Here is a 144,179-nt window from a genome sequence, read left to right on the forward strand (position 1 = left end):
TAGAAAGATTAAGGATCTTCAACTGATTTAGGTTTCAAGATTATGGGTGAAAGAATTCCGCAAAAAGTATGTGCTTCTTTGTGGTTTTATATGAACTGATAACACATGGAAAGTAGATAAAAGGACACTACACTTTTGGTGAAAAGACTTAGATACCCTTGGAAGTAGGCATGACAACCTTCACCTGCTTCCAAGGCTCTTCTATATATTAGGAATAATGCTGCTTTTTATTTTTGGCAAAACCATATAAACAATCAAACATTTTTTATCTTTTCTATTTATTCTCACTATTTTAAAATAATTAATAAATATCCCACTTTTTAATAATTTACCAATATGGGGATGCATACGACTTAGGCTTAACCCTCTGGATACATGCATCTACTGCAATTGAATCATGTATTTTGATGCTTTAAAAATATATTCTATATAAACGTAGGGGGGTTTAGTCATGTCGGGTGCCTGAAGCCTCACCCAGGATCGGAGACCACCCCCAACCCTTAACCATTACCACCCTACACCTTAAGTCAGATAAATTCCGAACATATAACAAGATAGAATAGAACAATCATAAATCAAATACATTCAAATGGTGTCATCCCCAATATCAATACGAATGCCAAGGCTAACACCAATACCGACATCTCCTATCCCATAGTAGTCATACAAAGTCTCTATCCGAAAGTAAAATTATATCCAATCGGGAGATGCCCTCGACCATAAAAAAATCAATGTCCTAGAAATAACAAAGGTATGTAGAGAAATCCATAACATGAAATGGAGTCTTCGAGAGTATGGAAGCTCACCACTTCAATATGACACAAGCTGTCTAGAATCCAGTCAATGAGCAGAACGAGTAGTATGGCCGGTTCCTGCATCACGTGGAGATACAACGCTCGGAGATTGGTTAGCAGTGAACGCTACATGCACTCAAGAGTAAGGATAAAGTGATGCCAACATTTAAAATCAAGTAAATAACCATATGCAAGAACATTATATATATATATATATTTTATGCCAGGAAAGAAAATTGAGTTTAGCATGTATTTTAAACCTTTAACCTGGGTTTCTTTATCCTAACCGTCAGAAAACAAACTACGGGCTATATGGGTCTAGTGTTACCCCCTGAACGGGCCCCAGTGCGTATAGCTGCACAAACCAGAGATATCATTGGGGTCAGGGATTCCCGTGTTCTCTTCACCCTCTATGATACATATATACAAGTATAACTTAGGGGATTCCCATGTATCCCACAAGTATATGGTCGCCATGAATAAACCTTATGTCGGCAAATATAAGTTTCCAGTATCCATCGATCGAACTTGAACCTTCACAGTTAGCTATCACAACATGCCATTATTGCCCAATTAAAAACTTTAGCACGCAACCAAACCAAAAATTCTATGTATTAATAACCAAGGCATTATGAAGTGGTATAGTCATACCAACTATAGCTTGCAAACAATGTCATTAGCCAACACATAGGGATTTCCATGTACCCCGTAGATTCCATTATTAAAATCACTTGGGGAATTCCCGTGTACCCCACAAGTTTTTTCATTTAAACCAAAGCCATGGCTACCAAGGCCTTACCATTTAGCCATTTAAACCATCCAAACCAAGCTTAAGTTCCATTACCATATTATGCAATGCAAAGTTTTTAATGAAAGTCCAACTACGTAACAAAACTAATCTCATAGTCATTTTATCAAACATATTGAGGACATATAGTTTCCAAAATCAAAACCAAGTACTAATTGACCATTCCCATGCAACCACAAGTCCAAAACATAAATATAGCATGAAAAACTATAAGTAAGCCATGGGAAAACATTAACCAACCATTTATAAGCAAACCCCCCAACACATACATCAAAACCCCAATAATACAATAATAAAACCATGAAAACCATCCATGAAAACATGTTTATAGTTTGAAATAACAATAAGAGAAGAGTAATAAGCCTTAGATAATAAAGAAGATGGAGAGAGACCACCCCTTAGAGCCTTAATTGATTACTTTGAAGAAAACCCTAGCCTTTCTTAAACCAAGAGCATGAGAGAGATTTGGGAGTGTGTAGGGTATATTTTATTGAGAATATTAGGTTAAGGAAGCCCCAAAAGTGTTGTTAAGTCATGGGATCAAAAGAAGTTAAGAGAAAAAATGTCTACAATGCCCCCAACTTAAACTGTAAAAATTCCTGTAGGTGGGTGCGGTTGGACCCCCTCCACTTGTACCCCCATCATACGAGTGGCACCATCCAATCATACCCAGAATAGCCAGTAGGACAATATATTATGTCTAACATACAAATCATTGCCCCAAGTCATACCTTAACCATATAACTCGTATGGTCTCAACTGTACCCAAGACAAAATCTAAAGAAATCAACACTCAACAACAGATGATTCCTCACCATAACTCGTACCCTATCCTTACGGCTCTTTGTAAGACACTCGTACTTAGAGCCAAGTTAAGTTACTAAGTTTCAAATTAAGTGAAAGACTAACCCAATGACCCGTCACCAACCATACGACCTGTACCCACCAAGTCAGAACCAGACTAGAAAATCAACCACTCAACACTGGACAACTTACATGCTGGGTCACTTGATTTGTACCCTTATCATATGACTAGTACAATGAGTTGTATAATCAATAGTTGGCTCAAAAATCAAAAAATTTGCAAGGACTAGAATCCAGGTTGTTTCAATTCTCTCCCACTTGGATCATTCATCCCTGAGTGATGGAATAAGGAAGTACAAGTACAATTTAAACCTTTAGACATCTATACTCTTACCCTTACGACAGAAACTAAAGATGTAAGGAAATTAATATTTCCTTTTTCTAAGTTAGAAAACAAAGATGTTATGTAGCACAAATACCTTCTACATGAATTTCCAGAGTAGAAAACAGGAACGGATACTTGAACTTCATGACCTCTTACACTTCCCAAGTAGCCTCTTCTACCTTGTGGTTCCTCTATAAAACCATTATTGAGGCCACACTTTTTGTCTGCAATTGATGAACCTGATGATCCAAGATCTTAACTGCGATCTCCACATAAGATAAAGAATTTGAGATACCAATATCCTTGATAGGCGAATCACCAATACAATTTCTCAACATAAAGACATAAAATATTAGGTGAATAGAGCTCAGACTATAAGGAAACTCTAACTCAAATGCTACATTGATGACCCTCCTTAAAAGCACATAAGGGCCCATATACCGGGGATTGAGCTTCTCTTCTTTTTCAAACCACATCACCTCCTTTATGGGAGACACCTTTAGGAATACCCTATCTCCTACCTCAAACTTCAAGTCCCTTCACCTCACATCCATATAGGACTTTTAACGACTTTGGGCAGCCTTTAGCCTATCTCGAATCACCTTAACCTTCTCCAAAGCTTGGTGAACCAAATCTAGGCCAAATATATCTACCTCGCCAACCTTGAAACACCCAATCGAAGACCTGCATCTCCTATTGTACAATGCCTCAAACAGAGCCATCCCAATGCTAGAGTGGAAGCTATTGTTGAAAGAAAACTCTACAAGAGGAAAATTCTCAACCCAACTACCACTATAGTCAATCACACACGATCAAAGCATATACTTCAGTGTCTGAATTGTCCTTTATATTTGCCCATCCATTGCAGATAAAAAGCAGTACTCAGACTAACCTTAGTCCCTAACCCTTTCTAAAATTTATGCCAAAAGTGAGATGAAAACCGTGTACCACTATCGAAGATGATAGAAATAGATACCCCATAAAACTTGATAATATCTTAGAGGTACAACCTTGCGTAATCTTCAGTCGAAAAATTAGTCCTTATAGGTAAAAAGTGAGATGACTTCGTCATCCTATACATGATGAACCAAATCGAATCAAATTGGTTCCAAGATCGAGGAAAACTAGCAATGAAATCCATATTGATTACTACCCACTTCTATTTAGGCAGCTCAATTTCTTGATACAATCCTCTGGGCCTCATGTGCTCAACTTTTACTTGTTGGCACACCATGCACTTGGACTTAAAATTAGCCATATCTCTCTTCATTCCACCAATACATCTCTTTGAGGTCATGATATATTTTTGTCCAACTGAGATGAACAACATAGCATGACTCATATGCCTTAGCCAAGATCCTCTCTCGCAAACCATCTACTTTAGAAACACATAATCTTCCTTGGTACTACAAGGTACCATCACTACTAACTTCGAAAGCCATCACTTTTTGCCTAATTAAATTACCTTTAATCCTCATCAAGACATGATCTAACATCTACTTCTCCTTGATCTCAAAACCAAGAGACGATTGTGACACTTCCTGCACAAACATACCCCCATTCTTAGAGTCTAAAAGATGAACTCCAAGGTTAGCCAAATGGTGAATGTCCTTCACCAACTCTCACTTTTCCTTTTCCACATGAGCTAAAATATCCATGGATAACTTGCTAAGAGAATCAGCAACCACATTAGCTTTACCTGGGTGGTAGTGAAGATACTTATCATAATCCTTGAGAAGCTCAAGCTATCTACTTTACTTTGAACACCTATTTATTCTTCAAAGCTCTCATGCCTTTAGGTAATTTCACTAGCTCATAAGTGTGGTTGTCATGTAGCGGTTTTATCTTTTCTTGTATAGCTTCAATCCATTAATCCATATGTTTATATTCCAAGGGCTCCTCAAAATATTCAGGTTCTCCCTCTTCAGTGAGTAACACATACTCATTAGGATAATAGTGAGAAGAACGAATACACTATCTTCTAAACCTTCTTAGTGGAGCATTTGACTCATCCACAACTTTTTGAACTAAAGCATCATCAACAATAACATAGTTGTCATTATCAATATCAACACGTTGATTTTGAACATGATTCTGGGCGACACCATAATTATCTAGCCCACCAATATCATGTACACTTGTATGAGGAAATTGATCAAGACTAACCACACCATCAGAACTTGAAGATTCTAGCTTTTCCTCTTTGTAAATATATTCAATGGTTTAATTCTACATGAAGATAATATCACGACTTTTTAATTTAGCACATTCAAAATTCGAAAGTAATATTTTCTTGGGTAGAATATTAAGTCCGTTCTCACTAATGTGGCTAAGAGCAAACACTTTGAAATGCATTCACCTTATTTGCACAAGAAAAGCCGTACTCCCGTATATACTATGACGTTTGTCACCAAAACCCACAACGAAGGAACCCTTAATGAGTTTCCATTTTCCACCACCATTGGAAATAACATATCCCTTATTATCTAGAACGCCAATCAAAATCAAGTGCAAACGAAAATCATGTGCATACTTTATATTGTTTAAAACTAATTTAGATCTAGAACTAGTTTCTAAACAAATTGTACTAATACTAACCACTTTAGAAATAGTCTCATTGCTAATACTCAAGGTTCAAAAGTCACCTGGGGTATAAGATGATAAAAAATCCTTCCTTGATGTCACGTGAGATACAACACCAGAATCCACAACCCAACTTGACTCATCGTAAGCAATGTTTATTAGATTTGCATCAAGGATAGTAACAAGATATTCAATGGTGACAGTGGCTATGCAATTTTCGTCGTTGTCTTATTTCTTTTCCTCCCTGTCTCTGTTCTCCTTCTTCAACTTTTGGCAAAATTTCTTTGTGTGCCCTTTCAACCCACAATGATAGCACTCAATATCTTTAAATTTGCCTTTGGATTTGCTTTTATGGTGTTCTCTATTTTGAGCACCATGATTCTTGCTTCTCCACCTAGTGCCAGTCACCAAGACATCAAAAGAAGAGGAACCTTGAAACTTTTATCTCATCTCTTCATTAAGAACGCTGCTCTTGGAAAACTCCATAGAGATCACGCCATCGAGAGAAAAATTTGATAATGAAGTTCTAAATATTTCCCAAGAGTCTGGTAGGGAACTAAGTAGAAGCAAGCCTTGAATTTCTTCATCAAACAAAATTACCATAACAAATAACTGGTTTATAATCCCCTTAAAGTTATTCAGGTAATCTATCATAGGAGAACCATCATGGTATTTTAACCCCAACATTTGTTTTATCAAGAAGATTTTATTATTTTCAGTCTTTTGAGCATACAAACTTTCACGATTCTCCCATAAGGACCGAGTATGTGTCTCTCTAGAAATATGGTTCAACATATTATCATCAACCCACTGCCTCATAAAACTGCAAACCTGTCTTTTCAACAAGTTCCATTCTTTATCTATTTTATTTTTAGGTTTTATAGTGTCAAAGACCGGCTGATAAAAATTCTTGACATAGAGAAAATCTTTCATTTTTCCCTTCCAAATGGCATAATTAATACCATTCAAAGTAACTATTTTACTTGTGTTGGCTTCCATCGTTTACCAAAAATTAAAAATATTGTAAACTATAGGCTCTAATATCAGTTTGTTGGGAAAACATGGAATAATAATAAAAGTATTTATGGCAAAATAATAGGGAAATAATGAAAAATACTGACACCAAGGATTTTACGTGGAAATCCATTTAAATAAGACAAAAAACCACAGACCAAGAGGAGCAACTGATATTACTATAGTACAGAATTTTTACACCGTAGTCACAAGTACAATACTCAAAGTGACTACTACACACTTAAAAGAAATAACCCTCTTTTGACTCCCACTTTACTAAAATATCGCTTACTCTAATTTTTCCTTCACAGACTATTTTTTATCATAGTTTGTGGAATACCTCAATGCTCTCTATATATTATTTTTCTCTCTGTTCGGTGTGTTTTTCAAATGCGCTGAAGCTCTCTATTTATTGCAGTGAAATGTTTTGTTCTGATGTTATTGGTGACATCCTTACTCAAGGAAAAATTCATATGAATGGATTAATTGGTTGGTGGCCAACCCATATCTATCAAACTCTTTGAAAATAATCCATGCCATGAATAATTTTTTCAATGGAATTAATGGGGCAGGACCCCACACCTGCCACTCTGCTGTTGGCCACCACCCTGCTTAGAGAACCTAAACTTCTTGCCCTACCTCTCCCCTATTTAAGCCTACTTCTTCTTTTCTTCTTTTACCTACTGCATTTACACAACCAGCCTAGAGATATCCATGTCCTTAATTAGCAAGGCACCCTTACTCTCCAGGATCAACTCAGGTGATAGTGCCAAAGCGAACTTCCTCATCCGAACCCTCATATTGGAAACCCTCTTCAGAGCATAACGAGATAGCTTGGGAAAATTTAAGGGATACTCCTTGAATGACATCTTCCCTTGTCTCAGATTAATAAACTCCTCAGCCTTTGCTTTCCTCAACTCCTGAGAAAAGAAGTGTTCTAGGAAAGCATTAGCGAAATCCTCCCATAGAGCTAACACATCACTATCATTCCTTGCCTGATCGCATTCTTTATACCACTGGTATGCCGCATCCTTCAGCTGGTAGGCTACAAACTACATGCCCTTCATATTTGTGGCATGCATAATTTAGAAGATCTTTCCATTTCATCTAGAAAACCTTGAGGATCCTCCTCAACCTAACTCCAGTAAAAGTCGAAAGACTCAACTTCATTAACTAGCCAACCCTTGTGGTATCAGAAGATAAAGTAGTAGATACACCACGCTCAGCTTGAGAAGTTTCAAACTGAGTCAACATATGGATAAACTGATGGAATTCATATTCATCACATCAACTCGAGGAGCTTGAGGAGTAATAAGTGGAATAGGTGGAACTCTAGAACAATCAGGAATCGGACCCCTAGACGGGGTCTGTACTGCATAAGTAGAGTTTGTCCCATCACCATCATCCCCAGTTAGGAAAGAGGAGTTTTCATAAGCATCAAATCATCAAGGCATGATCTGAAAAGCAAACAAACATGAATTAGAGGAGAATTTAGGACCTTAAGCTCTACAGTTTGAAAATAGAACACAACATAGAAAAAGATTCCTAAATGACTCGTAGCCTCTCTTTAATGAGTGTGGTGCGCTACATACCCTTAAAAGAGACTCTATTAGACACAGCTTTAAGGATTCTCAAGTGACCATGATCTTAGGTATCTAATACCAATTTGACATAACCAAAAAAGGGCCTAGTCTTGTAGGGTACCTACCTCAAGCCCCACCTGGGATCGAAAACCACCCCTAACACCTAACCATTACCACCCTACACCTTAAGTTGATTGAATTCCAAACATATAACAAGACAGAATAGAACAATCATAAATCAAATACATCCAAATAGTGTCATCCCCAATACCAATACCAATGCCAAAGCTAGCACCAATACCGACACCACCCATGCCATAGTAGTGACATAAAGCCTTTATCCAAAGTAAAATAATATTTGGTCGGGACATGCCCCTGACTATAGCCAAAACCAATGTCCAAGAAATAACAAAAATATGTAGAAAAATCCATAACATGAAATGGAGTGTTCCAGTGTATGGAATCTCACCACTTCAATCTAACACAAGCTATTCTCGAATCTAGTTAATAAGCAGAAAGAGTGGTATAACCAATTCCTACATCACGTGGGGATACAACGCATAAAGATGGGTTAGCGGGTGAACTTTAGCATACACTCAGGAGTAAGGATAAGATAATGCCAATATTTAAAACCAAGGAAATAACAATATGCAAGCACATACATGCACACATACACACACATATATATTCTATCATGGGAAAAAGAACTAGGTTTAGCTTGCATTTTAAACCTTTTACTTGGTTTTATGTAGCTTAACCGTCCTAAAACTACCTTGGGGATATATAGGTCCAGTGTTACCCCTTGAATGGGCCCCAGTGGATGTAGCCGCAAGACCCAAAGATATCATAGGGGTTGGGGATTCCCATGTACCCTTCACCCTTAATGTATATATACATAATTATAACTTAGGGATTCGCATATACCCCACAAGTATATGGTCTCCATGACCAAACCTCATGTCGTCAAACATGATTTTTCTAGTGTCCATCCATCGGGCTCACACCTTCATAATTAGCTATTACAGCCTGCCATTATTGCCTAATTAAAACCTTTAGCACAAAACCAAATCACCAATTTCATGTATTAATAACCAAGGAATTATGAAGTGGTATCGTCATGCTGGCTATAGCTTGCAAGTAATTTTATTGGCCAACACTTAGGGATTTTCGTGTACCTCGTAGATTCTATTATTAAAATCACTTGGGGAATTCCCCTGTACCCTACAAGGTTTTTCATTTAAACCAAATTCATGGCTACCAAGGCCTTACCATTTAGCCATTTAAACTATCCAAACCAACCTTAAGTTCCATGAGCACATTATGCGATGCAAAGTTTTTAATGAAAGTCCAACTGTGTAACAAAACCATTCTCATAGGCCTTTTATCAAACAGATTGAGGGCATATAGTTTTCAAAACCAAAACCAAGTACCAATTGACCATTCCCATGATACCACAAGTAAATATAACATGAAAACCTATAAGTAAACCATGGGAAAACATTGACCAACCATTTATAACCAAAACCACCAACACATACTTCAAAACCCAAATAATACAACAATAAAACCATGAAAATAATCCATGAAAACCTGCTTTTAGTTTGAACTAAAAATGAGGGAGGAGTAACATGCCTTAGATAACGAAGAAGACTGAGAAAAACCACCCCTTAGAATCTTAATAGACTACTTTGAATAAAACCCTAACCTTTCTTGAACCATGAGATTGAGAGAGATTTGAGAGTGTTTAGAGTATGTTTTATTGAGAAAATTAGGCTAAGAAAGCCCTAAAAGTGTTTTTAAGTCTTGGGTTCAAAAGAAGTTAAGAGGGGAAATGCCCAGAATACCCCTAACTTAAACTGTAATAATTCCCCAGTGGGTACGGTTGGACCCTTCCACTCGTACCCACATCATGTGAGTAGTACCATCCCATCATACCCAAAATAACCAGTTAAACACCATAATTTGTCCAACATATGACTCATTGCCCCAAGTCGTACGTTGACCATACGACTCATATGGTCTCAACCATACCCAAGACATAATCTAAAGGAATCAACACTGGATAACATATAACTCTTTACCATGACTCGTACCCTATCCTTACAATTATTAGTGGTCCACTCGTACTCCGAGCCAAGTAAAGTTACTAAGTTTTAGATTAAGTGAAGGACCAACCCAACAACCCATCACCAACCATACAACCCATACCCACCAAGTCATAGGGACACCAAAAACTCAACTACCTAACACTGGACACCTTACGAATTGGGTTACCTGACTCGTATCCTCATCATACAACTAGTATGATGAGTCGTATAGTCAAAAGTTGGCTTGAACTCAGGAAATTTGCAAGGAATAGAACCTAGGGTGTTTTAGACCTAGTCCCTAAGACTACGATAAAGGAAATAACCTAGTAATGAACTAAAATTGGCAGGAATTAAAAAAACATAATGATTTACATGGAAACCTCCTTGATCAAGAAAGGAAAAACCATGACTTGCCCTCATAAACACTCAAACTATACTATAATCAAAACTCATTGATTACAGACTCCAAGAACTTAACTCTAAATTCTGCTGGTTGCAATAGCTTTACTAAAACCACCGCTTCTCACTTTAACAACCTCGCAATTGACTAACTCTAATCAATTGATCATAGGTAACTCTACCTAAGTACTATATTGCCAAGAGAAAGACATTACTCTTATAAGATGAGTAATTTGATTACAAAGAGAGTCTTTAATCAAGAACATTTAAAATTGAAGCACACACAGATTTGGAACTTGAGGAAAAGGAAGTTTTCACTATTTTGGTGATTAAACCAATTTTGGAAAAACTTCTTATATGAGAGATATCCTTTTACATTTATAGTAGTATATAAATCAGGGTTGCATTTTGATTAGGTTGCATTTTGATTAGACCAAGTATCAAAAAGGGTATACTGCATTCCTACACAGTTGTTGCACTAGCATACAAAATTGTGCATAGATATAACGGCTGTACTATTGCGTTCAAGTGTATATGCAAGTGTACATGGTCTCACCAAGTTTTATATTGGCCTTAAATAGAGTCCACTATCGATCCCTCAGAGGCTTGTTTCAAAAACTATTCAATTTTAGTTTAACTATGGTGATTAATCAGTGCAAACGTAACCAAAAGAGTTTTTGAGTTCTAACGTGAAATTAAATAATGCATAAAAGTAAAAGTGCTTGGCCAATCAATCAAGAGAAACCTAGGGTTAAGGCTCTTAGAACAACTATACTATGCTATTTAACTTCATTAGTTAAGTTACTTATCTCGGTTGATGATCCGCAAGGTTGATATTATGATCATGGTCTCTTGAGCCTCTAGTTCTCTATTCATCTTAGACCCACAACTACATCATTGAGCCCTATGTGAGAACTAAGCTAAGTCTATTTATATTTCATCCCATAATGAATCAAATAGGTCACTTAGGTATATATCTATCCTAAGTGCAAATTACAACTTCATTCGGTAGAAGTTTATAATCCTATTCTATTTATCCCCATGTTCTATCCTCTTATTCCTCTCTCTCGGGCTCATAATATGACAATGATGTATTCTAAGGGTCGTGAATCCTTAAAATAGTGATAAAAAGGTTAAATATACATCCAAATATAATAAATAAATAAATAAATAAAAACAATCTATAGAAATATTAATCATGTTGTAGGCCTTAACCCCAGAAGGGGGGCTTGTAGCTGCTCATGGACATAACCGTAATCACAAAGATAGAAAATATGTTAAAATCCATAAACAAACTAAAGTAAAGAAAGAAAAACCCTAATTGAAGTGTTTTCTAGACTCCCTTAAAGTATCGAAGTCATCCAAGGTGTGTTCCATTGTGTTGAAATGTCCTATTTATAGGAGGACAAGCTAAGACAATTTTTGACATGGTCCGCGTTACGCCACTAACGCGTGGACTTAGATATGTATCATGGCATAATCATGGTGAAACACTGGAAAATATACCTTATGAAGCAGCCAAGGATGTGTCATGCCTCTAATCATAGTGGCTTGCATCCACGACATGCTATCTCTTGAAAGTATCCATTTTTATGTCGAATCTTCTCCCATGCCTCCGTTCTTTCATTCCAAGCCTTGTATTTTGTTTCGAATTGATTTATAGCTTTTCTTCCACATATCATCATCATAAACTAACCAATCATCCTATAGCATCAAACACCAAAAATTAGAGCTTGCAACAATACAATCATCTAAGATGACGAACTAGAAACTTAAGCTAAGAAATGTTTTGCCATTTACGATCTTTAACTTATTTTTTGACTCTTGGACTGATTAAATTTAATCTTAACCATTGTAACTAAGTACTTTAATATTGATATGCTCAACTATATTATTAATAACATACTAAGCACATAAGTAGTCCTCAAAATAAGGCTAAATAATCCTGAATAACAATGTTGAGGTGCATAAATCCACCTCAGATCATCACGCCACACTTAAAGACTTGTTCGTCCTTGAACAACTCTTTACTATAAGCATCATAATCAGAAGAGACTCCACACTTCTACTACAAGCAATATACTCAAACTAGTAGTACAATTACTACACAGAATGCAAGTTTTTACACTAAGCATGTTATACACAATTGAAAGCTCAAGAATACTACTCCATAACATCCTAGCCTCAAGAATTGGCTCACCAAGTTAGCAGATCATACATATTTCTCAATCAAAGACATCACACAAATCACCTAACTATCATCAAACATGTCCCTTCACAATAAAAGAGTTATCCATAATCACTCACATAAATGCAATTTATCACAAAATGGGTATAAAAATCAAATTATAGTCACTTTTACAGAGAATTTACAAATTACACAAGATGAACCATAATCTTTCACTCAGTGTATTACTCCACTAATATTTGAATGATGAAACTTAAGATCAAATAAGTCTTTAAGGGTTATAATTTAGGCTAAGAGACTAGTAGGAATAATGGCTATCTTCCCTAAGAACATTAATACATCACATTGTTCATTCAATTCACCTTTTACAACTAATTTCCACCACTTTTGTGTATCCATATCTTTTGGTTTGCCTCATCTCATTAAGTTCACTCACATACAATATGGTGGGAGTATTTTCTATACACATCTTATTCAATTTGAACAATATTTAATATTTTCATTAAACCACTCCAACTACAACACATATATATTTTCAACACGAAGAACTATTTCTTTGGGTCTTTAATTTCACCGCTTTCCTAATTGAAATTCAAACTCCTTAACTCACTTAATTTTCACTAAAGCACTTATGAACTTTGGATAAAACTATGGTTAATCAAAGAAGAGGATACAAGCTATACATGAGGTTGCCAAATAAATTATGCTAAAGGCTCAATGGGGTTACCTAGGATTATGCATAAGGTTAGGTAAAATAGGTATGAAATATGACTATCAAAGAAATGCCTATATCATATTCTAAACCCACATTATTTATTTCTCTTTGCATACACACCAGAAAAGTTCTAGATATCAAGAATAACAAGGAATACACAAAACCTCACCCACACATGACACATGCTCAACTCAAGTAGGATCATCGTAGACTTTCAACCAAATAATAGTATGAATTCAACATTAAGCCAACATGTACAAGAGTGATAAACTAGAGCCTAGAAGTATCAACAATAGTAATTCACATTATCAACCTGCCCTTTCCAATAAAAACACGTGCATCATGCAATCACATATAGCACCAATAGGAATATCCTACCCAAAAAATTTTAAAATTACTCCTGGAAATAGAAATTTATCATCCCACACTTAAAAATCTACTTTATCCCTAAAGTATACTAAAAATAGAGATAAAATACCCCCTGAGGCCTCTAAGACTAGCTAGTAGTATTTTTTATCATCAAGAGGGTCAAGGGACCCCACACTCTATCTTCGCCATGCTCATTTTCTTAGGTTTTTGGTGCTTAGACTTACCATCAAATTGTGACTCAACAAATACAAAAAAGAGAGAAGTAAAAACTAAAATATGAAAAGTAAAACCTACTTTAACTTGGGTTGCCTCCCAAGAAGCTCCTAATTTAGTGTCACAGCACAACCTAATCATCATACTTAGCCATTTTCCTTCATCCTCTTCCTCCTACTTAGAGGCGATCTTCTTATTTATTTTTGACCTCTTGAGTATTAACTCTCAAGGTTAATAAATTTCTCAGTAATAGCCATTTTGTGCTTATCAATAAACATCACTTTGGGTAGGGGTGTATGTGGCTTGGTCAACTTAATAAGAAGGTCGAAAAAGGTCTTTGGTTGACTTAACTCCACCACCCTACACTTATCCCTTTCAATCACTGTAATCATGCACAAATCTTTGTAGTGGGATAGTGTGTTGAGTGGTGGATAACTACCTCTTCATCATCCAGCCTTATTGTAAGCATGCCCTTTCTCACATCTATCAATGCTTCTCTCATCGCCAAGAATGGATGTCCCAAGATAATTGGCACCCTTTCATCTGCCTGGAAATCTAAAATAATAAAATTAGTAGGAATAATAAAATTACCAACCTTGATGGTAACATCCTTTATAATTCCTTCAAGATGAGCTAGGGTACAGTCTACCAATTAGAGTATCGTAGAGCTCGATCTCAGCTTCCCCAAACCCAAAGTTTTGAACAAGGACAGGGGCATCAAATTGATTTTTTTCCCCAAATCACTTAGTATATGGACCACCTTGATTTTATCAATCTTAGTAAGGACAGTAAAACTCCTAAGGTATTTGAGATTTTTGGGCATTTTCTGCATCGCCACAGAGCTGCACTCCTCAGTGAGTGCTATTGTCTAAACATCCTACAACTTAAATTTATTAGTGTCCAAATCCTTTAAGTACTTAGCGTACTTGGGCATTCCCTACAAAAAATCTAAAATAGAAAGGTTAATGTAAAGCTCTCTAAATGTTTCAAAGAACTTCTTAAAGCATGCGTCCTCCTTTTCTTTTCTAAGACTCTATGGAAAGGGTGGTGGTGGTCTCTCCTTAACCTATTCAACAACTTTTGTATTTGAGTACTCAGACTTCCTCGAATTATAAAAAACATTGTCATCTGCCTATTAAAGAGCCAACTCTACATCTACCTCCTTAGTTGTCTTTAGAGACCTCTCATTTAAATCTTTACCATTCCTCAAAATGATCGCCATTACTTGTTTAAGAGGTTCAGTATCACTTGGCAAACCCCATCGAGGACTAGAATTTTTTGCCTACTTTATTTGCCCCAACTGATATTCCAAATTTTTCTGGAGTGCTTATTTATTCTAAGTTTAGCAGCCATCTATTCTTGGGTGGACATGATCTTTTTTAACATGTCCTCTATGTTACTAGACTGTGGGATTTGCTGCTTCTCCTGGTTGTTGTTCAATAATTTATTAGGTGTCTATGTCTTCCACCTGTGAGTATAGGCATTTCCCTAATTTGGCCTTTGAGTATTGCCCACAAACATATCTGACTCAGGATTTCCACCACACATAGCTGTAGAGTGACCATTATAACTTCATACCAATCGGTGGTCTACTTCACTGCATTCACTTGAACCACAGTTTGATTCACACCTACTTTGCTTAATTGGGTCATTATTTACTTCTGTATGATTAAGAGATGAGTGGCCAAGGCTATAACACTGTCAACTTCAATTATGCCTACAACTTTTTTCACTAAACCTATTGAGTTATCACTATGCCAATCAAATTTCCTTGAGCAATCTCATTCAATAAGGTGTATAGCTTATCATACATTTTTTCTAATGCTTGACCACCTATAGCTGAATCTGGAAAAACTTTTGTGGTATGGTCAAGTACCCTAAAAAAGTGTGAGCTAATACCTTATTTGACTACTGATGATGTGGACAGTCCTAAAGAAGAGCATTGAACCTCTCCCACGCATGATATAGGTTCTTATCTAGCCTCTATTTGAAGATCACAATCTCACTATGAAGTCTCGTAGTATTGACAGATGGAAAAAAACGGATAAGGAACTTCTGGGCTAATTCATCCAAAGTTGTGATTGAACTTGCTGGCTCAGTTTTTAACCACTTCTTCATTTCCCCCAGCAGTGAGAATGGGAAAAGTGTCAACCTCACATAGTCAATTGATACACCTTTAGGGATGAATGTGTCACTGATCTCCAATAAGTTCTGTAAGTAGACTTGTGTATCTTCATGTGAAAGCCTAGTAAATTGTCCACTTCTGATCAAAAGTTGCACCATGTTCTATTTCATCTCAAATTTACCTGCAACAGCTAGTTTTTGAAAAGGGGAGGTCAAATTTGTTGCAAGTGGGATTTCCACTTTGTGAACTGTCCTGCGGCCTGGTAGTTCTTCAGCCATGGGAGCAGGATTGTCTTGTTCTTCTTTGATTTGCGGGATATGGTAGAGAAAAACTGCTTCTCTCCTCCGTTGGTGTAAGCATTATTAAGGATCAAGGTCTGGCTCAACCAATTCCCAGCCACTTGCCATCTTACCAACCTATTAACCTGTTTTTTGCAAAGTCAGAACCAAGACCAAGTGATAAAAACCAACAAAATTTGAAAGGTAAAACTAAAACTAAAGTAGTTGCCAAATTACAAGTCCCCGACAACGACGTCAAAAACTTGTTGTGCCCAAGCGCATACACAAATGTACGTGGTCTCACAAGTAATACAGTGCCCTTAAATAAAGCCAAATATAGATCCCTCAAAGACTTGTTTTAGAAGCTATTCAATTTTTATTTAATTACAAATATTAATTAGTGCAAACAGAACCAAAAGAGTTTTTGAGTTCTAAAGTAAAAGTAAATAATGCATAATAGTAAAAGTGCTTGGACACTCAATGGAGAGAAACCTAAGGTTAAGGCTCTATGAACATTTATACTACGCTATTGAATTTCATTGGTTAAGTTATTTATCTTGGTTGATGATTCACTAGGTTGATATTATGATTATGGTCTCTCGAGCCTCTAATCCCCTATCTAGCTTAGACCCACAACTATATCGTTGAGAGGTGATGCTAGAACTAAGATAAATGCATTTATATTTCATACCATAGTGAACCAAATAGGTCACTTAGGTATATCTATATCCTAAGTGCAAATTACAACTTTGTTTTGAGAAGTTTATAGTCCTATTCTATTTATACCCACGTTCAATCCTTTTATTCCCCTCTCTCGGGCTCACAAAATGACACTGGATATATTCTAAGGGTAGAGAATCCTTTAAATAGTGATTACATGATTAAATAAACAGCCAATATGATAAATAAACAAATTAAAATCAATTTGTAGAAATAGAAATTGTCCCTTAGGAAGTATTCAAGGATGCGTCTTACCTCTAATTACGGTGGCTTGCCTCCTCAATGCGCTATCGCTCCAAAGTATCCATATTTATGTCGAATCTTGTCCTAAGCCTTCGTCCCTTCATTCCAAATGTTGTGATTTTGTTTCAAATTGATTTCCATCATATGTATCTTCCACATATCATCATCACCAACTCCTCAAGAATCTTATAACATCAAATACCCCGAATTAGAGCTCAAAACAACACAATCACCCATGACGACAAACTAGAAACTTAAGCTAAGAACTAGTTTTTCCATTTATGATATTTAACTTATTGTTTGACTCTTGGCGTGATTCAATTTAACCTTAAACTTTGTAACTAAGTACTTCAACATTGAGATGCTCAATTCTATCATTATTAACACATTAAGCATACAAGTATTCCTCAAAACAAGGCTAAATAAGTCCAAATAACAATGTTGAGGTGCATAAATCTACCTTAGATAATGTACCTCTTCATGATGAGCTAGAGACCTAGTATTTTAAAGACAAATGATCATCATAAAAACACGATACATCAATTTTCCCCTATTTTGATGATGAAAAACCATAACCTCAGAGAATCAAAGTTCATTCTATCACTAGAGCAATCTCAAAGCAGTAGTAAAGATTAGGCAGAAAAAGAACTAGAACGCAAATTCTTCGCCCCTCTCCCTGTACCAAAAAGTAAGTTCATAACATAAGGATAATGGACCTATCTATTAGAAGTTATTAGTTTATAGATCTATCTTAGATATTCTAAGGAAGGATACAAGATAGGTTCGATAGTTAAAATTCTATTTTTAGGAAGAAAGAGACTATCAGGAAGCTCACTCTCAATCGGGCTCAAAGCCCACTACTATCCATATGTGTTCCCCCTATCACCACGCTTCCTCCTATTGTGTTCCTCCTCTTAATGTTCCCCCTTTTTCAAATATATATCCACATCAACACAACACACATTTAGCATAGCAACTGGCCCCTACCATGATAAATTCTATATTCCTCCTTTTGGCATTATTGAAAAGACAAAACATTAAACCAAGAATATAATAAGCACAAATCAGTTAACTCTTGTCCACTGGGAAAACACTAACATGAATAAACACTTAAGTAAAGAATACATATGATAAACTCATATAAAATGGGATTAGTACTATTATAGTGCAAGAATAGATTTTCTATTCCATAGAAAAAGCCACAAGAATGAAGAAAAGAGACACTGGTGTGGGAGGGGTATGACAATAACAAAATTAGGTAGATGAAAGTCTTTGGGAAAGAGTTTTGAGAAGCCATTCCATCTTATTACTTTCTGCACATGACAGTGTAACAATTCCTTTGTTAGTATCTTTATCTCCACATTTAATATAAGAACCTCATCAGTTAGAGTGGAGAGCCTCTTCTTAAGTTCAAATTTCTCAGTTCTAAGTGCTTCAGAAACACTTGATCCCTCACTAGAGAGCTATTGAACTGTCATTTGAAATTTACTAATCTTTACATCCTTAGTAGTTGTGTTGAGCTTCATTTCCTCCATCTCTTTGTTTAGCTCTTCTTGAGTAATGGTTCCTAATTTTTCTTTCACTCATATTTTTAATTAGGGTTTTTTAATCCAAATAATTGTTTCACAGTTCCAGGAGTTCCATTTTCACATACAATTCCAAAATGATCAAATACTTTGTTCAATAAATACCTATAAGGTATGTCATATTTTCCATTCTTCCTATAAACAACCTTATACATGTGCTCAATAATTACAGAAGGCATACTGACTAACTTAAAGATACTAATATACTCCGTCACATGCAGAATGGCTGCTGAAGTTATGTTTCTCTTTTGTGATTTAGGTAGAATCACTCTGTTGACAAATTCAAATGTTAACTGTACCTCACTCTTGAGTGATGTATTTCTTACTCTAGCTAAAGAATTTCCTTTAACCTTTGTTGCATTAGCCATATACTCTGTTGAGAGTTGTTATTTTGAAATAGTCCTCACACTACTAATTGGAACTTCTAAAATCCTTCCAAGCATTACGTCATCTAGATTCAACTTCTTCCCTTGAGCTAATGCAATCATTTTTAGTCCATCATTAGAAAAATCCAATGTGGAATAAAATTGCTTGACTTTCTCATCAAATACAGAGGGAATGGGTCCTTCCATAAGATGGATCAATCTTTGATGTTTGATAAGCTCAACTAATTCATTCCTAGAAGGGTTTGCTAAAATACTTGAGTCAAAAACCCTCCCAGTTAACACCTTAGGACTTTTCAAAAATTTGTTTTGCACTTTCTTAGACACATGTTTTCTTACTTTCTCTAATTTTCTACTTTTAGAAGCACTGTTGGGTTCTCCTACAGTCATTTTCCTCTTCTTGGGACTAGGTCCCTCATAAGTCTGTTACTTCTTAGTAGGAATTCTAGATTTTACTCCAAAAATTCTTGTTTTCTTATTAACATCTTATTCCTTATGACCAACCAAACTCTTTCTTTGGATATTTGATAGCAAAATGATATTTTCATCAACCCAATCATCACATGTCATTATACTAACAGAAAGGGAAAGGGTACGCATTTGCAGGGATAAATCTTCATCAAAAAGTTAAGAAGAAGTTTGACTCTAAAGGGGTAGAGTAACTTGATTTATGTAGTCTTTCGGAGAGATAAAGATTTTCAGGAGGCACGACTTCAAGAGAGAGATCAACCTTTTTACTATGCTTTACTTTAGAAGTAGGATCATACAAAGGTTCTATTTTCATAGGGATTTCCTTCATTTGAGGTTGATCCAAGAAGTTATTTGTGAAGAACCAGTCAATCTAAGGTTGTTCTGACAAGTATGTGAAGGGTAAGGCAAACTCAGTGCATTGAAGAAGGTTTGAGAGTGGTTTTTTGTCATAACTTGAACTAGGGCCTGGCCGTGATGGGTATCTCAAGTCCCAAGTGAACCGGAGATCACCCCTTCACCCAACTAAACCAACACAACATCCCCAATATTGGATGAATTCCAAACATATAACAAGATAACATAAAGGTAAGCTCAAAGATAATTAAGTCATGTCTATAGTCTATCGATCGAAAACCAGCCACAACATCCGACCAACTTAATCTAAATCCACAGTAGTCCATCCAAAGCATTCTAAATCAAGAACCAAAACTTGATACCAGTAAAGTATTGGGACATGCCCCCAATAATAGACAAAACAAGCCTAATAATATGAGGCATAAGGAACCAAAAGCATGAATGTCAACTTCCTACATATAAAAGCTCACAACTTCAATGTCAACTCATGAGCCGATCTCGAATCTGAATCACTGAGCAGGAGAAGTAGAAGTATGGCCAATTCCAGCGTCGCGTGGGGATACAACATACATAGATGGTTAGCGGTTGGAACGCCAGTATGTAACTCAGGGATATGGGATAACATAACGCCATGAATAATAGTTCAAATCAGTTAAAATCTCATGAACTTAATCCAATGCATACACACACACACATATATATATCACATGCTGAGATTGGGAATAAGGCTTAAATGCACTTTAAAATCTTATCCTATATTGTGTAGCTCAACCGTTATAACATACAAAGGCACCTACAGGCTATATGGGCCCAACTCTCCCCTGGTTCCCAATGCGTGTAGCTGCATAAACAACATATGCTTATCTTTCACTTCAGCCCCAAGAGATGACTTTTCCACCTCTTGAATAATCATACAACCATCTTTAGAATCCAAAGAATGAACCCTGAGATTAGCCAAATGGTGGATATCCTTCACCAAACCCCATTTCTCTACTTCCACATGAGACAAACAATATTTACATGGCCAACCTGCTAAGAGCATCAACAACCACGTTAGCTTTATCTGGGTGGTAATGAAGACATATTTCATAATCCTTGAGAAGCTCAAGCCATTTTCTCTACTTGAGGCTTAGCTCTTTCTGAGTAAACACATGTTGCAGGTTCTTATGATCGAAATAAATATCAATATAAACCCCATATAAATAGTAATGCCAAATCTTTAATGCAAACACCACAGCTAGCAATTCCAAATTATGAATCAAATAATTCTTCTCATGAACCTTTAATTGTCTAGAAGCATAAGCAACCACCTTGCTATGCTGCATCAACACATAACCCAATCCTATGCGAGACACGTCACAATAGACCACAAAACTATCAGTGCCTTTGGGCAGAGTCAAGATCGGAGATGAAGCCAACTTATCCTTTAGCTTCTCAAAAATACCCTCACTAAAACTTAACCTTGTTCAGAGTCAACAATAAAGAAGTGATAGAAGAGAATATTTCCATAAACCTCCTATAGTAATCACCTAAACCCAAGAAGATCTGAACTTTAGTTGGCGTCATGGGTCTAGGCTATATCATAACCACTGCAACCTTTTATAGATCCATCATGATCCTCTCACTAGAAACAACATTACCTAGATAAGTCACAACATTCAACAAAAACTCACACTTGGAGAACTTAGCATACAAACGCTGATCCTTTAGGGTCTATAACACAAGGCAAAGATGATCGAAATAATCCACCTCACTCTTGGAGTACACCAAAATATCATCAATAAAGACAATCATGAAAGAGTCTAAAAACTGATAAAAAACTCAATTAATAAGATCCATAAATGTCGCAGGACCATTTGTCAAATAGAACGACATTACAAAAAATTCAAAGTAACAATACTGGGTTCGGAAGGCAGTCTTATGGATATATGCCTCCCTAATATTTAATTGATGGTACCCAGACCAAAGATTTATCTTAGAAAATAAATTAGAACCCTGAAGCTGATCGACGAGATCATCAATCCTCAAAAGTGGATACTTATTCTTTAAGGCCACTTTATTCAATTCCAGTAATCAATACATATTTGAAGAGAACCATCCTTCTTATGCACAAACAGAACAGATGCACCCCATAGAGACACCCTAGGATGGATAAAACCCTTGTTTAGAAAGCTTTCAATTATACCTTAAGTTTCTTCAACGCAGCTGGAGCCATTCTATAAGGAGGGATAAAAATAGAATGAGTATCAGGAACAAGATCAATACCAAAATCAATCTCCATATCAAGAGAAATGCCATGAAACTCATCAGGGAACAACTAAAAAAACCCACAGACCATGGGGATAGTTTTCAAAGAAGACCTTCAGATAAAATCCTTAACATGACTAGGTGATAAAGAATCCCTTTTGATACTAATTTTTGATCCCTAAATTATGAAATAAACCTTTAATTAGGCACTAGGGAGCTACCTTTCCGCTTAATAGTTGGCTTATTTGGAAATTTGAAGATAACCTTATGGGTTTGACAATCTAAAAAAGCATAGCATGAATGAAAAAAATCCATCCCTAATATGACATCAAAATCAACCATGTATAACTCTATCAAATCTACCAGAGTTTCTCTATCACCAATAGACACAACAAAACCCAAATAGACTCTTCTAGTTACTACAAAGTAACCTACTAAAAGGGTTTGAAATGCATTTAGGACTAAATTCAAAATACAAAAACAAAAAAGTGGTCACATAGGAGAGAGTAGACTCAGGATCAAGCAAGCAATACATATCACGGGAAAAAAGTTTAAACATACTGGTAATGACATCAAGGGATTCCTTGGAATCTTGATGAATAGTAAGAACATAGTGATGGTTATGACCAGTGTCGGAGCAAGAAGAAGAAGTACCACCCTTTGGTGTAGGAGCTAATGCAGTAGTAACAAAAATCTTATTTACCCCCAAGAAACCCTAGAAGCACAGTCTCTTTTTATATGGCCAATCTGACCATATTTAAAGCACTTGTTCTTTCCTTACAAAAACCATGATACACCTAACTAAAGAATCTACAAGGAGGATATGATGGAGCTGACTGAGCCCCACTATCCTGAGATTGAGAACCCTTTTCCTTAAAACCATCACCACTCTACATACAATAATCACCCAATGACTTCAGGTAGGAAGCACTAGCCAAAGAGTAGAAACCAAAATTTTCCCACTTAGTCTTAGACTATTTTACTCTATCTCTACCACTTTTCTATTGATGTCCACCTTGATCTGAGTAGCGAAACTTTTTACTTTGCATTTCCCCAAATTTAACCTACTTTTTCTTCTCTTCTTTGACTTATTGCATAAAACCAAAAGCCAAGAAATATCCATATCCTTGTTTAAAAAGGTAGCGTTACTTTCTAGAATCAAGTCTTGAGACAAACAAGAAAAGAACTTCCTCATTCTAGACTCCATGCTAGACACCAACTTTGGAGCATACTGAGATAACTGGTGAAACTTTAAGGCATACTCCTTGACTAACATCTTGCCTTGCTTTAGATTCACAAACTCTTCACTTTTGCCTCCTTCAGCTCCTACAGAAAGAAGCAGTCAAAAAAAGTACTAGAGAAATTCTCCCATGAAATGGACTCAGCATTATCACCCCTAGACTAGTCCCATTCCTCATACCATTGATATGCCACATCTTTTAATTGATAGGTGCTGAACTTTGTGGGCTTCACATTATTAGCATGCATCAAATGAAATATCATTTCCATATCATCAATGAAATATTGTGGATCTTCCTTAACTTTAGAACCAGTAAGAGTAGGAGGACTCAATCTTAGAAATTGGCCAACTCTAGAGACCTCAGAGAATGGAGCAAAGAAGAAACCTGTTCAGTATAGGAAGCCACCAATTGAGTAAGAAAGTGAATAAAAAGAAAAAACTCAGCACTAGATACATCAGATCGGGATGTCTAAGAAGGAACAAAAGGAATCAATGGAGATCCATCAGGGCAATCAGAAGAAGCAACTCTAGACCAGGTCTGAACTCCTAGTGTAGGATGAGCTCCGTCCACAATGTCCTCAGACTGTACAGAAGATTTCCCATGGACATTCGATATTCTTGGAGGCATAACCTGAAAGGCAAACAAATGGTAATTATAGAGATTCAAGATATTAGACTCTATAGTTCAAAATAGAAAAACAATAAAGGGAAATATTTCTAAATGCATTGTAGCCCCTCTATTTGAAATACCTTGGCTTTGGACCCATATAAAATTTCCCTAGTTTGAGGTTTTTGGGCAGGGTATGACCCATGGGTATTAGTCATTAATAATGTTCAAACTACACCTCTCTAATGAGAATGTAAGCGATCGTTGTCAATATATAACCCAACTAGGTTGGGGTCGAACCCACAGGGAATAATGTGAGTGGTGATTAAAATCATTTGAAACTAAAGATACAAGTTAAACTTAAACAATTGGCATGGAAGACAAAATGGGGGGTTTTGGAGATTAACAAATAATTGTTGGTCACTTTAGCTTCAGTGTTTATAATTAAGAGTTTATGGAAAAATAAGAATTATGTTCACTAGGGATTTTAGTACTTGATAGATGCTACTAGAGGTTCAAGATTCTCACAGTAGGTGGGACAACACGTTATCTTTATCGAAGTTATTCCTAAATGTCTCTCAACCTACTTAAGCATTTAATTACCTAATCCTCTCAGACTTACAGAATTTATATTCACTGCCCAGATTTTACCTCCAGTTAACCAACCATGTTACAACACTGATTATTAAATAAAAGTTTAGTATTTCCAAGTCCCTGTTGATAATTTACTTCCCACAATATTTGATTTCTTTCTCAAGCAAATTAAGGATGGCATTATCTATCATTTGCAACCAACAAACATTAATTTAAACATCAGAATTATCAAGGAGTCCTACCACCTTTCAAATCTTGAACACTCAACACCTTATCAAGACTTAACCCTAGATCCCATAATTCAAGATAAAGGAATTTAGCCGCACATGACATAATAATAAAAGCAACTAGATGAATTCATGCTTTGAAAGATAAACTTATCACAAGATGAATAGAAACTAGAGATTCTCCGATTAAATTACAAAGGAAATCCAAAAATAATGGTTAAATTCTCTTCAAAGTAATTGCTTTTTCAAGCCAAGAAGTTAGAGAGATAAAATATCAAAGTATCATGTCACTACCCAAACTAGAGCTTGGCCGTGACAGACATCCCGATCCATGAAGGCCCGAAATGCCCTTCTCTATCTGGTAATCATGTACAACATTCAAATAATGAAGGAAGATACAGAAACATAATCTTATACAAAAACATGGTCAATTCTGAATTCATCATAAGTATGGAAATTGTAAATCAACTACATCTAAATAATATCTGACTCAATCTGCGAAATCTCTACTACATGAAATCTGACAACTGTCTAAAACTGGGATAAGGTGACCAGTAAACCAAAACCATATCTAATAATAGTTGTCTGAAAGTAAACAGGTCTTCTGGAATAAAGAAGGCTCACTAACTAGGCACTGCAACTCTATCTGATAAAATCTATTACTTTCTGGACCCCTAGACTGAGCGTCAGAACCTAGAGGGAGGGGGGCCCAATACAGATGTACTGGTACGCATAGTAATCCAAAATAAAAAGTTTATATAAGTGAAATAGTGGAGATAAATTTGTTAAAATATTATTCATAAACAGTTCTCAAAACATATGGGTACTTTCTGAAAATCATAAGTCATTCTTGTCAATGCACTGTCTGTTCTTTATATTACTTCTGGGTTAGGTGGTACTCCCCTACAATTCTAAAATCTCATGGGCTGTATGGAATCCGCCATTGACTTGGCGGGGAAGCCCCCAACCCAAGTATGCCGCAAGGGTTGGAGTTTCTAATTTTGATACGCCACACAACACTAGGGCAACGTAATATAATATACCCTCATCGATAAATCACAGTTTTGGGCAACGAGTTGTCTGAACTCGTGCCTTCTTCGGGGAACCACCTAAGCTCTCTTTGTTACCAGTTTTGCAGCCCTTCAAAACTCACTTCTGGAAAAGTTTATGCCCAATTTTAACTTATTCCGATTCATGCATTTTTCTAGTTTCAACATCTAAAAAGTCTGATTTCAAACATGCATTCTATTCTATTCAGAATCATCATGGAATAATCTAAATTGGTATCGTCACACCAAGACCTACAAGTACTATTTTTAAGCCATATTGCATCATGCATAATTCTTTCATTAAAACAAAGTTCAGACCACCAAAACATGCTAACAATTTAAAAGATTTCATGTTCCGAAAACACAAGTCAAAACTATGCTGAGATTATTCAAACATATGGTGGTCATGTGTTCTTTTGGCAAACCATGCTCCTCTTTGTTATATGCATAATCAAAATTTATCAACATGCATAACCCTCTCCTTTTAAATTCAAAAATCATGCTCAAATCATATCATAAATTAAGACATTTCATATCATATTTTTAAGACGGAATTTAGAACAATTCATATCCTATGAAAGATGGCTAAAATCATAACTAGAGAGGGATTTTCACATGAGTCATGCTCTCCATTCAATCATAAACATTAAAACATGTACATATATACATACATCAATACGAATCAATTTGGGAAAGGCCTAAAGACCAAAACAATACCATAAACACTTCTAAAAACATGATTATATTCACAAATATGAAATCCTTTTCTTAAGAACATGATTTTTATGCCCGTGAGATTTTAGGAAAACCCCGCATACCTCTATTTAAGAAATAAAAGGATGTTCCTTGATGCCTCCACCTTAGGGATTCCAAATTTACAATTTGTTTTAAAATTCTACGTTTAAATCTTGGGTTATTTCGTATTCTTGTTTGAAACCCTAGGGAGAGTTCTTGCTGGATTTTGGTGAGAATAGGTCTATTTTGGTATAATAAGGATTAAAATCAATCACGCAGGCCCTCAATATATCCTCAAGGGTATGGATGGTGTGCTCAACTTGTCAGTCTGTCTAAGGGTGGAAAGCCATACTCAAATTATGAAACGATCTCCAAACCTGTAAAGAAAACTGTGTACCTCGATCAGATATTATGGACACGGGTGCCCCATGCAAACGAACTATTTCTACAATGAAAAGCTTGGTATAATCCTCTCCCGAATAATTAGTCCTGATAGGTAGAAAGTGAGCTGACTTGGTCAGCCTATCTACAATCACCCAAATGGAATCATACTGGTTTTGGGACCTCAAAAATCCTGTAATGAAGTCTATATTAATCATCTCTCACTTTCATAAGGGCAAGGCTATCTTGTAGGAAGAACCACTTGGCCTCATATGTTCCACTTTAACTTGCTAACAATTCAAACACTTGGCAACATAGTTAACCACATCACGTTTCATATTATTCTACCAATACATAGATTTCAGATCATCATACATCTTAGTAGAGCCTGGGTGAACAACATACCTCAAAGTGTGATCTTCATCAAGGATTCTCTTCCATAAACCATCAACATTTGGCACACACAACCTACCCTGGTATCTCAAAATACCATCACCGCCAATTTCAAAGGACATTACTTTCTGTTGACCCATATCTTTCTTGATCTGCATCAAGATGGGATCCTCAACTTGCTTCTCCTTAACTTTTGTAAAAAGGAAAGATTTAGCTATCTCATGAACAACCATTTCCCCATCTTCAGAATCCCAAAGTCTCACTCCTAGATTTGTAAGTAGGTGAATATCCTTCACCGTCTCCCTCTTTTCTTTCCCCATAAGAAAGGCTACCCATTAACAGCCTGCTAAGGGCATTAGCTACTATATTTTCCTTGCCCGGATGATGGGGCAGGCTCATGTCATAGTCTTTTAGCAATTCCATCCAGTACGTCTGCCTGAGATTCAATTCTTTCTACGAGAAAACATACTATAAACTTTTATGGTCGGTGAAAATATAAATGTGTACGCCATACAAATAGTGCCACTAGATCTTAAATGCAAAAACCACAGTCGCTAACTCTAAGTCATGAGTAGGGTAGTTTCGCTCATGCACCTTCAACTGCCTAGATGCATAAGCCGCTACCTTACCGTGCTAAATAAGAACGCACCCAAGTCCCACTCAGGATGCATCATAGTATACAATAAAACCTTCTGTACCCTCCAGAAGAGTCAAAATAGGAGCAGTAGTCAACTTGTCTTTTAACTTCTCAAAACTATTCTCACAAGAGTCAGACCACAAAAACTTTACCTTTTTCTGAGTCAACTTAGTAAGTGGTGCCACTATGGAAGAAAAAATCTCTACGAACCTTCTGTAATAACCCTCTAAACCCAAGAAGCTCTGAATGTCAGTTGGAGTTGTGGGTCTGGGCTATTTCCTCACTGCTTCAACCTTTAAGGATCAACTTTTATCCCCACACTAGACATAATATGCCCTAATAAAGCAATAGCATTTAACCAGAAGTCACACTTAGAGAACTTTGCATACAACCAATGATTTTTGCGAGTCTAGAGGATAATTCAGAGGTGATTGGCATGGTCCTCCTCACTTTTAGAATAAATCAAGATATCATCAATGAACACTATGACAAAAAAGGCTAGAAACTGATGAAAAACCCTATTCATTAGGTCCATGAAAGCTGCAGGAGCATTAGTAAACCCAAAGGACATAACTAAGAATTCATAATGACCATATCTGGTTCGAAAAATTGTTTTAGGAATGTTTGACTCTCTGACTTTCAAATAATGATATCCCGAACAAAGTTCTATTTTAGAAAAACACTTAGCACCTGAAGTTGATCAAAGAGGTCATCAATTCTAGGAAGAGGATATTTATTCTTAATAGTGACCTTATTCAGCTGATGGTAATCTATGCACAAACGAAGTAAACCATCTTTATTTCACACAAAGAGTACAAGTGCACCCCAAGGCGAAATACTAGGTCTGATAAAACCTTTATCTAGGAGATCTGTATGGCGGAATAGAAATAGGATGGGTATCTGGTAACACATCAATGCCAAAATCTATCTCTCTATCAAGCGGTATTCCTGGGAGATCATCTGGAAAGACTTCCAAGAATTCATTTACTACAGGGACAGACTAAAAAGGAAGACTTTCGTCATTAAAATATTTAACCCAAATAAGATAATACAAGCAACCCTTGGAAATTAGTTTACAGGCTCTGAGGTAAGATATAAAGTGCCCTCTAGGTGCTAAAGAGTGCCCTTCCCACTCTATTGCTGGCTCATTTAGAAAAAAAAGGTAACCTTTCGAGTTCTACAATCTAGTGTGGCATAACACCGATGTAGCCAATCCATTCCTAGGATAACATCAAAAGCAACAATATTAATTTCTTTGAGGTCTGCCACAGTATCCCTACTAATTATAGACATAACATAATTTTTATACACCCTCCTAGCCACAACAGAATCACCCATCAGAGTGGAAATAGAGAAAGGTTCAGCAATTACATCAGGCTCAAACCCAAACCCAATAGCCACATATGGGGTCACATAAGATAAGGTAGACCTGGGATCAAGTAACACATATACATCATGGGAAAATATTGATAACATACCAGTGATAATATCTGGTGTGGCTTCCGTCTCTTGGCGGTTGGTCAAAGCATATAACTGGTTGCGACTAGCTGATGTAGCGCTCTTCTGACGTGGTAGTGGTGCGGAGGAATTTGCCTGAGATTTTTTCCGACCAACATTCTTCCTAGCAGATGGACAATCCCTCTGAAGTGACCCATCTGACAACAAGAATAACACATAAATGCGTCTAGCCGAAACCTCCTCGGATGATGCCTACCACAAGTCTCACACCACGGATAAGAATGGTACTGCTGAGTCACATTGCCCTATGACTGGTTATCCTTAGCCCTGGGTCCGCGACTAGTTTGAAAAATCTGATATCATCTATCAACAGGGGGTCTAGGTGCTGAGGCACTAGCTGCAGACTATTTATTACTCCAAAACTTCTTTTTTTACTATTTACTGCCCCAGTTACCGCTCTGTGGCTGACTGTGGTTCTGATCCGCTGTTCTGGCTCTCTTTGCTTGCCTGTCCTTCTCTCTAGATTCGGCAATTTTGTTTTTCTTCTTTTTTACTTGCTTCATGTAGACTGACAGCCTAGCAAGTCCATATCCCTATTTAGCATTGCCCCTTGGCATTCAAAAGCTAGATCATTAGAAAGGTCAGATGCAAACTTCCTCATCTAGGCTCTCATGTTACTTATCATTTCTGGTGCATAACGAGCCAGTTGGTTAAACTTCAGAGCGTACTCCTGGACACTCATTTTCCCCTATTTAAGATTCATAAATTTCTCTGCCATGGCTTCCCTCAACACTAGAGTAAAGAACCGGACAAGAAAAACTTCCACAAATTCACCCTAACCTGTGGGCTCAACATTCTCACCCTTCACCTCTTCCCACTCATTATACCATTGGTTCTTTACATCTTTAAGTTGGTACGCTACTAACTCAACCCCTTCCACCTGATCCACATGCATTACTCTAAAATTTTTCTCCATTTCATCCACAAACTCCTGTGAGTCCTTTTCTACCTTAGTGCCCAAAAATTTGGGTGGGTTCATCCTTAAAAACTAGAATACCCTAGTAACCTCCGAAGTAACAGACCTTTGAATCTGTACGGATACCATCTATGCAAGCATATGAATGGATTGTCTGAATTCTACATTCGATATATCCCTCTGAAAAGATTGAGGACGGTTAACATTTGTCCTTAGAGCTCGAGGAGGACTGGTCGGGACTGGAGGTACTCCCAGAGTAGAAACAGGTTCTGGGATGTGCACTCTCTTTCGGGTTCGCATCCCATGGGTGTGGTGGACTTCATCATCCTAAGTATCCTGGTTGTTAGAATGATGAGGAGGAATGATTCTTTTCCAAAATACGATAGATCACTGATTAGGGGACAATTCTATCTCAGACTTTAAAGCACGAACTAAATCACAAAGAAAGGAAACATTCCTAAATGCCCAGTAGCCTCTTGCTTATAAGTGTAGAACACTACACAACCATAAAAAAGACTCTACCCAAGGTGATATCAAATACACCCTAGGACCATGAACCATGCTTTGATACCAAGTTTGTCACAACCCGAACTAGGGCCTGGCCGTGACGGACACCCCAAACTGTGAAGGCCCGGGGAACACCCTTCTCTATCTGGTAATCATGCACAATATTTATATAATAATGAAAGATGCGGAAACATCATATTCTATGGAAACATGATCAATTCTAAATTTATCATAAGTATGGAAACTGTAAATGAACTACATCTAAATAACATCTGACTTAATTTGCTAAATCTCTACTACATGAAAATCTGACAACTGTACAAAACTGGGACAAGGCCCCCATTATACCAAAACCATATCTAATAATAGTTTTCTAAAAGTAAACAGGCCTTCTGGAATAAAGAATGCTCACCAACTAGGCACTGCAACTCTGTCTGATAAAATCTATTACTTTTTGGGACCCCTAGACTAAGCCTCAGAACCTGGAGGGAGGAAGGGGGGTCAATATAGATGTACTGGTATGCAAAGTAATCCAAAATAGAACTTTTATATAAGTGAAATAGAGGAGATCAATTTGTTAAAACATCATGCATAAATAGTTTTCAAAACACATGGGCATTTTCTGAAAATCATAAGTCATTCTTGTCAATGCATTGTCTATTTTTTGTATTACTTCTGAGTTAGGTGGCACTCCCCTGCAATTCTAAAATCCCAGGGGCTGTATGTAATCCGCCATTGACTCGAAGGGGAAGCCCCCAACCCGAGTGTGCCACAAGGGTTGCAGTTTCTAATTCTAATACGCTACACAGCACTAGGCCAATGTAGTATAATATATCCAGATCGACAAATCACGATTTCGGGAAATGAGTTTTCTGAACTCGTGCCTTTTTTGGAGAACCATGTAAGCTCTCTTTATGCCCAATTTTATCCTGTTCCGATTCATTTATTTTTGTAGTTTCAACATCTGAAAAGTTTAATTTTAAACATGCATTCTATTTTGTTCTGAATTATCATGGTATAATCTAAATTGGTATCGTTACACCAAGAATTGCAAGTCCTATTTCTAAGCCATATTGGATCATGCATAATTCTGTCATTAAAACACAGTTCAGAGCACCCAAACATGCCAACAGTTTAAAAGATTTCATGTTCCAAAAATACAAGTCAAAACTATGCTGAGATTGTTCAAACATATAGTGGTCATGTGTTCTTTTGGCAAACCATGATACTCTTTGTTATATGCATAATCAACATTTATCAAAATGCATAACCCTCTCCTTTTAAATTCAAAAATCATGCTTAAATCATATTATAAATCAAGATATTTCATATCATGTTTTTAAGATGCAATTTAGAACAATTCATATCATATGAAAGATGGGTAAAATCATAGAAAGAGAGGGATTTTCACATAAGTCACGCTCTCCATTCAATCATCAATATTAAAACATGTACATATATACATACATCAACTCGAATACATTTGGGAAAGGCCTAAAGACCAAAACAATACCATAAAAACTTCTAAAAACATGATTGTATTCACAAATCCGAAACCATTTTCTTAAGAACATGATTTCTACGCCCATGAGATATTATAAAAACCCTACGTACCCCTATTTAATAAATAAATGGATGCTCCTTGACGCCTACGGCTTAGGGATTCCAAATCTCTAATTTTTTTTGAAATTTCATGGTTAAATCTTGAGTTTTTTGGGATTCTTATTTGAAACCCTAGGGAGAGTTCTTGATGGATTTTGGTGAGAGTAGGTGTATTTTGGTGTAATAGGGATTAAATACCATGTTCAAGATGTTAAGGGGTTTAAAAATACCCCAAATACCCTTAATGACATGGGTATTAAATATAACTGGGAGCCTAATTTTATAGGCTACCGCGGCGCACCACGATCACGGTGGCTCACTAGAAATTGATGAATGGGAATTTGGCCCATTCCGCTATGTATCACCATTGTGGAGTCTCATTGGCAGTAGACTATCATAATTTACACCCTCTCCACAAAATGCCAAGGACTGGAATAACGGTGTTTTACGTCTAGGACTTAAATTAACCATAACTTCTTCACCGAGTGTTTATTTTTGATGAATCTTATGTCGACGGAAAATTTATTCGATCATCTACGTAATGAAAATTTGAAATCTAAGAAATTCCATAGGGAAATAAGTAATAATCATTCTAGAAGCCAATTCTTGATACTTTAGGAACAAAAATTTAGCTAGGAAAAACTTCGGGGCATTACATATCATGTCTCAAAACTCAAGGTTCGGAACCCCCTTAAGAAAACCCTAAACAAGGCTTTAAATAGTTCACCCTAATTGTTGAAACAAAATAATAAAATTCATAAATTCCTCTAATTAGGTGACGCCATTTGTGATAGCCTATCAGGAGGCTGACGACTTATCACAAATGTTGTCAGCTTGTGGTACTCATTGCCTAACGCTGACGATAAATGGTGATGCCTTATCAGCTCCTTGATGACCTATCACAAATGTCTTCAAGGCATTTCTAGCTTTCATGTTCTACCTTAGGTTGACGACAATCTTGACGACTTATTATCTCCTTGACGTCCAATCACAAAATGTCATCATAGATTTCAACTTAGGCCAATTCTCTGTCTACTGCTGACAATGAAGCTGATAGCTTATCACAGGGATGATGACTTATCACAAATGTCATCAGCCACACTTTGCTTTTATTTACTGTAGATTTCAGCTCATTTTCTTCCATTCTTGTTGGTTCTCTAGCATCTTAGCTTCTACTGCAATCAAACATAAAGCAATCAAAAATGACAAAAGTTGCTTAAGAATTCATAATTATTCTTAGTTATAAGCCTCAAATGTTTTAGCATTAGCTCACACATCAGCACCCTCAACTTAAAACAATTGCTTGTCCTCAAGCAACTCAGCACAACTAAGAGAATACAAAGCACATTTGGCAGTCAATCATCCATATCATCTCAAAACACTTTCACCATCTCCAAATTCAGTCAATTTAAGTACTATGAAGAACACCAATGCAACACACAAGAATCAAGATATGGCATCAATTTAGCTGTAACAACCATGCATAGACGAGTATTACACTAGCCGAACAAGTTAGTAACTAGCAATGTAACTAATGTTCCCTCACAGCAAAGAACTCCCCCTGATCTCATATCAGGAATTATATATGTAACCATGGGGACAAATAAAACACTTACTCTCAGAACAATGTTCCAATCAGTGTATGCCAAGTACCATAGGCTTGCCCTTTTTTTCATTACCCAGATCTTCAGATAGGTCAGCTAGGATCATTATAGGACTTTTCTTAGGCTTGTAATGTAGGCTAGGGGATGGTATAATATTCCATGGTATTTAAAGTGACTAAGCCTCCTTGACACTACACTAGCTTTTTCGGGTTTCACTCATTAGCCTTTTCCGCTCTTCTTTTTTCTTGATCACAATTATTTAGGATGGGTGTAGTCTTATCTCAATTACTTATTCTTTTTCACAATTTTTCTTTTTCTTGCTCTTTTACTCTGCACCCAGCTTTTTATTCTTTTTTTATGCTACCTTTTTTCATACTCATTCTATATCACGCACCCCTATGATAGCCTCCCTCAACTTAGGCCATTTGCCTAAGTCAAGTTGTGCAGTGTCCATGGAGGACCAGGGACAAAACAGGTTCATTATGATCTAAATAAGAAGGTGACAGGTGTCATACAAAGAAATAGGCTAATTAGGCTTAAAAAAGGGATCAAGGGACATGATAAACATAAGGAAGGTCATTTAGGCTAAAAGTGGGCTAATATCAAAATGGCCTATGATCCTTTCCTAACCCCTATCCTTAAACCTAAGTAATACTAACCAGGCAAGTTCTGAATCCAACATATAGAGGGAACTAAATAAAATCTCACATGCTCATGGCATACCAATATATCACCAGTTACTACTTATCCAGTTCATACAACTATTTAGCAATGATTATTGTGCCACTAGAACTAACGCTATACAATGATGCACAGTGGTAATACTTAGATGCAAATCACATATTTAAACCTTCAGACCATTGGAGAGGTGCTATAAAATAAACAAAAATATGTTAACTGCCTAAGGTACTTGTATTTTTCCTAGTCAACTACAATATTTTACAACAAATCACAATACGCCTAAACATGCCGCCTCTACTAGGAACAAGACTCCGGGGAAAAGAGGCATGACAACAAAAACCCCAAGAGGAAATCAACACCCACAAGTAGCCCCACCCTCAACTTAAAATCATGTAAGGTCCCCAATGCGTCAAACCAAAACAAGAGAGTTAGAAACATACCTATGGCACCATGAGTGCGAAGATCTGATGTCAATCACATAATACAAATGCAAACAACAAAATACCTTGGGTTTCCTCTCAAGAAACGCCTAATTTAATATCATGGTACTACATCATTCAGTCATTCTTTATCCTTCCACTAAGATGATTTGAATTATTGGCCCATATTTTAAACTATACCTCTTTTAGGTTTGTTGGGTAAAGGTTAAGGCATGATAAGAAATGTTCTATCACGCCACTTCGAAGACTTGAACTGCTTGCCCAATTTTGCATCAAACTTTCGTGTGGGCTTATTGGGAAGCACTAAGGATCTTAATAAGCCACTAAATGGACGTCGATCTTTAGTCATCTTGGTTTTTATGATTGGGATTATGGTATACCCTTTTGGAAAGATAAACTCCAAAATGTAAGAATTTTCTTCCTCATTTTCAACATTCATCATTTGCTTGGGTGATTCAACTTTCATCACATCCACCATGCATAATGTTGAAAAGTGGTTCGAATAAGGACTAACTCTTACTTATGAAGTAGCATCCCTATTAGTATCTTTTCCCCATAATGGACTAGAATCTTCACAAGGATTGTTCTTCATTTCTACTTTTACCTCTAGAACTATTTCCCCAATCTTTGCATTATCTCTCATGGTTGGTTCGGTTGGTTAGGAAATCTCCAAGGGTTCATCAACGTCAATCTCATCATCAGTATAGAATTCTTGCTCCTCATATTCACACTCTTTGATTAGTCTAAATGATTCCAAAGAAAAGATATCATCTAAACATAATGTAGAAGAGTGCTTTGGATGATCGAACTCGATATCCATCTCTCCTATCCTTTCTATTTCCTTGTTAAATGCCCTAATGTCTTCATGTATATCACATATGATATCATTCATTGTGTCCATACAATCCAACATTAGTTAAAGCATAGCTTTAATGCCATTCTTTCCGGTGCTTTGTTCTTTCTTTTCTTGACCAAAAGACCTATCAAAATCATAAGAAGAACTAGAATTTGGGTTAGAACAATAGGGGGAGGGAGAATTTGGGTAGTCACTCCAATGTCCATCTTGACCACCATATATAGAACAATCATACACCCGATAGGATAGAGATGGTGCACACATCTCTTTCTGGGGAGCATATCTATAGTCTTACCAAAAGTGAGGTCCATCACAATATGGCATGGATCATCAAGATAAGATTTCCAACCACCAAGATCATGTTCATTTTATGATTCCATAGTAGTAAGTAAACTAAAATAAAAATCTACCTAACACAAGAAATAAAAGTAAACTAAAAACAAATATTTACAAGTTTGAATTCAAGTAAGTAGGCTAGAATTCCAAACCAACTCAATGCACTAAATTGTTCCCCGACAATGACGCTATTTTTGATAACACTCAAACTATACCTCTCTAATGAGAATGCAAGTGATCATTGTCAATATATAACCCAACTAGGTTGGGGTCAAATCCCACAGAGAACAATGTGAGTGGCAATTAAACTCGTTTAAAACTAAAGCTACAAGTTAAATTCAAACAACTGGTACAAAAGACAAAATAAAGGTTTTGGAGAATAACAAATAATTGTTGGTCCCTTTAGTTTTAGTGTTTGTAATCAAGAGTTTATGGAAAAACCAGAATTATGTTCACTAGGGATTTTGGTACTTGACAGATGCTACAAGTGGTTCAAGATTCTTACAGTAGGTAGGACAACAAGTTATCTTTATCTAAGTTCTAACTAAATGTCTCTCGACCTACTTAAGCATTTAATTACCTAATCCTCTCAGACTTAGGGAATTTATATTCACCGCCCATATTTTACCTCAGGTTAACCCACCATGTTACAACGCTAATTATTAAATGAAAGTTTAGTGTTTCCAAGTCCCTATTGATAATTCACTTCCCACTATATTTTATTTCTTTATCAATCAAATCAAAGTAGGTGTTATCTATCATTTGCAACAAACAGACAATAATAAAAACATCGAAATTATCAAGTTGTCCTACCACCTTTCGAATCTTGAACACTCAACACCTTATCAAGACTTAACTCTAGATCACATAATTCAGATTAAAGAAATTTAGCTGCTCATGACATATTAATCAAAGCAACTAGATGAATTCATGCTTTGAAAGATAAACTTACCACAAGATGAATAGAAATTAGAGATTCTCCAATTAAATGACAAAGGAAATCCCAAAAATAATGATTATATTCTCTTCAAAGTAATTGCTTTTCTCAAGCCAAGTAGTTAGAAAAAATATCAAAGTATCGTGTCTCAAAACTCAAGGTTCAGAACCCCCTTAAGAAAACCCTAAACAAGGCTTTAAATAGTTCACCCTAATTATGGAAACAAAATAATAAAATTAAGAAATTACTCAAATTAGGTGACGCCATTTATGATAGCCTATCAAGAGGCTGACAACTTATCACAAATGTAGTTAGCTTCCTTTATTCTTTTGGTACTCGTTGCCTAATGCTGATGACAAACGGTGATGCCCTATCAACTCCTTGATGACCTATCACAAATGTCATCAAGGCTTTTCCTCAGCTTTCATGTTCTGCCTTAGGCTGATGACAATCTTGATGACTTATCACCTCCTTGACCACAAAATGTCATCATAGCTTTCAACTTAGGCCAATTCTCTATCTACTACTAATAATGAAGCTGATAGCTTATCTCAGGGCTGTTGACTTATCACAAATATCATCAGTCATACTTTGCCTTTATTTACTTCAGATTTCAGCTTATTTACTTCTATTCTTGTTGGTTCTATTGCATCTTAGCTTCTACTGCAAAATTAAACATAAAGCAATAAAAAATGACAAAATTTGCTTAAGACTTTGTAATTATTCTTAGTTAAAATCCTTAAATGTATTAGCATTAGATCGCATATCAGTCGTGCCCTAGATAAGACTTAATGCCTCTTCTCTCATATGTTGGATAGACTAGATTGATAGCATACTGACCAAGATACAACTATGACCCCCCATGGTCGTACATCACGATATGAGTTATACACTACCTAGTCATTTAGAGTATTGAGTTGAGCTAGATGAAAATTTTTTGGGTACAGTTTGGGATATAGTTTAGGTATTATTTGTACACTTGAATACGAGTCAATGTATTTGAGTCGTACCTTTGGCAGTGTAGGTGTCCTTGGTAAAACCAAGGGTATGAGTTAGGGTACCACTCATACCCTACGGTATGGTTTGATCAAGTGAGTCACACCCTCCTATGGGTCAAATTCTAGCTTTTAAGTCAAGGGCTCCATGGAAATTTCCAACCCCTAAAACCCTTAAGTACCCTTCCTATATAATGTATTGTAGACATCTAAAAAAAATTTGGTGGATCATACATTCGAAATATTCTCTTAGTCATATTCTTGAAGATTTAGAGGCTAGGGTTCCAAGGGACATTTATCTAGAGGCAAAGAGAAGTCAAGTTCTTTCTTGAATCATCTTGCACAAGGAATTGACTCTTCCCCTATCATTATTTATTAAATACCATGTTATTTAAACATTTTAATGAATTTTTAATGATGGATTTTGAAATAAATATTAAGGGTTTTAATGTAAAGTAATGGGTAATGTTTACTCTTGTCTAAACTTGTGATTTTATATATTTTGGTGATGGTTTGCACATGTGGGTGCTTTTTGATTGTGGTTTAACAAATGGGTTTTGAGTAAACCTAATATTGTAGCTTTTCACTTGAATTTCAGTCATGGTTAACATATTCCTTGAAGGTGTTTGTGAAAATGTCTAAGAGAAATGACTAGTTACATGCTAATAGAGTTTTGAACTAAGGTAATGGATTAATGAGTAAGAATGCTTGGTAAATTATCTTGTGAAGGCCTTGTTGGCAATATAATAAGTTAAATAATGCCCTTGGTGGTTTGATTGGTTAAAGAAATTGGGATTAGACTCCCTAGTATGAAACTGAATTGTGTTTGAACTAAAGCTTGGTTCAAGAGTGCTAATCAATGATTTGATAAAGGTTTTGATGACCGCAATTTGGCTTGAATGATATTTGAAACTAATGCATTGTATTTTTAAAGTGCTTGATTTATGTATGGTTCATGAAGACCTTATGGTCATATATGATATTGAATTATGGCCTTGATAGTTTGAAATGGTTAAGTTGGTTAAAGTCCCCAAATGTAAATGGTGTGAAGTGGATTCATGGACAATGGCTCAGTCCCAATGTTTAGAGTCCACTTGATAATGAAAGGGCCTATGGTTAGAGTCCACATACACAATAAAATGACTTATAGTTAAACTCCAATTGTCTAATGAAATAGCTTGTGGTTAGAGTCCACTTGACTAATGATATGACTTGAGGTTAGAGTCCTCTTTCTTGATATAACCTAAGCGGTGGAAGGTTAGAGTCCTCAACTTCATGGTTCATCTTTGAATGCCATGGAATTCTTGCTATGGTCTTATTATCTTTTGACACTTGATGTATTCATATGTATGTGCATGCCTATGTGTATAAATGTGTCGGCTTATGATGATTTGACTTAGTATTGAATATTGATATTATTTTATCCTGACACTTGAGTTACATGGTAGCGCTCCAACCTCTAATCATCTCCTGATGCTGTGTCCCCATGCAACACGGGGGCCAAAGCATTTTCTTCTTTTTTCCTACATAGTGATTAGGTGTTTAAATGGTTCGAGTGTTGACATTGAAGTGGTGAGTTTCCATACTTCGAAAGGCACATATTTTATAGTTTCTTATCTTATGTCATAGATTTATTTTGGATTTGGTATTGGCTATTTTCAGGGGATTGTCCCAACATATTATTGACTTTGGATGTATAGAGGCTTTGGGGATGATTGTGGACTTGGGTAGATTGGATGTTGAATGTTGATATTAATGAATGACTAGACTTCCTTAAGTTATGATTGTTGGTATTATTTTCCTCTATCTTGATTATATGGTCAAAATTTATCCAATACTTGGGTATTGAAGTAATGGTTAAGCTAGGCTAATGGGGAAATCTCCAGTCCTCGATGGGATTGAGATGCTCCTATGACAAATCCTGGTTTTGGGTTGTGTCAAATTTATATCAGAGCCTAGGTTCATGGTTAGTTATGTGTCCACAAAGTCGTGCCAAGAAGAGTCTCTTTTATGGTTGTGTGGCATACCATACTTATAAGAGGGAGGCTATGAGGAATTTAGGAATGTTTCACTTTTTTGTTGACTTACTTCAAGCTATAGAGCCTGAGGCCTTAAATTCCTCTAATTTTTATTTGCTCATTTTTTAGATCATATCTTCTCGATGATATGAAGCACACAAAATCACTTCAGTCTTAAATAGAAATAATATTTGTAGGACTCTCTCTACTTATGGAGTCCATAATTAACCTAGGGGTCTGGTACCTATTTATCTGGGAGTTCCACTGATTCTCTCTAGTTCTCATTTGGTTCCTAAGTTGACGTGTTGAATGATGAGTTTCATTAATCAATTCATAGAATTTCTCAATTGGTAGCTTCTCAGGCTGAGCATAGTGCATTTTCTACTCCATATTCTGAGGACATAAGGGTTGGTTAGTTTATGAGGTTGAGTCCTCCTATCTTTAATGACGTTAAGGTGGAGGAAGATCTTTAAGGTTTTCTAGATAAGATGGAAAATATCTTCAGAGTATGCATGCCACTAATATGGAAGAAGTGGATTTTGCATTCTATTAGTTAAAGGATATAGCGTACCAATGGTACGAGGAGTGGGAGCATATAAGGGGTGATTTTGATGAGTCATCTTTGTGAGAGGACTTCACTAATGCTTTTGTAGACCTCTTCTTTCCTTTAGAGTTGAGAAAAGCTAAGGGAGAGGAGTTTGTTAATCTTAACAAAGGAAAGATATCAGTTAAGGAGTATGCCATAAAGTTTTACTAATTATCTAGGAATGCTCTAGAGATGATGTCAGATATGAGAGCTCAGATGAGGAAGTATTCCTCGAGATTGTCTCATGAGTTTTCCTTGAGAGCAAGGCAACTTTGTTAATCAAAGATATGGATTTCTCTTTGGTTGTGTCTATGCAACAAGTGGAGGAAGAGAAAAAGAAACATGCTAAGTTAAGTAAAAGTCAAGTGAAGAGATTTAGGCCTTCTAAGCAAAGTGGTAGGGATAGTGGCAAGTGGCCAAGAAATAAGTGGGGGAGTTTGGGTTCTTTCTCTTTGTCTAATACTTCTTACCCGAGGCCATTAAGTAATCTTTGGTCTCAGTATGGTGGTGAGTTTCGGGTATAGGGTGTCCAATCTCAGACTAGTGTGGTTCAATCGGTTCCATCCTATCCTCCTTGTAGGTTCTGTGGTCAACATCACCGTGGCCAGTATGATAAGGGAAGGAGCAAATATTTTAGATATGGTCAGATTGGGCACATTCATCGAGAGTGCCTCTCTCTAGTGGCTTCATGGGCCAACATGGCCCCTGTTACTACTTCACTTGCCCCTACACTAAAGGGTTCTACTTCTTCTTCTGCTTCTAGTACCAGCACTAGACAAAATTATTTTTATGCACTTGTTACTTGCCAGGATCTCTAAATTTTTTTATGGGTATGTTGAGACTCCTCCCTATGATGTCTATTATTTGATTGATCTAGGGTCCACTCTTTCTTATGTGACCTCATTTATGGCCGTATATTTTGACTTTGGTCCTGAGTGTCTGTCAGTTTTTTTTTCTATTTCTACTCGATAGGAGACTTTGTGGTTGTTGAAAGAATCTATAGAGGGTGAGTGGTTTCTATTTGCAGTAAATAAACCCTTGTAGACTTGATAGAATAAGACATGGTTGAGTTTGATATTATTATAGGAATGGATTGGTTGCATTCGTTCTATGCTTTCTTATATTGTCATACCCATAGGGTCACATTTAAATTCCCTAATGAGTCAATCATTGTATGGGAAGGAGATTCTTTAATACCTAAGGGGAGGTTTATCTTATATATTAGATCCCAAAAGTTAATTTTCAAGGGGTGTTTGTATCATGTGGTCTGAGATAAATATTTTAACTCAGAAGGTCCTTCCCTAGAATTGGTTCCCGTGGTTAGTGTGTTTCCCTAGGTTTTTACCGATGAACTTCTCGGTTTTTTTCCCAATAGGGAAATTTATTTTTGGATTGATCTTGTTCTAGACACTCATCCATTTCTATCCCTCTTTATAGAATGGCTTCGATTGAGTTGAAGAATCTTAAGGATCAATTAAGGGATTTCTTAGATAAAAGTTTTATCCATTCTAGCATGTCTCCTTAGGGTTCTCCCATATTGTTAAAGCATAAGAAGGATGGTTCCCATTGAATATTCACTGATTATCATCAGTTGAATAAGGTGACCATAAAGAATAAATATCATCTTCCTAGGATCAATGATTTGTTTGATCAACTTCAAGGAGCAAAGTACTTCTCTAAGATTAATCTTAGGTTGGGTTATCATTATCTTAAGATTAGGGTAGCAGATATCCCTAAGACTGCCTCCAGGACTCGGTATGGTCAATATGAGTTCTTTGTTATGTCCTTCGTGTTTACCAATGCCCCGGTGGCATTCATGGATTTGATGAATAGGGTCTTCCATCTGTTTCTAGATTTTTTCATCGTTGTCTTCATAGATGACATCTTGGTTTATTCTAAGAGTGAGGTAGATCATGTTGAGACCTTCGTGCCATGTTGCAAACTTTGAAATATCATCATTTGTACGCCAAGTAGTCTAAGTATGAGTTTTGGTTGAAGTCTATGACTTTTCTTGGTCATGTTATCTCTAGTGAAGGGTTCATAGTCTATCCCTACAAGGTTGTCATGGTTAAGAAGTGGCCTAAACCTGCGACTCCAATAGACATTCAGAACTTTTTGGGTTTAGCCAATAACTATAGGAGATTTGTGGAGAGTTTCTCGATGATAGCTGCCCCATTGACTAAATTGACCCAAAAAAGGGTCAAGTTCTTGTGGTCGAATGCATGTGAAGGCAGTTTCAAGAAGTTGAAATATAAATAACTTCAGCTCTAATTTTGACTTTGCCCGAGGGTAATGATAGTTTTGTAGTATATTGTGATGCTTTTCATATTGGGCTTGGATGCATGTTGATTCAGCGTGGTAGGATGGTGGCCTATGATTCTAGGCAATTGAAGGTTCATGAGAAGAATTACCCTACTCACGACTTGGAGTTGTTGGAGATGGTATTTGCATTGAATATTTGGCATCACTACCTCTATGGGGTTCATGTGGACATATTTTCCAATCATAAGATCCTTTAGTATGTGTTTACTAAGAAAGAGTTGAATCTCAGGAAAATAAGATGACTTGAGTTGTTGAATGACTACGATATGAGTCCCATTACCATCTAGGTAAAGCTTATATTGTCGGTAATGCTCTTAGCAGGTTATCCTTGGACAGTTTGGCTCATGTTGATGAGGATAAGATGGAATTAGTGAAGGATAGTCACCGATTGGCTAGTCTTAGAGTTCGTCTCTTAGACTCTGAAAATAGTGGTGTATTCATGCATATGATAAAACATTCATCTCTTGTAGTTGAGATAAAGGAAAAACAAATGTTGGATCCACACTTGATGAGGATTTAGAGTAATGTGGGTCAACAAAAGGTTGTTGACGTTGTGATTGGTGATGATGGTACCTTTAGGTACCAAGGTAGGTTATATGTTCCCTTTGTCGATGGATTGAGGAAAAGGATTTGGTCAAAGCTCATGGGTCTCGTTGTGTTATTCATCCAGTTCTACAAAAATATATCATAATCTTAGGGAGTTTTATTGGTGGAATAATATGAAACGAGATGTGGCTAAGTGTATGGTATGCCAACAAGTGAAAGTTTAGAACTTGAGACTCGGTGGTTTGTATCAAGATATAGAGTTGCACGAATGAAAGTGGGAAGAGATTAACTTGGATTTCACTACCGGCCTTCCTCGATCTCAGAATTAATGTGATTCTATTTGTTTCATTATGGATAGAATGACCAAGTCCACTTATTTCTTACCGATAAAGACTAGTTATTTGACGGAGAATTATGCCAAGTTATATCTTGCGAAGATCGTGAAATTGTATGATGCTCCGGTTTCTATTATTTCAAATCGTGGTACTCCATTCTTATTTAATTTTTGGAAGTCATTTCAGAAAGGCTTAGGGACTAAGTTGTTCCTTAGTACCGTTTTCCACCCGTAAATGGATGGATAAGCAAAAAGGACTATCCAAACATTGGAAGATATGTTGCGTGCTTATGTGATTGATTATGGTGGTAGTTGGTATGACCATTTTCCCTTGATTGAGTTTTCTTATAATGATAGTTACCACTCTAGGATTGTTATGGATCCTTTTGATGCGATGTATGGTAGAACATGTTGATCTTTTATAGGGTGGTATGAGGTTGGTGAGGGTAAGTTGTTTCGCCTCTATTTGATTCACCAAGCCTTGGAAAAGGTGAAGGTGATTCATTATAGGTTGAAAGCTGCTCAAAGTTGCCAAAAGTCCTATGTGGATGTGAGGCATAGGGATTTGGAGTTTAATGTTGGCGTTAGGGTATTTTGGAGGTATCTCCCATGAAGGGAGTAATGCGGTTTGGTAACAAAAAAAATTTGAGTCCTCGGTATGTTGGTCCTTATTTTATTTTGAAGAGGGTTGGTAATGTTCCCTACAAATTGTAATTGTCCTCTAGTTTGAGGTCCATTCATCCAGTGTTCCATGTGTCCATGTTACAAAAGTGTATGTGTGATCCTTCGTTAGTTGTTCCCTTAGAGGATGTTGGTATTTCAAACTCTTTGTCCTATGAGGAGGTCCCAGTGAGGATCTTAGATCATCACGTTTGCTGGTTGTGAAAAAAGAGGTGGCTTTGGTAAAAGTTCTACGGATGAACCAAAAGTTCGAGGAAGCTACATGGGAAGAAGAAGAGGACATGAAGTCCAAGTATCTGCATTTGTTTTCTATTCTGAAAACTCATGATTAAGGTATGTGTTAATCTTCTCGACTTAATTTGTGTCTTTGATAGGCCATGGTTTCAAGTACCTAAGCTTTTAATTGAGCAAGTGTCTTTGATAAATAATGGGTTTGAGTCCTATAGTCAATGAAATGAATGTTTGATTGACAATGATCTTGGCATGTGCCTTATCTTTATTGTATGTTTTGTTTTCTAACTAGATCAAAGGTTAGTTAATTTGTAATAATATGTCAACTCGTTTTTATGCTTGCCTTACCCATAATTCAAGGACGAATGATCAAATTGGGAGAGAATTGAAACACCTAGGCTTTGAACCCATAGAAAATTTCCCTTGTTTGAGGTTTCTGGGAAGGGTGCGACCCATGGGTACTAGTCATACCCTGGGATACGACCTAAGACATCCCCTCTTGTATGTTGGATAGACTAGGTTGATAGTATACTGACCAAGATATGACTTAGCCTCCCTATGGTTATACATTAGAGTACAAGTCGTACACTACTTAGTCGTATGGAGTATTGAGTTGACCTAGTTGAACCTATTTTGGGTACGGTTTGGGATACAGTTTAGGGTACCATTCGTACCCTTGGATACCAGCCAATGTGTGTGTAGTCATACCTTGGGATGTGTAGGGGTCATGGTGAAGTCTAGAGTACGAGTTAGGGTACCACTCGTACCCTAGGGTATGGTTTGATCAAGTGAGTCATACCCTCCTATGGGTCAAATTCCAGCTTTTAAGTCAAGGGCTCCATGGACATTTCCCACCCCAAAACCCTTAAGTCCCCTCACTATATTAGGTATTATAGCCTCCTAAAACACATTTTTGGTGGATCAAAAATTCGAAATACTCTCTCAATTACTTTCTTGAAGATTTGGAGGCTAGGGTTCCAAGGGGTGTGACACGACCCGCCCTGAGGCCTTATTGTGATGGGTGTCCCAAGTCAGACTAGGACCGGAGGCCACCCCCATTACCCAACCTAACCTCCAGCCGTCTGCCTTTAGTTGGATAAAGTCTGAGCATTTAACAACATAGTGTAGCAGCTCACATAAAGACTCTGGGATTAGATCACAACTGTAACCGACCGAATCGAGTCTAACCATCCCATACCAATAACCAGCTTTACCAAAACAAGGGCCATAAAACAGGCCTAATCAAGGATGTTCCAAAACATAATATAATTAATCACAAAATGAAATATGACGGAACAGTGAGAAATAATATTTGATGATGCCAGCCTCCCAGCTTATTCCAATGCCAAGGATAACATCCATACCTATCCCGCCCATTCCAACCTATAGAAGTATCACAAAGCCTCTAACCAAAAGAATAATGAAATCCAGTTGGGACATGCCCCCAACCATAGCAAAAACCAATATCCAAAATAAAATTAAAGTGTCTAGAAATATCCATAACATGAAATGGAGCCTTCCGAAAGGATGGAAGCATGCCACTTCAGTCCAAATGTTGTCCCCGAGTCAATCACTATGTAGGAGGGGTAGAACGGCTAGTTCCTGCATAGTGTGGGTATACAACCACTAGTAGACTGGGTTAGCAAGTGACTTCTTGCATGATCTCAGGGTAAGGATAAAATAATTCCATTTATAAAATCAAGTAAAACCATCCATATGCATACAACCATACATACATGCATACATACATATATATAAATATACATACATACATATATATATACATATATATATAAAACCATCCCGGGAAATGGGATAGGTGATAATGCTCAACTCACTCCCATAATTGAGGGGTGAGGTGGTCGTTGTCAAGAAACCCAATTCGAATTGTGGTTGAATATCAAGGACCAAATTATAGACTTCAAACACTATAGGTGTTCAAATTACTATGAGATTACCCGAACTGCTAATAAAAATGACATGTAAAATAAAATGGGGGAATTTATATGGGAACTTTTAGTACGATCTTTAGTAAATAATCAAGAGATAACACTTATTGTAAGCAACAATGTTGGGGGAAATCTTGGTATTATGTCTACCTAAAGGTAAAAGTATGTGGGTTAATGATGGTTTAGCATGAAATTTAGTCGTTAACTAAAATATAGGCTAGGTTGAATGTATTTGTGGTCAATCTTTCGATAAAGCCACAGTGATTTCACCCGTTGGCTCTTTCGCAAACCTAACAAGTGTGAAATTCATAATCACCAAAAACCTTAATCAAGTACCCCTATTTCTAGAATGATGCTCTTGACATGATTTGCACTCCAAATACACTTATTTCTAAGATTGGAAAAGGGAGAAAACCATAGGCTTAATTTTACACCATTGCCTTGTCCCCCTATAACTCTCTTTCAAGGATGTTATGGGTTACCTTATATTCACTTTTATCCCTCTTTTAAGAATGATAAAGGGTTTCTTGAGTTTGGGTTTTCACCCATTAAACCTATTTGGAGATTTGGGGCTTTCACCCATCAAATTCGAACTCATAAGCTCAAGAAATGGTGAAATCCTTACTCAACAAGTAATAATCATGGAAACACAACAATATCCATACACAAATTACACTCTAGTTCAATATAATCCCAAGATTAAAAATGTTAGCTACTCACTAGATAGGTGAAAAGAGTTTTACTAAGTAATGCATCCATGGAATCATAATAAAAGAGGGTAAATTAATCTTCAATTACACACTTCAACTTCACTAACTTCCCTTTGGAACTATAATTACAAAATAAAGATTCACAATCCCCTTTCACTCTCCAATTCTAGGGTTCTTACCCCTCACACCTTAAATATTTTTGAATTCGCCCTATAAGTCTTGCTTTATCTATCTAATTTACCATAATGCCCTTTACTCATTCCTCCCACTAGGCCGCGGTTGCGGAGCTTTGGATGCAGTTGCACAACCGCGGTCACAACTATGGTCAAGCAATCATGTTGTGTTGGCCAAGGTTGACCGACAACGATCGTGTTCCTCCAACCATAATCGCGTTACTAGAGGCTAGGTAAACTTTTTTCGTAGCTAACAACGATCGTGTTGTTCAGACCCAACCGCAATATTTATGGCCCTTTCTGCTCTGAGCCTTCAGCTGTACTTTTCCTGCTCCTTTTTGATCTTTATAAGCTTAAACCCACATCTTTCAACTTTGTCGACTCTGTACCTGCAAAGAGTGGATATAGTGCATTTATTCACAAATATTTCTCATTTATTCATTCAAACTAAGGAAATGTTCACAAATGTTGAGTGATAATGAGCGGTATAAACACCACTTATCAACACCCCTAACTTAAAGTATTTGCATGTCCTAAAAAAACACTACATCTGACCATGAGACACAATCATTTGTGCCCAAACTTTATGCCCCAAAGGCCATAATGACTTCAACTTTAGTCGCAACCACAAACAGCTCATTGTACATGTGCTAGGCTAATTTCACTACACCCCTCATTATAAAAAGCAATACTCAAAATGCATGACTTTAAAGAGCAACTAAGTAAGAACAACAAATACTCTAGAGGTGGATTCCTTTTACTACAATTAAGATATACTCCCTTTGCCTCATTGCTCGGGAGGTGACAAAATTCACCACCTCAACTTATTTGCATGCCATCCTAACAAGAAAGATAATTTACACACACCAAACAAACAACTATGTAACAAGAAATTTTAAGTGTACAAACTCTCTCTCTCACAAAAGAAATCACAATGCACCAAGTGTCATACCATAGGCTTTCCCCTATTTTCAGTCGCCACTACAAATAAAGTAAATAGTTGGAGATCTCAAAGGACTTTCTAAGCTTGTAACGTAGGTTAAGGTTAAGGTAGGATACCATTTAGGAACAACGTGGCTACACCCTTCCTTGAACATCTACAACACCCTTTACAATTATTCTTATTTCAACTAAGGGCCACTCTTCCTTCTTTTCTTTCTTTTCTTATGCCTACAATTCGCTTCCTTTGTTCACAACTTTTCTTTCATTTATTTTTCTTTGCAACTTACATGCAGTTCATTCCTTTGTTGGGTCTTTTTTTTCTAAACATTTATTTTACTCACTTAGGCATATTGGTTATTTTACTAACACTTCGTGGCTCCAAACTTCCTTCCATCACTTTCACGATCCCCAACATAATCTTTAAGCCTCAAGTTGAATTTTCAAGTTCAAGGAGGGTACAATTCAAAAGAGAGATAAAAAGAGTGGGACATGACATGCAATGAGTTTTCCAAAGAAAGGTCTAAAGTCTTAAAGTTGGTATTAAGGATCATAATTAGGCATAGGAAGGATTTTTAGGCTTGAGTGGGTTCCAAAATAACAAGGATGGACTAAGGTTGTTTCTCCATCCACATATAATAAAAATTAGTTTTGAATGACTAACGAGGCATGTTTTAAATGACACAAGTGTACAAGAGATGAATAACAAAGTCTCACCTCACATGGGATGCAAAATTCACCAAGGGGGATCAAATGTCCCTCCCGCAGGAGACACAAATGGAGTATTTATCACTATTTACAAGTTAAAAGTTTGTGGGACCACAACAAGAGAAAAAGGATTTGTTGCAACATTGCTCATGTCCAAGCCCTTGATTTTTCAAAATTTTGGACGAAGGGGGTTTCTTGTTTTGAAATAGCACTATGCACACTTTTCTAAACTATGGATACAACCAAAGCCTTAGGTTTTCATCTTGTCTCCTAATAGGCTAACTACCCATATGGCTACTCTATTCACCAATGGCGCCCCCAGATTTACCAATTCCAATGCTACAGGCACTCAGACTTCTCTTGTATTCTTAAGTTGTTACTCAATCCATCATTGGGAAAGGTTCATTCATAGCTAGGAGATCCCACACAGCCTCACTGCAACACACCCCTTACTTAAGGGCTTAAAATTTCCATACTGACGTAAATTTATAATATAAAAAGTATAAGGAATGAGAAAGACTCCTGTGGACAACAGGTTTTATAGGAGTCTAATGGCACAATCGCAACAATATTTCTGCAGTCGCGTTAATGCTATCATGGCCACGATCGTGGTAACTAAGATTGAAATCCCCTGTTTTTGCTCTATTTTTTCATTTCCTACAAAGCTATGAGTTTTCTAGCTCTGTTTTGCTCCTATTTTCTAAGTACACTATTTATGTGAAAAGACCTAAAAAACATCAAAAGAAACAAAAAAATGAGTTAAGGATGGGTTGCCTCCCATAAAGTGCCTAATTTAATATCGCGGCATGACTCTTTCTTTTCACCATGTAGCATTTTTGAAGTTAACGCACTCTACCTTGGCCATTATAAAGATGTACTCATTATAGTGCTTCACCTTTTGACCATTGACCACAAATTTCTTTCCTTTATTATCTTCCAATTTCACTGCACCACTTGAGTAGATTTTAGAAATCATAAATGGTCCTGACCATTTTGAGCAGGCTTCCCCGCGAAGAGTTTCAAGCAGGAATTATAGAGGAGTACGTGCTTTCCCTCATGGAATTCTCCCCATAATATTATAGAATCATCCTATTTCTTCATTTTCTCCTTATATAAAGCTGCACTCTCATACACTTTTAGCAAGAAGTCTTCCATCTCATAGGGTTATGTCACTCATGTCACGAATACTTTTTCCCAGTTCATGTTCAATCTCTTCAATTGGTAAATGGCATGCCTTACCGAAAACCAATTAATAGGGAGACATACCTATTAGGGTTTTATAGGTCGTTCTATAGGGCTAAAGCGCTTCATCGAGTTGCCTTGCCTAATTTGTGAGACCTACATTTACCATTTTTTTGAGTATGTCTTTGATTTCACGATTTGACACCTCCACTTGACCACTTATTTGGGGGTGGTATGGGGTGGTGACTTTGTTCTTAACTCCATAATAGTAAAAATACGAACCGCCTTCACTAATGATGGCTTGAGGGGTGCCAAATCTTGTGAAAATATTTTTTTTAGGAATGAGGTAGCACATTTCCTCTCATTAGTGGGGAGTGTGATGGATTCCACCTACTTATAGCATAGTCGACTGCCACCAAAACATACTTATTTTGAAAGGAGCTCATAAAAGGACCCTTGAAATTGATTCCCCATACATCAAAGAGTTCCACCTCCAAGTTAGGCTTGAGAGGCATCTCGTGCCTTCTTGAAATACCACCATGCATTTGATAATTATGGCAAGATTTAACCCATTCAATGGAATCTCTATACACGGAAGGATAATAGAATCTGCATTGGATAATCTTGTTTGTGGTTCAGATCCGTCCATGATGACCATTGTAAGGTGATGAGTGGCAAGCTTCCAAGATGTAATTTATCTCATAATCCATGATACACCGTCTAATAACTCCATTGGCATGCTCTCAAAATAAAAATGGATCATCTTAGAAATATTGCTTTGCATTAAATAAAAATCATTTCTTTTGATGTTAGCTCAGTCCCTTAGGGAGTAGACCACTTGCTACATACAAAATCGGCATGCCATGGTGTACTATTCCCCTGGATGGCCATAACCAATTTATAGGGGAAGCATCATCAATTTATATTTTCCCATGCTTTTTATAGTTGCCTTTGAGTCAAGAGAGATGATTGGCCACTTTATTCTCACACCCTTTTCGGTCTTTCACCTCAAAGTTTAACACTTGTAATAGCAAAATCCACCTAATTAAATGCGTATTTGCTTACTTTTTTCCATGAGATGTGGAATGGTTCGCATGCACCACCACTTTTGTTCCTAACAAATAGGATCGAAATTTTTTAAAAAATAAACAACCACGAACAATTCTTGCTTGGTGACAGTGTAATTGCATTGCATGACATTCAAGGTTTTGCTAGAATAGTAGATAGGATGAATAACCTTATTCTTGTGCTGCCTAGAGCCACACCCAATGCAATATCATTTGCATCGCATATTACCTCAAATGGGGATGACCAATCCAGTGCCACAATAATAGGGGCTGAAATGAGCAAGTACCTAAGATGCTCAAAGTTTGTAAAACATGCTTCACTGTAGTTGAACTTTGATCCTTTATCAAGAAGTTTACACATAGGGTGCTCTATCTTGGAAAAATCCTTAATGAAATGATGATAGATCCCGAAATAGCCAAAGAAACTTCAAATTCCTTTTACAAAATTGAGGGTGGGATCTTGGCAATTACCTCAACCTTAGCTTTATCAACTTGAATACATTTTCCCGAGATTTTGTGGCCTAAGACAATTCTTTCTTTGACCATGAAGGGGCACTTTTTCCAATTCAAGACAAGGTTTTTTTCCACACATCTTTCAAATACCTTGTTCAAATGATCGAGGCATGACTCAAAAGAATTCCTCACTACCGAGAAGTTGTCCATAAATAATTCCATGGAGTCTTCAACCATATCCACAAATATTGATAACATGCAATGTTGAAAGGTTGCCGGGGCATTATACAACCCAAAGGGCATTCTCTTGAATGCAAACGTACCATATAGACAAGTAAAAGTTGTCTTTTATTAGTCCTTTGGGGTGATACAAATTTGATCATATCCCTAGTACCCATCCAAAAAGCAATACCACCCTTTACCTGTAAGCCTATCTAGCATTTGATCCATTAACAACATTGGAAAATGGTCCTTCTCGGTCCATGAGTTCAATTTTTTGTAGTCCATACATACTCTCCATCCGGTGACCAGTCGGACAGGGATAAGATTATTTTTTCATTCTTGACTACCGTAATACCCCCTTTTTCAAAATGCATTGCACCGGGCTTACCCATGTGCTATTGGTTATAGGATAGATCACTCCTGCATCAAGCTACTTTATAATCTCTTTTTTACCACTTCTTGCATGGGTTGGTTCAATCTTCTTTGGTGCTCTACACTTGGTATGTTATGTTGCTCGAGTTTAATTTTGTGTGAGCATATGTTGGGAGCTATGTTGATGATATCCACTATCGTCCAACCAATGGCCTGAATGTATTTTTTTACCACTAATTTTAATGCTTCTACTTGAGAGGATTTTAGGTCACTAGTAATAATGATTGGAAAAGTCTTATCCTCTCCCAAGAACACATATTTAAGATGAGGTGGTAGGGGCTTTAATTTGATTTTGGGAGGTTCAAGGATGGATGGTTTAGCGGGTTGACTTTCGCAATTTTTAAGATCACGATCTAATTTAATTGGGTTCTTGGTGTGAAAGCCAAGCCCAGTTAGAGAAGCTACCACTTCATCATACTCCTTCACATCTTCTCTTCCATAATTCCAAAGCACACCAACTAAAGGGTTGTTCAACAAGCTCACATCAACATTGTTTGACACTTTACCACCACCAACATCGATCAACCAAATGACTTATAAGTCCATTGGTTGTCTCATAGTCTTACAGACATTGAAGGTCACCATTTTACCATTCAATCTAAACTTTATCTCCCTAGACTCCACATTTACCAATGCCTTCTCGGTAGCTAAAAGTACCCTTCCAAGGATAATGTGGATTTCGATAGCTATTTCCCAATCTACAATAACAAAGTTGGCCAAGTAAATAAACTGGTCTACTTTTACTAGGGCATCATGAAGGATCCGTATAGGCTTCTTAATGGATCAATCAGCCATAAGCAATTATATTTTGGTGGGCTTTGGTTTACCTAATCCAAGTTTGTGAAATCTAGCATAAGGCATGAGGTTCACACTTGACCTAAGATCACAAAATTCCCTAGCGAACGAGAAGGCACAGATGGTGCATGAAATTGTAAAAGCACCAGGATCCCTCTTCTTTTCAATATATGCGCTTGTCATTATGTCACTATAATGGTGAGTAATCTTTATTTTTTCATCCTATAAAAGATATTTTTAGACACCAAATATTTAATAAATTTAGCATACCCCGACATGTCTTGCAACTCCTCAATAAGAGGAATATTAGTAGAAAGGTTGCTAAATTTATCAAAAAGTTTGATGAGTTTATCATGCTTTCCCTTTCTCAATGACCATTTTTGGAAGGAAGGATGAATGGGGGTTGAATGTATAGAAGTAATTTCACACTCTTTATTTATTGTCTTTCTTATCAACATCTCATCTGACTTTGGATTTTCAATAGTGGTTCCTTTTATCTTTGCGTTTGTCGCCTCCCTATTTTGCATTTCTTCACTTTGCCTCTCCGTTAGCTAATTTGATATTTCGCTTACTCTTTCTTCAAGTTGTTGGTTAGCGGAGGATTAAGACAAAACCATTTGGTGGAGCATGGAGAATTCACTTTGCATTTCATTCACCATTTCATCGTTCCTCTCAACATTACTTAAGATCTGCACCAAAATATCTTTATCGATCTCCCCTCTTCATTCAAAATGTGTCGTGTTTAGATTTTCCTAGTTCTGGCCTTGATTCCCATCTTGTTCTTGTGGAGTAAGATGGATACCCTCTAATATCTTAGGTGTCATCCCTAAGTTATCACCAATCACCTCTTCCTTATTGTCTTCACAAGTTTCTACTTATATTGCATTTATCACACTTACACTTTCCATTGAGTCTCCCAACATATGCTCAATTAGGGGTTTGAGGCATGATACACCCAAATTAAAACTCTCTTACGAGAATGTAAGGGGTCGCTATCAAATATAGAACCCAGCTAGGTTGGGTGTCGAATCTCACAGGAAATACTGTGTTACTAAGTAATGTAGTTGTTAATGGACTGTTGATCAGAGGTTCCTGAATAGGGGGTTTTGGTTTAAATCTAAAGTGATAGTTACAATATAACAATGAAGCAATATGTGTATTAATATTTGATTACAGAGAATGACAAGTTAGGGTTATGTCCACCTTGTAGCTTTTACTTCTGTATTAACTATAAGTATTAAGGATTTATACATGCATGCACTTATACAGAGATGTATTCGAATTCTAAATCCAAGTGTTTCTCAACCATCAAGTATTAATTCACTTTATTTCTCTCGAATCCAAAGTGTACAACCTATCATACGAACTCTCCAAATCATCAATCCTATTAAGGCATTAACGTGTAAAATAGAGGTTGGAAACCCTATTTTGTTGTCACTACTCTCTTTTCCAAACATTAACTTTTCTATCGAACAAGTTAATGCTATAATGGCACATTCCCTATGTTTGCAACCATGAGAATTCAATCATAACGAAGAGAGTAATGATATAAGTGGATCAACACATCATAAATTCAAAAACCCATAGGAATAGAGAGTATACTATAAGGTTTCCATAACCCTAACAAATAAGCTTAGCTACTCATGAACCAAAAGGAAATAACCATAACAATGTTCATCATACCCAAGATTAGAGAATGATCTCAGTGTCCACAAAATAGAGAAAGCAAGAGGAGAAAATGCTTTCTCCCTCTCACCCTTAGCAAAGCCGCCTCTTTTTTTGTGTCAAAAATAATACCGATACCTCCTTCATAAAAATTCAGCCATAAGGCTTTTAATAACATCCTTATCTAGTAAATTGCAACTGCGTCCTAAACTATTTTAAAAATATTGATTTTTCCCTGGAAAAAGTTCTCATATATCACATTCAGTCCAAAAGCTACTTTCCTTTTATGTGAAGTTTCCTCTACTATCCACAGGTCCCCAAAGTGTTGTAATATTCCTCATTAGTACCTAAAAATTATGATAATCACATAGGTCAGCTCACTTAACTAAAAATAGACTAAAAGTGCAAGAATTATGTATTTTATCCTCAAAACTTAGCTAAAACATAGGTAAGTTATGGTGCTTAGACGTATTAATACGCCCAACATCAAGGAAGGACATCACTTTGCTCATCTTACCATCGTCTCTTCCTCTTCATCATTCTTATCATTGCACACGAAGGACAAAGAGTGAGCCCCTATGGCCACCTTAGCGTCCTCTATGTCCCAAAATCTACACCAAATTGCCACTTGGTCCAAGACTTTTGAAATAATCTCATATGGTGAGTTGACGAATGATCCTCCGGATACGTTGTACGCTATAACCTTATTTTGTTCCAATGCTCGATAGAATATTTGGAGGATCATCTCCTCCGGAACCTTATGCACAGGACATTTCAAAAGGGTTTCTTTAAATTATCCCCAAGTATCATACCATGATTCTTTGTGGTATTGGCAAAAGTGAACAATCTAATCCCTGAACTTCAAATTCCAAGATGGTGGGAAGTATTAACCTAAAAAGGCCTCCATGAAACTTGTCCATAAAGTGATAGATCTAGATGGTAAATACCTTAGCCATAGTATCGCCTTTTCCCGTGAGAGATAAGTGTAACCAGATGGACTCCTCGGATATATGTGCGACTTTGAACGGAGTACATACTTCCATGAAACCCTTTAGGTGAGCATTCAGGTCTTCGTGAACTTCATCCCCAAAGATTCCCTTTTCGTAGAGCAATTCCATCATAACACTTGTGACATGAAATATTCCATTCTCCTCGGTGTAGGGAAGGAGAATTGCACATTCATGATCTTCGGTCCTAATACAAACCGAGTCCTCGTGACTCATGATGATTTGGAAATAATAATGTTTATCTACTCAAACATCAAAAACAACAAAGAAATTAAATTTCGTCACTCTGGATATTCCTAAATAAGAATGACACCATTCAAGCAAAATCTATATTTCACTCTTCGAAAATGACGCCATTTTGATAACGCTCAACTCACTCCCATAATTGAGGGGTGAGACGGTCATTGTCAAGTAACCCAATTGGAATTGGGGTTGAATCTCACGGAGTGAATTATAGACTTCAAACACTATAGGTGCTCAAATTACTGCAAGATTTTTTAGAATGCTAACAAAAATGACATATAAAATAAAATGAGAAAATTTGTTTGGGAACTTTTGGACGATCTTTAGTAAATGATTAAGAGATAACACTTTTGTTTTAAGCAACAATGTTGGGGGAAATCTTGGGATTTTGTCAACCTAAAGGTAAAAGTATGTGGGTTAATGATGTTTTAACATGAAATTTAGCTATTAACTAAAAGATAGGCTAGGCCGAAGGTCATTGTTGTTAATTTTTTGATAAAACCATAATGATTTCACCCGTTGGATCTTTTGAGCACCTAACAAGTGTGAAATTCGTAATCACCCAAAATCTCAATCAAGAATCCCTATTTCTAGGACGATGCTCTTGACATGATTTGCTCTCTTAATACACTTATTTCTAAGATTGCAAAAGGGAGCAAACCGTAGGCTTAATTCTCTATCATTGCCTTGTCCCCCTATGACATTCTTTAAAGGATGTTATGGGTTTCCTTATATTCACCTTCATCTCTCTTTCGAGGATAATAAAGGGTTTCTAGAGTTTGGGGTTTTCATCTATCAAACCCAGTTGGAGATTCGGGGCTTTCACCCATCAAATTCCAACTCATAAGCTCATGCAATGGGGAAATCCTTATTGAACAACTAATAATCATGCAAACACAACAATAACCACACATAAATTACACACTAGTTCAACATAATCCCAAGATTAAAGAAGTTAACTACTCATTAGATAGAAGAAAAGAATTTCACCAAGTAATGCATTTATGGAATTCATAATAAAAGAGGGTAAAACAATCTTTAATTCTAAACTTTAACTTTACTAACTTCCCTTTGGAATAGTATTACAAAATAAAAGTGAACAATTCTCTTTTCACTCTCCAATTCTAGAGTTATTACCCCTTACACCTAAAGTGTTTTTGAATTCCCACTATAAGTTTTGCTTTAGATGTCTAATTTACCACAATTCCCTTTACTCATTCCTCCTGCTAGGCTGCAGTCATGGAGATTTGGCTGTGGATGCACAACCGCAGTCATGGCTATGCTCGAGTGATCATATTGTGTTGGCCAAGCTTGACCAATCGCTATCGCGTTACCTAAGGATAGGTAAATTTTTTACTTAGCCAACAACTATTGCGGTATTCAGACTGCGACCGCGATACCTAAGGCCCTTTCTGCTCTGTGTCTTATGTTGTACTTTTCCAATTCCCTTTTGATTGTTATAAGCTTTAATCCACATCTTTCAACCTAATCGACTCTGTACCTGCAAAGAGTTAATATTAGAGCATTTACTCACAAATATGTCTCATTTAGTCATTCAAATTAAGTCAATGTTCATAAATGTTAAGTGAGAATAAGTGGTAAAATCACCACTCATCAACCGGATTTAGCATTCCTTTAAAACCTTTATCTGGGCTGTGTAGCTTTGCCGTCCTAAACCACCCGTGGGCTATATGGGTTCACCTTCCCCAGCTGAAAGGGTCCCAGTGCATGTAGTTGCATAACCAAGGAAGTATCCCTTGGGATGACTAGTACATCCCCCAAATATAGTTTGACATTATGCACATGGTCACCAAGACCAACTTCATATCGACAAATATGAGTTTCCAATTATGATCTCCCCCGGGACCTCCACCTTCCACAAATTTTCTACACATCCCGCTATTATTTCCAAATTAAAACAAATTTCCAAATAACCAAACCATTATCCATATATTAACCCAGGACATTTATATTGGTATCATCATACCAACCGTTACTTGCAAGTATCATCCATATCTAACCATTTATAGGTTCAAAGGGACTTTCAAGTGCCTTTCCATTTACCATATTAAACTTCTTGGGGGATTCCATGTTACCCTCAATCATAACCATTAGCCATTTACCATTTCAATCTATTTAAACCATGCATAATTCCTTTACCAAGCTTTAAAACATGCAAAAGTTCCATTAAAAGTAGTCAATGCAATGAACATATCTTTTTAAGCATTTTATCAAACACATTGGGGCATAATATGACCAAAACCAATTCTAATTACCATTAAACCATTCCCATGCAATCCAATTATCCCAAACCACCATTAATACATATAAAAGCATAGTTTAAATCATAGGAAGCCATAACCAATCATTTAATATCAAAACACCCAAATCATATTTGAAAACCAAAATCTTAAAATCAATATAATCATGAAAACATTTATAGAAACCATGCCTTTAGTTAGAATTAACAATGAGGGAGGAGAACATGCCTTAAACCAAGATGATAACGAAAAGAAATCACCAAGACAAGACCTTAATTAATCCCTTAGTTGAAACTTTAGCTTTCCTTGCCCAAAAGATCTTAAGAGAATTATGGAGTTTTTAGAAGAGTTTCTAAGTATTAATGAATGGAATAATAAGGTAAATAACCTCCCAATTAGGTTAGAAGTCATGGGGCCTTATTAGGATAAGTAGAGAAATGTCCAGAATAGCACTACTTAAGTTGCACCATAATCCTATCATAGGGATATGACTGACCCACTGAGTTGTACCCTCCAATACAATAGGTATCCTCAACTCAGAACCTGCATTCAACCCTTGGATCCCACATTGTCTAGTATATGACTCATCCAACCAAGATGTATTGGCAACATATGATCCATACCTTTCATTCGTACCCCTGGAAGATTTAAACCTAAGAAAGATTTAAACACTGTCTGTCATACAGGTCCATGGTATGAATCGTACCCTGGCTTATGGTTCATGGTGAGCCACTCATACTCAGATCCAACATAAATAACTAAGTCAAATATTAAGTTAAGGAACCAAAAGATCTGTAACCACCAATACAACTCGTACCCCTGAGTCATATCCATTCCATTAACCAAAATCCATCCCACCAAACAACATTGGTCAGATACAACTGGACCATACTATCCATACCTCAACATACGAATCGTACCCATGATTCATATTGGGTCTAGAGATTAGAATTCAAGGAAATTTTCTAAGGTCTAGAAACCAAGGTGTCTCAGTCTCCTCCACTAGGAACATTCATTCCCGAATGACGGAAAAGGTAGAGATAACCAAATGCATGAGTCATTTGTCTTATCTTATCAAATATATTCCAAATTTTTAACAAAGTTCGAAATAAAGAGGCAAAGATATAAATATTTCCTTTAACAAACTTTGAAAGTAAAGATGTGTTGAAGACACACACTTGCCGTACGAATCTAGGAGCAAACCACAAATGCAGATATTCAGATTTCATGTCCTCTTCCACATCCCATGTAGCTTCTTCCACCTCATGGTTCCTCCTATAAACCTTAACCAAAGCCACATCCTTAGTTTGCAACCGATGAACCGGCCTATCGAAGATCTCGATCGGGACTTTTTCAAAGAAAAAGAATTCGTGATACCCAATCCTTCAAAAGGAACAACCAAATAAGGATCACTAATGTACTTCATCAACATGGAAACATGAAATACCGGATGAACCAAGATCAAACTAGAAGGAAACTCCAGCTCATAATCCACATTATTGATTATCCGCAAAACCTCATAAGGACCCACATATCGGGGACTGAGCTTCCCTTTCTTACGAAACAACACTACTCCCTTCATGGGAGATACCTTAAAGAAAACCTTATCCCCAACCTAAAATTTCAAGTCTCTACACCTAACATCCGTATAGGATATTTTGTGACTTTGGGTAGCCTTAATCCTATCCTAAATCACCTCCACATTCTCCATAGCTTGTTAGACCAAATCAGTACCAAACATATCTGCCTCACCAAGCTCAAACCAACCTATAGGAGATCTACACCTCCTACAATACAATGCCTCAAAAAGGGCCATACCAATACTCGAATGATAGCTCATATTGTAAGCAAACTCTACCAAAGGTAGATGCTTAACTCAATTGCTACAATAATCAATCAGACAAGCCCAAAGTATATCCACTAATGTCTGAATAGTTCTCTTCGCTTGCCCATCCGTTTGTTGGTGGAAAGCAGAACTCAGACTCACCTTAGTCCCTAACCTTCTATGAAAAGATTACCAGAAGTAAGATGTAAACTCCATGCCACGATCAGAAATAATCAAAACAGGTACCACATGCATCTTCACAATATCCTAAATATATTACTTAGCATAATCCTCTGCCTAGAAGGTATCTGCATTGCCAAAAAGTGTACAGACTTAGTCATCCTCTCCATGATGACCCAAATCGAATAATATTGATTCCAAGACCGAGGAAGACTGGTTAAGAAGTCCATATTGATCATTTTCCACTTCCACTTGGGAAAATAAATTTCTTGATACAACCCTCCTGGCCTCATGTGATCAACCTTAACCTATTAACACACCATGCACTTGGACACAAAATTAGCCACATCCTTCTTCATCCCATTCCATAAATAGATCTCCTTGAGATCATGATACATCTTAGTTGAGCCGGGATAAACAGCATAGCACGACTCATGCGCCTCAGCTAAAATCCTTTGTCACAACCCATCGACATCAGGAACACACAACCTCCCTTGGTACCATAAAGTACCATCACCACTAATCTCAAACAACACTACATTTTTCCTACCAACATCACTCTTAATATTTATCAAGATAGGATCAAGTACTTGATTCTCCTGAATCTCCGCACTAAGAGATGATCGAACCACTTCTTGCACCACCACATCACCATCCTTCGAGTCCAAGTGGTAAACTTCAAGATTAGCCAAGTGGTGAATCTCCTTCACTAATTCCCGCTTCCTTTTCTCCACATGAGCTAAACTCCCTATGGATAATGTGCTAAGAGCATCAAAACCCATATTAGCTTTACCTGGGTGATAATGAGGACTCATAGTGTAATCCTTGAGAAGCTCAAGCCATCTTCTCTACCTGAGATTTAGCTTTTTCTAGGTAAACACATACTGTAGACTCTTATGATCAAAAAAGATATCCACATGAACACCATAGAAATAATGCCACCATATTTTCAAAGCAAACATAACCGCCAATAGCTCCAAAGCATGAGTAGGATAATTCCTCTCATGTACCTTTAACTTCCTGGAAACATAGGTAATCACCTTCCTATGCTGCATCAAGACGTAACCAATATCTCTTGAGATGCATCACAATAAATAGTGAACCCATCATTGCCTTCCAGCAAAGTCAAAATTGGAGCCAAAGTCAACTTATCTTTAACTTCTTGAAACTCCCTTCACAAGCATCTGACCAGGAAAACTTGACCTTCTTCTGAGTTAACTTAGTTAAAGGAGCAGCTATCTATGAAATGCTTTCCACAAACTTCCTGTAATAGCCGGCTAATCCCAAGAAGCTTTGAATGTCAGATGAAGTCAAGGGTCTAGGCCACCTCTTCACCACAACAACCTTATGGGGATCCACCATGATCCCTTTAATAGAAGTAATATAACCCAAGAAAGTTATAACGTTCAACCAAAACTCAAACTTGGAGAACATGCATACAACTATTGTTTGATTAAGGTCTACAACACCACACGGAAGTGATTAGCAGGATCCACCTAGATCTTTGAATAGACCAGAATGTCATCAATAAACACAATAATGAAGAGATTCAAATAATGATGAAAAACCCTATTTATCATAACCTTAAACATCGTCGGAGCATTAGTCAACCCAAATGACATCATTAAAAATTCAAAGTGCCCTTACCGAGTACAAAAAACCATCTTAGGGTTATCCATCTCCTTAATCTTTAGTTGATGGTACCCAGACTGAAGATCTATCTTAGAAAAGAACTTGGTACCTTGCAACAGGTTAAACAAATCATCTATCCTTGGAAGAGGATGATTGTTCTTAACCATCACCTTGTTCAACTGCCTATAGTCAATGCACATCCGAAGGAAACCATCCTTCTTGTGCACAAACAATACCGGTGTATCCCAAGGACATACTATAGGACGAATAAACCCCTTATCCAAAAGATCCTTAAGTTGTTCCTTGAGTTCTCTTAACTCAGCCTGATCCATTCTTTACGGAGGAATAGAAATTGGATAAGTGTCTAAAATTAAATCAATACCAAACTCTATTTCTCTATCCATAGGAACACCAGGAAAATCATCAAAAAAGACTTCTGGAAACTCATTAACCACTATAATTGACTAGAAAAAAGGACCTACCAAGTTAGAATCTTTAACCCGAACCATGTGGTAAAGACATTCTTTAAAGATTAACCTTTGAGATCTAAGATAAGAAATAAACCTCCCCCTAGGAGCTAAAGAAACTCCCTCCCATTCCATAACTAGCTCACAAGGGAACCTAAAGATAACCTTATGGGTTACACAATCCAAGGAAATGTAACAAAAATGCAATCCATACATCCCCAGAATGACATCAAAATCCACTATATCCAACATAAATAGATCCAACAAGGTCTGCTTGCCACCCTAGAGGCTCTCTTAGTAATAATCAAGTCACCTACTGGGGTAGAAATACAAAAATGATCTAAAATAACTTCCAAGTAAAAACTAAAAGATATAGACATATAAAAAGTCACATAGGAGAGAGTAGACCACAGATCAAGCAAATAATATACATCACAAGAGAAAAGCTATAACATACCAGTAACAACATCAGGCCATGCCTCAGATTCATGTCAAGATGCCAAAGCATACAACCTATTCTGACCAATAATAGAACTAGGAGCAGTAACAGAAGAAGATGTAATACCACCAGGTGTAGGAGCAGAAGATGCAGCCACAAGAATTTTATTCACACCCATAGCAACCTTATAGGAAAATCCCTAAGCTGATGGCTTGCCTAACCATGCTTGAAGCATTTGTCCTTCCTTTCATTGCAATAAACCCAATGAGGACGACCACAAAACCGACAAGAAGGGCATGAAGAAACTGATTGACCTCTGCTTCCTAGGATTGGGCACCCTGGGCCCCAAAAACTATCACCACCATGATAACGCCTATCGTTCGACTAGTAAGGAACACTAGCAAAAGAGTAGGAACCAGAATCCCCCATTTATTTTTCTACCATTTCCCACCATCTCGACTACCCTGAGACTGAACAACTCCCTAGTAGAAAACCTACTCCTCTTACCCTGCCTATCTCTAAACTTTAGCTGATTTCTCTTTTTATTCTCCATTTGCTGCATATGAATAGTCAACCTAAAGATGTCCATAGCCTTAATCAATAAGATGGTCTTTCTCTCTAAAATCAAATCCTGATTCAACCCAAAAACAAACTTCCTTATTCCAGCCTATATGTCAGCCACCAAATCTGGATCATACCTTGATAATTAATGAAACTTCAAGGCATATTCCTTGATAGATATTCTCTCCTGCTTTAGGTTTACAAACTCTTCTATCATTGCTTCCCTCAACTCTTGGGGAAAGAAACAATCCAAAAAAGTACCAAAGAAGGCATCCCATAAAGATGACTCTTCCACATCTTCTCTATCTCTATCCCACTCTTCATACCACTAATATACAACATCTTTGAGCTGGTAAGCTGCAAAGTTCACCCCCTCCACATTGGTAGTTTGCATCACCCAAAATATCTTCTCCATTTAATCTAAGAATCTATGTAGATCCTGCTCTGTCTTTACTCTAGAAATAATGGGAGGACCCATCTTCATAAATTGGCCAACCCTTATGGCCTCAATAGAAAAATTACCAGACATATCCCGATAATTTCGAGTAACAACTATTTTAGTAATAATATGAATAAACTAACAAAATTCTGTAATAGTCACCTCACTATACGAAGGACTAGTAGCAACTGATGGAACTCCAAAACTACCAGAGATAGGACCATGAAATCAAAGATGAACCTCAGAAGCAGGATTCACCCCTTCAGCATTACCCTCAGATGGGATAGTAGAATTTTCTTGAGTTTTAGATCTACGAGGCATGATCTAAAAGATGAACAAATCCCTAAAATATGAACAAATAAGGATTGGAGAAGATTCTAGAACTAAGACTCTAAGCTTGAAAATAGAATACCAAGAAAAAGAATAATTCCTAAATGCCTTGTAGCCTCTCCCTTATGAGTGTGGCGCACTACACACCTCTAAAAGAGACTCTACTCGACATGAATTTGTGGACTCCTAATTGACCATGAACCTAGAATCTGATACCAACTTGACACGACCCAACCTAGGGCCTTATTATAATAGACATCCCAAGTTTGACCAGGATCGAAGACCACCCCCGTTAACTATCCCAACCTCTAGCCGCCTATCCTGAGTTGGATGAATTTCGAACATGTAACAACATAGTGTATCATCTAACATAGATAATTTGGGATAAGATCACAACCATGACTGACCCAACCAAGTATAACCATCCCATAACAATAATCCAACCATACCAAACCATACAAAAATAAGGGCCATAACTAAGGATGTTCCAAAAATATAGTATAATTAATCCCAAAATGAAATATGATGGAATAGTGAGAATTATGTCTGAAAATTCCAACCTCCTAGATTATTCCAATGCCAAGGATGACTCCTATATTGATCCCACCCATTCCAATATATAGAAGTACCACAAAGCCTCTACAAAAAGAATAATGAAATCCAGTTGGGACATACCCCAACTATAGATAAAACCAATATTGAAAATAAAATCAAAGTGTCTATAAATATCCATAACATAAAATGAAGCCTTTCAAAATGATGGAAGCTCACCACTTCAGTCTAAATATTGTCCCCAAGTTAATAACTATGTAGGAGGAGTAGAACTATCGGTTCCTACATAGCATTAGTATACAACTGCCAGTAGACGGGGTTAATGAGTGACCATTAGCATGATCTCAGGGTAAGGATAAAATAACTCCATTTATAAAACCAAGTAAAACTATCCACTGCACAAAACCATATATATACATATATAACCATGATGGGAAAAGGGATTGAGTTTAGTATTCCTTGAAAATATTTACTTGGATGTATAGCTTTGGCTTCTTGAACCACCCATGGGCTATATGGGTTCAGCTCTCCCTACTGAAAGGGCCCCAGTGCATGTAGCCACATGACCAGGGAAGTATCCCTTAGGATGACTAATACATTCCCCAACTAGAGTATGACATCATGCACATGGTAACCAAGGCCAACCTCATATCGACAAATATGAGTTTCCAATTTTGGTCCCCCCAGAACCTCTATTTTTCACGGATTTGCTAAACATCCCACCATTATTGCCAAATTAAAACCAATTTCCAAATAACCAAACTATTATCCATTTATTAACCAAGGACATTGATATTGGTATTATCTTGCCAACCCTTACTTACAAGTATCATCCATATCGAACCATTTATAGGTTTAAGAGGACTTTCAAGTGCCTTTCCATTTACCATATTAAACTACGTGGGGGATTCCATGTGCACCTCAAGCATAACCCTCAAACATTTACCATTCCAAGATATTTGAACCATGCATAATTCCTTTACCAAGTTTTAAAACATGCAAGAGTTCTATTAAAAGTATTTAATGCAATAAACATATCTTTATAAGCATTTTGTCAAACACATTGGGGGCATAGAATGACCAAATCCAATTCCAATAACCATTAAATCATTCCTATGCAATCCAATTATCCAAAACAATAATTAATGAATATAAAAGCATAATTAAAACTATGGGAAACCATAACCAATCATTTAATAGCAAAACCCCCAAATCATATTTGAAACTAAATCATACAACTAATGAAATCATGAAAACATTCATAAAAACCATGCCTTAAATAGAATTAACAATGAGGGAAGATAAAATGCCTTAAACTGAGATGATAAAAGAAATAAATCACCAAGATAAGCCCCAAGTTAATCCCTTACATTAAACCCTAGCTTTTCTTTCCCAAAAGCTCTTTACAGAATTTTAGAGTGTTTAGAAGAGTTTCTAAGTGTTAATGAATGGAATTATAAGGTAAATAACCTCCCAAGTAGGTTAGAAGTCATATGGACTTGTAAGTATAAGTAGGAAAATGTCCAAAATACCCCCACTTAAGTTGCACCAAAATCCTATCACAGGGATATAGTGACCTACACGAGTCGTACACTCCGATAAGATTGGGATCCTCCACTCGTAACCTAGCCTCAACCCTTGTATCCTACACTATCTAGTTTATGATACATCCAACAAAGTTATATTGGGAACATACGATCCGTACCCCTAGCAAATTTAAACCCAAGGAAGATTTAGATACTGTCTACCATACGAGTCCACAGTATGAATCGTACCCTATCATACTGCTCATGGTGAGCCACTCATACATAGATCTAACCTAATTAAACATGTCTAAGATTAACTTAAGAAACCAAATAATCCATAACCACCAATATGACTCATACCTCTAAGTCGTATCTATTCTAATAACCAAAATTCGTCCCACTAACCAATACTGGTCAGTACATGACTTGACCATACCATCCATACCCCAACATATAGATTGTACCCATAAGTTATATTGGATCAAGAGATAAAAATTCTAGGTAATTTTCTCAGGTCCAGAAACCAAGGTGTTTCAAGGTGTTTATCTAGAGGCAAAGAGAACTCAAGTTCTTCCTTAAATCATCTTGTATAAGGCATGTGACTCTTCTCCTCTCATTATTTCTCAAATAACATGTTACTTAAAATTTTTTTATGAATATTTAATGATGAATTTTGATACAAATGATGAGGGTTTTAATGTAAAGTGATGGGTGATGTTTACTCTTATCTAAACTTGTGATTTTACATATTTTGGTAATGGTTGGCATATATGGGTTCTTGTTGATTGTGTTTTAACAAATAGGACTTAAGTAATACTAATATTGAAGGTTTTCACTTAAATTTTTGTTATGATTAAGATTTGCCTTCAAGATGTTTGTGAAAATATCTAAGATAAAAGACTAGTTACGTGCTAATAGAGTTTTCAACTAAGGAAATGGCTTAATGAATAAGAATGCTTGGTAAATCATCTTGTGAAGGCTTTGTTGGCCATGTAATGAGTTAAATAATTCCCTTTATTATTTGATTGGTTAAATAAAAAGGGGGTTAGAGTCTCTAGTATGAAATTAAATTGTGTTTGAATTAAAGCTTGGTGTAAGAGTGCTAGAGAGTTATTTGATAAAGGTTTTGATGACCACAATTTAGATTGAATGATATTTGAAACTGATGCATTGGCTTGTTAAAGTGGTTTATTTATGTATGGTTGATGAAGAACTTATGGTTATGCATGATATTAAATTATGGCCTTGATGCTTTGAAATGGTTAAGTGGTTTAAAGTCCCCAAATAATTATGGTGTGATATGAATGAATGGATAGTGGGTTAGATTCCTAATGTTGACTAGTAATGGATGTGATGGTTTTTGGTTAGAGTCTACATGCGTAATGAAATGACTTATGGTTAGAGTTCACTTTCCCAATGAAAGGGCCCGTGGTTAGGGTCCACACATGCAACGAAATGACTTATAGTTAGAGTCCACTTGTCTAATAAATTTTTTTATGGTTAGAGTCCAGTTGACTAATGAGATGACTTGAGGTTAGAGTCCTCTTGCTCGATATAACCTAAGCAGTTAAAGGTTAGAGTCTTCACTTCATGGTTTATCTTTGAATGCCTTAGAATGCATAGTATGGTATTTTTATCTTTTGACACTTGATGTATTCATAAGTATGTACATGCCTATATGTATAAATATGGTGTCTCATGATGATATGACTTGGTATTGAATAATGATATTATTTTATCCTTATCCTTGAGTTACATGCTATCACTCTAACTGCTAACTGTCTCCACAGACTATGTCCCTACGTGATGCAGGGGCTGAAACATCTTTATCTTTTCTTGCGTAGTGATCAGGTGGTTCGAGTATTGACATTAAAGTGATAAACTTCATATTTCGGAAGGAACACATTTCGTAGTCTTCTTATCTTATATCGTAAATTTATTTTGGATTCGGTATTGGCTATTGTCTGGGGTTTGTCCCGACATATTATTGACTTCAAATTTTGTAGAGGCTTTGTGGATAACTGTGGACTTAGGTAGATTTTATGTTGAATGTTTATATTAATGAATGGCTAAACCTTTTTAAGTTATGATTGGTGGTGTCATTTTCCACTATATTGATTATATTATTGGAGTTCATCCGATACTTAGGGATTGATGTGATGGTTAGGCTGGGCTAGTGGGACGATCTCTGATCCTTGATAGGCTTGAGATACACATACGACAAGGCCTAATTTTTGGTCATGTCACTATTATAAAAGTGGTGAGCTACACAACCATAAAAGAGACTCTACTCGATATAACTTTATTGGACACCCAATGACACCAAACCTAGGCTCTAATACCATCTTTGTCAAGACCTAAACCAGGGCCTAGCCATGATGGGTATCTCAAGTCCCACGTGTACCGAAGATCACCCTCTTCACCCAACAAATCCAAAACAATATCCCTAATGTTAGATAAATTTTGGACATGTAACAAAATAACATAAAGGTAAGCTCAAACCTAATTAAAATATGTCTATAGTCTATCGACAGAAAATAATCCATAACATTCGACCAACGTAACCCAAAACCACAGTAGTCAAAAGAAAGCCTTATAAACTAAGAACCAAAATTAGATATCAATAAAGTGTTGGAAATAACCTCGATAATAGCAAAAAAAAGCCTAACATATTGAGAAATAAGGAACAAAATCATGAAAGGTCGACTTTCAATGTGTGGAAGCTCGCCACCTCAATGTCAACTCATGAGACAATGCCAAATCTGAATCACTGAGCAGGAGAAGAAGAAGTATGGCCAGTTCCTGCATTGTATGAGGATAAAAAATATATATAGATGGTTAGCAGTTGGAGTGCTAGAATATAACTCAAGGATATGGGATAACATAATGCCATGAATAACAATTCAAATTATTTAAAATCTTATACACATGATCCAATACATATATCTACATATATATATCACATGCCGAGATAGGGAATAAGTCTTAAAATACACTTTAAAATATTAGCCTGGATTGTATAGCTCAACTGTTATAACATATAAAGGTACCCATGGGATATATAGGCCCAGCTCTTTCACAGTTGGTGGGACCCCAATGTGTGTGGTCACATGAACCAGAGGATAAACATATGCACTATGAGTGACTTAAACCTCCTTACATATCAAGGTGACATGAGTACCAAGTTATGTAATAAGATATGGGGACTCTAACCTCCCAATCATATGACATTAAATAGCAAGGGGTACTCGAACCACCCAATCATATAGACCTCCACATCAGCAATTATAGTTTCCAGTATTTATCTCTTTGGACCTTCACTTTCAATACTCAGCTATGTAGTCTTCTTTAATTCTCAATTGAAATATTTAACATAGACTAATTCATTCATTGAACCATAATATACATTTAGGCATACATTGTTGGTATCATCATACCAACTATACTTGCAAGGTAATATCAACAAGTCAAAATAGTTTAATTACTTGGGGAAATCACAACACTGCTGGTTCAATTGTACAATAGCCTTTGAAAATACCAACCCACAAGGTCAAATTCAACATTATAATGCAACCATTCCATAATAGTTAACTTCCCACATTTCTGATAACTAAAATAATTTCACAACATAGGGTTTGGATCATAACCACTTCAAAAGTCATAATTTTGGGAAATCATAATCCCTTAGTTTATTATCCATGACCATATATCCATAAGTTCAAAACCATATTTAAAACATGAGTAATGCAAAATAAAATCTTAGGAAACCATGAATTGACCATTCAAGTCAAAACCCTTAACCATGTCAAAAAACAATACTTTAAATCACGTAAATAACCATGTACTTTTAGGAAGTATAGATATTAGGTTTAAGGGTAGAGTCAGATGCCTGACTTATCAAGTCATACGAAGAGAATTTAACTTTAGAGCCTCTATATGATCAACTTGATGAAACCTTAGCTGACTTGATTGAGGGAATTTAGAGAGATTTTGGTTTAAGAAGTTACATAGATTGGTTTCTAAGTGTTAATGACACCTTAAAATAGTTATAAGACATGTATTTCAACTTGGGTAAGAGGAGAAATATGTAGAATATCCTTAATTTAAAAGCTAAAAAAGTGCCACCTTTGGCTACGAGTCGACTATTGACTCATAACCACTTTTTATGACTTGTCACGACGAGTTGTAAATGAGATAATTCCATCAAGCACCCAAACTTCTATCTTTATCACTCACACCCATGAGTCATAATGAGACCCTACGACTCATGGGGTCTTATCGTAGTCAACACAGAACCTAAATTAGGGTATACACTAGACACCCTATGATTAGAACTAACAACTTGTAACATATCCTTACGACTAATGGTGAGCCACTTGTACCCAAAGCAGAATCATACCACCAACTTTCATGATTTGGTTATGACTCATCCCAATAACTCATCATGAGTCCAAATAACTCGTACCCCAAAGTTTTACCCAGGACATTAACTTTAACACCACTCTCTGGACACCTTACGACTAGGGTCACATGACTTATCAAGAAACCCTACAACTCATAGTGTGAGTCATAGTCAAGGTATTGATCTCATACTTGATAAAATTTTAAAGACAAAAAACTTGAGGCGTTACATTTTTTGTCTATAATAAATTCTGAGGATAAAGTGATTTCAATAGCGAATTTTTCTAGAAGGATTATGGAATTTTGTGAGAGTTCTGAATCCTTTGTGCATTTTTAGGATGTGGAGCTGTTAGCCATTTAAAATCCCTTTTTAGAAATCTTTGTCACAAGATGCCCAGTTGAGATTAGGTTTTCCTTAACCAGGGAGGTTTATACACAAAAAAATTGGGAGATAAATAAGCCCAAAGATGGGGTTTTCTTAAAAGAATGAGATGTGTCTAATTTCAATTTGAGGTGACTCATCTTCTTTTAGAATGAGATAGTTTTCTGACACAAAGAGATAAGACACAACTTTTTTAGATAAAACAAAATAAATAGACACATTTATGATACTAACCTGAGAGATGGGACCTAGTCCCTCTCTTTCTTAAGTGAATTCTTAGAGTTGTGTCTATCTTATTTGTTCTCCTTCAAATTAGTTCACCATGCGTGTATACCTGTAAAGTTATGGTATATATTTATACCAACAAGTGCATACTTTATCAAGGATACTTGACTCTTGATCATAGCCAATTTATGGATGAGAATGAACCATTAAGTAGGTTATTTTATTTTTATCAGCCTCAGCCTCAACCTATTCTTCAAAAATTTCTCATTTTGAAGAGCCTTTGTAAGGATATTTTCTATATGATCCTCAGTCCTACAAAACTTCATAAAATAGCGCATTTATCAATGTTATATCTCAGAAAATGTTGCCTTATATCAATATTCTTGGTCCTCTTATGCTGCACTAAATTTTTTTCCATGTTAAGAGAACTTGTATTGTCATACATCAAAGGGATAGTGTATGAAACAATCCCAAAGTATTTTAGTTTCTATTTGATCCATAGAAATTGAACACAACATAAGGTAGCAACCACATATTCAACATTAATATTAGATAGAGAAAATGAGTTCTACTGTTTAGAGCTCTAGGAAATTAGGGAAGAACTAAGAAAACAAGCCATTCCTGATATGCTTTTTCTATCCATAAAATATCTAGCATAGTCAGCATCAGCATAGCCTATTAGATAAAAACTATCTCTAGATGGATAGTACAAGACCAGCCCCTTTGTACATTTTAGATACCTGAGAATTCTTTTCGTAGCTTTTAAATGAGACTCTTTTGGATAAGCCTGAAATTCAACACATATTTCCACACTGAATATAATATCTGGCCTCCTTAAATTCAATAATGATCTAATAATCCCTCTATACATGGTCTCATTTACTAAGGGACTAGGTTTATCATTATCCATCTTTGAACTAGTTCTAATAGGTGTATCAATTATCTTGTCTTCTCCCATATATATTACTTCAACAGCTTCTTGATGTATTTTTCTTGATAAATCATTATCCTTTAAGAGGTTTACTTGATCTGTAGGCCTAGAAAGAAACTCAATTCATTGATCATGCTTATTCCAAATTCACTCCCCATAAGTTTTTCAAATTCTTCACATAGGGATTTCGAGGTGGCTCAAAAAATTATGTCATTAACATATATCTAGACAATTAGCAAGTTATTGCCTCATGACTTCAAAAAGAGAGCATTATCAATTTTTCTACTTTTAAAGACATTTTAAGAAAAAACTTTGAGAATTTCTCATACAAAGATTTAGGTGCTTTCTTTAACCTATAGAGAGCTTTATCCAATTTGAGCACACAAAGTGGACAGTCTGCATCTTAAAAAACTGGAGGTTGTTTACCAAAAACTTCTTCCTTCAAATTCCCATTTGAATAGTCACTTTTGATATCTATTTGGAAGAGTTTGAATCTTATGCAGGCAACAAATGCAATAAGAATCCTGATAGCCTCTATTCTTGCTACAGGAGCAAATGGCTCATTGTAGTTAATTCCTTCCTCCTGGTTATAACCTTGAAAAACCTGCCTTGCTTTATTTCTATTGATAGTTCCATGTTTATCCTGCTAATTCTATACACCCATTTAGTCCCAATAATTGTTCTGTCAACAAGCCTGGGGATCAGGTGCTAGACTTTGCCTTTTAAAAATTGCTGAAGCTCCTCTTGCATTGCGTTGATCCATTCAACATATTTAAGAGCTTATTTCATATTTTGGCTCAATTGGTGAAAAGAATGTTGAGAAGGTCATGAAATTTCTAGCTTGAATTCTTGTTTTGACTCCAGATTCCAAAGGAGATGTCAGATTTTCAAGAGGTGAGAGGCTTTGTGCTTCCAATTTGTCATTCTAAGTTGAGTTCTACTGGGACGAGGTCCTTGGAGATTTTGACTAAAGACTACTTGATGTTTTTCAAATGTGGTTGGAGTCTATAACTGAGATCCGAATTTATCATCACCTTCATCATTCTCAATTGTATCATCTTGTCCTTGACCATCATCTTCAACTATGTCATTACTTAGAATAGGAATGAGTTTTTCTATATCAGAGTCTTCATTTCCACTAGAGTTCCTTAACCTTTTTGAATCATCAAAGTCTACATGTGCACTTTCTTCCATACACAGAGTTCTTTTGTTAAAGACTCTGTATGCTTTGCTTGTTGAAGATTAGCCTATAAATGCTACTTCATCACTTTTAGAGTCAAACATTCCTAGCTCATTTTTTCCATTGTTCAGAATAAAGTATTTGCACCTAAATGGTCTAAAATAGTCAATCTTACGCTTTTTTTAAACACAAAATCATATGGGGTCTTGTTCAAGAGATATCTGATCAAACACCTATAAGTCACATAACAGGCATTATTAACAGCTTCAGCCTAAAAGCTTTAAGGAAGCCCACTGTCAATCAACATGGTCTTGGCAATCTCTATAAGGCTAGTGTTCTTTATTTCAACAACCCCATTTTGTTGAGGAGTCCTAGGATCAGAGAAATTATGACTAATTCTATTTTTAGCAAAGAATTCAACAACTAAGAAGATTTCAAACTCAGGTCCAGGATCAGATCGGAATCCAGTAATTTTCCAGTTCGGTTTCACCCAAATTTTCTTGGCAAATGTCACCAGAACCTCATATGTTTTATCTTGGTTCTCAAGAACATTGTATAGGTGAACCTGGAGTAGTCATCCATAATAACAAATGCATACCTCTTTCCACCTCTACTTTGGACTGTAACAAGTCCATCCAAGTCCATAGCCAGCAACTCAAGTGGTCTAGAGATACTAACCCACTTTTTCACTTAAAGGAAAATCTAGTTTTCTTTCCTTTGACATAAGCATCACAAACCTTATTTTTTGAAACTGCAGCTTTGGCATACCACGAACCAGGCCCTTTGAAACTAATTTGTTTATCAAGGAGAAACTTATATCCTTTTGTGCCAAAGATCAATATTTTCACCTTATGCACTCAAGAAGGTTAACTCATAGTTAGCTACAAAATCCATATCATCCACATACACATTCTTGCATCTTTTAGCTCTAAGAATGACTTTTTTAGACTTCAAGCTTGACACAGTATATCCATCAGATAGAAACTTCATATCTTACCTTTGTGACTAATTTGGGATATACTTAGAAGATTGTACTTGAGACAATCTACAAGATATATATCTTCTATTATATGATCAAGACATTTTCCAATATTTCCCACACTATGGATATAACCATTTTTACCATTTCCAAATGAGACACCTCCACCCTGAAGTGTCTTAAGAGAAAGAAAATAGTCAGTCCTCCTAGTCATATTCTTTGAACATCCACTATCCATGAATCGGTTTTGGATGAATTTCTTTTCTTCTACCTGCTAGAAAAATTATTTGTTATATTTACGAACATACTTGAGTTTGAGTTCCCAAAAGGAAGATAAAGGATCTTTCTTGGACCATCTAGGCAGTGGGTTCTCTTTTATATTTATCAAGGTTTTGGAACCCTTAGAACAAGATTTCTCTTGATGGATGTACCTAGCATTGCTCATTTTAGATCTAAGCTAACTTTGACAATTCTCCTTCAAGTGCCCATCCCTTCAATAATGAGTACATTGAGGTTTGTGGACATTGATTTTAACACCATGAACAACCTTTTCTAGATACCCAAGTGAGTAGGTTCTATACTGATATCGAAGGCCTTTACCATTATTGACTCCCTGACTAGTTAAATTAGAAAGTATTTGTGAGGATGTGGTCCATTTTATGAATTTGTTAAGATCTTATCTTCTATGGACTAGGTCCCTTTCTAATTCCTTATACTTATGTAGTGCAGTCATAAGGTGCTTTTAAGAATCCCTCAATTTATCATCAAGCTCAATTCAAAGCCCTGAGGCTTCTTTCTTCCTTTTACAATCCAAATCATTTACTTTCTCCAGTTGACTCACTAAACTAAAATTCTTAGATTTCAATTTTGTGGATTGTTCTTCAATTTTAGATAACTAGAGAATTAAAGTAATAAATTCAAGTTCTTGAATTGATACTTTCTCTTCTAGAGCATTTTTCTCAGCAGTCAATTCATACATAGAATCAATTAACATATTTGGAAGCATATTTATCTTTGTAGCAGAGTAGTTATCTAAATTTTCCTTAATATAAAAAGAAGTTACCTTATTTTCTTCATCATCATATGTGTTTGACATAATATCAAACAAGGAATCATAGGTGACTTCAGTATCCTCTATAGCCATCATAGATACATCTTCAGGATTTTGAGCTTCATCAGATTCACTAGAGGAATCTCCCCAGACTGCCAAAGCTTGTTTCACTGCATAATCAATTGCATCTTTTCTTTTTGACTTCTCGGGGACTTGGTCCGTCTTTTTTCCTTTATTAGCTCCATACTTTAGATATTCTTGATAGTTTATATTTTGCAGTGGACAATACATGATGAAGTACTCAGGACTTCTATATTTGTGACAAACTTCAACAGTACCTCCCTTTTTGCTGTTGCTTCCTTTCCTTTAAAATTTGCCACTTTTACTTATTACTCTCACAATACTTTTTTCCAAGTAAGCAATATCAGTGTACTCTTTGCTTGATTCTGACTTTGATGTCTTTAATTATAGATACTTTTCCCTTTTTACTTTATTCTTTTTTTTTCCTTGATGCTTCTTGAGTTCATGAGTCCTTAGATAACAAAAAAGTTAATCAATAGTGAGAGTCTTCAGGTTTTTTGCCTCAATAATAGCATCTACTTTTCTTTCCCAGGACTTAGGAAGAACTCATAGAATTTTTTTCACTTGTTTATATAAAGGAATCACTTCTCCTAGGCAGTGCAACTCATTTGTGATAGAAGTGAATCTAGTATGCATTTCTTGAATTGTTTCTCATTTATTCATAGAAAATGTCTCATACTGAGTATTCAACATATCAACTTTTGAATCCTTCAGATCAGTTGTTCGTTCATAAATAGTCTTCAGCTAATTCCAAATTTCTGTAGCATTTTCACAAGCTGAAATCCTATTATATTCATCTAGTCCTATATCATACACAAGTAATTTCATAGCCTTGTAATTCTTCTCAACTTTCTTATTATCTTCATTATTAAATTCTCTTATGGTTTTGACAATAATTCTTGTTATGTCTCCTTCTTTGACCTCTCTAATGGGCACATGAGGACCATCAAGGATTACATCTATCAGATCACTGTCCCCAGCCATAATGAAGTCATACATCCTGGTTTTATGCCACCCATAGTACTGCCCATTAAATCAGAGTGGTTTTGTGCTAGATTACCTTTCTTCTATATTAGGTGGAGCATCCATGATGAAGAAATCAATCTAGGTGTGAACCTTTTAGAGTGTCCTCTATCTGATACAAATTATAGGAACATGGGGGGTGCACCATTGTTTTACGGACCTGGTCCCTAAAACTACAATTAAGGCAACAAATTAGTAATAAACTAAAACTAGCAGAAATTAAAAAAACATAATAATTTACATAGAAACCTCCCTGCTCAAAGAAGAAAAAATCATGGCTTGCCCTCATAAGCACTCAAACTCCACTATAATCAAAACCCATTGATTACAGACTCCAAGAACTTAAATCTAAGTTGTACTAGTTGCAATAGCTCTAATACAACCACCTTTACCTATTTCAACAGCCTCACAATCGACTAACTCTAATCGATTGACCTTAGGTAAATCGACCTAAGCACTCTACTGCCAAGAGAAAGAAATTACTCTTATAAGATAAGTAATTTGATTACAAAGCAAGACTTTACTTAAGAACAATTATACTTGAAGCACACACAGATTTGGAACTCGAGCAAAAGAGAGTTTTATCATTTTATTGATTCACCAATTTTGCAAAAACTACTTGTACGAGAGGAATATTTTTATTTATAGTAGTGTATAAATTATGGTTAAATTTTTACTAGACCAAGTGTCACAATGGGTACACTGCACTCCTACATAGTTTGTTGCACTAGAGGACAAAACTGCATAGAAATGTGACATATGTACCTCTTCATAACGAGTCGGGGACCTGGTCCTTTAAACATAATTAATCATCATCAAAACATGAGATATCATATTCAACTATATTTTAGTTGTATAATATGCAATATTTAAACTCGTAGTTGAGTGTGTAATTAGCTCTATACTAGTGGGTCAAAAATGCCCCTGACTTTAGTTTATTAATTAAGTTTGACTTTAATTATACTTTGAGGTAAAATATATCCTTCCGTTGTCAAAATCAACTAAAACCTCCTACTTTTAATCCCTTTTTACCATGATAATTTAAGATTTGGTAAGATTTGAACTCTGGGGTGAAGTGAATGCCACTTCACTGCCAGATTTTTATTCCTTTTCCTTTACTCTTTATTTATTTATAGAACCTTTAGTCTAAAAATAATTTAACTTTATTCTCTTTATTTCTTTTCTCAAATCTAAAACTTAGTAGCCTTTTGACCATGTTTCATTGTGTAGAAAAAGTAATTCTTGTTTTCAAAGTGAAAAGTGATATTTGAGAATGTTTATTTTAATGGTATATCAAATATCTAATTTGGTTGCTTTTATATCTTTATTTTCTTCCCATAGTTAGTGATATTAGGCATATTTATACTTGTAAGTGTCATTATCTATGCGCGTTTAGATTAGTTTTAAGCATTTCGTGGTGGGCTTAATGAGTTATTAAGAGTGTAATTGGGTATTTATGTGTTTAAGAATATTTTTAGAGTTTTTATGGTTCAATTTCAAAAAGTAAAGAGTCAAAAGGATCAAATCGAGTTTAGATGAGGAAACTAGTTGAACTATGCTTACTTCTAGTGTACTTTGAACTAATGCTTGTTGTTTGTTGTTTATAGGATACTATTGGAGGTATTTTTGAAGCTAATTTAATCCTACAAATAAGTCCTAATAAGTGGGGAAACAAGGAGAAAACACACAATGTAATTGGAGCCAAATGGAGCAAACTTGGGCACTTTGAAGTACCCCTTGCACTGCACACCTTGAAGTAGGAAAGAGGTGGGGGTTGCAGCATTAACCCTCACTATATTGGCCTCACTTTTGCATCCATGAAACCAAACATGAATTTGAGGCCTCGCAACACGGGGCAACCTCCGGTACATCCAAAACTTGATTTTTAAGCCTCCTAAGTGAGGGACAATGTTTTCAATTGATATATTTCGTGTGGGGATAGACAAGGACGACCTAAAACACCATAAAATCAGCACTTAGTCACAATTTTCACCCCCTCTTGGAGAAATAGATGATTTGGAGTGAAGGCAAGAAATCAAGGGCCTCAAACTAGGGTTCTTTGTTCTTAAACTTTACTTTCTTATAGTTTTACTTTATGAACTAATCTATGGTGATTCTTTGTTAGACTATAAGTAGATAAACACCCCTATTCTAGGGTTTAGACTACTAACATGATTTTGTAATTGTGGATTATATCTGGTTTATATGTTTATCAAGTATGTGATTATGCTTACATTCTTGCATAACTATTCTAATGCGTCATGAACTTTAGGATAAGTCTAAGTCCCAAAATAAATTAATCCTAGGAGTTGAGGGACAAAATAAAGGACGTAACGAGTATGGAACAGGTCTTTAATCATTGTATACTAATTTTTAAAGGATGATTAGCAGTTAGGATAGTGATATATCTAAAAACCTCACTTGGTTTGTAAAATAAGAAGATAGCTTAATGCACCCAAGTTAAAAAATCATATCCCCGCTCAACGATGTAGTTGTGAGATTAATTTGGGTAGATGTATTAGAGGATGAACATTCCTAAGATATTACATTAACCCCATGAATAGATAATCATGGTAAACACCAACACCTATTAAAAATTATAGTTACGCATAAATATGATGTAGACGCATCAACCATGGAAGCTCTCCTTATATTTTTTACAATCAAATGTTTTTACCATTTTATTTCTTGTTACATTAGTTATAATTTTAAAAACCTTAAACTCTCAATTGGTTACTCTTGCACTTGTTTAATCTCATTAGTGATGCTTAAATTAGATAGTTGTTAATCACCAAGTCCCCAAGGGATCAATATTTGGATCAAAAGGGCCACTTTACTACTTAGGGTGACCATGTACACTTGCGGGTATGCTTGGATGCAACAATTTTTTGGCACCATTATTGGGGACTTGAAAATTGAATACTATATTATTGGTAGTTTAATGATTTTTTTATAAGTGCAAATAAATTGATCTTAGCTTCTGAATTTGTAGTTACAGGTTTGAAATGTAAGTAAGTTGTCAAGGGAAAGGGATTGGGTTGACCCATATCTTGAACCTGAGTGATGCTTACCTCAGTAAGGATAAAAGTAGTACATTCTCTATAACATACCTCAAATTCATCAAGAAGAAGTTATTCCTGCACTAATGGCTGAAGACAAACTAGCCCACTGGACAGTGCGCAAAGTAGCAATCTCACTCGCAACTATTATTACCTCTACCATCCATAGACTGGACCATAGAGGTCGATTCGAGCTCAAATAGTATATGGTGCAGTTACTGCACAGTAGTGGGCAGTTCACAGGCTTATCTTATAAGTATCTATAGGTCTATTTGTAAAACTTTTTAGAGATCAGTGACACTTTCTTTCCTACATGAGTCTCCATAGACTATGTGAGACTCACTCTTTTCCCCTTCTCACCCTTAGGGGAAGCAAAGAAATGGTTGAAGGCAGAATATTTAAACTCCATCACTACATGGGATGATCTGGAAAAACATTCCTCATCCAATTTTTCCCGTTTGGCAAGTTCACAAGGTTACGTAGTTAGATTTTAATTTTTAAGTAAAAGTCAATAAGAACTTATATCATGCCTAGGAGAGATTCAAATCTCTTCTCAAAGACTGCCCGTATCATAAATAGGCAAATGAGGTAGTAGCTCACACTTTTATTAAAGTTCATAATCATACCATAAAAAATTTGTTAGATTCAACTATAGGTAGTCAACCTTTAGAGAAAACATAAGATGTGTATATACTTTGATGAACCAAATTACACCAGGTAATCCTGAATGTTAAGGCAATATGTCCAGATATGTAGTGTATAAGCCTACTAGGATGATTAAGGTAGATACTATCACAACTTTGGACACTCAGTTGTCTGCCTTGCAGAATAAAATGGCGATAGACTTCAGCAATTTGGGTGTAAACCAATACCAGATAGAAGTAAATGCAGTTTATCAAACCACAATTTAGTGTGAGATTTGTGGAATTAGTGGTAACTTTGCAGACTCACATAGAGAAAATATAAAATTAGTGAACTTTGTGGGTAATTTATAAATGGGAAATCTGAATTATGGTAATGCCTACACCTAGAAGTGGAAGAGTAAACCCAATTACCTATAGGGTAATTATCAGGCTCAGACTCAGCAGCTTTAATAGAAGAAGAACATATAGGCTATTAATATTGAAGAGACATTGAAAAAGATCCTATCAAATTAAGAATAGATGGCTGAAGAGATTAAAAATCAGCAACTTTCTCAAAATCATCTAAAAACACAGTTGGGAAAGTTAGCTCAGGCAAAAATGCCAAAATTCAAGGGGATTTGTAAAGTGACATAGGGAATCTAAAGCATGCACTGGTAATCACCTTGAGGAGTGGTATAGTCTTGATTGACAGAACTTCAAAGAAAAATCAAGAGATACAGGCAGAGTTAATCCCAAAGTAGGAAGAGGAGAAGAAAATTGAAGCCAAATGTGCTAAAAATTTAGGGAAGTTTGAGTGTCCAAAAACTAGGCAACTGACTATACACAAGAGAGACAAACACCCCTATTCCCTTAGAGGCTTAAAAAGGCTAAGGTGGATGTATGTTTTAAGAAGTACTTTGACACATTCAGAGAACTTCATAATAAGCTCCTGATGTTAGATGATATGTAGGGTATGCTAAAGTATGCTAAGTACGTAAAGGATGTTATGACCAATAAAATGAAGCTGAGTGACATTGAGATGATGGAACTGATAGAGAAATGTAGTTTTGTAATGATGAGTAAGATTCCTCAAAATCTTAAGTACCTAGGGAGTTACACCCTCTCTATTCAAATAGGTAAAAGTGATGTAGTCTATGCTTTGAGTGACTTGGGGAAAGCATAAATTTGATGTCATTATCTGTGTTTAATACTCTTCGATTGGGGAAGCCGAGGCCATGTTCTGTGGTTCTCTAAATAGCAGATAGAACCAGAGAGCATCCTTAAGGAATCATTAAAAATTTTCTTATTAAGGTTGGTAAGTTCATTATGCCTCTTGATTTTACTATTGTTAATTATGATGCAAATAACAGGGTACCGATCATACTTGGGCTTCTATTTTTTGAGATAGGAGGAGTATTGGTTGATGTTAGAGAGGAATCTCTTACTATGAGACTAGATGATGAGGAAGTGGTCTTCAAAGTATACAGACAACTCAATCAACCTTTACATTATGAGGATTTGTGTATGATTAGAACTATGGAAGTGGATGATTATAGAGTGGTGGAGTGTAAACCTCTAATGACCTCTTCTGACTATATCATAGAGTTTCCCAAGTCAGTACTTAACCTAAATTGAGAAGTTGAAGAAAAAGCCTTTTTTATGCTAGTGTTGTGAAAAGGTATAGAACTTGAGAGTAAGCACTCAAGAGGTTAGAAAAGAGTGAGAAAATGACTTCTAATTAGGAGAAAAAGGGTTGAATGTAGTGATGTGGGTTGTCTCGCGATACTAAATCAGGTAATGATTGAGAGGTAACCTAAGTTAAGGTGGGTATTTTAATTTTTTGTGTTTATTTTCTTGAAGGTAGTTGGTTATTTTCTTTTTAGTTATTGTACTAGTGCTTATAACTTAGACACAATGAGTTTTTGGCCCCACTGCCAGGGATATAAAAATTGGCAACTAGCATATTATTAGTTTTGCTATTTGGTTTTTATAAGTTCAAACAACTTGATCTTATCTTCTGAAATTATAGTTATAAGTTTGAAACATAAGTAAGCTAGTAAAGGAAATATCCTGAACTTAAGCGAAGACTACATCAACTAAAAAGAGAAGCAGTACTTCTCTATCGCATACCTCAAATTCATCAGGAAAAATTATTCCTACACTAATGGATAAAGATCAACCAACCCACAGGAAAATGCACAAAGTGGAAATCCCACTTACAACTAATATTACCTTTCCCATCCATAGAATAGAACCTACAGATAGATTTGGAGAAAACTTATGCTGAACTGTATACTTTGCTGAATGAATTACGCAAGGTAATCCCGAATGGTTGGGTGATGTGTTTAAAAGTATAGTAAATAAGTATGTCGAGATGAGTGAGGTAGATGTCATAGATCTGGTTACTCAATTGTCTACTTTGTAGAATCAAATGTTGACATAGTTCAACAAGTCGGGTGTGAACTAACCTCAGCCATAAGTAAATTTAGACTAGTGGACCTTGACTTGGTCTGAGATTTAGGGCATTACTGGACACTCTGCAGACTTATGTAGAGAAAATCTAAAATTAATGAAATTTATAGGTAATGAATTGAAAGGAAATCTAAATTATGACAATGCCTACAACAACAAGTGGTCGAGTCATCCACATACTCATGGGGTCATAATCAAGATCAAACTCAAAAGTTTCAGTGGCAATTGAATATGCAGGCCAGTAATATTGAAGAGACATTAAAAAAATATTAGCAAATAAAAAAATAGATGGGTGTATAGATTATAAATCAACAACATGTTCAAAAAAATCTAAAGACACAGTAGGGGCCATTAGCTCAGGCCCAAAATACCAAACCTCTAAGGGGTTTGCCAAGTGACACATTGAATCTAAAAAATGTAATGGTGATCAACTTGAGGAGTGGTAGAGACTTTATTGACAAGCCTCTAAATAAAAAATAGGAGGAACACACAGAGTTAGTCCTAATGCAAGAAGAGGAGAAACAAGTTAAAGCTAAAGGTGCTGAAATTTGGGGAACTCTGACTACCCAAAAAAAGGTAGCTGAGCATAAACAAAATGACCACCACCACAATTCCCTCATAGGCTTAAAAAGGCTAAGGAGGATGAATGTTTTAAGAAGTTCTTTGACACGTTTAGAGAACTTCATATTAACATCCCATTGTTAGATGTTTTACAAGGTATGCTTAAGTACACTAAGTACTTAAAGTATGTGGTGACCAATAAGATGAACCTAAGTGATATTGAGATGGTGGTACTGATGGAGGAATGTAGTTCGGTGGTGATGAGTAAGATGCCAAAAAAGCTTAACGACCCAGGGAGTTTCATCTTCCCTATTCAAATTGGTGAAAGTGATGTGATCCACACTTTGAGTTACTTGGGGAATGCATAAATTTGATTCCCCTATCTGTATTCAATACTCTTGAATTAGGGAAGCGAAGGCCATGTTCCGTGGTACTAAAAAAGGTAGATAGAACCAAAGTGCAGCCCAAAGAAATCATTGAAGACATCCTCATTTAGGTTGATAAGTTTACTATTCCTACTAATTTTATTGTTCTTGATTATGTACCATTATTATATGATCCTCGTTATCCCCATTAAGCCTTTATCTTATTCTTTTGTAGCCTCATATGTAGCTTATTCCTTTTCTTTTGAATTGACCATAATTTGATCCAAAACTTCTAAGAGATTTAGTTGAAAGATTTATATGTTAATGAGTGTAAAATTGTAGGATAAAAAAAGTGAAAGTAAAGCCCAAAATAGTATTTATAGGTGTGTTGAAAATATTTATGTATTATTGGTGTGGAGTAATATAAATAAAGACCATTTGATCAAAAGGTAAATTATGTACTGATAGCAGATACTCCCTACTTAAGATGTATGAACTATCTTAAATGCAATGGGGAAACAAAAGTGAAGTCGAAAGATTCAAAAGGTTTTAAACTGGTTGTTTTGAAGAGGATTTTAATATATAATGTGATACATTAAAGATCTTAGGGAAGATACTCACTATTATTATCCAGAATAGTTTCTACCCATCTTAGCCTACATTACAACCTGCTAAATCTTGAGTTTAGATATTTTTATATGAGTGGATTAATACACTAAGGGTAAGCTTATGGTTCATATTTTTTGGCATGTGAATTCCTTGTAAGAGTGAGCAAAATTTGGTTCTTATACCCATCTTTGTAAGAACTTCATATTTGTGAGTTAATTTGGGTGACTCTCTTGTAGAAAGGGCACATGTTAAATGATGGATAGGTGATTTATATGATCTCTTTTTGGAGTAATATGCATGAGTTTGCGAATTTGGTAAAGTCAATTCTTGAAGCTACAAAGTTTTGAAGTAGTGTTCATTAGTTTTTCATTTGTAATATAACATGCCTACTGTGGAACTTGCTCTTCATGTAGTCATTTGAGTTATACTTTGAGTTATTAGTTATAGTAGTAATGTTAGAGTCTTCCTTGATAATGCTTGATGTAAATGAGTTGTTCGAGGAAGAACAAGGCTTTGAGTGTGGGGTGATGATCTTAGGAGTTCTTAAACTCCCAACTATCATTATCTATGAGTATTTAACTTAGTTTTGAGAAATTCTTTGTGATATTAATAAATTATTAAGAGTGTAGTTGTGTATTTATTTGTTTAACAACATGTTTACAATGTTTAAGATTAAGTTGAAAGAATATAAGAGCCAAAAAGATCAAATAGAGTTTAGACATGGAAACTAGTTGCGCTAGCTTGAGCTAAGCTTAGTTCTAGTGTACTTTGATGAACTCTATTGTGTTGTGTGAACTAATTATTGTTGTTTGATGTTGTAGTAGATCATTGGAGGTTTTTTCCAAGATAATTGGAGCCTAAAAATAAGTCCTAAGAAGTATGTAGAAAATGAACCAAAATCGGGCACTTTGGAATACCTATTTAACTGCACACCTCAAAGTTGGGGGGGGGGGGGTTGCAGAACGACCACTAGAATGACCCCTCACTTTCTTTTACTCTCTTTGGGTTCACTCCATGACTCCAAATGCGAGTTTGAGGCCTTGCAATGCGAGGAAGATTTTGGGATGCTGAAAACTTGAATTTAAGCCTCCTAAGTGAGGGGAGATGTTTTCAATTGATATATTTAGTGTGGGGATGCCTAATGATACCTAAAACTCTATAAAATCAGGACTTAGTCACAATTTTACCCCCTCTTTAGAGAAATACATAATTTGGAGAGAAATCAAGCTAGTAAGGGGCTGAAACTTAGGTTCTTTATTCATAAACTTTAATTTAGTATAGTTTTACTTAATGAACTCCACTATGTTGATTCTGTGTAAGAATGTGAGTGTCTAAAACCCTCATTATAGGGTTGAGGATACTGACATGATTTTTTAATTGTGGTTTATAGTAGATTTAATTGTGTAACCCCCCAAATTTTTTGGTCTTGGAAATTTTTCTGAGTCTAAGCTCACTGCCTTGACTACAACTTACCTTAAGAGTCATAGGTTGTCTTGATGGGTTACGTGACCCTATTCGTAAGATTAATAGAGAGTGGTGTTGAGGTTACTTTCCTGGGTATGACTCTATGGTGTGGGTCATAAAGAATCATGACGAGTCATTGGGACAAGTCATAACCAAATCATATAAGTTTATCGCCTGATTCTGCTCTGAGTACAAGTGGATCACTATGACCTTTAAGGATTTTTTACGGGTCATGGGGTATAAATCATAGGTTGTCCAGTGTATACTCTAAATAGGTTCTATATTGATTACGACTAGGACCTACGAGTCGTAGGGTCCCATTATAAGTCATGCCATTGAGTCATATGGTCAATAGTTTGTGGTGTCCTAGATACTATCTTGGTTATGAATCATGGTGATGAGTCATAAGGAGTGGTTACAAGTCAATGGTTGACCCGTAGTCAATGGAGAAACTTTTTTTAGCTTTTCAGTTAATTCCCGTGCTTTTTCAGAGCTTGAAAATCCTCTCAAAGATGTTGGAACTTTCTTTGAAATAAGAACTCATTCTTATACATGTGGTATTTCCATAATTTTCACGTGGGAAATTGAATAAGATTTCCATCGATATATAATTCGACCAAATCTGACTCCCGGGCGAAGAGTTAGAGCCTTTTTAGTGAGATAGTGTTTGACTTGAGCCTTCAGCGCCTCGCGGAGATAATTCATATGGAAATTATCGAATTTTAGTGTTGCTCCACGATACTGGCTTATCTCACCAAACTTCCAGGTTATAGACAAGATGGAAATGCGATAGCTCCACATTGCGCCACCGTGTAATTTCCTAATTTTCAATTTCTAGTGACACAGTGTGATAACGTCGCGTCGCGCCAGGGGGGCAATTCAAAAATTTTTACTGAAAATTAAATTATGTGTCTAGGGTTAAAAGGGTCAATCCCCCCTATATAATCTTTCAAACACGGTATTTAGCCTTTATTCCTAAAAAATATTGATGTTTTTCTCAAATACTCTCAAGAACTCATGCTAGGGTTTTCATAGAAGGTCCAATTTCAAGAAGGTTTCACCATCAATCCTCATGAAATCACGAACTAAGGTATTCATAGTGTTCAGTCATGGACTCCTTTCATCCATGAAGTCCAAGAATCCTTTTTAACTACAAGTTATGGATTTTCTTCATATTTTCATGCTTTGTATGTTCTCTTTCATATTGATAAATGAGGAATTGATTTATATATCATGATTTGATGATAAATTCCATGTGGTTGATTAGTATAGAAAAGGATTTACGAAATCTCATGACTAAAACCTTGTATGATGGAATTTGAATTGAAGCATGATGTTTAATAGTGGTTTAATGTGCTTTACATGTACTATGCCTACAATATGTCTGATTAAATCCCTAGATGAAGGAAAATTGTCGAACTAGCATGATATCATGAAATTCCAATGTATGTACAAGTTTATGCCTATTACATGTTTGATGCAAGGTTCCTATGAATGTAGTATGTATTATGATGTTAGTCTCGTCTTCAAGTAAATCATGCTATGCCAATTTTCTTCTATCGAGTCCTGGGGGTACTTGTACCTAAAATATTAGTTGTATTCCTAGATCTATGTCATGTTTTTCACGATACTCTCAGTCAAGCTATGAACTCTTAGGATTCAGATAGTCTGATGACTTAAGAAAAATCTCCATGATCTTATGACTCAGTCAGTTGTCAGATATTAGTAGTATTTCGTCATCCTTAGAAATTCAGTAACTCAGTCTATGCTCAGTTCAATTTAGTAAATCATTTTCAGTGTCCATTCAGATAGGAGTAGGAATTAGCATTGAGTGAACCCAAGGATGGGCACTCACCTGTTATACGAGGGTGAGATTCTTAAAAGCAATCCTTGTATTCTATAACTATGTAGCCAGAATAGGTTGAGACATTATAGCCTTCTATATGAGGGTAGATGAGGTGGCTTAACCTGTTATGTGAGGTTTCCCACCGTTCTCACTAGAGTTACCCGTTATATGAGGGTTACTCACATGTTGTCTTTACCAGTGGCGTGGTATTGATACCCTTCCAATCAGGGCATAGATTGGACCCCAGCTCAGCTATTGTAGCACCTTTAGGGCATGTCAGTTAGATATTAATTCCCATAGTTTAATGTTACAGAATCAAGAATGTTAGATACAGTCAATCAGTCTCAATAATAAAACTCAGATAGTTCTTCTGATTTTAGGACTGTCAGATACAGTTAACTCAGATACAGTGCGAAACTCAGATACTTCCATCAGATTCAGGACTATCTACTACAGTCACCCATATTATCAGTTATATTCAGATATAGTCACCCACGTTATTAGTTATATTAAGATACAGTCACCCACTTTATTAGTTATATTTAGATATAGTCACCCATGTTATCAGTTATGTCATATTATTAGTATCCAGAATTAGTAGTCATGCTACCATGGTATCAATATCATGTTATTGTAATATCAGTTACAGTAGCGTATTTATGTATGCATTCTCACGTTCATGTTAGACAGTTAATTAGTATTGATAATGCATGAAAATCCTTGCATATAGCCTACCTCACATGTATACTCAGTACATATGTACTGACACGTTTTTGTTATGGTGCTTTCTTTTTATGCTGCACCATAGGTTCAGAGACACGAGTTCCAGACCCGCAGTAGATTCTAGATTTAGCAATCAGAGTAGAAGTGAGTCCTTATCCTTTGAGGATAAAATAAGTTTTTATTATCTCATTGATTAGCTTATTAGTTGGAGTTAGTTGAGGATATGTCCCATCAACTCCTTATTCAAATCTTTCAGATAGTAGAGGCTTTCAAACTAGATGCAGACTAGAAGAAGACTAGATACAAACTATCATATTCAGACTTCAGCATTTTTAGTTTTTATTTTGGGTATTCTACTACCCCATACAGATGTTACGTTATTCAGTTATGTTCATGATCAAACCTTATGGCTTTTATGCATGTTTCTGCATTATTAAGTTATCTTATATAGTATACAGGTACATATATTAGTTATGGGTTAGCTTGGGGTCCATCGGGGTCATGAGCACTGTGTAGCATTCCGGTTCAGCAAATCGGGTCATTACAAACTTGGTATCAGAGTCTAAGCTTCAATAGAGTCCTAAGAAGTCTGAAAGCCACATCTAGTAGAGTCTTGTGCATGGGTGTGTTGGGCGCCACATTTATGTGCAGGAGGCTATAAGATGTTTTAAGAATTGTTTCCCCTCTTTCAGTATTCATGTCGTGCCTTTGAACATAATCATAAGTCAGTCTCTCATTCTAATCAGTTTCTTTCCTTTCTTCAATAGAATATGCCTCCTAAAAGAAGAAACGTAAATCAATCAGCCCCTCAACCCAAAGAAGCTTTGGGCGATCATGTTTCTTATGAGGAGTTCAGGACCGCATTTACCACTCTTGCTCAATTAGTCGCTACTCATCATGAATGGCCAATAGTTATTCCATCCAACCCAGTGGCCAACTCAGCTACAGCGAGGATTTGGGACTTCACCCAAATGAATCCTCCAACCTTCCTCGGGTCTAAGGTAGATAAAGACCATCAGGAATTCTTAGATCAAGTTCAGAAAGTGATAGACGCCACTAGTTGTAGGATGTGGCTCATGTTTGGTTCAAACAGTAGAATTCCAAAAGATTAGATGATGCAGGTCCTATACAGTGGGAGGAGTTCGTCACTGCATTCGTAGATAGATTCTTTCCCCAAGAGCTTAGAGAAGCTAAGGTGCTAGAGTTCATCAACCTCAGGCAGGGCAATATGATAGTGAGGAGTATTCTTTTAAGTTTCTTCAATTAGACAGGTATGCCTCTCATGTCGTTGCAGACAGTAGATCTAAGATGAGTAAATTCGCTTCAAGGGTGAATGACAACGTGGTTAATGAGTGCAGATCTGCCATAATGAATAGTGACATGACCTTAGCTAGACTTATGACCCATGCTCAGCAGATATAAGAGAAAAAAATTAAGAAAAATAAGAGACTGAAGATAGGTAGTTTCAACTTCGCTCAGCCTAAATCAAAAGGAGAAAACCGTTCTAAGTTTTGTCCTAAGTCATTAGTTTTAGCTCCTTCTATAACCAGTGCTCTAGTTCCTAAGTTCAGAGAGGGTAACAAATATAGAGTCCCAGGCTATAAGACCCAGGGTATTATTAGCATTGCCCGCACCTATCCTTTTTGCAAGACTTGCGGTAAGCACCATCAAGGTATTTGTAGAGCGGGTAGTGTTATTTATTTCAGTTGTGGCAATCCAGGCCATAGAGTTATAGACTTTCTGCAGCCAAGTCCTCAGGGTTAACAGAATTGGTCCTCAACTTAGTTCGATCTCCCAAATCAGTAGGTTGCCATTTCCAGTGCTACTAGTGGGAAATGCGCAAATCATCTCTATTCTCTTCAGACTCAATAAGATCAGGAAATTTCTCCTAATGTAGTTACTGGTACATTACAGATCTTTTATATGCATATTTATGCTTTGCTAGATCCAGGAGCTTCTTTGTCTTTCGTTACTGCTTATATAGCAGTTGAGATCGAAGTCTAACCAAAAATTCTAGCAGAACCTTTTTCAGTATCTATCTAGAGGGTAAAACCATCATAGCTCAGTGGGTATACAAGAACTTCCCGATTATGATATTTCAGAAAGTCACTTTAGCAGACTTGGTAGAATTGGAAATGACTCATTTTAATGTCATTCTCGGCATGGATTGGCTTAATTCATGCTATGCCACAGTCAATTGCAGAAATAGAATAGTTCAGTTTTAGTTCCTGAATAAACTTGTCCTATAGTGGAAGGGTAGTGTATCTGCTTTCATTGGTCAACTTATTTTCTACCTTCGGGCAAGGAAAATGATATCTACGGGATATATTTATCATCTAATTGATGTTATAGATTCCAGTTTCGAGGATCCCAGTCTTGAATCATTCCTAGTAGTGAATGAATATTCAGATATCGTTCTCGTAGATCTTCCAGGAATTTCTCCTGAAAGGGAAATAGACGTCGGTATTGATCTTCTTCCAGATACTCAACCTATCACTATTTTTCCATATTGAATGGCACTAGTAGAACTGAAGAAACTGAAAGAACAGTTAAAGGATCTATTAGATAAAGGATTCATCAGAACCAACATTTCCCCATGAGGTGCACTAATCTTTTCCATACATAAGAAAGATAGTTCACTCAGAATGGGTATAGATTACCGTCAACTCAATAAGGTTATAGTCAAGAACAAGTATTCTCTTCCCAGAATCGATGAATTATTTGACCAACTTTAGGGTGCCAGTTATTTCTGAAAGATAGACCTCAGATTCGGCTATCATCAGCTTAGAGTTAAAGAATGTGACATCCCAAAGACAGCTTTCCATACTCAATATGGTCACTTTGAATTTTTAGTTATGTTCTTTGGTCTTACCAATGCTCCAGCAGCTTTCTTGGACTTGATGAACCGCATGTTCAAGCAGTACTTGGACAACGTTCGTCATAGTCTTAATAGATGATATTCTGGTCTATTTTTACACTGAGCTCGATCATGCAGACCATCTCAAGACAGTACTTTAGACTCTTAGAGATTATCAGTCATTCACAAAATTTAGTAAGTGCAAATTTTGGCTAAGATCAGTAGCATTCCTAAGCCATATATTTTTCGGTGATGGCATTAAAGTAGATCCTCTAAAGATCAAAGCGGTAAGGAACTGGCCTCACCATGTCTCTTTATCAGATATCAGGAGTTTCTTGGGTCTGGATAGCTATTACAGATGGTTTGTTGAGGGATTTTCTTATATTCCATCCCCTATGTCTAGACTGACTCAGAAGAAAGTCAAGTTTCAGTGTTCAGATCCATGCAAAAAGATTTTTCAAGAATTAAAGACTCGACTCACCTCAGCTCCAGCTCTAGCATTACTAGATGGTTCAGATGGTTTCATAGTATATTATGATGTATCTAGAGTGGGTTTAGGTTGTGTCCTCATGCAACATAGTAAGGTCATAGCCTATGCCTCCGTGATTTACGAGATATCTATTGGTAGACTGTCCATAGGTTGTATTTCTCATATTGATGATAGTAAAAAGAAGTTAGTCCACCATCTTGCCAGACTAGGCATTCTCTTAGTCTACTCTTTAGAGTGCGGTGTATGTATTCAGAGTAGTTCAGAATCATCTGTAGTTTCTGATTTGAAAGAAAAGTGAGATAAGGGTCCTATCCTTGTCAAGCTAAAAGAGTTAGTTTTGAATAAGAAAATAGAGGTTTTCTCCTAAGGGGGAGATGGTGTTCTTCATTGTCAGGCTTTGTGTTTCAAACATACATGACTTAAGGCAGCGAATTCTTGCAAAATCACATGGTATACATTACTCTATTTATCCAGGGGCCACTAAGATGTACCGTGATTTACGAGATATCTATTGGTGGAGTGGGATGAAAAAACTATTGCAGAGTTTGTAGCTAAGTGCTCTACATGTCAGCAGGTTAAGATAGAGCATCAGAAGCCTAGTGGTCCTATGTAGGAGTTCAGTATTCCTACCTAGAAGTGGGAAGTTGTGAACATGGACTTCGTGATGGGTTTGCCTCGAACTCGGCATCAGCATGATTCAGTTTGGGTCATTGTAGATAGGATGACCAAATCAGCTCATTTCCTTTTGATTTATATCTCTTATTCAGCTGAGGATTATGCAAAACTCCACATCAAGGAGTTGGTCAGATTGCATGGTGTTCCATTATCAATTATCTTAGACAGAGGTACCCAGTTCACCTCTTATTTTTGGAAAGAATTCCAAAAGGATCTTGGTACCCAAGTTCATCTCAATACAGCCTTTCATCCTCAGAAAGATGGTCAAGCAGAAAGGACCATTCAGACTTTGAAAGTTATGCTAAGGGCTTGTGTAATTGAATTCCAGGGTAGTTGGGATAACCACTTGCCTTTGATTGAATTTGTATACAACAATAGCTATCATTCTAGTATTCAAATGGCTCCATTCGAAGCTCTCGATGGTAGGAGATATAGATCTCCAATCGGTTGGTTCGAAGTTAGTGAGGCCTCAGTTATAGGTCCTAACTTAGTATTCGATGCCTTAGAGAAAGTTTAGTTAATTAGAGAAAGTGTAACGCCCCAAGAACCTATCTCGAGACATCACATGGTACTTAAGTACACACATGGCCTCAAGCTAACCCTCTAAGCCTATCTCTTTTTTTTGAACTCGCTTTGATGGTAGTCATGGCAAAATAAGAAAGGATATCATATCATGGACATACTCGAAAGCAAAGATATGTTGGCCTATACAATAAAAATACTGACATTTTGTACATACTGATACTCTACTCTGATAAAGCCTCTACTAAAGAAGACTAAAGATCCATTAGGACAAACCCCCAATAGACTCAGAAAGTACTGAAAGCCACAACAATAGAACGATATCACCAAAAATATAGACACGATCCTCGAACCATGAGGACTTACCATTGAGGGAATGTAGTTGAGGCACTCGAATATTGCTAACATGACTGCGGCTGAGTACCTGAACCTATATTATGAGAAAATGTAGCCCATAGAAAAATATGTGGGTTAGCACTTTAGAATGTACTGAGTAGGTGGGGGTGCATGCAACAATGTAAATATCATCATCAATTTCATGAAAATATGCATATCTACAATGATGGCTCACTTGGCTTGAGTTAGATTGAACTTTTCATAATCTCATAGAAAATAAATTATATGATAAAAACCTCATAAATCATCATAAACAACTCAATTCTTCAAGTCAAGACTCGGAGTGACTTGGTAATTCATGAAACTCAACTCTTATGGACATGGGAGGTTCTTATAACCAACATAAACCAAGTGAGCTACATGGAGTCCAACGTTTTTCCCTCCTAAGGAGAGAACCCCATATTGGCGGGAGCATCGTACTCTTGCCAGGGAGTACAACCTATGTTTAGTGATCACAATCTCATACTCGGCCTCTGGCCCACAATTATCTATATCAATCCTATGGTGGCACGTATTTTTGGTGGAAATACCACATTTCCCACTCGGTGCTAAATACTACTCCTAGACACAAGCTCAGAACGAGTTAAGAAATCCACTACAAACATCACAAGGGTCTATCATGAAGACCAAATTAAATCTCTTTTCTCATTTATCAAATCATAATCAATTTGTGGATTCCTAACTCGACTCAAATCAAATCAATATTTTTCAATATTAAAATGTATCAATTCATTAAATCATGGAAACATCATTAAATTTGAGGAAATATTAAGACTCATTGTAATAACTCAATCTCATGAATCAAAATACTCAATAATCCAATTTTTTATAAGAAAGCTTAAAGCTTGACTCATATTTTGAAAGCACTTGAAATATTAACTCATGGTAGAAATATGAAATTAACAAAATTAAATATCAAGTCATAACTTGGGAATAGTAAAATCATCATGAATAACACTGCTTGAACAATTTATATTCTCATAATCTCATGATGAAGTAATTTGGGCATGAACGCACTTGCAAAATCATATAAATTCATAATATAAATCAAAGCTTTGGGCACAAGAACCAAAGGATTGATCTTGTCCAAAACCTCACATACCTTGGATTATAACTTTAAAATGAAAAGACTTGATTGAAAACTCTTCTTCACACTTTTGAGCTAAGTTTCTTGATGCCTTTGACTTGGAGAACTTGACTCTTGAACAACTTGGTGATATCTATGAAAAAAATCTTGAATTTTTTTGGAGAAGATTTGATTTGGATTTAGAAGAGAGAAACCCTAGTTCTAGATATTTCTTGGAAGAGAAATGGAGACGAATATATTTCTCTTCTCTACTTGAATCTATATATAGAAGGCCAAACTGGGTGGAAAGACCAAAATGCCCTTGCACAAATTCTAAAACTGGAGCCTAATTTTTGGCCCTGGCATGATGCGCCATGATCGTGGTCCTTTAGTGGATTTTGGATAACTGGAAAACTGCTCAGTGGCGTGATGCGGTGAAATCGGCTTGCCACCTTGGTTATACCTGGAAGGGCACCGCGACGCAGTGGAATCGCGTTAGTGCACTGGAATTTGATAATTTTTATATTGACACTTGGCGCGATGTGGTAATATTATTAAGGCTCACTGGAAAGTGACGATTGGGATATTACTCATCTCTGTGATGCGCTGAGGGTCTAAATAACAATATTTCACGACTGGGACTTCGGATAGTCGTAACTTCTTACTCCGATCTATGATTTTGACAAAATTGGTATCGACGGAAAACTTATTAAAATATACACATGATAGAAAGTAGAAATTAGGGAAATACATAATATTTTAAACATCATTCACTTTGGAAGTCTTTCCCATTCGCTCAAAAGACAAATTAAGGCTTACGAAATGGTCAGGGTATTACAAAAAGACTCTGGGCTTCTCAAAGCCAACAAAAGTCTTATGAAGATGTTCATAAAAAGGATCTTAAGTTAGATATTGGTGACTATGTCTACCTTAAGATATCTTCTATGAAAGGAGTGAAGAGATTCGGTAAGAAAGGAAAGCTCAGTCCCTAATATATTAGTCCCTTCAAGATTCTTAGTCAATTTGGTAGGATAGCTTATGAGCTAGAATTGCCTTTATATCTAGCCTTAGCTCATCCAGTTTTCTATGTATCTTTGCTCAACAAGTGTATAGGTGATCCATCAGTTGTAGTCCCTATTCAAAGCATAGATGTTCAAAACAGCCTCTCTTATGAAGAGATTCTGGTTGAAATCTTAGACTATCAGACTAATAGATTGAGGAACAAAGAATTCTCTCTGGTTAAAGTTCTTTGGCAAAATTAGCCCATTGAGGGAGATACTTGGAAAATAGAAGCAAATATGCGTACAAAGTATCCTTACCTCTTTCCCACCAACTCAGATCAAGCTTACTTAGTTTCATGATTAGTGTACATCACTATCTTAGTATGTAACCTCATGCTCATATTACTATGATAAGTTTGGTATCAAATACCACCACACATTCAGTCATGCATTCATGTATCAGATCAGTTATATATTTATGCATCAGACATGCATTCTCATTATGAGAAAACTTAGTTCTTCAGAACTTTTAGTTATGCATTTATGAATCAGTTACCCATGGATCAGATATGCTTGTTTAGTATATTATGTTCAGCTTGTCAGTCACGTCCGTCATGATATCATGTTCTAGTTATTCATGTTTATCTCATTGTTTCCCCTCTCTATCAGTCTCATTTGAGGACGAATGTTCTCAAGGGGGAGATATTGAAATGCTCATGCTTTTTCTTAGCATGAAAATCCTCTTAAGGATGTTAGAACTTCCTTTGAAATAAGAACTCATTCTTATAAATGTGGTATTTCCATAATTTTCACTTCCTATCACATGGAAAATTGAATAATCTTTCCATCGATATACAATTCATCCAAATCCGACACCCGGGCGAAAGTTAGAGCCTTTTTAGCGAGATAGTGTTTGACCTGATCCTTCAGTAGGTCGCAGAGATAGATCAAATATAAATTGATGAATTCCAGTGTCTCTACCTCATACTGGCGCATCGTACAAAAATTCTAGGTCATAGAAAAGGTGGCAACGCGATTGGCAACGCGATAGCTCCACATCGCACCACCGAGCAGTTTCCTAATTATCAATTTCCAGTAACACAGCGCGATAACACCATGCCATGCTAGGGGCCCAATTAGGGAAGTTTTAATGAAAATTAAACTATGCATCCTGGGTTAAAAGGGTCAATTCCCCACCCCCCATATAAGCTTCCAAACACAAGATTTAGCCCTTATTTATCGAAAATATTAATATTTTCTCAATTACTCTCAAGAACTCAAGCTAGGTTTTTCATAGAAGGTCAAATTTCAAGAAGGTTTCACCATCAATCTTCACAAAATTATGAACTAAGGAATGCATAGTGTTCATTCATGGACTCCTTTCATCTATGAAGTCGAAGAATCCCTTTTAACTACAAGTTATGGATTTTCTTCATGTTTTCATGCTTGTATGTTCTCTTTCATGTTGATAAATAAGGAACTGATTTCTATTCCATGATTTGATGATAAATTCCATGTGGGTTGATTAGTATAGATAAATATTTATGAAATCTCATGACTAAAACCTTGTATGTTGGAATTGGAATTGAAGCATGATGTTTAATTGTGGTATAATGTGCTTTACATGTACTATGCCTACAATATGTTTGATTAAATGCCTAGATGAAGAAAAATTGTATAACTATCATGATATGATGAAATCCCCATGTATGTAAAAGTTTATGCCTATTACATGTTTGATGAAAGGCTCCTATGAATGTAGTATGTATTATGATGTTAGTCAAGTCTTCAAGTAAATTATGCTATGTCAGTTTCCTTCTATCGAGTCCTAGGGGTACTTGTACCCAGAATATTAGCTGTATTCCTAGAGCCATGTTATGTTTTTCATGCTACTTCTCAATCAAGCTATGAACTCTTAGACTTCTGATAGTCTTATGACTCGGGATAAATCTCCATGTTCTCATGACTCAATCAGTTGTTAGATATCAATAGTATTCCATCAGCCATGAAAATTCAGTGACTCATTCCATGCTCAGTTCAATTCAGTAAATCATATTCAGTGTCCATTCAAATGGGAGTAGGAATTAGCACCGAGTAAACCCATAGATGGGGACTCACCTATTATACGAGAGTGTGATTCTTAGAAGCAATCCTTGTGTTCCAGAACTATGTAGCTAGAATCGGTTGAGACATTGTAGCATGCTATATAAGGGTAGATGAGGTGGCTTAATATGTTATGTGAGGGTTCCCACCATTCTCGCTAGAGTTACATGTTATATGAGGGTTACTCATATGTTGTCCTTACCAGTGCCGTGATATTGATACCCTTCTAATTAAGGCATAGATTGGACCCCAGCTCAACTATTATAGCACTTTAGTACATGTCATTTAGATACTACTTCCCATAGTTTCATGTTACAGAATCAGGACTGTCAGATAAAATCAATCAGTCTCAATAATAAAACTCAGATAGTTCTTCAGATTTTAGGACTATCGGAGACCGTCAACTTAGATACAGTACAAAACTCAAATAGTTCCATTAGATTCAGTATGTTAGCGAAAGTCAACCATGTTATTAGTTATATTCAGATGCAGTCACCCACGTTATCAGTTATATTCAGATACAGTCACCCACATTATCAGTTATATTCAGATACAGTCACCCATGTTATTAGTTATCTCATGTTACAGTATCCAGACTCAATAGTCATTCTACCATGGTATCAATATCATGTTGTTAGTTAAAGTTCTATATTTATGTATGCATTCTCACATTTATGTTTGACAGCCAGTTAGTATTGATCATATTTACTAACCCTTGCATATAGCCTACCTCACATGTACGCTCGATACATATGTACTGATTAATTCACGCTATGGTTCTTTATTTTTATGTTACACCATAGGTTCAGAGACACGAGTTCCAGATCAGCAGTAAATTCCAGATTTAGTAGTCAGAGTAGAAGTGAGTCCTCATCCTTCAAGGACATAATGATTTTCTATTATCTCATTGATTAGCTTATTAGTTAGAGTTAGTTGGGGACATGTCCCATCAACTCCTTATTTAGATATTTCAGATGGTAGAGGCTTTTAGACTAGATGCAACTAGATGCAGACTAGATACAGACTATCATGTTCAGACTTCAGTATTTTTAGTTTTTGTTTTTGGTATTCTATTACCCCATACAGATGTTACGTTATTCAATTATGTTCATGATCGAACCTTATGGACTTTCAGTGTATGTTTATATATTATTAAATTATCTTAAGCAGTATACAGGTACAGATATCAGTCATGGGTTAGCTTGTGGTCCCTTAGGGTTATGAGCACCGTGTAGCATTTTGGTTCAGCAAATTGGGTCGTTACATAAGTTAAGGGCATTCTAGAAATTTCCCTTATTACCCAAATTAAAAACCACATCTTATAACCCTTTCCTGGTGTCATTAAAACTTAAAAACCAATCTAAGTAACTTTTCAAACACTCCAAAAGGCTCTCTAAATTCTGGCAAGCAAGTCAATCTAGGGTTTTATCAATTTGGTTATTCAAGTGCTCTAGAGTAAAATTCTCTCCGTGAAACTTGATATTTCAGGCACGTGACTCTACCCTTAAACTTATATATTTATTTCATGAAAGTACATGGTTTTTTATATGATTTAAAGTAAGGGTTTTGACATGATTTAGATTTTTGACATGAACGGTCAATTAATTATTTTCCCATGATTTTATTTTGTATTACTTATATTTTAGCTATGGTTTTAATACTTATAGGTGTATGGTTATGGTGAATAAACTAAGGGATTATGATTTTCCAAACCTATGAATTTTGAAGTGGTTATGATTCCAACCTCATAATGTGAAATTACTTTTAGTAATGAGAAATATGGGAATTTAACTATTTTAAAAACTATTGCATTATGATGTTGAATTAAACCTTGTGGGTTGGTGTTTTCAAAAGCTATTGCATAATTGAACTAAGATGGGTTGCAATTCCCCAAGTAATGAAATTATTTTAGCATGTTGATGATACCTTGCAAGTGTAGTTAGTATGGTGATACCAATAATGTATGCCTAAATGTATATTTTGGTTCAATGAATAAGATTGTGTGATAAATATTTCAATTAATCTTTAAAGAGTACTATGTAGCTGATTCATGAAAGTGGGGGTCCTAAGGAACAAACACAGGAAACCACAGTTGCCGATGCAACGGTCTATATGACCGGGTAGTTCGAGTTCCCTGATTAAATTTCTTTGGCGAAATAAGTCTGTCGAGGGAGCTACTTGGGAAACAGAAGCAAATATGTATACAAAGCATCCTCACATCTTCCTCGCCAACTCAGATCAAGCTCAAGGTAATAATTCTCCTTAAGCTTACTCATTTTTATGATTAGTGTACATCACTAACTTAGTATTCAACCTCATGCTCATGTTCCCATGATAAGTTTGGTATCAAGTACCACCGCATATTCAGTCATGCATTCATGTATCAGATCAGTTATATAGTTATGCATTAGACATGAGAAAACTTAGCTCTTCAGAACATTCAGTTATGCATTTATGAATCAATTACGCATGCATCAGATATGCATGTTCAGTATGTTATGTTCAGCTTTTTAGTCACGTCCGTCATGAGATCATGTTCTAGTTATTCATGCTCAGCTCATTGTTTGCCCTCTAAGTCAGTCTCATTCGAGGATGAATGTTCTCAAAAAGGAGATATTGTAATGCTCGTGTTTTTTTTTATCTCAAAAATCCTATCAATGATGTTAGAACTTGCTTTGAAATAAGAACTCATTCTTATACATGTGGTATTTCCATAATTTTCACTTCCTATCATGTGGGAATTGAATGATCTTCTCATCGATATATAATTTTCCCAAATCCGACACCTGGATGAAGAGTTAGAGCTTTTTTAGTAAGATAGTGTTTGACCTGAGCCTTCAGCGCGTCGCGGATATAGCTCAAATGGAAAATTTTGAATTCTAGTGTTACTCCACTATACTGGCACGTCGCACCTAACTTCTAGGTCATAGATAAGGTGGAAACGCGATAGCTCCATATCGCGCCACCATGCAGTTTCCTAATTGTCAATTTTTGGTGAGACGACGTGATAACGCCGCGTCGTGCCAGGGGCCCAATTTAGGAATTTTTACTAGAAATTAAATTATGCATCCAGGGGTAAAAGGGTCAATTCCCGCTTCCCTATATAAGCTTCCAAACACAGGATTTAGCCCTTATTCATCAAAAATATTGATGTTTTTCTCAAATACTCTTAAGAACTCAAGCTAGGGTTTTCATAGAAGGTCCGATTTCAAGAAGGTTTCACCATCAATCTTCATGAAATCATGAACTAAGGTAGGCATAGTGTTCATTGATGTACTCCTTTCATCCATGAAGTCCAAGAATCCCTTTTAACTAACTGTTATGGATTTTCTTCATGTTTTCATACTCTGTATGTTCTCTTTCATGTTGATAAATGAGGAATTGATTTCTATTCCATGATTTGATGATGATATGATGAAATCCCCATCTATGTAAGAGTTTATGCCTATTACATGTTTGATGAAAGGCTCCTATGAATGTAAAATGTATTATGATGTTAGTCAAGTCTTCAAGTAAATAATGCTATGTCAGTTTCCTTCTATCGAGTCCAGGGGTACTTGTACCTGAAATATTAGCTGTGTTCCTAGAGCCATGTCATGTGTTTCAAGATACTCTCAGTAAAGCTATTGACTCTTAGACTTCAAATAGTCTTATGACTCGGGAAAAATATCCATGATCTCATGACTCAGTCAGTTGTCAGATATCAGTAGTATTCTGTTAGCCACAAAAATTTAGTAACTTAGTCCATGCTCAGTTCATTTTAGTAAATCATGTTCAGTGTCCATTTAGATGGGAGTATGAATTTGCACCGAGTTAAACCAAGGATGGGGAGTCACCTATTATATGAGGGTGTGATTCTTAGAAGCAATCCTTGTGTTCCAGAACTATGTACCCAGCATCGGTTGAGACATCGTAGCCTTCAATATGAGGGTAGATAAGGTGGCTTAACCTGTTATGTGAGGGTTCCCACCATTCTCGCTAAAGTTACCTATTATATGAGGGTTACTCACATATTGTCCTTACAAGTGGTGCGGTATTGACACCCTTCCAATCAGGGCATAGATTGGACCTCAGCTCTGCAATTTTAGCACCTTTATGGTATATTAGTTAGTTACTACTTCCCACAGTTTCAGGTTATAGAATCAGGACTTTCAGATACTGTCAATTAGTCTCAATAATAGAACTCAGATAGTTCTTCATATTTTAGGACTATCAGATATAGTCAACTCAAATACAGTACCGAACTTAGATAGTTCCATCAGATTTACGACTATCAGCTATAGTCACCCACGTTATCAGTTATATTCAGATGTAGTCACCCACATTATCAGTTATATTCAGATACATTCACCCACGTTATCAGTTATATTCAGATATAATCACTCATGTTATCAGTTATGTCATCTTATCAGCATCCAGAGTTAGTAGTCATGCTGCCACAGTATCAGTATATATTATTAGTTATAGTTGTGTATTTATGTATGTATTCTCATGTTCATGTGATACAGTCAGTTAGTATTGATCATGCATACAAGCCCTTGCATATAGCCTACCTCACATGTATACTCGGTACATATGTACTCATTTATTTGTGCTATGGTGCTTTCTTTGTATGTTACACCATACGTTCAGATACACGTGTTCCATATCAGTAGTAGATTCCATATTCAGTAGTTAGAGTAGAAGTTATTCCTCATCTTTGAGGAAATAATGATTTTATATTATCTCATTGATTAGCTTATTAGATGGAGTTAGTTGGGGACATGTCCCACAACTCCTTATTCAGATCTTTCAGACAATGGAGGCTTTCAAACTAGATTTAGACTAGATGTAGACTAGATACAGACTATCATATTCAGACTTCAGTATTTTTAGTTTTTGTTTTTGGTATTCTATTACCCCACACAGATGTTACATTATTCAGTTATGCTCATGATCGAACCTTATGGCCTTTCAGTGCATGTTTCTGCATTATTAAGTTATCTTATGCAGTATACAAGCACAGATATTAGTCATGGGTTAGCTTGTGGTCCCTCAGGATCTTCAACACTAAGTAGCATTCCGGCTCAGTAAATCGGGTCGTTACATAAGTTAATGGCTTTCTAGACATTTCCCCTATTACCCAAATTAAAACCCACATCTTATAACCCCTTCATGGTGTCATTAAAACTCAAAAACCAATCTAAATAACTTTTCAAACACTCCAGAAGGCTCTCTAAATTCTCCTAAGCACGTGAAGCTAGGGTTTCATCAATTTGGCTATTCAAGTGCTCTAGAGTAAAATTCTCTTCTTGAAACTTCATATTTCAGGCACATGACTCTACCGTTAAACTTAATATCTTTATTTCATGAAAGTACATGGTTTTTATGTGATTTAAAGTAAGGATTTTGACATGATTGAGAGTTTTGACTTGAACGGTCAATTAATTATTTTCCTATGATTTTATTTTGTATTACTCATATTTTAGCAATGATTTTGATACTTATAGGTGTATGGTTATGGTGAATAAACTAAGGGATTGTGATTTTCCAAACTTATGACTTTTGAAGTGGTTATGATTTCCAACCCCATAATGTGAAATTACTTTTAGTTATAAGAAATATGGGAATTTAAATATTTTAAAATCTATTGCATTATGATGTTAAATTAAACCTAGTGGGTTGGTGTTTTTAAAATTTATAGCATAATTACACTAAGACGGGTTGCAATTCCCTGAGTAATGAAATTGTTTTAGCATGTTGATGATACCTTGCAAGTGTAGTTCGTATGGCGATACCAATAAAGTATGCTTGAATGTCTATTTTGGTCCAATGAATGAAATTGTGTGATAAATATTTTAATTAATCTTTAAAGTGTATTGTGTAGCTGAGTCATGAAAATAGGGGTCCTAAGGGACAAACACAGTAAACCGCAGTTGCCGATGCAGGGGTATGTATGATCGGGTGGTTCGAGCCCCCCTCATTGTTATTATTCTCATATGATTGGGAGGTTTGAGTCCGCTATATTATATCACATGATCTGGTGCTCGTGTCACCTTTATATGTTGTTAGGTTTGAGTCCCTGCTAGTGCATATGTGTACCCTCAGGTTTGTGTGGCCACGTATACTGGGGCCCTACCAGCTGGGGGAAATTTGGACCCATATATCCCGTGGGTGCCTTATATGTTATGATAATTGAGATACACAATACAGACTAAGATTTTGAATTGCATGTTAAGCCTTGTTCCTTATCCCGGTATGTAATATATATATATATATATATTCATTGAATGATGTGTATAAGATTTTGAATGATTTGAATTGTTATTAATGGAATTATGTTATCCCGTATCCCTGAGTTACATACTAGCGCTTCAACTGCTACTTGTCTATGTATGATGCATCCCCACGCAATGCAGGAATTGGCCAGACTTCTATTTCTCCAATTGAGTAATTCAGATTCAGGATTAGCTCATGAGTTCACGTTGAATTGGTGAGCTTCATACATCAGAAGACTACCTTTCGTGTTTTGGTCTTTTATGTTTCAGATTGTTAGACTTGTTTTTGGCTATAGTTGGGGGCATGTCCCGACACTTCATTGATATTCAATTTTTGTTCTAGGTTTAGAGGGCTTTGTTTGAATTACTATAGATTTGGGTTATGTTGGTCGGTTATTTTGGCCGGGTTGTTGGGTATTGATCATAGATATATATTTTAATGTTGAACCTATTTTGTTATATATTTGAAATTCATCCGACACTGGGAATATTATGTTTACTTAGTTAGGTGTAAGGGGTGTCTCTGGGCCATGTTGGACTTGAGATATCTATCACAGAAAGGCCCTTGTTTGGGTCGTTACAAAGATGGTATCAAATCCTAAGTTTGGTATCATAGGTGTCCAACAAAGCCGTATCGAGTAGATTCTCTTTTATTGTTGTGTAGTGCACTACACTTATAATAGAGGGGCTACAAGGCTTTTATGAATGTTTTTCTTTCTTGTTCTATTATGATCTATGGAGTTTAAGGTCTTCAATCTCTCTAATTCCCATTTGTTTGGCTTTCAGATCATGCCTCCAGGAAGATCTGATATCCATGGGAAATTTTTTGTGTAGTCTAAGGATAAAATAGACGGAGATCGTGCAACTCTAGGAGTTTATACCCTATCTAGGGTCACTGTTTCTGATTGCCCTAATGGAGCTCTATTGATTCCCCCTATTCCTCCTTAGGTACCTCGAGTTGATGTATCTAATGCAGAGTTTAGCCAGTCGATTCACTTGCTTACCCAGTTGGTTGCCTCTCAAAATAAGCGGGTCGCTTCTATTACTCCATCCTCTCGGGATATTAGAGTAGGCCAATTCATGACATTCAATCCTTTTTTTTACTGGTTCTAAAGTTTAGGAAGATCCCCAATATTTTATTGATATGATGGAAAAGATCTTTCGTCTGATGCATGCTGCTAATGTGGAGTTCCCCGCTTACTAATTGAAAGATGTGGCATATCAGTGGTATAAGGAATGAGACCAGTCTAGGGGCGATGATGCTAAGTCCTCTTTATGGGATGATTTTTCAAGTGTTTTTTTGGACTGCTTCTTTTCTCAAGAGTTGAGGGAGGCAAAGGCAGAATATTTTGTTAATTTAAAGCAAAGAAAAATGCCAGTCAAGGAGTATGCCTTGAAGATTCATCATTTATCTTGGTATGATCCAAAGTTGGTGTCTAACATAAGGGATAGAATGAGGAAGTTCGCTTTTCGGTTGTCCCGAGACTTGATTCTAGAGAGTAATTCTACCTTTTTAAGAGAGGTTATGGATTCGGGACTTCACCCAAATGAATTCTCCAACCTTCCTTGGGTCTAAGGTAGATAAGACCCTCAGGAATTCTTAGATCAATTTTAGAAAGTGACAGACGCCATGGGGGTGACTACTGTTGAGATTGCTGAGCTATCTGCATGCCAGTTTCCGGATGTGGCTCATGCTTGGTTCAAACTGTAGAAGTTTGAAAGATCAGATGATGCATGTCCTATAGAGTGGGAGAAGTTTGTTACTGCATTCTTAGAAGTTTGTTACTACATTTTTAGACAGATTCTTTCCCCAAAAGCTTAAAGAAGCTAATGTGCTAGAGTTCATTAACCTCAGGCAGGGCAATATGACTATGAAGTGTATTCTTTTAAGTTTACTCAATTAGCCAGGTATGCCCCTCATGTGGTTGCAGATAATAGATCCAAGATATGTAAATCGTATTAGGGGTGAACGACAGTATGGTTAATGAGTGCAGATCCGCCATGCTGAATAGTGACATGACCTTAGCTAGACTTATAACCCATGCTCAGCAGATAGAAGAGCAGAAAATTAAGCAGAATAAGAGAGCGAAGATATGTAGTTTCAACTTTGCTTAGCCTAAATTAAAAACAGGAAACTATTCTCAGTTTTATCCTAATTCATCAGTTCCAGCTCCTTCTACATCCAGTTCTCCAGTTCCTAAGTTTAGAGAGGGTAACAAAGATAGAGCTCCAGGCTCTAAGACCCAGGGCAGTATTAGTAGTTCCCGCACCTATCCTCTTTGCCAGAATTATGGTAAGCACCATTAGGGTATTTGTAGAGCGGGTAGTGGCATTTATTTTGGTTGTGGCAAGCCAGGACACAGAGTTAGAGACTGTCTGTAGCCAGGTCCTTAGGGTTAAAAAAATTTCTCTTCAACTTAGTCCAGTCACCCAAATCAGCAGGGTGCCACTTCCAGTGCTACTAGCGGGCAATGCCCAAATCATCTCTATTCTCTTCAGACTTGACAAAATCAGGAAAGTTCTCCTGATGTAGTTACTGGTAAGTTATAGGTCTTTCATATGCATGTTTATGCTTTGCAAGATCCAAGAGCTTCCTTGTCTTTCTTACTCCTTATATAACAGTTGATTTTGGAGTCAGTCCTAAAATTCTAGTAGAACCCTTTTTAGTATCTACCCCAGTGGGTAAAACCATCATAGCTCAGTGGGTATACAGGAACTGCCCGGTTATGATATTTTAGAAAGTGATTTAAGTAGACTTAGTCAAATTAGAGATGACTGATTTTGATATCATTCTCGACATGGATTGGCTTCATTCCTGCTATGCCATAGTCAACTACAGAAACAGAATAGTTCAGTTTTAGTTCCTGAATGAACCTATCCTAGAGTAGAATGGTAGTGTATCCTCTTTCAGTGGTCAGCTTATTTCCTACCTTCAATCAAGTAAAATGATATATAAGGGATGTGTTTATCATCTAGCTCATGTTAGAGATTCCAGTTCTGAGGCTACCAGTCTCGAATCAGTCCCAGTAGTGAATTAGTATTCAAATGTCTTTCCCAAAGATTTTCCAGGAATTTTTCTCGAAAGGAAAATAGACTTCGGTATTGATCTTCTTCCAGTTACTCAACCTATCTCTATATCACCATACAGAATGGCACCAGCAGAACTCAAGGAACTGAAAGAATAGTTGAAGGATCTCCTAGATAAGGTATTCATTAGACCCAGCATTTCCTCATGGGGTGCAACAATCTTATCCATGCACAAGAAAGATGGTTCACTCAGAATATATATAGATTACCTCAACTCAATAAGGTTACGGTCAAGAACATGTATCCTCTTCCCAGAATCGATGACTTATTTGACCAACTTTAAGGTGCCAGTTATTTCTCTAAGATAAACCTTAGAACCGGCTATCATCAGCTCAGAGTTAGAGAATGTGACATCCCAAAGATGGCTTTCCATACTTGGTATGGTCATTTTGAATTTTTAGTTATGTCCTTTGGTCTTACCAATACATCAACAGCTTTCATGGACTTGATAAACTGCGTGTTCAAGTAGTACTTGGACATGTTCGTCATAGTCTTCATAGATAATATTCTTGTATATTCCTACACTGAGCGCGATCATGCAAACCATCTCAAGATAGTACTTCACACTCTGAAAGATCATCAGTTATTCACCAAATTTAGTAAGTGCGAATTTTGGCTAAGATCAGTAGTATTCCTTGGCCATATTTTTTTTGATGATGGAATTAGAGTAGATCCTCAAAAGACCAAAGCGGTAAGGAACTGGCCTCGCCCTGTCTCTCCATAAGATATCAGGAGTTTCTTGGGTCTGGATGGCTATTACAGACAGTTTGTTGAGGGGTTTTCTTCTATTGCCTCCCCTATGTCCAGATTAATTCAGAAGATAGTCAAGTTTTAGTGGTCAGATCCATGCGAGAAGAGTTTTCAAGAGTTAAAGTCTCGACTCACCTCAGCTCTAGTTCTAGCATTACCAGCATTACTCATGATCTTGAATTAGTAGCCGTAGTATTTTCCTTGAAGATTTGGAGGAATTATTTATGTGGTGTTCATGTAGACGTCTTCACAGATCATAAGAGCCTTTAGTATGTCTTTTCTCAAAAAGATCTTAATCTTTGTTAGAGAAGTTGGTTAGAGCTCTTGAAAGATTATGACATGAGTATCCTCTATCATCCAGGCAAGGCCAACATAGTGGCCGACGCTCTCAGTAGACTATCTATGGGTAGTATTTCTCATGTTGATGATAGTTAGATGAAGTTAGTCTAGGAAGTCCACCAGCTTGAGAGACTAGGCGTTTGCTTGGTCGATTCTTCAGAGGGCGGTGTTTGTGTTCAGAGTATTTCAAAATCATCTCTAGTTTTAGATGTGCAAGAAAAGCCAGAAAAGGATCTTAGCCTTGTCAAGCTAAAAGAGTTAGTTTAGAATCATAAAATAGAGGTTTTCTCCCCAAGAGGGAGATGGTGTTCTTTGTTGTCAGGGTCATCTTTGTGTTCCAGACATAGATGACTTAAGGCAGCAAATTCTTACAAAAGCATATAGTGTACATTACTTTGTTCATCCAGGGGCCACTAAGACGTACCACAATTTGCGAGATATCTATTGGTGGACTGGGATGAAAAGAGATATTACAGAGTTTGTAGCTAAGTGCTCTATATGTCATCAAGTTAAGATAGAGCATCAGAAACCTAGTGGTCCTATGCAGGAGTTCAGTATTCCCACCTGGAAGTGGGAAGTTGTGAACATGGACTTCGTGATGGGTTTACCTCAAACTCATCATCAACATGGTTCAGTTTGGCTCATTGTAGACAAGATGGCCAAATCAGCTCATTTTCTTTTAGTTCATATCTCTTATTCAGCCGAGGATTATACCAAACTCTATATTAAGGAGTTGGTCAGATTGCACAGTGTTCCATTATCAATTATCTCAGACAGAGGTACCCAGTTCACCTCTCAATTTTGAAAAGCATTCCAAAAGGGTCTTGGTACCCAAGTTTATCTCAGTACAACCTTTCATCCTCAGACAGATGGTTAAGCAGAAAGGACCATTCAGACTTTGAAAGATATGCTAAGTGCATGTGTAATTGATTTCAAGGGTAGTTGGGATAACCACTTTCATTTGATTGAATTTGTATACAATAATAACTATCATTCTAGTATTCAGATGGCTCCATTCGAAGCTCTCTATGGTAGGAGTTATAGATCTCCAATCGGTTGGTTTGAAGTTAGTGAGGCCTCGGTCATAGGTCCTGACTTAGTATTCGACACCTTAGAGAAAGTTCAGTTAATTAGAGAAAGTGTAATTCCCAAAGAACTTATCCCAAGATGTCACACGATACTTAGGGCCACACATGGCGTCAAGCTAACCCTCTAAGCCTGTCATATTTTTTTGAACATGCTTTGACGGTAGTCATTGCAAAATAAGAAAGGATATCATATCATGGACATACTCGAACGCAAAGATATGTTGGCCTATACAATTAATATAATAATATTCTAAACAAACTGATACTCTAGTCTTACAAAGCCTCTACTAATCAAGTCTTAAGAGCCATTGGGACAAACCCCCAACTAACTCAGACAATACTAAAATCCACAACAACAGAACGATATCACAAAAAATATAGACACGATCCTAGAACCATGAGGACTCACCACTGACGGAACATAGTTGAGGCACTCAAATATCACTAATGCAGCTGCGGCTAAGTACCTGAACCTACATTATGAGAAAATGTAGCCCATAGGAAAATATATGGGCTAGCACTTTGGAATGTACTTAGTATGTGGGGGTGCATGCACCAATGTAAATATCATCATCAATTTCATGAAAATATGAATATGTACAATGATGGCTTACTTGTCTTGAGTTGGATTGAAACATATATTTCATGATCTCATAGTAAATAAATCATATGACAAAAACCTCATAAATCACCATAAGCAACTCAACTCTTCAACTCAAGACACGGAGTGACTCGATAATTCATGAAACTCAACTCTTATGGACATGGGAGGTTCTTATAACCAACATAAACCATGTGACCAACATGGAGTCCTACATTTTGCCCTCCTAAGGAGAGAACCACACATTGGCGGCCGCGTCATGCTCTTGCCAGGGAGTACAACCTAAATTTAGTGATCATAATCTCATACTTGGCCTATAGCCTATAATTATAAATATCAATCCTATGATGGCACGTAGTTTCGGGGGAAATACCATATTTTCCTCTCGCTGCTAAATACTACTCTCAGACACAAGCACAAAATGCATTAGGAAATCCACCACAAACATCACAAGGGTCTATCATGAAGACCAAATAAATTTGCTTTCTCATTTATCAAATCATAATCAATTTGTGGATTCCTAGCTCAACTTAAATCAAATCAATCTTTATCAATATAAAAATATATCAATTCATTAAATCATGGAATCATCATTAACTTTGAGGAAATATCAAGACTCATTGTAACAACTTAATCTCATGAATCAAAACACTCATTAATCCAATTTGTCATATGAAAGCTGAAAGCTTGACACATTTCTTGAAAGCACTTGATATTTGGTAGAAATATGAAATTCACAAAATTAAATATCAAGTCATTACTCAAGAATAGTAAAATAATCATGTATTTAAAGGCTTGAACAATTTATATTCTCATAATCTCATGATGAAGTAATTTGGGTATAAACACACTTGCAAAATCATATAAATCCATAATAGAAATCAAAGCTTTGTGCACAAGAGCGACATGATTGCTCTTGTTCAAAACCCCACATACCTTGGCTTATAACTTTAAGATGAAAAGACTTGATTGGAAACTCTTCTTCACACTTTTGAGCTAAGTTTCTTGATGCCTTTAACTTGGAGAACTTGATTCTTGAACAACTTGGTGAAATCAATGGAAAAATTCTTAAATTTCTTGGAGAAGATTTAATTTAGATTTGAAAGAGAGAAACCCTAGTTCTAGACATTTCTTGGAAGAGTAATGGAGAATAATAGATTTCTCTTCTCTACTTGAATCTATACATAGAGGGCCAAACTGGGCGGAAAGGCCTTTTGAGCTAAGTTTCTTGATGCCTTTAACTTGGAGAACTTGATTCTTGAACAACTTGGTGAAATCAATGGAAAAATTCTTAAATTTCTTGGAGAAGATTTAATTTAGATTTAAAAGAGAGAAACCCTAGTTCTAGACATTTCTTGGAAGAGTAATGGAGAATAATGGATTTCTCTTCTCTACTTGAATCTATACATAGAGGGCCAAACTGGGCGGAAAGGCCAAAATGCCCTTGAGCAAATTCTGAAACTGGAGCCCAATTTTTGGTCCTGCTGCATTGCGCCATGATCTCGATTCTTCAGTGGATTTTGGACAACTCGGAAACTGCTCAGTGGTGTGACACAGTGAAATCGCATGGCCACTTTGGTTATGACCTGCAACGGCACCGTGATGCTATGGAATCATATTGGTGCACTAGAATTTAACAATCCTGATATTGAACCTTAGTACGATGTGGTAATATTTTGGAGGCTCGCTGGAAATTGAAAATTGGGATATTACTCATATTCCTGATGCGCTGAGGGTCTACATAATAATGTTTCACAACTGAGACTTCAGATTGTCATAACTTCTTGCTCCTCTATTCGATTTTGATGAAATTGGTATCGATGGAAATATTATTAAAATATCCACATCATAGAAAGTATAAATTAGGGAAATAAAGCATGGTTTAAACATCATTAACTTTGGAAGTCTTTCCCATTCGCTCAAAAGATGAATTTAGGCTTACAAAACAGTTGGGGTATTACAAAAAGACTCTGGGCTACTTAGTGCCGACAAAAGTATTATACAGATGTTCGTAGAAAGGATCTCGAGTTAAATGTTGGTGACTATGTCTACCTCAAGATCTCTCCTATGAAGGGAGTGAAGAGATTCAGCAAGAAGAGAAAGCTCAGTCTCCGATACGTCGGTCCCTTCAAGAGTCTCAGTAGATTCGACAAGGTAGCTTATGAGCTAGAATTGCCTTCAAATCTAGACTCAGTATGTTATGTTCAGCTTGTCAGTCATGTTCATCATGAGATCATGTTCCATTTATTCATGTTCAGCTCATTGTTTCCCCTTTCAGTCATTTTCATTCGAGTACGAATGTTCTCAAGGGGGGGGTGTTGTAATGCCCGTGCTTTTTGTTAGCTTGAAAATCCTCTCAAGTATGTTGGAACTTTATTTGAAATAAGAACTCATTATTATACACGTTTTATTTCCATAATTTACGTAGGAAATTGAATAATCTTTCCATCGGTATATAATTTGCCCAAATCTGACACCCGGGCAAAAAGTTAGAGCCTTTTTACTGAGACAGTGTTTAACCTGAGCCTTCAGCACATCGAGGAGATAGCTCAAATGGAAATTTTTGAATTCCAGTGTTTCTCCCTGATACTGGTATGTCGCACCAAACTTCTTAGTCGTAGAAAAGGTGGCAACACGATAGCTCCACATTACACCACCGTGCAATTTCCCAATTATCTATATCAAGTGACATGACGCGATAACGCCGTGTCACGCCAGGGGCCCAATTCGGGAAATTTTATTGAAAATTAAATTATGCGTCCAGGGTTAAAAGGGTTAATTTGAAACTCCTATTTAAGCGTCCAAACACACAATTTAGCCCTTATTCATTTAAAAGAGTGATGTTTTTCTCAAATACTCTCAAGAACTCAAGCTAAGGTTTCTATAGAAGGTCCAATTTCAAGAAGGTTTCACCATGTGCTTTACATGTACTATGCCTACAATATGTTTGTTTAATTGCCTAGATGAAGGAAAATTGTCTAACTAGCATGATATGATGAAATCCCCATGTATGTGAAAGTTTATGCCTATTACATGTTTGATGAAAGGCCCCTATGAATGTAGTATGTATTATGATGTTAGTCAAGTCTTTAAGGAAATCATGCTATGTCAGTTTCCTTCTTTCGAGTCCTAGGGGTACTTGTACCCAAAATATTAGCTGTGTTCCTAGAGCCATGTCATGTTTTTGACGATACTCTCAGTCAAGCTATGAACTCTTAGACTTCAGATAAACTTATGACTTGGGAAAAATCTCCATGATCTCATGACTCAATCAGTTGTCAGATATCAGTAGTCTTTCATGAGCCACAAAAATTTAGTAACTCAGTCCGTGCTTAGTTCAGTTCAGTAAATCGTGTTCAGTGTCTATTCAGATGGGAGTTAGAATTAGCACCGAATGAACCCAATGATGGGGACTCACCGATTATACAAGGGTGTGATTCTTAGAAGCAATCTTTATATTCCAGAACTATGTAGCCAGTGTAGGTTGAGACATCATAGCCTGCTATATGAGGGTAGATGAGTTGGATTAACCTGTTATATAAGGGTTCCTATGGTTTTCGCTAGATTTACCTATTATATGAAGGTTACTCACATGTTGTCCTTACCAGTGGAGCGGTGTTGACCCCCTTCTACTCAGGGCATAGATTGGACCCTAGCTCAGCTATTATAGCACCTTTGGGTCATGTCAGTTAGATACTACTTCCCATAGTTTTATGTTACAGAATCAGGACTATCATATATAGTCAATCAGTCTCAATACTAAAGCTTATATAATTTTTCAAATTTCAGGACTATCAGATACAGTCAACTCAGATATTGTACGAAACTCAAATAGTTTCATCAAATTTAGGAATGTTAGCTACAGTCACCCACATTATCAGTTATTTTCAGATGCAGTCGCCCATGTTATCAGTTATATTCAAATACAGTCACCCACATTATCAATTATATTCAGATACAGTCACCCATGTTATCAGTTATGTCATATATTTAGTATCCACACTCAGTAGTCATGTTACCACGGTATTAGTATCATGTTATCACATTGACAGTTATAGTTGCATATTTATGTATACATTCTCACGTTGATGTTAGACACTCAGTTAGTATTGATCATTCATACAAACCCTTACATATAGTCTACCTCACATATATACTCGGTACATATGTACTAACGCATTCACGCTATAGTGCTTTCTTTTTATTTTACGCCATAGGCTCAGAGACACGAGTTCCAGATCAGCAGTAGATTCTAAATTCAGTAGTTAGAGTAGAAGTGAGTCCTCATCCTTTGAGGACATAATGATTTTCTATTATCTCATTGATTAGCTCATTAGTTGGAGTTATTTGGGGACATGTCCCATCAACTCCTTATTCAGATCTTTCAGACAGTAGAGGCTTTTAGACTAGATGTAGATTAGATACAAACTAGATACAGACTATCATGTTTAGATTTCAGTATTTTCAGTTTTTGTTTTGGGTATTCTATTACCCCACACAGATGTTATGTTATTCAGTTATGTTCATGATCAAACCTTATAGCCTTTCAGTGTATTTTTCCACATTATCAAGTTACCTTATGTAGTATACAGGTACAAATATCAGTCATGGTTTAGTTTGTGGTTCCTCAGGGTCATGAGCATTGTGTGGCATTCCGGTTCAGAAAATTGGGTAGTTACATAAGTTAAGGGTATTCTAGACATTTCCCCTATTACCCTAATTAAAACCCACATCTTATAACCCCTTTATAGTGTTATTAAAACTCAAAAACCAATCTAATAAACTTTTTAAAACTCCAAAAGGCTCTCTAAATTCTCTCAAGCAAGTCAATCTAGGGTTTCATCAATTTGGTCATTCAAGTGCTCTAGATTAAAATTCTCTCCATTAAAATTTATATTTCAGGCACGTTACTCTACCCTTAAATTAAATATCTTTATTTCATGAAAGTACATGGTTGTTTATGTGATTTAAAGTAAGGGTTTTGACATGATTGAGAGTTTTGACATGAACGGTCCATTAATTATTTTCCCATGATTTTATTTTGTATCACTCATATTTAGCTATGGTTTTGATACTTATAGGTTTATGGTTATGGTGAATAAACTAAGAGATTGTGATTTTGCAAACTTATGACTTTTGAAGTGGTTATGATTTCAACCATATAATGTGAAATTACTTTTAGTTATGAGAAATATGGGAATTTAACTATTTTAAGAACTATTGCATTATGATGTTGAATTAAACCTTGTGGGTTGGTATTTTCAAAAGCTATTGAATAATTGAAATAAGACGGGTTGCAATTACCAAAGTAATGAAATTGTTTTAGCATGTTGGTGATACCTTGCAAATGTAGTTAGTATGGCGATACCAATAATGTATGCCTAAATGTATATTTTGGTTCAATGAATGAAATTGTCTGATAAATATTTCAATTAAGCTTTAAAGATTACTGCATAGCGGGGTCATAAAAGTGGGGGTCCTAAGAGACAAATAAAGAAAACCACAATTACCGATGTAGGGGTGTATATGATCGGGTGGTTTGAGTCCCTCTCATCATTATTATTCTCATATTATTAGGAGGTTCGAGTCCCTCATATTATATCGCATTATATGGTGCTTGTGTCACCTTTATATGTTGTTACATTTGATTCTCCCATAGGGCATATTTATACCCTCTAGTTTGTGTGGCCACGCACACTAGGCCCTACTAGCTGGGGGAGATCTGGGCCTATAAATCCTTGGTGCCTTATATGTTATGACAGTTGAGATACACAATCCAGACTGAGATTTTGAATTGCATATTAAGCCTTATTCCTTATCCCGGTATGTAATATATATATATATGCATTGGATGATGTGTATAAGATTTTAAATAATTTAAACTGTTATTCATGGTATTATGTTATCCTGTATCCCTGAGTTACATGCTAGCACTTCAACTGCTAATCATCTATGTATAATGTATCCCCATGCAATGCAGGAATTGGCCATACTTCTATTCCTCCAACTGAGTGATTCAGATTTGGGATCAACTCATGAGTTTATTCTGAATTGGTGAGCTTTATACATCAGAAGACTACCTTTCATATTTTGGTCTTTTATGTTTTAGATTGTTAGACTTGTTTTTGGCTATAGTTGGGGCTATGTCCTGACACTTTATTGATATTCAATTTTGATTCTAGGTGTAGAGGGATTTATTTGAATTACTGTGGATTTAGGTTGCGTTGGTCGGTTGTTTCATCCGGGTTGTTGGATATTGATCATAGATATATATTTTAATCTTAAACCGTTATATATTTGAAATCCATCCAACACTTGGATTGTTGTGTTTACTTAGTTAGGTGCAACGGGTGGTCTCCAGGCCACATTAGACTTGAGATATCCATTACGGCAATGCTCTTATTTGGGTCATGACAAAGATGGTATCAAATCCTAAGTTTGGTATCATAGGTGTCCAATAAATCCGTATCGAGTAGATTCTCTTTTATGGTTGTGTAGTGCACTACACTTATAATGGAGGGGCTAAGAGGCTTTTAGAAATGTTTTCCTTTCTTGTACTATTTGGAGCTATAGAGTTTAAGGTCTTCAATCTCTCTAATTCCCATTTGTTCGCCCTTCAGATCATGCCTCCAAGAAGATCTGATATCCATGCGAACTTTTTTGTCTAGTTTGAGGATAAAATAGACGGAGATCATGCTACTCTAGGAGTTCAGACCCTATCTAAGGTCACTGCTTCTGGTTGCCCTAATGGAGCTCCATTGATTCCCCCTATTCCTTCTCAGGTAACTCGAACTGTTGTGTCTACTGTAGAGTTTAGCCAGTCGATTCACTTTCTTACCCAGTTGGTTACCTCTCAAAATAAGAGGGTCACTTCTATTACTCCATCCTCTCGGGACATTAGAGTAAGCCAATTCATAAGATTCAGTCTTTTTTTTTTTAATAGTTCTAAAGTTGAGAAAGATCCTCAATATTTCATTGATAAGATGGAAAAGATCTTTCGTGTAATGCATGCTACTAATATGGAGTTCTCCGTTTACTAATTGAAAGATGTGGCATATCAGTGGTATGAGGAATGAGACCAGTCAAGGGGCAATGATGCTAAGTCCTCTTTATGGGATGATTTCTCAAGTATTTTTCTAGATTTCTTCTTTTCTCAAGAGTTAAGGGAGGCAAATGCAGAATATTTTATTAATTTGAAGCAAAGAAAAATGCCAGTCAAGGAGTATGCTTTGAAGTTTCATCAGTTATCTTGGTATGCTTCAAAGTTGGTGTCTAACATGAGGGATAGAATGAGGAAGTTCGCTTTTGGGTTGTCCCGAGACTTGATTCTAGAGAGTAATGCTACCTTGTTAAGCAAGGTTATGGATATTTCTTGGCTTGTGTTTTATATGCAAAAAGTTGAAGAAGAGAAGAAGAAGCAACCTGAATTTGGGGAGAGGGAGTGTAAGAAGTTTCACCACTCAGATCAGGGTGGAGGTTAGAAATAAAGTGGTAGAGATGGAGGAAAATGGTTTAAGAAGAAGTGGGGTAATTCTGGTTCTTACTCTATGGATAGTTCTTCTTACCCAAATCTGTAAGGTGATCGCCGTATACAGAGTGGTGATGGTTTTAGGGCACAGGGTGTCCAGTCTCAGGCTAGTGGGGCTCAGTCCATCATATTCCCTTGTAGATTCAATGGTCAGGTGCATCATGGTATGTTTGAAGAAGGGAGGAACTAGTGCATCAAATATGGTCAGATTGGTCATATGAAGAGTGATTGTCCTTTTAGGGTTGCTTCTGGGGAAAATAAGATTCCTATTACTGCTGTATCCGCTCCTACTCCAAAGGGTGCTACTTTTGCTTCTGGCTCAGGCATTGGCCAGAACAGTCTCTATGCTCTTATTACTCGTCTGGAGTTCGAGGCATCCCCTGATGTCGTTGTTGGTATGTTAAAAATCTTTTCTCGTGATGTGTATGATCACATTCACATATACCATAGTTTTGATATAAGACTATCGTTGTTAATAAATCTTAGCTCATGTTGCGGTCGAATCCTCGTGGAGTGAATCTAGTCATCAAACCCTATTGGTGTTGATAGCGTCTAAGTATATGCCCATGGTATAAACAAAATGAAATACATGAATTAAAATTTGGGGGGTTTTGTTGGTTTGGAAGAGTTGTTTTACCGATTTCTATTCAAACTACCAATTAAAGGAAACAAATGTAAATAAGATTTCACTATGAGACAAGTCTTGGGATTATGTCTTCGTAGGGGCAAATAATGCATGGGTTTATGAAATTAAATACGCATTCTAGTTAACAACTATATGGGTAGGATAGGTTGGAGGTTCTTGAAATTAGTTTGAAAAACCAAACCTCAAGATTATCACACATAGATCCTGCCGGATACATCATGGACGTGGAAAGTAAATCCACCTAGTACCTCAAATGGACATCCCTATTTCTAGGAAGATACCCAAGATCTAGCCAGTTTTCAATCAACCCTTATTACTAAGATAATGAAAAGGGAACAAGCTATATTTACATATTTTTCACTAATTCCTTGTCACCCATATCCCTCTTTTACAATAACCAGGCAGTGTGGGAAAGTAAAAAGGGGGATTTGTTGAAATATAAAAAGGAGAAGAATTGGTTACTCTTAGTTGTAAACAATCTAAGACAACACTAGGCTTGTGTTCCCCCTTGCATCTCAACTCAGTAGAATTATCATGCATTTTCAAACTATTCCAATACCTTGCATGCAAAATTTGATAAGTTATGTACCATTAACAGTCTTTTGGATGAGCAAATAGATTTCACCCTTTAACTTTTGAGTCTCAAAATATCGCTTTACTAACCCTTATATTACTCCCAGTTCACTATTACCTTTTGGGTGCTAAGGTAATTAGATGAGATGGCAAAATTATAAGATGGAAATGAATCTCAAATTACTGTTGTGATCTTCTTTTCCTAATCTCTACCTCTCTTTTGAAGTAAGTAGTGAATACAAGTGAGATCTTAATGTTGGCCACCACTAAGAAATCGGTAAGAACGAAGAAAACCTAATACATGCAAGAATCTTTATCTAGAGCTCCTTGGCACTTCCCCTACTTTGTTAATCTACTAGGGTTCCCACAACCCTAGCTAAGGAATTTAGCCTAGAATAGTTATGAGATCAATCGTGGAACCCACATACAAAATTACAAAATCAATCTCACAATAGTGAAAGAATAAATCCCATGGACTTAAATTGAATAAAAAATCAAGAACAATAAGATGTTTGTGAACTTGGACCCAAAGGGCCTCCTTCTTAATAAATGAATATGTGAATGTATGAATGAAAAATTTACAAAGCCTAAACATTATTTATAGAATACAATAAACCCTATAAATCCAATCCTAACTAAAATAGGAAAACTTAACTAACCATGCATAACAAAACTTTAAAATATCATAGAGTATATTTGGAATACATGAATGTGACACCCCAAAGATCTAAGCCAGTGTTAGAACCATAATTTAAGTTCATGCAACATCAAAACTAATGTTTTTGTAGTGTTTTATATGCATAATAAGGTCATAAATAGCTCTCGGCTTATAGGCAAGTGAACACATCCCTTAGGATTAAGTTCTTGTGCAGAATATAATAATAGTTATCTTCAAATGATCATATATTTTGGTAGACTTAGAATTTTTTATCTCAAGACATACCAAAAGATAGATAATTGAATTATCTTTCAACGATACCAATTTCTCCTAAATACCATATTGGGGTGAAAAGTTATATCCAAAAAACCGAAGCACTATCGAAGTTGCCCAGACTACGACTCGTAATGTCTCATTATGGGTTGTTAGGAGGGAGTCGTAATCTGGGAAGTAAAGGCTGAAAATAGGTTTCTGACTATGAATCAAGCCATGAATAGCATCCAAACCTTATGAGTCGTGACCTAAGTCATTAGGATGACTTCTAGACATTTTTCGGATGATTCCTAAGGGATTTTTTGGTCTTTTCTCAAACTTTTAACCGTAAAACTACATCTAGTATGTGCCACAAATACCCAAAAATGCTCAAGTAGGTAGCCAAAAACTTCACTTTTTGTAGTTTTCCGTGAATTTAGCATCCCAAGACCTATTTTACTGCAAAACACTTTCAAAAACACATTAAATCTATCAAAATAGCCTTAAGTACATGTATATTCTCATAGTTTAAGCATTGTAAGTGCTATATTTCTATAGAACATCAAGACCCTCAACTTAGAATCTTGAATATCCTAAGGCAACAGAACACAATAAAATAATAAGATGATGCTTAACCAAGAGAAACGTAAGATACCTATGACAATCAATCCTCAATTTTAGCTCAAGATCCTTAACCTCTCCAAGTCCCACATTTTGAAACCAACTCTGTGTATTAATATGTCATGACCCAAACTAGAGCCTAGCCGTGAAGGGTATCTTAAGTCCCACATAGACCAGAGATCACCTACTTCATTTAACCCAGTCAGCACAACAACCTCAAGTATTGAATGAATTCTGAACATATAACAACATGTTGTAAGTTAGGACTAATATTAATCCATAAAAGACTATACCTTTCATTGGTAACTGGACAACCTTCCATCACCGAACAATCCACCAACTACCCAAGTACACAGTATTCCAACAAAGCCTCAACAAATAAAACCAATAAAATATCGAGACATACCCCTGATAATAGCAAGAACCAATATCCAAGGAGATAGTCAAAACAAAGTCTAAACAAGGTCTAAGATATAGGAAACAAAGACAATAAAATGATGCCTTCAAAAGTATGGAGGCTCACCACTTCAATGTGAACTCCACGAATTAATTCGAGAACCTAATCAATACGCAGGAAAAGTAGAAGAAGTTTTGGGGCCTACATCGCATGGGGATACAACGTCCAGAGATTATTAGAGGTTAGAGCGCTAGCATGTAACTTAGGTATAGAGGATAAAATAATGTCAAGTCAAAACCAATCAAACCTTATGAACATCATCAAATACATATATAATTAATATGTCGGGGTAGAGGACAAGGTTTAACATGAACTTTTAAAATCTTAACCTAGGTTGTGTAGCTTAGCTGTCATATTAATAACACCCATGGGTTATATGGGCTCCATTTATCACCCCCTTGTTGGGCACTTTTTCGTGTTGCCGCATGGACCAGAGAATAATATTACATATATGCTTGGGAGACTTAATCCTCCCACTCATATACTAAGGTGACTTATGCACCCGATCATGTAGTATGTTATGGGGGTCTCAAACCTCCCACATCATATAATATAGGGATTCGAACCTCTTGGTCATAGTAAGCAAGAGGAATCAAACCTAAGGCTAATTTGACCATTTGAACCTCCTAGTCATAGTAAGCAAGGCATCAACCTAAGTTCTCTTACATATAACATTAACCTACTAATTCACCCCAGGAATCTTGCATCACTATCCTCAAGTTAACTTTTTTATCACTACACATATCATCAAGAGCTCAAACTTAGCATCTAACAACGATCACATATCACTCATGAAATATTTGGCAAAACTCACTAATCTATCCAATAAAGAGATCACTCTAACATTTCTTTCCCATTGTCGACAACCTATACACATTTGAAAGAACCATCCTCCTTACTCATAAAAATGTTGGAGAATCATACAGAGAAACACTAGGGTGGATAAACCCCTTATCAAGAAGATTCTTTAACTATTTCTCAAGTTTTTTTAACATAGTCGGATCCATTCTATAGGGGAAATAGGATGAGTGTCCAAAAGAATATCAATCAAGAAAAAATCAATTTCCCTATTGGGAGGGATACTAGAAAGATCATCGAGAGAACCTCAGGAAATGCATTAACCACATGCACGAATTATAAAAGGAGCCTCCGAGTAAGAATCTTTAACCCAGACCAATTTACATAGACTTTCTTTGGAAATTAGTTTTGGGCTTAAAGATATAATATGAGCCTCCCCTTAAGCATAATGGAAATCCCTTCCCACACAAATACTGGCTTACTAGGAAATTTTGAAAATGATTCTATGGGTCTGACAATCTAGAGAAGCATAGCACGAGAGCAGCTAATCCATCCCTAAGATGACCTCAATATCGACCATATCCAATTTAATTAAATCCACAAAATTGTCCCTACCACCAATTGATACTACACAACCCCTACGATTACCCGATCAACCACCGAGTTACTTACCAGGGTAGAAATTGAAAAAGGGTACGATAGATACTCAGGACCAAAATTGAAATGCACATCCATAAATAGGGTCACATAAGAGAGAGTGGACCCCAAGTCAATTAAAAAAAAACATAATAGGAAAAGAGTTTCGACGTATTAAGGATAACATCAAGAGACTCTTGGTAGCTCGAAAGAGTATCGAGATGATTTCGGTCAGTGGCGACATAACAGGTAGCACCTTTTGGGGATGGAGATGAAAAAGTGTCAATATGGACCTAGTTAGCCCAGAAGAAATTCTAGAAGGATAATTTCGTTGCATAAGACCAATTTGACCATAATTAAAGCATAAATTTTTCCCCTTAAGATAGAACCCGTGATTCCACCAGCTATAGAACCAGCAATGAGGATAGAGTTGAACTAACTTAGCTTTATTAGACTGGTATTAGGCACCTCGTACCCTAGGACCACTATTATTTTAAAATTAAAGTTCGTCGAATGTCCTATGGTAAGGGGCTTTAGCTGATGGGTAAGAACCAAAATTTCCCCAACTCCATTCCTTAGTCCACTGCCTCTCATGCCTACCGTTATTACATCGACCCCCACCCTACTCTAAATATCTGGAATTCTCATTCTACCTTTCCCCCAATCCTCGTTTGACTCATCCTTACATCAACAAGCATAGACTGGTATGTCAGAAAGAACACTATATGGGTCACCAACTAAATAGAATAGAAGAACTCCACATTAGAAATGTCTCCTTAAGGTGACTGAGTGTAACACCCCATATTTCCCTAGCATAAGTCCCAATGCATGAGTATTCATATATAAAATTTTTGAAAAACTCATTATTTTTTTCAGTTTAAAGCATGCCACTATGTAGAAAATTCAATTAGCTTTCCAACGATATAAAATTCACCCAAATCTAATAACTAGGTAAGAAGTTATGGAGATTTTAAGTTTTAGTTACAAACCTCCATATTTTAAACTCTAGCGCGTCGTAGAGAAGGCCAATCTCCCAATTGGAAAACTCCAGTGAGGGTCTGTAATTTTGGTATGTCTCGCTATAGGTAAATTTGATATTTTTCAATTTCCAATGTGACTCCACGATAATGGCGCATTGCGGAGCAGGTCAATTTCTCATTTCTCAATTTTTGGTGGGGCTCCGCCATCATGGCGCATCGCAGAGATGGCTAAAATGGCATCCACAAGCTTAACACAATGGTGGAGCATTGCGAGATTTGTCTAGGTCCCAGATTTCTCTTTTCTAGTGGCTTGGCACAATAGTGGTGCATCGCGCCAAGGCTAAAAATTGGGATTTTAGTTTCCATCTTGTGTTTTTTAATTCATTTAAGGCTATTTAGGTCTTTTTGTGAATTCCTAAACTCACGCTAATCATGAAATTTAACCCCTAATTGACCTAAATACTCATCATTATTCACTTTCTCTTAATTTAAAAATCCCCTCTTACAAGAATAAGAAACCCTAGCTCTGAAGAATCAAGGTCAAATCTCATGAACGCTCCTTCAATCCTTCCAAATTCATCATCCCAGGTATGTTAGATGTTTATCCATGAATTCCTTTTATCCATAGAGTCCAAGTATCCATTTTAATTACAAATCTATTATCTTTTCAAGATTTATGATATTAAATTGTGATTTAAAACTATGAATATCCATTAACTTCCTTGAATATTGATTTTTATACCATACTTTAATGGAATTATTGTTGTTATCAAATCCCCCATATTTTAATATTGTCATTCTTTGAATTAGATCATGATTTAGTGTTATAAATATTTAAGTCATGCTATTATTTCAAGTTCTATACTATTCCCATGAATTGACTAAACAATGAAGTAATTTATTTACTAAGAACATTCATGTTTTGTCTTCAAGCTTTAGTGTATTTTCAGTATTGTTGTTCTGAGTCCTAGGGGTATTGAATACCAAAATAACATAGTTGTTTATTTTTTCTAGTCTCTATACATTATAGAATAGTCTTTAGATTATATTATGAGCATTATCAGCATAGCCAGATATCAGTTATTCAACTCATAATAGTCTAGTATCTCAGTGTCTTTTAGTTGGGAGTAGGATTTAGCACCGAGCAAGTGTAGGGATGGTGGCTTCCCCATCAGATACGCAGAGTCGTTAGTAGCAGTCCCTATACTCTAGAACTACATAGCCAATGTAGGATATGAGTAGTCACCCATCAAATTAGTCTTGACAATCTCACATGGGTCACCCGTTTGTTCAGGCTTGACACCCTTAGTCCTTTGGACATTATATCAGTTCAGTAGATCCACATAGCCATTGTTAGTATACATGTAATGGTGTTAACACTTTTCCAACTAAGGTTACAGGTTAGACCTCGATTAGCTTAAATTAGGGAATGTCAGTTAGATAATACCTCCCATAGTCTTAGATATAGTCTCAGTTACAGTCCCTGCTTAGTTATTCAGTCTTAGTATTATTTGACCAAAGCATATGATTACAGTTATCTCAGTATATCAGTATAAAAATTTTACTCATTTTATGTTATATGCTTGTTTATATATCTATGGTGTTTATAGATTTTCCTGCATTTTCAGTATCTACAGATTCCATGCTCTTTATTTAGTACTCCATGCTTTACATATATGTCCAGTTAATTATTATCATTCCTATTCATGAGACCATGCATATCAGCCTACCTCATTTGGCATACCAGTACATTCAAAGTACTGATCGCATACCTTTTCTTTTACGCTATGATGTCTCATATCATAGGTGCTGACTCTTATCTCCCGGATCGAACCTAGATTCTCAGATTTATTAGTAGTACAGTAGCAGTGGTGAATCCTCATCATCTGAGGACATATTATATTACTTTAAGTCCTTATGTTAGTATTTAGTAGAGTTAGTTTGGGCCTACTCCATCAACTCACAATATCCAATTTAGAGGTTTTTCAAACACTACAATCAACTATTCATACTATTTAGATTTCAGTATTTTATTAGATTGATAACTCAGTATTTATTTTATTATTAAAACCTTATGACAATAAAGTTATTCTTCTTTATTGATGATTATATTATTTAGTTCTCACAAAAGGTACTAGCTTATGGGTTAGCTTGTTGACCCTCAGGATCGTAAGCACCGTGTAACAACTAGGGGTAGTCTTGGCTCGTTATAAACTTAGTATCAGAGCCTAAGGTTTTAAAGTATCCTAGGAAGTCTAAAAGTTATATTGAGTAGAGTCTTGTGCATGGGTGTGTAGCATGCCACACTTATGGATGAGAGGATGCAAGACATTTAGGATAAAGTTTCCTTTCTTTGAAGTATTCATGTTGTGTCATTGATCGTGAGCTCAAGTTAAACTCACAGTCTAATCCATTTCCTCCTTCGTTTTACAGAACATGCCTGCCAAGAAGAACAAAAGAATAACAGGAACTCAGCCAGCCCCTCAGCCCATCCAGGTAGATCCATTGGATGAGTATGACTCTAATGCAGAATTTAAGGTTGCATTCACTACTCTAGCAAAGTCCGTAGTAGCATAGAATGAACGTCCAGTTGCTGTTCTGGCCAACCCAGTTGCCAATACTGTTGCAACTAGAATTCAGGATTTCACCTAGATAAATCCTTCTTCATTCACGAGATCCAAGTCATTAGAGTTTAAGACCCCACATAGTTCACTCATAGTCTGAGCCTTAGAGTGTGTCAAGTGAAGGGTAATTCTGGCCCTAAAAGATTGAGAAGTGACTTCCTAAGTGATTGGTGTTTAATCCATATAGAATTTTCTTAAATTAGTTTTTTTTCATGTAGAGAATCAAATTATCTTTCCAACAATACTAATTTCATCCAAATCTAGTATTGAGGTGAGAAGTTATGGCCGTTTCACTGAGAGTTGTTAGAACTGCCTAGGTGCAAAGGACAATCTGATGGACCATCAATTCTATGATGTCCCATCGCAACCAAGGTAATAACTCCCTTTTCTAGCCCAAGTGCGACGGCCAAAATGATGGACCGTCAAGGATGTGATGGACCATCGCTAGGACCGTCGCACTCAAGCAGTGTGGCCTCATCCTAGCCAATATGCGATGGATGATCGATGGACCATCACTTCGACCGTCATATTAAGGCAGTGTGTTTTTTTCTAACCAACGTGCAACAGACCACCCGATGGACCATCAGGATAGCGACGACCGAATGGACCATCAGGCTAGCGACGGACCGTTACTTCGACTGCCGCAACCCTCATTCAGTATTCTTAAGTCCTTTTTCAAAGGGGCTTTTAGGTCTTTTACCTTTTAACCCATAGATATATTCCAAACGAACATGATAGCCTCATTATCTCCCAAAATATCCAAAGGCTAGGGTTTCTCCCACAAAAGCAAATCTAAAACCCTTCTCCAAGAAATCCAAGAACTCACCATAGATTCTATAAATTGAGTTGAGATTTGAGTTCCCCAAGTTCAAAGGTTGCAAGAACCCTCTCTCAAGAGTAAGACGAAGAGTTTAGAGCAAGTTCATTCATCTAATTTCATAATGTAAGGTATGTAGGATTTTGAACAAGGATAATACTTTCATCCTTGTGCCCAAGGGCTTATTTAAACTATGATTTTCTAGAATCTATGAGATTTTACATAAATTTGAATTAAGTTTTTTCACCCATTATTAGTGATTACAATATTTTGATGTTTCCCATGAATTAAGAGTCTAATGGCATGATTTTCACATGTTTTCTTGAGAAATCGCAGCTGGATCTATACCCCATGATTTTATTCCTTGAGAAATTAATATTTGAAATATTTGAGATATTTAAGTATATGAGTATGTTGAGATTTTGAGACAAATAGCTGAAATTTTCAGATTTCTACATGAGTTATGAATCTATATGTTATCTATTATGTTTTTGATGAGTTTTAACTTGATATTGAATTATGGGTTATGAGCCCTACTTGAGATTTGCAATTTCCTGAACTCGTATGCTATAAGAAATCATAATTTGAGTATTTTGAGATTATTGAGAAATGTTTTAACCTAATGGTCATGGAGTTTTGAAATCCACTTCACTACATGAGATTGTAGATTTGATAATTTGGTTCTTGATGAACCATTAAATTATTTTAAAGTGAATTTCCATAATATTAGTGAAATAAACTAAAGAAAGTAGTATTTAGCACCGAGTTGGGCAAGTTACTATGGTTTCTTACCCCAGAACTACGTGCCATGGTAGGTTCGAGATTTTTGGCCTAAGGCTAAGATATTGGGCCTGAGGCCGAGATAAGTGATCACTGAATTGAGGTTATACTTCCTGGCAAGAGTATGATGCTCCTCCGCAACGTGGGGTTTCTTCCTTAGGAGGACAAAATTTTGGACTCCATGTAGCTTGCATGGTTTATGTCAGTTAAGAGAACCTCCATTGATACAAGTTATTTTCCTACTAGTAAAGTTTCATATTTTCTTCCTAATACTAAAGTATTTCCCCTTGATATAAGTATTTTCTCTAAAGCTATGAGATAAGTTATTTGTCTAAACTCGAGTATCTTTCCATTGAGATAGAATGATTTTCCTAAAGCTTGAAACGAGATATTTCCCTAAAGTGAATGAAATTCCTTCAAGTATGTTTCAAAGTTATATGATTTATATTCCAAGTACTTTAGTTCAAAAGAGTTATGAGTTCTTGAGCATTAAAGAAGTTTTAGTCTCCATGATACATATGAATGAGTTGAAAGTATTGTTTAAAGTTTCCTTTAACCTATGGGTAATGGGAATAAGAGAAGATTACTGATTTCAAAGTTAAACTATGATGAATCACAAGATTTGTATTACATGCTCCATTCTACATGATTCATGAGCTTTACATTTTATACTTATTCAAGCTGTGTGAGTCTTTACTTATTACACACATGATTTGATTAAAGAGTATTGATGTTGTTTTATATAAATGCATGCACCCTCACATACTCAGTAAATTCCCAAGTGATGATATATATACGTCTATGTTCTATATTATCTTATAATGTAGGTTTAGGTGCTCAGTCCCAGCCTCCTCAGTGTCTTTTAAGTACCTCCGTCTACATTCCTATAGTGGTTAGTCCTCATGGTTTGAGGCCCTATCTTCAGACATTTCAGCATTTAAGAGACTATGTTATTACTTTTAGTTCATTTCAAGTTAGTTGGGGACCTTTCCCAATGGCTCTCTAGTTCGTGGATTAGTAGAGTCTTTGTCAGACTAGTTATCAGATTGTGATTGTGTTAAGAATTCCAGTAATATGGTCGTTTGAACCAAATATTTTTTCTGTATTTACCTTTATATGATATGACTATGCTAGTGTTTGAATTATTTTATCTTGAAATGAGTATTATTAGTCGAAATAGGCTCAAAGGGTTACCTTGGGTCTACTTGTAGCCTTAAGCACTGTGTGATGTCCTGGGAAGCGATTTTAGGTCGTTACAAACTTGGTATCAGAGACTAAAGTTTTAAGGAGTCCTAGGGAGTCTGACAAGCCGCGTTAAGTAGACTCTTGATCATCGGTGTGTAGCATGCCACATCTATGAGCAAGAGGCTATGAGAAATTTTTGGAAAAAGTTGTTTCTTTCTTCAAATTCTATCATGCCTACAGTTGTCCCTCTCATCTAATAATTTGTGCTCTTCTATTTTAGAAAGCACCTCTCCAAAGAGTGATTGCCCATAGGAACGATAATGTGCAACCCCTACCTATTGATCTTTTGAATGAGATGGTGTCTCATGCTGTGTTTTGGGTAGCTTTTTAGGAATTAGCCCAAGCAGTGGCCAATGTTCGGGCCAATAACCAGGATACAGTTGCTAATCACCATGGAGGTAATGTAGCTACAGCTAGGATTCATAATTTTATGCAGATTAATTCGCCATAGTTTTATGGGTCTAAGGCAGATGAGGACCCACAGTTTTACCTTGAGGAGGTGAGAAACATCACATAAGTGATGCATGTTTTTGAGGAAGAAAGTATTGAGTTGGTGTCCTACAGACTGAAGGACATTGCTTATGACTGAGTTGTATTATGGAAGAAGGGTAGAGGTGATAAAGCTCCTCCCATGACTTGGCAGGTATTCCAAAATGTATTCTTGGACAAGTTCTTTCCGCTTGAGATAAAGAAGGTAAATATTTAGAAGTTTATGAACTTGAGGCACGGCTCCATGACTGCTTGAAGTTTAACCAGTTCGCCAAGTATGCTGCTGATTTGATTTCTGACACTCGAGCTAGTATGAGCAAGTTTGTGACTAGTGTTTCTAGGTTGGTAATGAAGAAGTCTAGGACTATGATGCTACATAGGGATATGGATCTATCTAGGTTGATGATGCATGCCTAGCAAATAGAGGTGGATAAGATTAGAGAAAGAGATAGAGTGGGGGGTAATAAGAGGGCTAGATCTGAGCAGCATGAGTTTAGCCAGCCTAGGTTCCATGGAGAGAACTACCCTCAGTTTAGAGATGTTCATCTATGCCAGCGCCTTCATCATCTAGTGCTTCTACGCCTAAAGGCAGGCAGGAGTAAGGGGACTGTCTTTTATGTCTAGGTTGCAGAATAGTGTTGGTAACAGGACCCGTTATCCTCTTTATGCTAAGTGTGGTAGGGATCATCCCAGTGAGTGTTTCATAGATTTGAGGGGTTGTTTTGGTTGTGGGAAGTAGGACAACAGACTTAGAGATTGTCCTCATACTAGACAGGGGAATAGAGATGCCCGACCTCAGGCACAGGCTACTAGTGCACCAGCTTCTGCACCCCGTCCTACCCCATCTTAAGGCACTTTATCTAGCACTGCTGGTGGTTAGCGCTAGAATAGATTATATGACTTACCATCCCATCAGGAGCAAGAGGACCCTCCCGATGTTATTACTGGTATGCTTTGTGTCTTTTGATTTGATGTCTATGTATTATTGGACCTCGGGTCAAGTCCCTCTTATATGACCCCACTTGTAGATTTGAATTTCAAATTGAGTCCTGAAAAGATTTCTGAGCTCTTCCTAGTTTCTACACCAGTAGGGGAGTCAGTTATTGCTAAACAAGTATATAGAGATTGTTCTGTTATTGTTCTTCATAGATTTATACTTGCGGATTTGATAGATTTAGACATGGTGGATTTTGACCTTATTTTGGGTATGGATTGGCTTCTTTCTTGTTATGCATCTATAGACTATTGTACTCGTATGGTCAAGTTTCCGTTTCCTGATAAACAAACTTTTGAGTGGTCTGGGAGTTTGGTATCTCCCAAGAGTAATTTTATCTCCTATGTCAAAGCCAAAAAGCTAATTTCTAAAGGTTTCATCTATCACCTAACTAAAGTGAGAGATACTTTATAGTGAGGGACACTTCATCCGAGGCTCCAACTATTTAGTCAATCAATATTGGTAATGAGTTTTCTGATGTTTTTCTGGAAGATCTCCCAGGGGTACCTCCCGATAAAGAGATATAATTTTTGATTGACCTTCTTCCCGATACTCAACCTATTTCTATTTTTCCATACTGTATGGCACCTACAGATCTTAGGGAGTTGAAAGAGCAACTTAAAGATCTTTTAGACATAGGTTTCATTAGGCCCAGCATTTCTCCTTAGGCCGCACCTGTCTTATTCGTGCCAAAGAAAGATGATTATTTGCGTATGTGCATTGACTATTATCAGCTTAACAAGATCACAGTTAAAAATAAGTATCCTCTTTCGAGAATTCATAACCAGTTTGATCAGTTGGAAGGTACAAGTTATTTCTTCAAGATAGACCTTAGATCTAGCTATCATCAACTTAAAGTGAGGGAATATGATATTCTAAAGATAGCTTTCTGAACCCACTATGGTCACTTTGAGTTTCAAGTCATGTCTTTTGGGCTAACCAATGCCCCAACCACCATCATGGACCACATAAACTGAGTATTCAAGCAATATCTCAATATGTTTGTCATAGTATTCATAGATGACATCCTTGTGTACTCCCATAATGAGAGTGACCATGCAAATCACCTTAACATTGTCTTACAAACTCTTAGAGATCACCAGTTGTTTGCCAAATTCAGTAAGTATGAATTTTGGCTAAGGTCTATAGCCTTTCTAGGTCATATTATTTCAGTTGAAGGCATTAGAGTTTATCCCTAAAAGACAGAAGCTATGAGAAATTGGGCTAGACCTATCTCCCCATCTGATATAAAAAGTTTCGTAGGTCTAGCTAGCTACTACCGTCATTTTGTTGAAGGTTTCTCTTCTATTACGTCTCCTATGACCCGGTTAACTCAAAAGAAAGTTAAATTCTAGAGATCAGATTCCAGTGAGAAGAGTTTTTAGGAGTTGAAGACTCGACTTACTTCAGCCCCTGTTTTGACTTAGCCTGATGGTACAAATAGTTTTATGGTGTATTGAGATGTGTCTAGAGTTGGTTTGGTTGTGTGTTGATACAAAAAGGTAAGGTTATAGCTTATGCCTCTATACAGTTAAGTCCGTATGAGAAGAATTATCCAACCCATGATCTTGACTTACCTGTTGTGGTCTTCGCTTTGAAAATCTAGAGACACTATCTTTATGGTGTCCATGTTGATGTGTTTACTGATCATAAGAGCCTGCAAAATATGTTTACTCAGAGGGATTTGAACCTTAGGAAGAGGAGGTAGTTAGAGTTGTTAAAAAACTATGATATGAGTATGTTGTATTGCCCGAGCAAGGCCAATGTAGTGGCGAATGGCCTTAGCAAATTGTCTAAAGGTAGTTTTGCCCATGTAGAGAAAGGTAAGAAAGAGTTAGCTCGTGATGTGCATTGTTTGGCTAGATTGGGTGTTAGGTTGCTTGATTCAGTAGGGGGAAGACTTTGGTGCAGAGTAGTTCCGAATCTTGTTTAGTTTTGGAAGTCAAAGAGAAGCATGACAGAGATCCTAGTTTGGTTAGACTGAAGGAGTTGGTTAAGGACCAAAAGGTAGAGGTTTTCTCCCAAGGGTAAGATGGTGTGTTGAGATTGCAGTGTAGATTATGTGTTCTGTGTGTTGATGATTTGAGGCAGAGGATTATGGATGAAAAGCATGGCGCATGGTATTTCATTTATCCCGACACTACCAAGATGTACTGGGACTTGCGGGAAATCTATTGGTGGAATGGTATGAAGAAGGATATAGCTGGGTTTGTAGCAAAGTGTACAACGTGCCAATAGGTTAAGGTAGAGCATCAAAGACTTGGTGGTGTGATTCAAGAGTTTGGTATACCCACTTGGAAGTGGGAGGTGGTGAATATGGACTTCGTGATTGGATTACCTCTTTTGCGTCATCATCATGATTCTATTGGGGTTGTTGTGGATAGGCTAACTAAGTTTGTACATTTTTTTCCCTTGCATACATCTTATACAGCCGAGGATTATGCTAGATCAAATATCCAGGAGTTAGTCAGGCTACATGGAGTTCCCTCATCTATCATTTTGGATAGGGGAACTCAATTTACTTCTCAGTTTTGGAGGGCGTTTTAGCAGTGTCTTGGTACCCAAGTTCTTTTGAGTTTCTCTTTTCATCCGCAGATAGATGGTCAGGCTGAGAAGACCATTCAGACCCTGGAAGACATGTTAAGGGCATGTGCTCTTAATTTCCAAGGTAGTTGGGATGAGCATTTTCCATTGATAGAATTTGCCTATAACAACAGTTACCATGCTAGCATCGGGATGACACTATTTAAGGCCTTGTATGGTAGGAGATGTAGATTACCCGTAGGTTGGTCTAAAGTAGGTGAAGCTATCGTGATTAGGCTTGATGCAGTGGTTAAAGCTATGGAGAAAGTTAAGTTGATTATAGAAAGGTTAAAGATAGCTTAGAGTAATCAAAAGTCATATGCCGATGTGAGGAGAAGATATCTTAAGTTTAAAGTGGGTGATTTGGTATACTTGAAGATTTCACCCATGAAAGGGGTGAAAAGAGTTGGTAAAAAGGGAAAGCTTAGTCCCCATTATGTTGGCCTGTATAGAGTCTTGATCCGTGTTAGTAAAGTAGCCTATGAGGTTGAGTTACCCACAGAGTTGTCAGCTGTTCATCCTGTTTTTCATGTCTCAATGCTTATAAAGCATATTGGTGATTCTGTTGTACTAGATCCCTCACAGAGTGCTGATATTCAGAATAGTCTTTCATTCGATAAGATTTCTATTGAGATCCTATATTTTCAGATCCGTAGACTGAGGAATAAAGAGGTTCTCTTGCATAATGTTTTGTGGCGGAACCAGTCAGTTGAGGGCGCTACTTAGGATACAAAAGCAGACATGCGAGCCAAGTACCCGCACCTCTTTTTTGCGAGTTCAGATCAATCTAAAGGTATTATTCTTCCTTAATTCAGCCCTTCTAATGTAAAATTCAGCTATATGTATCTATTTTTGCATGAGTTCTTGCAACTTCCGAGGCATTCGAGAGTTTAGAGAGATTTTGAGCCCGTTTTAGCAACTTGCTTCAGCTATGTATACTTTTTGTCCTATGTTCTTAGTCTAACTAGCAACATTCGAGGATGAATATTTCCAAAGGGGAGATATTGTAAGACCCCGTAAAGTTCCCGCGTAGTCTGAGCCTTAGAGCGTGTCAAGTGAAGTGTAATTCCAACCTTAAAAGATTGAGAAGTGACTTCCCAAGTGATTGGTGTTTAAAACATATTTAATTATCTTAAATTTGACTTTTTTCATATAGATAATTGAATTATCTTTCCAACGATACCAAATTCGTCCAAATCTGATATCGGGGTGAGAAGTTATGGCCGTTGTACTGAGAGTTGTCAGAATCTCTCAAGTGCGATGGATGATCCGATAGACTGTCGACTCTGAGATAGATCATCACTTGTCCCATCACAACCAAGGCAGTAACTTTTTTTTTATGGCCCAAGTACGACGATCAAAATAACAGACCGTCAAGGCTGCGACGGACCATATCTGGGACCGTCGCACTTAGGCAGTGTGGCCTCATCCTGGCCAATGTGCGACAGACGATCCAATGGACCGTCAGGATAAGCGACGGACTATCTCTTCGATTGTCACATTGAGGTAGTGTGTTCTTTTTCTGACCAATGTGTGATAGACTACACGACGGACCTTCAGGCTAGCGGTGGACCGTCACTTCGACCGTTGCAGCCCCCGTCCAGTATTTTTTAGTCCTTTTTAAAAGGGACATTTGGGTTTTTTCCTTTTAACCCTCAGATATATTCCAAATGAACCTGATAGCCTTATTATCTCCCAAAACATCCAAAGGCTAGAGTTTGTCCCTCAAGAGCAAATCTAAAATCCTTCTCCAAGAAATCCAAGAACTCACCATGGGTTCTACAAATTGAGTTGAGATTTGAGTTGCCCAAGTTCAAAGGTTGCAAGAACCCTCTCTCAAGAGTAAGAAAAAGAGTTTAGAGGAAGCTCGTTCATCCAATTTCATAATCTAAGGTATGTGGAGTTTTGAACAAGGGTAATTCTTTCATCCTTGTGCTCAAAGGCTTATTTAAACTATGTTTTTTTGCAATCTATGAGATTTTACATGAATTTGAATTATGGTTTTTCACCCATTATTATTGATTGCAATAATTTGATGTTTCTCATGAATTGAGAGTTTGATGGCATGATTTTCACATGTTTTCTTAAGAAATCGCAACTGGATCTATACCCCATTATTTTAATTCTTGAGAAATTAAAAGTTGAAATGTTTGAGATATTGAAGTATATGAGTATGTTAAGATTTTGAGACAAATTGCAGAAATTTCCATATTTTTACATGAGTTATGAATCTATATGCAACCTATTATGCTTTTGATGAGTTTTAACTTGATATTGAATTATGGGTTCTTGATCCCTACTTGATATTTGCAATTTCATGAACTCTTATGCTATAAGAACTCATGATTGAGTATTCTGAGATTATTGAGAAATGTTTTGATATAATGGTCATGGAGTTTTGAAATCCACTTCACTACATAAGATTACAGATTTGATTATTGGGTTCTTGATGAACCATGACATTATTTTAAAGTGGATTTCCATGAGATGAGCATGATAAACTAAAGGGAGTAGTATTTAGCACCAATTTGGGTAAGTTACTATGGTTTCTTACCCCAGAACTACATGCCACCATAGGTTTGAGATTTTGGGCCTAACGTCGAGATATTGGGCCCAAGTACGAGATAAGTAATCGCTGAATTGAGTTTATACTCCTAGTCAAGAGTATGATACTCCTCCCTAATGTGGGGTCCCTTCCTTAGAAGGAAAAAACGTTGGACACCATGTAGCTTGCATGGTGTAAGGCGTTTAATAAAACCTCCCTTGATACAAATTATTTTCATAATAGTAAAGTTGCAGATTTGCTCCCTAAGACTAAAGTATTTTCCCTTGATATAAGTATTTTCTCTAAAGCTATGAGATAAGTTATTTCCCTAACCTAGAGTATCTTTCCATTGAGATAGAATGATTTCCCTAAAGCTTAAAATGAGATATTTTCCTAAAGCAAATAAAATGTCATCAAGTATGTTTCAATGTTATATGATTTTGAATTCCAAGTACTTGAGTTCAAAAGATTTATGAGTTCTTAATCATTAAAGAAGTTTTGCTCTCTATGAGACATATGAATAAGTTGAAAGTATTGTTTAAAGTTTCCTTTAGCCTATGGGTAGTGAGAATAATAGAATATTACTGATTTCAAATTTAAACTATGATGACTCACGAGATTTGTATTGCATACTCCATTCTACATGATTCGTGAGCTTTACATTTTATAATTATTCATGCAATGTGAGTCATTACTTATTGTATGCATGATTTGATTAAAAGTATTGATGTTGTTTTATATAAATGCATTCACTCCCACATACTCAGTACATTCCCAAGCACTGATCCACATATACATCTAGGTGCTATATTGTCTTATAATGCAGGTTCAGGCACTCGGTACTAGCCTCATCAGTGACTTCTGAGTACCTTTGTCTACATTCCTACAATGGTGAGTCCTCATGGTTGGAGGACCTACTTAAGATATTTTAGCATTTGAGAGACTATGTTTTTACTTTCAGTTCATTTTGAGTTAGTTGGGCACCTGTCCCAATGGCTGTCTAGTTCATCGATTAGTAGAGGCTTTGTCGGACTAGTTATCAGATTGTATTGTGTTAATAATTCTAGTATTATGGTCATTTGGACTAAGTATTTTCTCCGTATTTCCCTTCATATGATATGACTATGCTAGTGTTTGAATTATTTCATCTTGAAATGAGTATTATTATTAGAAACAAGCTCAAAGGGTTAGCTTGGGGCTACTTGTAGCCTTAAGCATCGTGTGACGTCTCGGGAGGCAATTTTGGGTTGTTACAAAGAGGATCCAGAGAAATTCTTAGATATGGTTTAGAAGGTCATGGATGCTTGGGGGTGACATCTAGTCAGAGTAATAAGTTGGATGTATATCAATTACAGGATGTATCCCATACTTGGTTTAAGCAGTGGAAAGTTGATAGAGGTGTTGATGCAAGGCCTATAGAATGGGAAGAGTTTTCCACGACTTTCTTGGATAGATTCTTTCCATTAGAGTTGGGGAAGGATAAAGTGTCAGAATTTATTAATTTGAGTCAAGGCAGCATAAGTGTGAGGAAGTATTCTCTCAAGTTCACTCAGTTAGCTAGATATGCTCCTCATGTGGTGGCTGATAGTTGGTCCAAGATGAGTAAGTTTGTGTCTAGCATTTCTGATAGTGTGGTCAAAGAGTGTAGGACGTAATGCTGATTAGTGAGATGGATTTGTCTAGACTGATGGTCTATGCTCAATAGATAGAGGAGCAAAATATTATGGAGAGGGAGATAGGAAACAAGAGAGCTAGGATGAGTAGTTTTAATTTTAATTAGCCAAAGTCAGAAGGTGGTAACCTTCCTCAGTTCCATCAGATGCCTGCATCCCCAATACCTTCTTCAGCCAGTGCCCCAGTACCAAAATTTAGAAACGACAATAGGGATAGGGCACTAGGATCTAAGTCTCAGGTCATTGTTAGCAGTGCTCGTACTAATCTTTTATGTCAGAAGTGTGGCAGACACTATTAGGAAGAGTGTAGAGCGGGTAGTGATGTGTGCTTTGGGTATGGAAATCCAGACCATCGGATTCGGGAGTGTCAGCTAGTTACTCAGAAGGGTACGGATATGCACTAAAAAGGCTAGTCCCATCAATCTTTAGTTCCATCCATCCACCCAACTCAATAGGGTACCGCTTCCAGTCCTACCAGTGGTCAGTGTCCAAGCAGATTATATGATCTTCAGTCCCACCAAGATTAGGAAAATTCTCCTGACTTAGTTACTGGTACATTGTAGGTCTTTCACTTACTTGTTTATGCTTTACTAAATCCTAGAGCTTCTTTTTCTTTTGTAACTCCATATATAGCTGTCAATAACGGAGTTAGTCCCAAAACTCTACCAGATCCCTTTTTAGTGTCTACCTAGTAGTCATTTCTATTATAGACATACAGGTATACAGGAACTGTCTAGTCACAATATTTTAGAAAGTAACCTCAATTGATCTCGTGGAGTTAGATATGATGAATTTTGAAATCATTCTTTTTGACATCATTCTCGGCATGGATTGGCTCCACTCATGCTATGCCTCAGTTGATTGTAGAAATAGTATAGTTCATTTTTAGTTCCCAAATGAACTAGTCCTTGAATGGAGGGGTAGTACTATAGATCTTAGGGTCAATTTATCTCGTACCTTAGATCAAGAAAGATGATATCCAAGGGGTGTGTCTAGTATCTTGTACGAGGCAAAGACTCTAACTCAGAAACTCCAACTCCTGAGTCACTTCCAGTACTAAATGAATTCTCATAAGTATTTCCTGAAGATTTTCTTGGAGTTCCTCCCGAAAGGGAAATCGACTTAGAAATAGACCTTCTCACATATCTCAACCTATATCTATTTCACCATATAGAATGGCTCCAGTTGAACTCAAAGAATTGAAAGAACAATTGAAGGATCTCTTAGATAAGGGATTCATCAGACTCAGTATCTCCCCATAGGGTGCACCTATTCTATTCATGCGTAAGAAAGACGGTTCTCTCAGAATATGCATAGACTACCATCAGTTGGACAAGGTCAAAGTCAAGAACAAATATCCATTTTTGATGATTTGTTTGACCAACTTCAAGGTGTCAGTTACTTTTCCAAGATAGACCTCAGATAAGGCTATCATCAGCTTAGAGTCAAAGAATGTGTTATCTCAAAAATAGCTTTCCGAACTCGGTATGGTCACTTAGAATTTCTAGTCATGTCCTAGGCTCTGATACCGACTTTGTCATGACCCAAACTAGGGCCAGGTTATGATAAGTATCTCAAGTCCATGTTGAGCAAAGATCTCCCCTTCACCTAACTAGTCAGCACAACAACCTTAAGTGTCGAATGAATTCCAATCATATAATAAGATAGAGTAAGATAGACTATTGTTAATCCATAAAATACTATACCATTCATCGGTAACCAAATAATAGTCCATTACCGAACAATCCACCAACCACCCAAGTCCACAGTAATCCAATAAAGCCTCTACAAAACAAAAATCAATAAGGTGTCGGGACATGCCCCCTAAAATAGCCAAAACTAATATCCAAGAAGACAATCAAAACAAAGTCTAAACAAGGTCTAAGACAGAGGAAACAAATACCATGAAATAATGCCTTCCAAAGTATGGAGGCTCACCACTTCAATGTCAACTCACGAACTAACTTAAGTTCTTGTTCACTGCACAAAAAAATTAAAGAATTTTCAGGACCTGCATCATATAAGGATAAAACATTCGAAGATGGTTATCGGTTGGAGCACTAGCATGTAACTTGGGGATATAGGACAAAATAATGCCAAGTCAAAACTAATAAAAAACTTATGCACATCATCATATACATACATAAGTAATATGTCAGGGTAGGTAACAAGGTTTAACATGCACTTTTGAAATCTTAGCTGGGTTGTGTAGCTTGGCTGTCATATTAATAACACCCATGGGATATATATGGATGTTTAATGTGATCAAATAAAGTTTCAAGTGAATAATGAAGAGGCATCTTTCAACATATGTAAGTCTATAAAACAACCTAAGGATTTGCAAGTTGTTTCAATAATTTATATAATTGATGATGAGGTGACTAACACCATAAAGGCAAATCTTGTGGATAACCCATTGGTGGGTGCATTGCAAAACTTAGGGACTAAGGTGATTGAAGAAAGGATGACGTAGTTAATTTGTTGATGAGTCTTTTCTCCTATAATATAAACACTTGTGAGAACAACACTTTGCCAACTGTTGTTATGGATGATCTATCACCTCAAAAGATGAAAGACTCAAAATTTATGGTGAAAACGTTCATTCGTGCTATTGGTTGGCGCATAGAGGACATAAAAGGCATTGTTCCTAGAAGTTGTTCAAATAAAGCCAAAAAAAGGCAGCATGATGTTAAGACATTTTATCAAGAATTTTATAGATGTGTATATATGCTCCTCTTACACTGTAGGTTAAAATATTTTACGAGAAAGTTTAAAACTAAGTAGTCGTGCCTATTAATGGTCTCTAATGTCTTTCCAAATGGAAAAATTGAATCAGAAGACCATGATAAGAAAAATTTTGTGGAGAATGGAAAAGGATTAAGGCATTACAACGTGGATGGATTCATAGCGGCTACGATTGAGTCACTTTAATTTAAGGATCTACAATAATAATCAAATGATGTCGTGTCAAGCTACAAATAAAGTACTTCTTGGGAGGAAATGTAAGGTTTTTTCTTACTGATGTTTTGTAATGTTTTTATTCTAATTTAAACTTATTTTAGGTATTTGTAGGTGATATTATAAGTCGGGATGTGTAAAGGAAGGCTCTAGGGCTCAAAACTATGCCTTGGGCCAATATTTAATTTGAAATTTTTCTCAAAATCATGATATACCAGTCTGGACATGTGTTGGACATGATTCAGTAGTCCAGACATAACTGGAGTGCATGCGAAGGTAGCATACACTGCCTGGACCTATGCTAGATATGATTGAGTAGTCTAGGTGCATACCAAGCACAACTAAAGTGCAGGTAAGCCAAAAAACTACTTGGAAGTTTGTTCTGGCCTTTGGTGGACTTGCTTGAGTCGTCCAAACTTAGTTCTAGCGCATATTAGATACAGGTAAGCCCATACTTGAGCCAAAATCATTGGAAGGTTTTGTTTCGACCTGCTTGAGAATTCAAGGTGCAGGTCAAACACATATTAAATACAATGCACTGATTTGAGTCGTTTGTCACTCTTCAAAATTTCAACATGTTCTTTTTTTTCATAAGTTCAAAAATCTTCAAACTCACTTCTAAATTTTACTTCTTGTAATAAGAATTAATCTCTGGGTACTTAAATTGGACATTTTTTTCATTTTTCTCTTCTCTTCAATCAAATTAAAGGTTTAATATTTTAAGGTGTTCTCTTTGGACTCTCTTGAAAGTAGAAATGGTGCTTCACATCCTATGATGATTCTGCATTTGAATATGATTTCTGTGTGCTTATTGAGATGGCTTATGCTTGTTAGAGTCATTATTTTAGAATGGTTGCCTCATTTTACATGTTTATTTGGTAATTAATCAAGTTGAACTTTCATATATAATTAGTATGGTGGGTGGCTAAACCAGGATAGTATGAGCACCATGAATGTGTTTGGAGAGTACTTGGTGAGATGAGATTTCTCACATGTGCTTATATTATTTTTTTCAAAGCTCTTAGTTTACATTACGCTATATGTCTATTGAAATGACGATAAGGGAGGAATGCCTTGAATGCTTGTCATGGTTAATATGATCTCTCATAAGCCAGGATGTGACTATTCTTAAAGAATAATTTTGAGTCCAATTGGTCCTAAATGTTGAATAACTGGTAGTTATTAGTTTAAGTGGTTTGTTAAGAAATATGGCATCCATGTTTTTTGTTGATCAACAAGCCTAACATGGAACCCACGGGTGAAGTCTAAGTAACTCGAGAGACATGAATGCCTGCCTTTCCCGATGATACATTGGGTGATTCCATTATTAAGAGAATTGGCTCATTCTTGTTTCTGACTCCAAAAGCTCACCCTATCCCTTGATATCAACATAACACAAATGTCGATCAACAACGGCAACTAGTACTCGAATTTATACCAAAAATATACAGAAGTGTAGTATGTGTACCAAAACCATAGGTACTCAGTAGGCATCATCGATTGACTAAGATAAATCATTATATAAATATGATAAAATGCAAGATAACATAACTAAATAAAGGTAGGAACAAACCTAAATCATCTCCCACATCCTTGGGCATAAATAGGTAAATAAACTGATATAATAGCCTAACAAAACGTAAAGCATCAACACATACAATCAAAACTACAAAATTGACTCCCGTACACCAGTTAGTACGGAAAAGTAAATTACCTATTACAAGCCCCCATAAGCCTAGAAGGAACAAATAAGATAGAATAACCCACCCTTATCATTTATCAACTCTCATAATACAATTAGAATTCATCCAAGTCATGCCACACTATAGCCATCGCTTATCCATATTCATCATTTTTTTTATTAATCAACACTTATCAAGTAATCATTATTTCACTAGAATCCATTTATATCATACCATATTATAACTATTTCCTCATTTTTAACTTAGCTAGATATCAATCTCACACCCTAATATAATCAGATCATAATAAGTATATCATCATAGCATAGTATCATGTCCGGACATGAACCGATATATATATAATCATTATCCGGACTTATATCAATGGACATAATCAATAGCTAGACTTGAATAAATAAATATATAATCAATAGTCAAACTTGAATTGGTAAATTATAATCAATAGCTAGACTCAAATGGATAAATATATAATCAATAACCATACTTGAACTAGTAAATATATTCTACAGCCAGAGTCAAACAAGAAAATATATCATCAAATTCATAATCATCCTCCAGACACGAATCGGTTAAATATCATCAATATTATATGAATCATTCAAACTTGAATCGATCATAAACATATCAACATAATCAATAGTATCATCAATAGGATAAATAATAGCATAATCAATAGGCATCAACCCTTGCATCAATCAATATGTCCAGCAATTGTCAAGGTTTCTCAATATTACATCAATAAACATTTTCAAGACTCTAACAAGTGTATAAAGGTCTACACAAGCTAAGATGTGTCTTAGCCTCAAGTGGGCCAAAGGCCCACTTCTAATCCCCAAGTTCTATTTTTGACATATTCTACCCAAACTAGGCTTAAGGTATCTAAATACACTTTTAAATGTTAAACAAGCCTCGATTATCCCTTAAGGTAGGAAATTCACCTAAAATATAAGCAACTAGATGAATTATGCCTAAATTATAATTTTCGAATAGCCTAAATGGTCAAACTAACTGAAGCGTTATATTCATCATACAAACACCTAAAAAATATCTCAAATCTAATACAATATCATAAACATACTATCAATTAGATCAATATAACAAGGGGTAAACCCTACATACCTCGACGTTGAAGAAAGGTCAAAGATCCACTAAATCACTATTTTTTCTTTCAAAGAAGCTTCCACAAGATTCGAAGCTATCAAAACCACATTATACAATTCAATATGAGAATAATGATACCCATATTGCACTGTTGTACTTCGGGTCCAAAAATCACCCCAAAATCCATGTGATTCTCATTTACGAAAAAACACATTTTTGAAACCAACCCACTGTTCCCTCATGCTCAAGGAATCATTACTCTCTAAAATAGGTAAAACCCATGCTAATTTGGGGATAAAACTAATCCCCCAGGGTTTTAGGATTTTTGACAAGAAATGGGAATTTCTTTAATGAAAAGAGTGAAATCTTACCATAAATTAGAAGACAATTACATTAACACACAATAGACAAGCTCCTAAATCACCCACAATCTTTAATTTTAAGCTATATCGCAATTTATGGTTTTAGATCTCAAGGAAATAGATGAAAAATGAGTAAAGTCGAGCTAAAATAAGGTATTTATACCCCTACCAGGTGCTTGAGTCTCTCTATCGCTACCCGACCTTCTCCATCTTGATGTATGGAATTAGACGAGGATGTCGTGATTATTACATTACCTCACCGCAATCGTTGTTCTGTTGGCCTACGCAAAAAGTTAGGTTCATGACTTGAAGTGTCATGATAGCGACACTTGCTGGTGTTGCCAGACCACGATCACGGGTGCACTAGATTATAGCTGAGACATGGTAAATTTTCAAGTCTCTGCCAAGCGCTCGGGATTTATTCAAAATCTCATATACACAAATAAACTATGTGACCGCAGAAAGATTGATGTTTTAAACTTAATGGCACAGTAAAAATTTTCATCCGAGGTGATTTTAAGGAAATGTGGGTCCCATACTTAATTTCCATCCGGGTGCCTTGGGACCTAAACCAAGAGTCCTTCTAGCCTAAAATCGATATTCTAGAGCTATTGGAATAGTCAAAATTTGCATTTGAGGTTTTCTAAATGAAGTTTTTGCCCAATGGCCCTTTGGAACAAATGAAGACTTCAAAATAGGAAATTATCTCTAAAAACCAAACAAACTGCCTAGTAACTGAACTGTCAGTTCCAACAAGTCATAAATGACTAAGGTCAGTTATGGAAAATCTCTAACAACAAAAATAAGTAGAAATATGGAAAATAACCTGAAGGTTCATTATACAATATTATCATCAATTTTTTACTTGAA

Source organism: Capsicum annuum, chromosome 4 (assembly GCF_002878395.1).
Source record: "Capsicum annuum cultivar UCD-10X-F1 chromosome 4, UCD10Xv1.1, whole genome shotgun sequence".
NCBI classification, from domain to species: Eukaryota; Viridiplantae; Streptophyta; class Magnoliopsida; order Solanales; family Solanaceae; genus Capsicum; species Capsicum annuum.